Source organism: Larus michahellis, chromosome 5 (assembly GCF_964199755.1).
Source record: "Larus michahellis chromosome 5, bLarMic1.1, whole genome shotgun sequence".
Taxonomy (NCBI): Eukaryota; Metazoa; Chordata; class Aves; order Charadriiformes; family Laridae; genus Larus; species Larus michahellis.
Genome location: NC_133900.1, coordinates 57041316 through 57185494, shown reverse-complemented (window position 1 = coordinate 57185494; position 144179 = coordinate 57041316). Strand labels below are relative to the sequence as shown.

At 42.0% G+C, this 144179-nt stretch overlaps 2 protein-coding genes across 3 annotated transcripts; both read left to right on the top strand.

Moving 5' to 3' along the window:
- Positions 1-67217: 67217 nt before the first annotated feature.
- On the top strand, positions 67218-73521 carry GPR78 (G protein-coupled receptor 78). Its single transcript, XM_074587472.1, has 3 exons — positions 67218-68000; positions 68486-68599; positions 72508-73521. Exons 1-3 carry the CDS (start codon positions 67333-67335, stop codon positions 72743-72745), a joined length of 1020 nt encoding a protein of 339 aa, XP_074443573.1. The 5' UTR covers positions 67218-67332; the 3' UTR covers positions 72746-73521.
- A 2954-nt stretch (positions 73522-76475) lies between these two features.
- On the top strand, positions 76476-128231 carry CPZ (carboxypeptidase Z). Of its 2 annotated transcripts, none has more exons than XM_074589027.1 (11): positions 76476-76553; positions 103843-103866; positions 105082-105456; positions 106248-106460; positions 108550-108746; positions 109710-109871; positions 117032-117190; positions 121136-121271; positions 122341-122480; positions 125725-125824; positions 127675-128231. In XM_074589027.1, exons 3-11 carry the CDS (start codon positions 105138-105140, stop codon positions 128028-128030), a joined length of 1782 nt encoding a protein of 593 aa, XP_074445128.1. In that variant the 5' UTR covers positions 76476-76553; positions 103843-103866; positions 105082-105137; the 3' UTR covers positions 128031-128231. The 2 variants fall into 2 exon arrangements, with proteins under 2 accessions (XP_074445128.1, XP_074445127.1); XM_074589026.1 differs by lacking the exon at positions 76476-76553 and adding an exon at positions 91565-91726.
- The last annotated feature ends 15948 nt before the right edge of the window (positions 128232-144179 follow it).

Genomic DNA, 144179 nt, shown 5'->3' with positions numbered 1-144179 from the left:
CCCACTTCATCTTGAAAGATTGCCAGACGAGCCTTTCTGCATGTGGGTTTTGTAGGAAGTGATCCAATAAATAGAGGGAAAATACTAAACTTTGTATGTGTGTGCAGTTTTCTGATAGTGTATCCCTTATTGCCTGCAATGTAATCAGCTTTCATTATGATTAATATTGCACTGCCAATGAAACAAACTACCTGCATCCAGGCATTCAGGGGAACAGCTCGTTGAGTGGGTTCACAGCTCTTGGGTTCACCTTCCAAGAACATCAAAGCATCAGTCAGGCTTTTTTAGTTTGTCTGTTTTGCAGCCAGAACACCAATGTTTACGATTTGCCCCATTCTTTGATCCTTCTGTTAATGTCTTCATACTGGCTGACAATGTTTTTGCAAAAGTTAAAGAGGGACCTCAGCTATAGCAAGAGCTTTTGCCTGTGGAAATAAATGTTGCTGCTTCTCAGCTGCAAACCGTGCTGCTGCTCAGCTGCCGTTCAAGCCCAGGGTTATGAAGAGCGTTTGCAGAAAAATGCACACTGAATGCAAGAGCACTTTCTTTTCTGCTTATGCTTTGTTCTCTCTCACAACACTTGGAATTTAAATGCTTCTATCGGTGACCAGGTTGTTCTTTGTTTTGCTGGAAAATGTCATCCTCCCCCCCCATACCCCAGAGCCTACAATGTCTACAAAATCACAAGTGGTTTATTTTCAAAAGATGGGAGGCAAAGCTATTCAATGTGGTGTTTGGGCAAGAGGAAGCGCAAACAAGTGCTGCTCAATTACATAAAATGAATTGAATGTGAAGGCAGGACATGTCTTAGCAGAGCGCAAACAACTCGGGATGGGGACAGGACTTTCTTTACTATGCAATTGTTACGAGATGTTCCCTCTTCACGGCAGTGGAAAGGGACAGAGATGCAGCTGTCAGGCATGCTCTCCTTCATCCTCACTGCCTTCATCCCCATCACTAGAAAACATGCCATTAAAATATACACATGCACAAGTCCTTCAGCAAAGGAAGTCTATTTGTAATTTTGTTCAGTTATTTAAGACCTCTTTTAAGTAACTCAGCTCCTTTCTGAGGTCTCTACTTCAGCATCGTATATAGCACTCTCAAGGAGTATCGGGGTGATGTTTTTTGGCTGTTCATACGAAAGCTTGTCTCTGTGAGAGGAGCTGAGAAGCAAAAGCAGCAGGAGAAAATACTGGGAAGGTAAGAACAAGAAAAGGTCAAAAAGAACAGGTATGGGTGGACCATGAAGGCACTTGAAAGAACTCAGGGTAGGCTTCAGGCCCCTGGTTAAATCACTGACATGTGGCTGTCTCTGTATGAACTAGGTGTTTAAAAGCCTGTTAGAGTTAACGGAGGCGAGAGGGCTGTGCAGATGACCAGACACAGGTGTTGAGGAAAACCTTGGAGCTTCTCTGCTGTAAAAAGGCAGGTAGGTCTCAGTCTGCATCATCTCATTTATTAGTTGAATTCTTCCCATGTATCTCCTCATTCTCCTTTTCCTCCTCTTCTCTTTCTGTTTTCATTTCATATAGTTTAATAAGTACATAGTCGAAATGAACTGGAAGCCTACAAAGACAACTACCACCATCAGTTAACTTATATAGCCACATAACTGACCTTTAAAAGTTTGCAGACTATGCGTCCTCTTCTTGTTACAATCTGTGGGTCACATTGCGAGGCAGAGATATTTTCCATGCACAGCACTCTACCTTCACTGAAAAATTTTGCTTTTCACCAGCCTGTTTGCTTACTCGCTTGTAACTGAGCCTGTACGCTGGTACTTTGCAACAGTCTGTAGATCCCCTTTCCATGTGAACTGTGATGAGAAACACTGCTGTACTGACAGCTTAGGCATTTATGTTGTGGAGAATGGATCCACTCAGTACCTAAAACTAGGCTTATATTAGGTGAACACTTGCTTTGCTTACCAGAAATACAGTGCTATAGAGTCCTGGAAGATATATCCCTCACCAGGAAATGCTCTCAAAGTAATTGCAACAGCCTTTTATGTATCCCGAGATGCATAAAAGACTGTTTCCCCTCAGTCTTCTCTAAGCTAAAGAACCACATTTCTCTCAACTGCCCCTGACAAGCCATGTTTCTTCGGGCTCTGATTATCCTTGTTGCTCTCTTATTGACATGCCGATTGCTCCCGTCTATATTTAATTACAGTATGCTGGAAGAGAGGCAGGATTCCCGCTGAGGCCGTGCCAGACCTGGAAGGAGGATGAGGATTGCTTCACATCTTGCATAAAACCCAGCTGCTTCTGCATGCCAGAAGGAGGTAGGTAGGTACAGTGCAGCTGTGTGACACTGTAAACTCATTCAATTTACAGGTCTGACACTCGTCTCCAAAACTTAATGTTTATCAAGTCCTTTCCCATCTTCTATTTGTGCAGCTGATCATTCCTACCTTTTCACCTGTCCTTGCTGAGTTGCGTCCTATTTATTTCAGACTGCTACTCCAGCTAATTAAGATATTTCTTTCCTTTTAATTCTACATCCAGAGAGCTCGCAACTCACATTAAGCTTCAGATTGTATACAAATTGCATAAAGAGTGCTCCCCACTCTCATATGAGTCATTAATGGAAATACTGAGAATGCCAGACGCAAGCTGGATTTTTGCAGAAAGCCACAGGACATCCTCCTAGTTTGACAGTGAACACTGATAATTTTTGGCATAAGGTTTTCAGGCAATTGTATATAGCTTATAACAATTTCAGCTAGGGCAGTCATTTAGAAAACACGGTATAAGTACCTCCTCTAGAGTATTCAAGTTAGTTACTTTAAAAACCTTACTGTTAGACAGCAAAATGCCTCCTTTTTACCTGAACGCTGTCCAGCAGAGAGTCAGGGACTTCTTGCCTTTACTGGCAGTAGTAGCTTAGGAAACAACCCCTGATCCACAGGACATTTCTCTAGCTGGTTTGAAAAAATGTCAGACGAGTAGGCTTTTCATGGTGTTTTAAGTCAAAAATGCTTTTTCCAAGGTTTCTGTCTCACCTGCCCCCCATAATTCTCAAAGCCGATGCTTGTGAACTGCCTGAGGTTGCACCACTTGGTACCCAGTATGCGTCAGCATGAGTTCCACTGGGTCAGCCTCAGACAAGAAATGCAGTTTAGAGAAGTGTAGTATAATTTAGGTTACAACTAACTTCTGGAGGTCCTCTATTGCAATCCCTGCTCCCACCGCCAACTTGAACTGATCTAGGCATTTTCTGCCCTTTTTTTCCCCCCCTTTTTTTTTTTTCCTCCTCCTAATGAAGCTTAAGCTCTCTCCTTTTGATTAAGGTTAATTGTTGTAGCCATTTGATTACTATTAAACTCCAGAGAAGACTAAACAAAGCAGGAGATAACACCAGAAAGCTGTTTATTAGCTTTCTAGTCTCACAGAGTGATGAACCAGGTCCTTTTATCTTCTTCTGAGGAATGTGTTCATTGAATATTTCCCTGTTTCTGTCTGTATATTTCTCAAATAAAAAGAATGAACTACCTTTTGGTCATCTTTCCTCTGCATAATCCGATAACTATCTCACATTCCTCCTGAGTAACTTGAATTAGCAAAATAGTCTTCTCAAGACCTTCCAAGAGTAGAAGTGTTTAGAAGTGCAACTGAACTATTCAAAGTCCTTTTCTTCACAGCAGTGATTCCTATTTCAATCTATATTTGTTCCTTAAAGGAACAATTACTAAACAATTCACGTTCTTTTCAATGCAAAGATAGCTGCTCTTTTCCTTATGTACTTCATCAGGAACCTTACTGTTTCTTACTGCTAATTTTGCCCTTTCTACATTGTTACCCAATGTAGTCCTCAAAAATGTTTCAAGAACGTTGCTCTTAAAAAAAGTCTGACCGTAAAACTCAGGTCAGTTTTCACTGGCGTAGCTTTAAAACTAGAAATACACTCCAATATTTATCTAGATTTGTTTTTATTGCACTGCTAGCTTTTAATCAGTTTAAATCTACAGTGCTTAGGTCATTTTCCGAGAATTATTGAAAACAAACAAAAAAACCACCTGCTCCTGTCTTTCGTCTGACAAGAGTTATTTCCAGGCCTATCACCTTTTGACACAGACAGTATAATAACAAATCTTATTTGTATTACCTTCTTTAATATGGTAGAAAAGCATGTTACAGTGTAGGCTTTGGAAGCTCTTCTTCGGGTTTGATCTCTTTCAGAAAGAAATCAATATAATTTCTAACGATTTGATTTTGAATGAGGTCTCTGGGCATTAAGTTTATTAATGAAACATATTATCACTCGCATTGATTTTTCCCTGGGAAAGAAGGCTGGCACACAGTTTGAACTGCCCTGGGTGTCTTCTGGGAATGGCACCGCTCTGACCTGATAGCAGCTGATACACACACCCATAGGAGCTAGTTAACACCGCTGCTGGCCTGGAAGCAGAACCAACTACTACGAGCAACTGGCAAAAGTCCCAAAGCTGGATTTTAAAGAAGGCACTTAGGTGTCTAAGTGTTTGTGCAAATGCTGTTATTTATTTAGTTCTGCTTTCTAAAACCCAAAGAATATGTCTACAATAATTGATGTGATGTTCAAGTGAGTCTGAAGTAAACAACTAGCCCACAAAGATAATAATCTGAGTCCTGTAAGTAGTAGAGATATGTTACAATTGCATTATGTTGGACTAATTAATACTGCTTCTTGGCAACGTAGTTGCCTTGGAATGGTGCTTTGTTGACAGGGTTGTGTCTGCTGAAGATGTAGATGGCTGGTTGAGTGCTGGGCTGAGTGCTCTGCTCTGCTGTACTGCCCAGTGTGAATTAGTTGAGTCAGTAGGATCAACTCATGGTCACGGATATTTCAGGTTTGAGAGCTGGGGACTGACAACTTAGCTCTTGAAGAAAGTTCATAGTTGCTTTCAGCTTTTGTCAAGTGAGGTTCAACTTGTGGCTAAAAGCTTCTTTAAAAGATATTGCTTCTTGGGAAGTGTTATTAAAAAAGAACCTGAATTAGGACTTCATACACCTCTGAAATACCGAATGTTTCTAAGTACCTAAAAGAACACCACCTATTCAGGAGATGGGGCATGTTACCGTGCTTCAGATATCTCTTACTTCAGTATAGTCATGTACTCAGAGATATATTTTCATATCTCACCCGAAAACACAAAGGCTTTTCCATTTAAACAAATCACTTTCTGTTACATGGGCATTCAAAGTAATTTACGTGTACATCCGTAAAACAAATGCAATAAATACATTTGTCTTATATTTGGATTCAGCTCTACAGAATCATTTTCTCTTTTCAGCTAAGCAAAAATATGAATGATGACTTCTTTTTTTCTATAACAAAGTAAGCGGGAACCTGTCGGCTCTCAGTAAAGCATGGAATAAAGGGAAGGAAAATCACAGAAAATGTCATTTCCAAATGGTCGTGTATGTCAAAGACCAATGGGGAAGACTTCTGCTGGGGAAACACACCCCAGAGACAGAAGAGTGAGTGGGTGGCTTTAAAGCACTCTGGAGATGCAACGATGGCACTTTACATGTGAAATACATGCACAAAATGTGGCATGGATTTAAACAAGTAAAAGCTCATGTATTTGTTCTAAATTGCATGGCTGTTTTTTCCCTACTTACTACTTCCTAGCAGTCAAAAGTGACAAATTTTTGGCTGTGAGACTTCAGCTACTCCAATTTCAAATGTTAGTACAAGCATCAAAGAAAGCTGACTGAATAAAAATGTCTTAAACCACTAAACCCCAACGTTTCATTAGTATCGAAGAAAAATCAATTACACACATCCAAAGCTAATTTATCATATCTGAAAGCACAATCATGATTTTGCTTTTGCAATGGGCACTCAATGCAACTGTGCATGCAAATGAAGTCCAATATTTTACTCACAACTCTGCAAATCATATCAATTGATTGCAGGTCATCCCTGCTATAAATGAGAATATCGTTCATTTTGGAAAAAGTAACAATCTTAAGGCTTTCAGGAACTAAGTTGGAGCGCGCTGCTCTCATCAAACACGCAACTAGAAAAATTAAGGTTGACGCTTTGCCCAAACATCTTATAAACTGTATTGTGGCTATGGCAAGGACAGTATTGGCTCTATCAGGTGTCTCCACGGTGAGGGAAGTGGGCCAATTTCTGCAGTTGAAGAAGCCCTTAAAAAAGCCCCTTTAAAATGGGGCCCAATTCTTCAGCTACAAAATAGGAGTAACACCCACTGATTTTGAAGAGTACTGCACATATTGTACAGTTGGAGAAGAAAGTGCTATGATTAAAATAAAAAGAAATCAGTCTTTTTTGTCTAACAGTACTAGAGCACCAATTGGTGCCCGTGTGTGGGAGTACAATGGTGCAAACATTTAAACTATTCAACTAACTATTCAATCTAACTTTTAATGCGTTTCAGTGTTTGATCTCAGATTTCAGCTTTATACCTTATGCCATGCCATGCCTCAGGTTTCATCCACCTGGTAATGAAGTCTTGGAGGAAGAGGAATCTAGCTTTGTGATTGCAGCTTATGCTTTCCAAAATATAGTAGCTTTGTGCCTTGGAGTAAGGCAAAGGTGCACGGTACCTGCACAAGGATTTCCAACTTCTTTGTTTAAGAAAATCCTGTCTGTTTTCAGAAGTCAGGTTTTAGTTATAGAATATGATTCCTGATCTGTGTGAAATATTTCTTGTTTTCGCATGTCCATGTAGTTGTGATGTAGATTGTGTATGTTACCATTCAGGGACTATACCCATCCCTATTTAACAAAGAATGGACATCTCATGCCTTTTTTTCTCCTCAGAAGTACTAGGCTTTTAATTATTGTTTTGATTTGGGTATTAGTCGTAAAGCCTTTTCCTGGACAAGATTCTCCTGAGTTTCAAATCTGTTGTTGGTTTAGTTATCTGTGGAAGAAACTTATCTTTTGAATGGCTTGTCTACAGTCAGCTCTGGTTTCTGGCACTAGTGACAGTCTTGAGGAGTGCTGAGAATGTCACAGTCCACATAAAAGCATTAGAGAAAAAATGGCAGACATGGAAGACGTTGTAGTTATACACAATGGAAGCCAAAATATTTTTTATTAAAAAAAAAATTAACCCAAAAAACTATATTGGAATAGGTGCATGAATGCACTTTAACATAAGATTTTGATAAATACTCCTAAATGTGTAATTGTTTGTTCTCCAGTATACAAAATAGATTTCTATGGAAACGTATATATAGGTCATTACAAATGAGGTGCTGAAAGATGTCCCCAGTCAGATATATTTATCAGGCAGGTAAAGTGTTCATCTACTATGTTACTGAGGTTCAATGACGTGCTCTCCTATCTACCTCTTGTCTACATAAGCCCTTATTTAGGAATAGCTGTTGCCTTTTAAATTAATTAATTTTGTCTTCATCAGACGCTAGCAAATTTAAACAAATCCTTGTCAATGACTGAAGCATAAAGCTTTCCACTTAGTGATGTGTAACACCAACTTGGACAGAAATATACACCGGAACAAGATTAAACGTAGCAGGAACAAGCTCAGGTATTTCTGAATCATGGAACATTTTGCATCAGGGATGTTTTAAAACCCACCAATAGCAGGTAAGTGCCTCAGTCCCGATGTTGTTTATCTCCTCAGCAATGTGGCCTGCTATACACATTTGCTTTTTACGTTTGCTTTTCGTAAGAGGTTGCCTCCAGTTCAAGGTCTTGCCCTTATCTTCAAGAGACTCCAGGCAGGTTTCATCAGACCACATGCAGACTCCTACATCTCAGTGAGTCATCACAGGCTCACTGTACTGTCAGTGACGAGAAATAGGTGCTTCATGGCAGAAATCTTCTCATCCTGAGGTCAATGCCTAAAATAGTGTAGACAAATCTTACCCAACAGTGCTTATTTCTTTCTGTGGACTATATTTGCATAAGATGAATTCCACCCGCGCACAACTGAACTCTCTGCAGCAAAGGGAAAAAGTGGTCTGCTGACTCTAAACACCAGCTAGATTATTACAGAAGACAGTCTACTGCAAATATTTCTCCTACTGGGACTGACTGAGTGAACAGAAAAGTGACAAACATGTTAGAAGACCTAATGAATGTTGGAGGAGGTATCGGCTACAGGGAGAGCTGGATGTGAACGTACACAGGACATGGCAATGTAGCTGGAAATACGAGTCCAACTGCTCTTCCCAAATTGGTATCTGCCACGCTGCTCTCATTTTATCTGAGTATAAATGTGCTTGTGTTCAATGTAAAGACTGTATTGTATCTCACAAGTCAGTGACATTAGGGAAGTGATGGTGCCTCTGTACTCGGCACTGGTGAGGCCTCACCTCGAGTGCTGTGTTCAGTTTTGGGCCCCTCTGTACCAGAGGGACATTGAGGTGCTGGAGCGTGTCCAGAGGAGAGCTACCAGGCTGGTGAGGGGTCTGGAGACCAGGTCATATGAGGAGAGGCTGAGGGAGCTGGGCATGTTTAGCTTGGAGAAGAGGAGGCTGAGGGGAGACCTCATTGCCCTCTGCAACTACTTCAAAGGAGGCTGTAGAGAGGTGGGTGTTGGCCTCTTCTCCCAGGTGAATAATGACAGGACCAGAGGAAATGGTCTGAAGTTGCGGCAGGGGAGGTTTAGATTAGATATTAGGAAGAATTACTTTACTGAAAGAGTGGTCAGGCACTGGAACAGCCTGCCCAGGGAGGTGGTTGAGTCACCATCCCTAGGGGTATTTAAGAAACATCTACATTTGGCACTTCAGGGCACGCTCTAGTGGCAGAGATTGTAGGTTGTTTGTTTGTGGGTTTTTGTTTGTTTGTTTGTTTTTTGTTTTGTTTTTTTGGTGTTTGTGTTGTTGGACTCGATCTCAAAGGCCCTTTCCAACCATGAAGATTCTATGATCAGCTTCCTACTTCTCTTCTGGGAACAGTTGAAATATTTAATATTAAATCAGTGCATATGTTGTTCCTGGTTATCTCTGAGATCACTTAATACTCCATATGAGCTGAAAATAAATGCTTGGGACATTACAACTACTGCATTTTACAGTGAAAAGTCATGCCGGGGAGTGAGCATTTTCAAATGTAGACCCTTGCTTTTAGAATTTGGTTGTCTATCAAGTCTAGCAGAGAGTGTTTTCTGACTTCCATGGCAATGAAAATGTGCTTACTGATTATTTTTCTCTGTACAGCCTACTGTCACTTGTCAAGAAGAGATGGATGTTTCTAGGTCTCCTCAGAAGAATATTGAAAGCCAATACATAGGGAATTTCTTTCCTTCCCTAAACAGCTTCTGGCTACAAAACAGGATATTACTATTCTTTCCACATGAGCTATGGGCCTTTGCAAAAGTATGCTGCTGTTTATGAAAACATGTCTGTCAATTTAATAATTAGGCAGATACCAGCTTTCATTCAGTGGATCAGAAATAATGTACTGATTACCTAATACTATATTGTTTTGCAGACTGATTCAAACACTGTAGTTGGCTCCTAGCTTTCTGATTTCTTTCATTATCATTAACATAGTTTTCTGTTCAGAGGATTCTTTTCATAGTAATTGGTGCTTATGGTTTGTTACCATTGTTGTGCAACCTATGCCAATACTAGGAGTTCCATGTCTTCTTACCATTACACCAGTTTGTATGGCTTTGGATGAACGATACTAACTAGAAGTAGATTGTTAACTGATTATAATAAGGTTTTTTGTGTAACATGGTTTAACTGATGGTCTTCTGATTCAAACTCGCAACACTGGAAGTAATTCCACAGAGTTAAATAAGTTACTTTGACCTGAAGCTAGTAAAGGGGAGGGGAGACCTGGCGTATTTTGGGGTTCCAATGATATGCTGAGACAACTGCATGTAATCCACCAGTGCTGCCCATGACAGTGATTAAGTTATTCAGCTGATCAAATATAGGCTCACCTCACTGGGAGCTGAATACCTCATTGGGCTCACTAGCTAGAGTCAATACTGATTACAGCAAAAATGTAGACACCATGATACCTATATTTACGCACTCAAATTTACATATCTACAATCTGAACTGTCTTCCTTGAGCAGACTAAATGGCAGTGAAGGCTTTGAAGCCCACTGGGCCATGGTCTGAAACTCATTTTTTCTTTTTCTGTCTTTACTCAATCCCACTGAGAACACCTATGAGTTTGAATTTATGAAGAGACTTGTTCTCAAATTACTGTTTCAGGAATGGTTGAAAAGAGAGTGAAGGCTGGGATATGGTCTGGGGCAAAAAGAAGATTTTAATCCAAGTTCTACAACCCATATCTCCCCGACAGACCGTGGCGCACACAGTTTAATGTTGCAGTATATGGAAGGCAGGATGCATAAGTAGCAGTTCAGGCTTGTAGGAGTTCAACTCCGAGTAATGGTAACTCACCCTATTGGTATCGGATGGACATTTTTCACTTGTTACAGGTAGGAATATATGGCAACTAAAAGCTTGTATAAAAGTGTGATTACGAGTTTAAGAAAATGCTACAGCCTCACAAAGGACAGGTGCTCAATCTGGAAGACGAACTTCACACGGCAAGGAGGACTTGTAAGAGCATAGATATGTATGTTAGGCTGATTCCATATTCTAACTGAAAAGCAACTTCTTATGAATTGTTTTAGAGAAAAATCTAATACAAAATTAAATTAAGTGTGAATATATTCCTCTAGATAAACAGCTACCACCTTTTCTAATTAATCTCTTATTAATTCCATCTGTGTACAATCCTCTGATTGATTCCCAGGTATGTTCAGAGAAGCCTATGCAGCTGGCAAACATGGAATATGTTTTCCAAACATGGAAAACTCCTTCTCTTAGTGAAGGGTGAAAGTACACTTACGGAAGGATGCCCTAGTAGGTGAAACACAAATAGCACTTGTATTGCTCGAGTGTGGTATGGGTATTACATCTCAGCCCTCAAACCAGACACACATCTCAGTCTTGCATTGATCAAACCCTTAAGCTAGAGGTATTTTTAACTCCTACATTTATAAACTTTCCACTGTGCTTTGACTGTCTGTACTGGCAGGAAAAGCCGGAGAGTGATGTGTCAGGCTAAATGGCTGTTATCAGATATTCCCATAGAGATTCAAAAATAGCTGGTGAACATGTCTGGTAATTGCCATACTTAATCTCTGGATAGTTTCTGGTCCTTCTGCTGAGCTGCTCTGCTCATTCTTCAATGCACATATGTCCATGGAGATTTGAATCCGTATCTCCTCATCCATCTCCTTCCTCCAGACCGTCAAAGACAAAAGTTGCAGTATCATGCTTGTAGCTTGTAAACATCAGACTTGATTGCAAACTGTCAGACATTCAAAAACTATGAACAGTAGTTTGGCTCCCATTCCTGTCGGTATGGGGTGGAAATTTTAATTTAAATCTACATTAATTTTTAATAACTGCAGGATCTCTTTTTAAAATATATACTGGCGAGCACTTTTTCTTGGTGCTTTCTAGCAGAAATATTACAGCTTCTTTTGACCATCTCTACTAAGGGCAAGGTACTTAGCTAGATCAAACACATGGACTTAATATTTGAAGATCCCATGCTAAATCTTATACAAGCCAGAAACATTAAAAGCATGATTTAAGCAGAATCGAAGCTACAATATCCAGCCTATCTCACTCAGCTGCTGCCAAACTGATCTGGTTGTAATGCTCTCCAGAAACCCATAATTCTGCTTGTGTGTGTGCCCAGAACAGCTCTAGGTGAGCCTGTGTCCTTCAGAAGATGTCAACGTAGTACAGGGCAGGGGCCCACAGAAATGCTCAAAGAGCTGCTGAGCAAGCCTAGATGTTTGACGAGCTCCAGCCACTTAACAGTACTGCTCTACCCTGGCTAACCACACGTCCTAAGCAGCAAACTTTATTTGTCTGTATGGATTCTTTTTTTAAGTTAATACAGCTACGAGGCTTCCCCAGTCTTATCTAGTTTATTCTAATCCAGTATCTTTGCCCAGCAGAGCACTGCAACACTGGGATTATCTTCATTTGTTCCCAGAGGGTCCTGATCAGCCATGCATAGAAGAGAGTCCTGCATGGAGTCTAGCTGCAACAACTTTCCTTGGAAACATGGACAATGATGATGTCCCTCTTGGATAAAAGAGCCTAGTCCTTAGAGCAAACCAAGCAGTGAGACCTCACTTCTAATTCTTCCCAAAAGAGGTTTCCTAGACTTGCCAGGGTAAGGCCAACATTTTGATGGAAGAAGGACCATTGCCCACAAAGTACTCAGCTTTCTTTGAAATTTGACTTGCATACATTTTTTTTGTCTACTATTCCCTTTTGTAAGCAACCCTTTTTGGGTGGATGGCCATTTTGAATACTCTTTTAGGACATTTCATCTCTTCCACATACAACTGAGGGTTCAGCTACTCAACTCCATGCTCAGTTCTTTCTTCAGGCACTTCTCTTGTGGGTGTCTTACCCAGTTATTTTGCCTAATTATAGTACTCCCAGCAAAATTAGTGGCTTATAAGATGGTCAACATTTTGTGTATAGGAAGGAAAGTTGCATCACCATGGTGTCTTCACCCTATGATGTCCTCTTTATTTTTGAAAATATGAAATGGCATAATCTACTCAGATAAAACTTGCAAGTTTTCTTGCCTAAGAATAACGGAAGTTTGTGGGTTTTTTTCTGAATTTCAATGAGCCCACAAGCTTCTGTCAGCTGCATCTTTTCTTATTGCTGAACTTCAATCAAACACATTCTGAGTGTCCAACAATTAAAGCATTAAGTTAGGCTTAATGTCTAATTGGAGAGAATTTTCTCAGCAAGTACAAAGGGGCACTGTCTACTGCTTTCAGTCATGTTAGCTTTCAGTAATAGAGACAGGTAAACTAATCCTTTCTTTCCAGCCAGACTACTCTGAAAATAGGCCAGGTCCCACTGGGAACAAAAGATGCTCCTAGAAAAGTCTGTAATTAGACAACTTCAACCGCTCTGCACAAATACCTCATTAAAGTTCCACTATGATCAAGTCTGCTGATGCATAAGACAGACATAAACATCTCAGCTGAAAGCTGTATTTTCTTTGATTCATTCTCTGAAGCAAATATTGCAGAGACTGTTTATCTCTTTAATCCAAGCAGATAGCCATTTTTCTTCACTGATAACCTGATCAAATGTCTATTGTAGCAGACAGAATATTTTCCAACAATTTAGAAAGATCCAATAATTTGGATCAGGCCCCGAGAAAGGCTAATGCAGGACCTGCAGAATAAACTCCTAGTAGCACTTCGTTCATTCATCTCCAATCGAGGTGTAGCTCTCCTATCGATCGGACGTGTACCTCCGATGGAGGTAGTAGATCTGCAGCTGTGCCTGGTCACTGAAGTGGAGTGAATGCCAGCTAGATTTTTGTTCAAAGTTTATATCCATTCTCTGATGTTAAGTCAGATACTTCAGAAAGTAAGATCAGAACGAATGTCTGATTCAGGATTGAGCGTGGGAGAAAGAGGAGCAAACATGGTAATTTTGTTCATCTTTTCTAATTTATTCATAGTGTTCTGGACTGTCTGCCTTTTTGCAATACAGCTGTTGGCAAGTGAAATTCAAATTATCTCTCGTGAAATATAGACGACAGTGATTAGGACAAAGCATTTTGCTTGCACTAGGATCTTAATCTTTGGCACTGATTATTGATTTTACACTTACTCCCCATCCCACAAAACCCCATCCACTGAACCCACTCAATGGTTTCTGCTGGACACAAGAGCCCTGGTCAGCTTGCTGCTTCCCTGTTAGATTGAAAAGTCAGTTTTCCCCTTTTAAAAGTGATGGTGTCAGCTCCTGCCAGTACCTTGTAACTAGGCTGTGTGTCTTTCAGCTGGCAAAGGAAAGCAGAATAGTGATCTCTGTCCCTGCGCTTTGGCTTAAATAACCAGCAATGCTAGAGAAAGTTTGTTTTTTAAAAGAGAAGTCCTTGGAGAGTAATGACAGTTAAGTGGGATGTGACTTGTTGATCTTATATTTTTTGCTAACTGCTACAACGTCTGTTTGGAAAGAACCTGGACCTTATTAAAATGAATTGGGGAAGATGGGAGGGAAAGATGGAGGCTGAAGCTGAAAAACCTGAAGCTTTATTTTAAGATATTCACAGAGAAAACATATTATTTTGAGTCAATTAAAATAATCAGAAGAGATTTAAAGAGAAGAGATGAGTCTGCAGCTGAAGAGGAGAAACGGGAAGGGGCAGGCTTGTGAGGCTTTATTTTGTATAGGAAACAATTCGACATTTTATTTTTAATACAGTTATTTCTACACTGTCTCTGGGCTTTTTCTTCTAGGGATTTACCAAAGAGTTTTGGTGTTCAAGGCTTGTTTTGAAGCTCTCCGCACTGCAGTTTGCTGTTACAGATCCTGGGGACTGACAGATGCTCTGATCCTTCTTGGTGCAGTGCCAAGAGTGGCAGCAGGTAGTGAACTACACCGCGCGCCGCCAGCCCATATGGCATGTCCACACATTAATTAGTTCTCAAGAGTCAGTCCTCCTGAGCCCACCCATTTGTTGCTTTCATTGACTACTGCCTCGTCTCATTAATCAATACTCGCTTCTGCAAACTGGTTAGTAGACCTGTAGCAAGGAAACCTAGATATATGGCTTTTGGTAGCATTGAAATTCAAAACTTAAAGATCTGCAAAACGAGGATGGTTTCCTGACTTTTACAGTTAGCACACTGGAGACTGGACTTGCTGGCTTAGACAATGATCATCCAGCATCAACGTACTGAAACTTGAATAACTGACAGAGACTTGGGTCTCTCCTGCCAGACATGTTCTCTTTCTCTGTCCTTGCTGGTGTTGGTTGGCACAGATTGAGTTCCTGCCATAATATCTTTATCCGACATTTAATCTTAATCTGGGAGCACGTCCTTCTCTAGCAAGATTTAGGGAAGAGAGGAGGAGTAACTGGCCATTTCATTCCAGACAAAGTATCAAGAGCTATGAAAAAAAACCTGGTTAGATTTATCGGCTCCTTTTCAGTGACTTTTTCTGAATGTATCCAACTAGATGTATCCAACTAGAAGGTAATTCCCATTATCTGCCTTAAACTGAAAAGCAATTGCCAGAAGTCTTACAGGTACTCTGTTCTTTTGTTTTTCCTTATGCTTGTCAATTATTTCAAGACACACTCCTATTCCTTGGGAATTTCAAGCAGCCAAGGTCATCCTTTGCTATTCACATCAAATTTTTGTCCCAGCATGTCCTTGCCCTTTCCAAATCCCTGGGAAGCTCTCTCCCCCTATCTCAGGTTTTGTTATATGTTTCTAAATAAGACATTCTTAGGATTGCAAACATTAATCCTGCCTGCTAGACACTTAATTTTGTTTTTACCTGAACTAGATTGCTATCATTTGCAGGCAGGAGCTTGGTCAAGCCTTGGACACATAGTTTATATACACTAGTAAATAAATAGATGAGATGATAAGCAAATAAGGAATATATTTTTTATGACTTGAGCTCCTTTTAGTGCTTGAAAAAAAAAACCTTTCTCCTCAGGGCTTAAATCAGTTGCCTAAAATAGGTTTTGAAGACCAGCTGGGATGCCTTAGGCTACCTCACCTCACCTCCAGCTCTGATTTAGCATGCCTACGTCTCCTGTAGGTCCTGAGGCAATTCTGCCAGCCCCGTGTGGATCTCCACTCACCGAGAGCATCCTGCCTGGCACTGGATGCATCTGTGAGGGCATGTGACCTGGTACCGTAATGGATCCAAATGCACTTCTCATATATCTTCTTTTCTTTTTCTCTGTTTTTATCCCTACACCCTCAGTGTCATCTCTGCTTTCCTCCAGTCTAATCTTGCTGGTAAGGCGATCATTACTGAGGTCTCCCATGCCACAGGAGCCAGCCAGCCTGCGACGGGGAGGTTGGGAGCCCATCTACAGGCTGCACTCTTGCAGAAGGGTGATAAGGAAGAGATAGAAGTCTTGTCTGACAGCACCTCACTCAAAGGGGAGACGCATCTCTCCTACGGTGCTGTTCCTGGGTAACAGCAGATAGGCATACACCTAGCAGGGGTTTGAGGGGGCTGTAAAGTTGCTCTCCCACCCCTCCAAGATCCAGCTGCAACACTGATGTGAGGGCAGCGAGAACCCATAGTGCAGCACCACGGTTTGTCTTTGGCTCCCACGTCCCAGAAGGTCCCTCACCCACAGGACTGTCCCTCTCCTGCGTGCAGCACCAGGCTGCGGTGCTGCTCCTGCCATGACACCTTGACTATGGGGTCGTTACTTTCACTAATGATGCCAGGTTTTCTAGACACTTTCCTATGTTGGAAGAGGTTATGCAGAAGGAATTGGTCACTGCGAGTACTATTGTGCTTGGGCTGTCGGAAGACAGACGTTACAGCGCGGAATGAAAGGAGATCGAGTGCTGGTGCCTTAATTGTGGAGCCTTCCCTCCCTTTTCTGTTCTTAAAGATTGTTTTTGTCTTCTCAGAAGATGAAAAGGAGATGGAGACAAGAGACGTCCTTTGCCAAGTCCTCACAGTTCTGCTGCTGAGCTTGCTTTCCGTCAAAAATGATTAGTCCACAGAGTCTCTATTCTTCTTTTGTGGATATTACCCTGACAGAAGTGCTGGACACCAATGGCTCTTCAGAGAGTTATCTATCTCACACATCTCTTAAATATGTATCCATGACAAGTTAACTTTGATATTATACCTCTAGACCTGCCTGCTTTGGAATCAAGGTTTGTTTAAATTTCTAAAGCTGAACATGGAGCAGAGAGGTGAGACTTTGTTCTGGCTAAATCCAGAGGAGACTCTGTCTGTCCATCATTGTTGTTTCCCTATCATCCAGAAGCTGTATCACCATGTGAACAGCGGGTGGGTGTTATCTTGAGCACCATGCCACTGTCTCAGATCTGCTACTTCCAGAGCAGAGCTGGATCATATCCAGCGAGCATCAGTCCACGAGGAAGGGTGTACCACATCTCTACCAGCCACAACTGTCCACCTTTACAGGTGAAGGGATCTGAATAATTGTTCACATGGAATCTGCTTTGTGTGTAATAATATCTTTGAACCCCAGGTATCTTCCACACAACTAACATCTGATCTAAGCCTGATGATGTACACTCAGAGGATAGCAGTGGTGCTCCCCTGCGTAGGAAAGACCACTTCTGGAGTGAAGGCGTCTGATGTTTATACAGGTCAGAGAGGTGATTTCCTCTTCTCTTGGTGCAATAAGGAAAGGTAGGCGAGAGAGCAGGACACATATCTGCAGCAGCCTTGAACCATTCTGACCCTTGGTTGCAGTTTGGTCCCTTATTCCTGCTGGTGGGAAATAGCGCAGCACTTGAGAGCTCTGAGCTGAAAATGAGAGCTCTATTAAGCTGCACAGGAATCAGCCCAGCATAACCTGTACTGGGGTTACAGGACCTTCTATGTATGGATTAATTTAAAGCCAGTATATTACTCTGTGTACTGCAATTGATGACATCCTTAAATGTTTAGGTTGCTTGCTGCTTTAAACCTCCCCCCACTTCCAAATTATGGGCCCAGCATGCAAAACCTCTTTTTAAAAAAGGTCTCTTCTATATCTGTATAAATCCGACCTGTTCACAGCTGGCAGAAATTATAAGACTAGTAAGTGTATAGATCTTACCACTTTGGGAAACATTTTTCCAGGTTGGGATGCCCAGGATGCTTGCCCTCTAAAGAAAAACATCCCCTCGAACATAAAGATGCATGCTTGTTAAAAATGAATGAGAAACATTACTCCAATACAGGAACTTATGGATTTGTCTCTCAGAGCCGTCTCACCAACAATCTCACCGACACGGCACACCTCACTATCACTTGCTCTTCAGAAGGGAGCGTGCGAGGCGACGTCTGCAGCTCAATGCCCAGTGGGAGCCTGACACTTGGCTTCTGCTCGTGCCCAGCCCAATGAACTTACACCTCTGCAGCTGCAGCATAGGCTCTGTGTGGTGTGGTAAGGTGAACATTCGCATGATGTATATCATGATGAAAGTGTATATTCAATAAAAGTAAAATTGTTATAAGGTACAGCTAAAGGAGAAAGTCTTATGGTACTGGGATATGGAATGACCAGCATTCTTCCATTATCAATCAAAATCAAGTAAAATCAGGTACAGAGCACGATCTTTTTCTTTATTTTTTTTTCATTCCAGATTTCAGCACTTGTTACCTTTTTTTTTTTCTTAAAAGGAGACATTTTGCAGTCATAATACAGAACTTCACAGAAAGTGTTTTATGATAACACATACTAATGCTGTATCTGCATTCTTGTTTAGCTCTAGGCAAGTGCTGGTAGACATTTTAAAGGAACGATTAAACCCTAGAGAATTTTCCACATTACCATCAAATTAAAGAATTTTCTGTGTTCAGTTTCTCTGTCTTCTAGCAAGGCCTTTTGCTGGAAGTTAAGGGACACCTCCTCCTGTTGTGCTCAAAGACATAGGATAGACTCCCTCGGGGTAGAGCTTATGAAACAAAAAAATCCACAGAGAAGATGATGAGACAGAAAGGGCAAAAGTGGCACGGAGGAGGGAGAAAACTCACCAGCGAGACTGTACATCTGCTCAGCGGGGACAAGCGCGGTGGAATGAAGCAGGTCTGAGAGAGAAAAGAAATAACTGTCAAGGTAGACAATTGTTTTGATATTTTGCCAAATGAGTGGGTGTTCCCAACGGTCTAAGAAGAGTGTAAGTGATTTTGTGGGTGGTCCTAGGAAGTGGAAGAGAGCCCGGGGACAGTGGTGAGGGAAGCGGATGCGCATAAGGTTTAGGAATTTATTGCGGTCTGGGTAAACATACAGAAATCTGAATGTGAACTCGAATCCTCTCAGACTTCTTAAGGAAAAGTCCCACATGTTACTGTGGAGGTAGGCAACCACTACAGAAAAATATTCAGAGACTCACTGGTAAGGAAGGAAGTACCTGAATGTTTTTGCAGTGTAAAGAGACCAGAACTAAAAGCCAGTTGGAGGATGGAGAATTTCCAGTCCCGTGTTGATATGTTTTGATAGGTAATTAACCTCACTTGAAAATATCAAACCCTCATTTCTGCCTTGAGTTTTCTGAACTTCGGTTTCAGCTGCCAGCCATTGACTTACACTGTGCTATTAGCTGATGCCTTATAGATCTTACTGGTATCACTGCATGGTCTTGCCTGGTTTTTTTGTTTTGTCTGGGTTTTGACACATTAGTCTCATGCAGTGGATGTTAGAAAATATTTCCTTCCCCAGTTCATTTGTGTGTGGTTTAGGGGCATTTGGATTTTCTGTTACACCTAAAAAGCTCCTAAAACACTTTTATATTTCTCAAAGGCAGGCAGATCCTTGGTATAAAGTGGGGAGAGGTAGGGAGCAGCTGATTATTGTTTCATAACATATCATAACACATGAGAACAGGTGCTGTGAAAACTGGTGCTAAGGTTGGCCCATTCACACTCCATTTTGCTTCTACCCTCTACCTCTGAAATCTGCACCTAATACGAAAAACTTCACGTAAATTTGAACAAATAAGAGTTCACATCTCACCACACATTATGGTTCATGAACGAAATATAGACCACGATGTGAGAGTGAATACTCCTAAAATTCTGATTTGATGTGGATAGCTTTTGTACTTCAGGAAAAAGCTTGGCAAGTCGAGTGTACTTATTTGCTGAAAGCCATCTGCTGAAAAAGATTTGATGTTGAACTGTAATTCCAGGTTATTACTGCAAATTCTGCAAAGGAAGGAGTGGGAATTGACTACTTATTTTTCAGCTAGTCTAGACTAAATGAGACTGACAACACTGGGAAAAGAAACATCATTTCAAACACCGGGTGCTGTCTCATGGGAAAGAAGCAGAAGTAATTGATGTCTACAAGTAAACTACTCATTAGGATGGACATGTGTATTAGAGAACCTGCGGATGAACAGCAGGATTGACTTTAGTCAGAATTTTTTTTCTCATTCTCAGGGTATAAAAATATCAGCAGCGAACAAAATAGATCTGCGCTGAAGCCAACACCATAGGCCACCCCCGGGGTGAGATAGTTTTATACCGAAGTTTTCTTGAGAACCAGACCAAGGCAAGTTGCCAGAGCTATTTCTGTGGTTCCTCAGCTTGCCCTTCCACTGGGACAAGACTGGTCATTGAGGTACAGGTAGGAATATAAACTTTTGCCAGCCAGCATTGTTTTGTGCATTGTAAGCTTTGCTGTGTCTCTAGCTATTGCTCTAAGCCTGCCTTGGTTTTCTTTCATGTGATTTCATAATGTCTACGTCTTTGAGCTGTCTGAAGGGGAATATTATTTAAAGGGCAGTATGGTTATTGTTCCACTGCAGGGCAAGGCATGTTTATCTAGTTAATTAAAGCAAAGAGGGGAGAAATAAGTACATAGGTGTACACCAATGTACAGACCCTTTCACTTAATGCTCTCATGGGTCAGCAGGGCTGGGAGCCAAGGAGGACACCAGCTGGGCAGGCTGCAGTGTCCCCAGGCTGGCCCCAAGCCCCAGCGCCCAAACCCCATGAGGGGATGGATGCTCTCCAGGCTCCTACAGCCTTTTTAGAAATGGTGAAGAGGCAGATCATCATGTTGATGGGAAGCCATCATAACCAGCTTTAAAGCAGGAGCTTTACTCCTGCTTTAGGTCAAGGACACAAGGACAAAACCACTGAATTTAATTGGGCCCTTGGCTGCAATGCAAGGGGTGCAGCTCTTGGTAGCCTCAAGTTTCCTCATCACAGCGACATCTTGGCTTGTAAACCATGGAATTTGGTGCTTGATCCCCAAAATGAAATCAGTCTAGCTCTGTCCCACTACTCCCCACAAAATTGCTTCTTCTATCATCCCCCATCAAGCAAAATGGATCGTTAATATACTCAATTTGTTTTCCAGTGTTCTCTACTGACCGTGTTGCTGTGGAAGGAAGAAGAGGCCATGGGGAGAGCACTGCATCTGGCATGTCTGCTTCACATCCAGGAGACAGGTGTGCTACCTTAACTGTGTGCTCATAGTTCCGTGCTGCTCTGCTGTGTCGTAGCGAGCCCCCGGGGCTACTGATATACCCAGGTAAGGAAATTGGCCTTTCCTACTACTACAACCGATGGAATGCTCTGGCACCTTGGGTCCCACACTGCTGTGGATCTTAAAATGCAGAGAGAGCACCTCCCATAGAGTAGGTCAGGAACCTGAGATCAGTGTTGCCTTATCACAGCAGGTGGCATCAATGAAGGGTGCCTACTGAACAACATGCTCGTATTTCCACTGTCACCTATGTAAGAAAGGAGTTAAAGCACTTCTTTCATAGAAGTACCCATGTAACGTGGGACTTAAGCTGATCTGTATAAGCAGAACCAAGTCTATAAACATCTGAATTTAAAAATGGCATACAACTACTCTTTTTAATGCTTTAGCTGCCTTCCCACTCACATACGCATTTTTGAAATCCAGGGAAAAAACTTAATCGTGCACCTCAGGCAGTACAGGTACAAATTGGTCCTCTGTATTTTAAAAACTACCATAAATACATTATGCAGGTGGACGAATAAGCACTCTTACAGAGCCATGATTGCTTATTATGGCTTCCAGGGAGTTTATTTCTGCAGAAAGGTGGCAATTCACCCACCTCACTCTCTGTTGGCCTTTAGTTTCGGTAATCATTGCAATCAGATTTATTTTTGAGCTTTTTCTGATTTGGGTGACTAAGCAGCACATAAAATAGCATGTATTGTTTTTAATTATTGTTCTGGAACCATTTTTAAGACTTTAATTTTTAGCTGAAAAGGAAGACAGGGTATATATTCTTTGTGGACAAGACCACCAAATGGGGAAATTTCTTTGTCACTTCCCTGGAACAGTAACACCAGATGCAGCTGCACTTTGTAAGCTGTGGTGAGCAAGGATGGCAGTAAAAGCTCAATTTAACTGAATTTCTGTTTCATAGGAAATTCTGACATTTGGAAACTTGTTTCCCTTCTGAAGCAGAATGATTTGCAATGCCTTCAGAAATCCTGAAAAGGTCTGGGCCATTTTAAAAAGCACAGTTCCCCAATTTCCAGGAAATCTTATATTGTATAGTTGAAATAAAGTCATTTCAAAGTCAAAGTGTAATTAACTTTTTGGTAATGTTGCTTCTATGCAAATCACTGCTGAAAAGAGTAAACATCCCAAAGTCAGGCTAGGTGGCTTCTCTTTAACTTTCTTTTCTCCCAGAGGAGAGCTGTGGTGTGCTGGGGGAAGAGTGAGCGTCACAGCAGCTGCTGCTGTTCTCTCCCACAAACGTTTCTAGCACAGAGCTGTGGAAGTGCTGGCTTTTCCCATGATGAAGGGCACCTTTTGTTCCCTGCCACTAAGAGAGCGATGCTGCCATAGTGATGCCGTGCCATTGAAGCAGATGTCGCATGGGTTCAAAGATCCTGAGGAGCAGGAGGTGACACTGGGGGGGGCGGGGCAGGGAGGGAAAGCACAGACTGCAGTAGCAGGTCCTCAGTAGGAAAGATGACAGTCAGAAATGAAGAGAGAACCAGTGTAGCATATAGGGATGAGACCTCAAAAGAAAGAAAGGAAATAAAAACAGCCTCTGTCAAAAAAAACAAAAGGCGGTTGGTTAAGGTTAGTTGAAGGTCTTTCTTGGAAGTAGTTTCCTTCCTTTCAGGGAATCCTGAAACATCTCCGTTACTCTGACACTGCTGTGGAAGAAGCTGAATTGTCCAGAATTATTCTTGTCCCCAAAGTGATTATTGTAAGGAGTTTGCTGTTGTGGTCTCCTACAGAAGCAACCTCTCTGAGATGTCTGTTCTTTTGCCAAGAACATGTTAAAACCAGCAGCTGATTTCAGCCTGATTTGGTGTCTCAAAGGAAATAGAGTTCCAGCAATTTTTGTAGAAGTGGGTAACTGGAGAGGAGGAGAGGGCTGGGGTCTTGGACCTTCCCAAGTTCGTTCCTGTAAATTCTGGTCATTATTCTCATAACTTCTCATTCTCTTGCCTTTTTCTTTTTCAGCAGCATGACTTTGCAAAGCACATTACCTTTGCCTCCAAGTGATATGAAGCCATATGAGGCAAAGAGCCTGTTAGTGAACAGTTCAAGATAAGACTGTCCGATAGTCCCATCTTCTGCACCCCTACGTTGCCTCAGTAGTTGGAGCTAAGCTATAGAAAGTGTTGCAAAGAGACTTATGATGGGGGCTGAGAAGACAGAAATTAGAAGCTGGCATACTCTTTGTGATCCCTCTGTATTTGATGTGGGCTGCATGTGTAAAGGAGGGTTGTGGCAGTTAAACAGAAGAAATTGTACAACAGCCCAGCTTCTACCCATCACACAAAGCAGAGCTGCTGCACTACACCTCCGGCTACGCGGGGGAACCAGGCAAGTCTGACCATTCTCCTCCTCCATTAAATCTACCTCTGCCCGTAGTGATAGCTCCTCTTTTACTGACTTTCTGCCTCCAGTAATAAAAAGCCCTGGTTCCGGTGCTTGAAACCATTGAAGTAATTTTTTACTAGCCCTGGTTCAGCTGCAAGTTTTCTGCAGGCATACTGCCTTCCACAGTCAGCCCTTCTGTCCACATCTGCTTCTAACTAAAGAGAGTGGGTTGGCTGCTTGTTCTGTTTTAGCTTGTAACGTGCTTTTTCCATCTTAGACTTATATACCTTACTCTTATATTAGGTCTTAAACTCTTCTGATGTCAGCCACTAGCACCTTCAAGCACCGCATCCCCCATGGACACTTCTTTTCTTGTTTCCTCTAGTCATCTTTAAATAAGCATGGCTGATAACTATAGGGGAAAGTGCATTTTTGCCTTGTTGCCAGTTCACCTGTCCACAAACAATTTCATGTCTGTTTTTCGGCATTTTTTTCATCTACCATCAAAAATGGTTCATCAGTATTTTCAAATAAACCCAAGTATATCTCGCACTGTAATACACTTATCCTGCCGTTCTTCATTATGCCTTTCTTTTTTTCTGGTTTACCTTAATCCTACAAGATTTTGAAGTTTTCTTCCTCCTCTTCTTATGCAACTTTTAGTACCGTCATGTCAGGTTCCTGTCATGAAAACCGGTAATGAAAGTATTGCTTTTTAAAAAAAACCACCCTCATTCATTAATCATGGTGACATCTCATATTAACTAGTTAATGTATAAAGGCCTTTGGGCATTTATGAATCTGTCATTTCATAAGAACTAAGATGAAGCAACAGTATTTCAGGCAACCAAAGAAAAATCCACCAAGGGCAAATTTAACGTTATGCAACTGTTCCAAAAATATTCACTCTATACACAGAACAATACACTTTTTAAAAGTAAAAATCAAAACACACCAGAAAATTTACATATGAAAGCCTGGCTGCTTTCCAGGCAGAATGTCAGTTCTGTATTGAATCCTTATCATTCCGAGGGCCTCTTCCTTGCAGTCAAAAAGCCCTTTGAACAAAATAGGAAAGCACACTTGCTAAATGTCTCAGGTGATTTTTTTTAAGGTAGTATACATAGCTACTTGCTAGTGATCACTTCATAGGAAAGCAATATATCATATGAATGACTCTAATACTTTTATGATACTCTTACCCAACCAGTAGTTCCAGAGATCTTTAAGGGGTTTTGTGTTATTTGCTTTGAGTAGATTTTGGGACCTGAGTGATTTGTACTAGCATGTAAGCATACTAGGTAAGGCTTTGAATCTCATGTGTAGTTTATCACTGTCATCAGATGAAATTCCTCCTAAAGAACTAAAATACCCTATGTCACCAGAGAAGCCACTTATGCTGGGAAAAGACTGTCTTTGACAAACTGAGATAAATTATTTGAAAATATTCAAGTGAGATGGCAATGCAGAATGTTCAAAGGAGGAAGAGAAATAGTGAAGCAAAAAAACCCTGGGCTAAAAGAGTGGCTTGACAGGAATATACCTGAGATGTGACTTGGCAACATCTCATGCTATGACCACTGAGTCTTTTTGTGAAGTTGCCTTTCTCACATGTACAGAGTATTTTGTTGCTACTCTTTTTTTTGAGAAGGAAAAACACCTTTTTTGACTGAGGGTTTATGAGGCCAGTTTTTGGATAACCGTGCAACAGCAGCACGTAGGGGTAGCAGAAAGGGGTCTGCGACCTCTGATGGGGATGACACACATGAGGCTTGCTAGCTGCTCCTTGCCTCTGCTCTACCTTTCTGTGCAGTCTCTGATAGTCGTCCAGGTGCATGTTAAAGAGTTCGGTATGGTATTACAAGTCAAATTAATTATTTAGTCTGTGTGAGTCTTGAATTCATTACCTTCTATCTCCACTGGGCACAGAGGTATGGCTACATGAATAAATTACTGCAAGATAAGATAGGTTGTGCACTTAAAAAGTATCAGCTGCCCCGTGGAACTTGCCTGCTTGCATGTGTTCACTCTTGAAAAACACGAGGAAATTTGGGATAACATGTTTCTCAAAGTTTACAGTTGGACTCAATGACCATAAGGGTCTTTCCCAACCTAAAGGATTCTGTGATTCTGTGACTCAAAGCATGTAAACTACCTTGCAGGACAGTTCCTGGGAGTGGTTACTATGAGGCAGCTGACATGCTATACATCCACACTGGTTTTGACATTTTCATAACTTTGCAATGACTCCCAAAATATGGGAATGAGAAGATCCGTACACTGTTCTTACCCCAGTGGGTGATGTTTTACTTAATTTACAGCTGATCCATCAAAGAACTGAACATTCTTTAAGAGCAGGACATCTTCTGGCAGATATCTAGGATGTTCACAATTGACAGTTTAAAGTGTGGTTGATGAGGCTGAAAATGACATGGAAAGGTAGTTTAATCCATTACCAACCCAAAGACAAGATCAACAATCTGTTTATCATTCTTTACAGAAGTTTACGTAACCTGACCTCCGGGCTGGAAACTCTGTGACTCCCACAAGCAGTGAACTGAAATTCCTTGTAAATCAGAGCTTGCAATTAAAGAGTTTTCCTACCGTTTTATCTAAATATTTGTTGTCCTATCTACCACAGATAAAAAGAACATTTTATAACAGTCTCTTTTTGCAAAAGGGACTTGAAAACTGTCTTGCAAGACTTTGAAGAGTCTTTTTGAACTCAGATGATTTACAGTTCCCCATCAGTTTTCAACAACTTTGATTCATTCAACTGTTCCTTGCATGCATGCAGAAGCAATATTTTCCAGACTTCTCTTAGTCTCATTGCTTCTCTCTGGACTTCCTCTCTTTCTGCACTCTATTTCTGAATGACATTTCTGCAAAACAGCCACACAATCTGTTGGTCCCTATCCTATCCACATGTTTACTCTGCTTTATCTTTAGAACCTTGCACTTGCTGAATTTCACACATGCTGAATTTCACACATGCTGAAGTTCGTCCCAGTGTTGGACCATTCCTCCAACTTGCCAGGATCATTATTAAGTTGTTATCCCATCCTACACCCTATGCACAGTCATTTCAAACTTTGTGTTATCTGCACTTTTAATAGGCATACTGACCATCCATCATCCGGATTGTACAGACTTTTGGAGAACCCTGCTTGACAAGCCTTTCAATTTTGTCAGTGAATGCAATGAATTACTCTCTGGAAATGAACAGCCAAACTCTTTTTTAGCATTTTTATTTAGAGAACTGTGAGTCTGTCCTAAGGCAAATTTAAGAGACTTACCAAAACCTAGGTATGTGATACCTACTTTGTCTTGCCATCCATGAAGACTGATGATCCTGTTATGCAAAAAATTTATTTTTTTTGTAGAATCAAAAAAGGTTATACTTAACAACTCTGAGTTATATGCTTCTTGTTTCCTTGCTAAGAAATGGTTGTCTGATCAATACTTTCTTCACTGTTCTTCTTTTTAAAGATAGGCACGGTCTTTGGGTTTATAGAGTGTTTCTGTGCTATAGTTATCATTACTGGAGTCTTATAAGCATCATTAGTTGTTCCGAAATTGCTTCAGCCAATTTCAGCCAACAGGATGCTGTTCTGTGCCTTGTCGAATGAAACACTCAACTTCTGTGTTTCATTGAGCAGCTCAGTAAATAGGAATACTGAAAATGACTTTGTTCCTCTTGATGTACGTTGAACAAACTGGAAACACAAAATTCGTTTCCATTTGGGTGTTGCCTTGACTCTGCTGATAAAAAAGCATTACATAAGTGATAAAGAAAGCATCATTCATTTTCAAGATAGTGCTGAGATCAAATTAAAAATGAAAAATATCTTCTGCCCTTCCCATGATGGTTCTTTCTGTGTTAATGTCCTCCTTTCCTGTCTATGATTGATTGCTTTGATTCATTAGTTATCAACTAGTTCAGTTTATTTCTGTCACACACACAGACACACACACACAGACAGACAAAAAGCTGATCCCCCATCAGTATATTTGGTAGATATTCTAATCCACAGCTTACTGCATTAACGTTATAGTAAAGTTGGAAACATGTAGGGAAGACACTTATAATCCCTGATTCTCAGAGCCAACTACAGCTAAAAGTAGACTTTGGATCCCTGGTGGGCTTTCTCTAAAGTGAGCAATTAGTATTAGGTACTTTGTGCCTCTGCTCAGTGACTCGTCTTCCAGGGCAAAGGCACTCTTGTTCTGAAACTATAGACCACAAACCCAAGAGCTGACTGTGGCATATTTGGGTCACTTTCAGAGGTCAATTTTGGCAATTGAATTATCTGAGGGAAACCTGGATCTAAATAAGTGCCTCTTTTACATTACTGTTAGTTCCAACACTGTAACAGAGCAGAGTGTCTGATCTTAAACTTTTTTTGTTCCTTTAACTTCATCAGTCCGTTATACTCCTTTCAGATTTCTTCTTTCATATGTTTTGTAATCAGACTAAGTCAAAAGACACTACTGCATTCCCCATTTCATTAAAATTCTTGTTGGTTTCTTATTTTTTCATCTTCCCTCCTTCATATGACTCAACCAATTCTCAAGTGGTTCCTTCAGTGTATTTCAGTCCATGAAAGCCCCTGTACAGCTAGCCTGTGAATGTTACAAGTCATTTGTTCTTTCATGGTATACTGCTTGATTTCCTCTGTGCTTGAGTGGTGGATGTACTTATCTATGATCAGCTCTCTGGTTTGAACTGTATCAGAATTTCTCATAGAATTGGTTCCTCCACATATGTTTTAAAAAGCTGAGTGCCCTCTCCCCAGGATCTCTTTCAGATGGCCCTTCTTATACATACTCCTCCATCTTTATGCTCCAGGGACTTTTTTATTTGGCAGAGCTGAACCAGTGCACGGGGAAATGCCATTAAACCCATGTTATGGTTTACAAAAGTGTTGTATTTCAGTTTAATTCACGCCGGTTTGAAGGTGAATGAAAACAGAGGCCATTATAAAACAAAACGGAAGGGTTCATATGGCTTTTGGGAGTAGTTTAATTCTAGAGGCTGTTTCAAATGTGCCTTGTGCAGATATTCTGCCATCTCTGTCTCTGCAGCCAGCACAGCTGAAGCCTCTCAGTCCTGCCCGGAGTCGTGCTCAGCTGCAGCAAAGCACAAGTCCCTTCCCACGGCTGAAGGTCATGAAACCATACAGGCTCTGCTCTTCTCAATGTCTTTCCTTATGGGTTGTGACTGTACTGACCTCACTTCCATCCCACAGGGGTGGTACATGGATGATGGTGTTAATTTAGACCGTTCTTCTTCAGATATAAGTCTTTAGTTGATATTCAAGTTAATCTTACTTGGTAGGATAGTGCAAAACTATTTTATGACTCAATGCCCTCACTTATCTGTCCTACCAATATTAGTATGTAAAGGTTGAGAGAGAATATTATTGTCTTCCATAACCACATTAAGGAGAGACAAGCAGCCTGTACAACCAGCAAGTGTCACTTGTGTGAAGGAAAGGTTATTTAAGGTTACTTAAGCTGAACGCAATCTAGGTAGTAATGGGTAGATGTGGTCTGTGATTGCATTAATGATGAATACTAAAAGAAGGTTATAACAGTGTGACTCGAGTGACTTTCCAGCAGAAACGCTGGAGACAGGAACCAAACTGAATTCCAAACAAAGCCTGAGGCACTTCTGAAGCTGTTTATGTGATCGTTTTCTGCAGTGGTGGGGAAATGGCTGTACTGACGAAGAAGAAGGTTTCTCCCAGGTCTGTGCTTTGTGTTCCTAAATCCTTAGTGACAGCAGGGGCACTGCCAATGTACTCCGCAAAGAGTGGGGCAGTTAGTACTTCCCCACACTGTTGAAAGTTTAAAGTCAGCTCAGTTTTGAGAAGGGATGAACTAGATTCCTGGATATCCTTTCCAGCCTTAATGTTTCTACATTTCTACGTTTTTTTCTTCACAAAATAAAAATAAATAAAGAAGAAAGCTTTCTAAGAGGACTGGTAATTTTGGCTCTGCTTTTCATTTCAAAAGCAGGAGCTGGTTTTCTGCTGTTGTTTGAATTGGTGTCCTCCTTTGAAGAATAGTATTGCAGGCAAGGGGAAGAGTTCACTAGGTCTGGGAGGAGAAGCAACTCTAGAACTCTAGTTGTGTCCCAGTGTGGTGGTATCACATGGCTGCCCACTAACCTGCACTCCCAAATGTGGGCTATGCATGCTCATGAATCCCAGTAGCAAAGGCTTAATCAGGCTGACCTGGATCCCTGAAGCTATTATGGAGGCATTGAGTGGAAAGATAAGATGGTGCTCCTGATTTGTGTTCATTTGATATTTTCTAACTTGGGCAAAATTCAAAATGGGGGAAAACAATGCAGTTTGAGAAAGGAGAGGTAACGATGTTAGAAGATGCAGTTGTCATACAGCAGGGACATAGATTTGATATCGATACCATCTCTGTCAATCATTTCTTCTTAGCCCAAGCTGGAGCTAAGATAAGCGTGTCTAAGAAGTGGTCAGATGTAAGTCTGTCTTTAAATTACCAGGCAGTGAGTAAGATTCAATTAGAAACTATCTCCTAGGGTTCCTGAAGAAGAAAGTTCTTGCTGAACTGCATAAAATATGATGTCATGTCACAAGGCTACTGTGGAGCTTGGATTATTTCGGCACTGACAGTTATGTGGATGTTTTAACAACCTCAGGATTGCAGTGAAACAACTGCATTGCAGGGCCAGGGGAATATAAAGGAAATTATGATCCTGTATCATACATAATTGCTATTAGGGTCTCCAGGAAGTGATTGAGACTTCTTCTGACTGCATTTCTAATGAACTTTCTTGAGGAATGTTTTCCTGGTGAATGTAGTGACTGGTGTTTTCTGTTTCATATATGACAATGAACTTAGTGCTTTGTACTTTCAAAGTGTATCATCAGTCAAGTGTAAATCAGAGATGAACTGCTCCGGTTTATTGTTATTCTTGCAATAAGAAAATATTTTTTGGAGCTGGAATCATCCTATTTTATTTTGCTGTTTGAGAAAACTTTACGTGAAATTATATTTACTTCTTGGACAGCAATAGATTTTTCTGTAACGGCTTGGCAAGTAAAGAGCATTTTGTTATTTCTGCACTCTGTGTCATTGCATCATGTTAATCCTCTTATGGAGGTACAAATAAAGATGAATTCAACACTGGAAAATAATGTGTGCTGAAAGGTTATGCCTTTTGAAATATTAAATCAGGTTCTTATACTATGAGGAGAGATCTGTGTACAATGGACCTGAGTTTTCAAACAGAGCCAAATTTTTCCAGGAGCTCAGCTTTCAGACCAAAGAAAAGTGATTTTTTAAAACTAAGAAGTGTTTAAATTTTCCCTCAGATACCAATGGGTTATCAAAGGATTTGAAGTGCTTAACTCTTTTAAAATGCCCGATCATTCATTTTGTTTCACGCTCTTTCAAAAATTGCCCCTACAGTGTACATTCTTTATGGCTTAATCAATTCTGTGTCACACCTGTGAATTGCTATTTTCATAGAGATTCATAGCTGTAAAGCTGTTCTGGTACAAAGCTTAATGTCTTTGAAATTATATTATTATGTGAACAGATGTGTCTGAATAACACGCCTGGAAGTGGAGGACTTGGTATCTCAAGTATTCGTTCTCATTGTGTCATTTTCTTTAATGAAATCCTCCAAGGAGTGACAAATTCAGAGATAAACAGCAATTAATAATTCACAGTGGCCAGAGGGAAGGAACAGCCGGTTGCACTCCATTGCACAGATCTAACAACTAACACATAGCTTGGACACAAAATTGAAGGAGTTGGTCACTGGCTGATTCTTCCTCAATGCAACCTCAGTTTGGATAAAATGGGTCTGTAAGCATAAATGCTTGTCTTCATAAAGCAATATAAAGAATACTTAGTTCTCTAACCATTGTCTTATGAATACGATCTAGAATCTGTTCTGCAATGCACATTGGTATTTTACCTCACTAAAATGGGATTCTTTTTAATTATCTGCTGTGTAGCAGAGAAAAAACCCACCATGAATTCTAGTCCCTTCCATAACTCTTCTATCTTCTTGAGAGTCACGGTGTTTATTATATACATAGTAACCCCTTTTTATTTCCTGGAGTTTGCCACCATGGGGGGTGACTATTACAGCCATTTAGTCACTGCACATGCAAATGTGGTGTCTAAAACCACCTCTGATATTCAGGGTCTCTTCAGTTCCCACTAAGATTTACTTTGCCTTCAAAACCCACTTCTTCTTTCCCTTGTCCGTGTCTTGGCATCTGCCTGTTGATACCTTCCCGTTTTCCACTGATTGGCTAAAAAACCTTTTTAGGGCATGGACTTCAAATCCAACATGTTCTGCTTTGCTCATGTCACAGCTAGGATTGCCTCTTCTGCCTTTCACTTCAAATCCAGGTTCAGTGGTCACATTTTCTAAATCATTTCCACAGTCAACATAAAATCGTATCAGAACAAGATGGACCTGAAGTGGATATTCCTGCAGGCTAATCCCAAATTCCAGTGAATTGCATTGTCTCTTTTTCATTAAGAACTACTAATGCAGTTTTTATCAATGAATTTAGATCATAGAATAGTTTGGGCTGGGAGGGACATTTAAAGGTCATCTAGTCCAACCCCCCTGCAATAAGCAGGGACATCTTCAACTAGATCAGGTTGTTCAGATGGTGTCCCCTTGAACCAAGACAAAATTTTAGCAGTTGTGAGAGCTCCTCTGTGACAAGGAGCTCCACAGCTTCCTTTGGTATTGCTTCAGATGATTTTCATCCTGCCATTTGCTCTTTTAATTTAGGCTTACTTAGTCATTTTACAGGATGTTGCAATGAAGATCCATACTCTGTTTACTTTTTCCCTCCCATCTGAAGCGTATTTTCCTGTTATATTTTTTCCTTAGTCACATATTTTCCAATGTGTAGATTCCTGATCTATTTTATCAGTCGTCATCCAGAAACTATTTTATTTTCCTTATCCTTTGCACTTGTTTGACATGAGGACGTTACGATTTCTTATACGCAATATAGATAGATCCTTATACAAATCTTAACCACTTGTTTACTTTGCTTCAGCAAACTAAATATGAAAAATATATCTACATCTGAAAGTGTTGACTGGTACCCTTGAATTATTCTTCTATCCACATTAGACTATAAACTACATGGGCTAGGTATCAGGTGCTCATTTCCCTTTTGAGTACCTCTGCATTAATACTGAATAATAATAAGTAACTGAATATTCAACTAACGTTTAAAAGTCACATCCATTATGTAGAGAGTTTTCATAGAAAACAGGTAAAATAGTATCCAAAGAGTTCCACAAGGGATGAATCAGCTTGATTTTTTGTATATTATCAACGGTTTAAATTCTGAACATTCAGTCGTTTTTTTATGATAATGCATCGATTTCTGGTGTTTATCTGGAATTAATCTGGTGTTTAATAGTAAGAATTTAGCACATTTGGCTTTTGACAGAAGTTAGAAACATGCTGGGAGAGTGCAAAAGGATCAGCTTAGCTCAGATTCTTTGTTAGCAATTTCAGGCTGAATTTTGCACCAGCTAGGGGCAATGATTACATTTTCACTACATACAACATTTCTTACTCCTGCTAGCAATTTTTTTTATATGTAGTAAGGACTATGCCAATTACTGGGACATGAATAGATTATTTTGAGGATTCTGAACTTTCACTATTCAATATCTTGTTATATTTGGTAAACAATCTTTCCCTTTCTTTTTTCCTTTGGTTAATTTTTTCATAATCAGGCTGTTTATGAAAAAGACACTTTTCTTTTTCTCTGAAAGCATGTATTATTTATTTTTATTTGTCAAAATTCATCTTATCTTGCAGTGTGCTGAATTATAGATACACTGGAAGGTTAGGTGAGCTGCCTCGAACTGCTGAGAGATCTTATCTATTCTCATCCTATTTCAGGGAAAAAACCTGCTCTGTTAAGGTGGTTTTGGTGAAAGTCTAAACTCAGCATTCAGAACATGAATATAACTTAGAAAAATATTGCCGGTGACTAGAGTGACAAGTATCCCCAAGATGCCAGGAAGAAGAAAGGGCGGAAAATACACATTCCCAGTCATAGGACAGCAATTTAAAGTATTTTTGGTTTTTTTCAGAGAGTTAAAGACATGAGGCCTTTTCAGGAGTCAGCGAGTAGTGAATGAAGGTTAAAATAAGATAAGCTTTAGTTATATGAGAAAGCAGGAGGGTCTGTCACCCCCAAATTATCTTGCCTGTTGCGCTGGCTCAGGTAGCGGCTTTTTCTCGCAGTCTCTCCTTGAGACTCAGGCTCCGTGAAAACTGTGGATAAAACCTCCAGGAGGCATATCAAGTTTTCAGGTGTTTGTTGGGTTTTGTTTTGTTTTGCTTCTTTTTCTTTTTTTATTTGGACTCTGTTTGCTCAATATGCAGTGAAAAATAGACACTAAATTTGCAGGTAAAGAAACGTGCTGGGAATCAAATGTTTTCAATGTTGAGGAAGTAGATTTGACCTTGTCTGAATTCTCATTAATAAAAAATAAGCTACTTCAGAGCTTTTCTCAGACCATACAACACCAGCAAAGTGATGGGGTCACTACTGAAATTCATTACATAAATTCCATGGAGCTTGGCATGAAGGGTGCCATAAAAGTGCTTTAAACTGGGATTTGGATTGTAGAAGCTCATTGAGTACATATAAAAACCATAAGCATCTCTCTAGTGAAGTGGCATTTTCAAAGTAGGAGAACAAATAAGTAAGCAGACGTGGCAAGGTCATTCTGACATCTTCTAAAGCTTCTCTTAGTCAGGAATTTTCAAACTTGTTATACTGCAGATAGATAGTATCTTGATACAAAATCTGTAGATTCATCTCTGTAAACATGCAGTAACTTATAGCAACTACAGCAGTTGCAATTGTACATAATTATTCTTAACTATTTTTAGGATAAAGTGCTGTGCATTTCTTTAAAAAGTAGAATTTTAACATATCTTTTTCTATACTCAGTCCCTCTGCACCATTCCTGTCTTCCTTCCCATAAATGCTTCTCTGCCATGTGTGTTACTTATGATTGATTCTTCTAGTTGCCTTTGCACCTCGGGTACCGAGTTTCTGTCTGATAATCTAACAGTGCTTTCTAATGGTACTTCCTACTACCTATTAAGAGTCCACAGGAGATAAAACTGATTTCTCTTTCATCTGAGAACATAAGGACACAAAAGACCACAAAGATCATCACATCCTTTCCCCTGCACCTACAGGACGCCCTGCACTGAGCATGTAACTCAAAAAGGATGTGTTGAACGTCCAGTCCCTCTGCCTCTACTTGCTGGAGCATATAAATGGTTTTCAAAATCTTATGACAAGCTTCAAATATGACCTATGCAACCAGTAGGCTTCGGTCCAGAAATTTGTAACCCACAGAGTGCCAGGGAACAGCCATTTAATAGCTGCAGAATGAAGTTTGCATTGCAGGGCAGGAAATCTGACACCTATCATTTTAAAATCAATGGAAGCAAGAACCTGCAGGCAGAGCCTGGATGAATTACCCATTACAGTTGACGACATTGGTGATATTTAAATTCACTGTCCCACGCTGGCCAGCAGCAGTCTGGCCCTGCAATGTGGCCTGATAAGTGTTTTCCCATTGGGTGACAGGACTCTTGATGGTGGTAAGAGTGAATGTTGCTCAGCATCACACAGGAAAGGATCAGGGAGCGGTTTTCCTGCGGGTTGCTGACTCTCATCGTGTATTGCTTTCAGCTTGCCTCCTTTCTTCTTTTGGAACTGTCCCTAGACAGCAAGGAAGATTACATTTTGGCTACAATTAATACCACTTCATTTATTATTAAATCAATATTCTTAGCACTATTTACAGCCTTGGCTATTTTTAAATTCTTCCAATGCCAATTTTACAGGCACATTGATTAAAAGCTGACTACAAACCATAAACCAGTTTACCATTACTGTAAACTAAGAAGAAATAAAAAAAGAAAAAACCAAAACAAAACACAAATAGGGAAGAACCAGCTAATTCTAAATTTTCTTTTGGGTTTAATAGATTAACATTATCCATAACATGAATGATAGCATCTCTAAAAAGACTTACTACTTTCAGCCAAACGATATACGTGTCAGTGACGACGTCTATCACAAGAAATGTCAACACATCTGCACTGTTTGTCTTGGTTTCCAGCGGTCTCTGGTAGAGTTTGGGAGAACAGTGCAAAGTGTGCAACAAACCGAGTGTCTTCGTAAATCCGACTCAGATTTTCAGGAGTATGGATTCAGAGGCATTATCCTGCTAAGGAAAAAGTACTAATAGAAACATGAGCCTTTGCACCTGTCTGTCCCTCGTCATCACTTTCTTCTTTTTTTTTTTTTTTTAGAAAGGATCCTGTGGTATTGACTTATTTCATCTTTGTCCTTACTTCTCATCTTAGAAGTGACTAGTTAGTTCAGGAGCTTTCTAGAAAAAGAGGGGGGGAAAAAAAGGTTAAAATGTAAAGATTTTATTTGGTAAGGATGCTGTCAATGATATGCAGGTTAGACATATCTGCATTCATTATTTAAAATAATGTACACCCCCCAGCATGCTTTAATGGACTCCGTAGCTGACATGTTCAGCTTCCATTTCATTTATTGCATTTCTTTATTTGTTCTACTCATTGCTTCCATTTCATCCTTCACCAACAGAAACAGTCTAAAATTTGTTCTTCATTTCTTTTAAATTATTTTTCACTTGTTCCCATTACAAGAGTACTTCTGCAAGTCTCCATTTGCAGAATATACTGAGAAGCCAATGTGAGCTTGACAGAAAAAGGCATCACTGGAGGAAAAGGGAATAAATTGTAGTCTTTACTAGGATTGTCCCTCTTTATTATATTGAGTTTTAAGCTTTTATAGCTGACTTTTCAATTCATTTATAATAGCATGAGCTGTAAATGTGCAAAACCTCCTCAAATGTGCCTATTACTGTTGTAAGTCTTTGGGTTCCTGGGCCAGAGGTTTTAGTCTGAGGTGTCTCATTATTTAGACATCCAAGTGTAGTTGTAGATGATGTTTCATGAGTCAAATCCTGTGGTCCTAGCATCACTGTGCCTGACCTCTCAAGTCAGCGGGAGTTTTACGCAGCCAAAGAAAGTGGCATAATGTTGGTAGTTATAAAAAAGCTCATCCCTTGGTTGAGTAAGAGGTGGAGTCCAAGGTAGCATACGTTAAGGACCTGAACGGTGAAATAATCGTTCTGGAAAAACTGATCAGTGCTCCCTGGTTTCATATGTTATAAGAAACATATAGATATTTCCAGTCTTTCTTTTTAATGTTCGTATCAATCCTGCTTATATGTCCAGTTAAAAAAAAAACAAACAAAAAAACGCTAGAGTATTTAGCAAGTGATTAATTAGATTTACTAGGAAAATAAAATACTGCGTTTTCCTGGAAACCTAGTCACAAGTAAAATTCACGGGGAGCATTCAAGGGTCGGTCAGCTGTTGAGCTAGTTGCACTGAACAAACGCAGACTCTAAGTAGTCAATATCCTGAAAAAAAGACTGTAATTTCCAACAGGCAGTGAGAAGCACTTGAGTGTCATCTTCACTAAAAGCCACTTTGGCCACTATCCTATGGTGAAATTCCAGCTGACACAGAAGTCCACCTGCATGTGTCCCTGGGATCCTAACTTGCGGTCCCAGGGACTGATACAAGATTTCAACACTCCTGAGTCCAAAACTGTCTCAAGCTGTACAGGGAACCCTAATGCCATTTAATGAAAACTCGGTCTGATTATTTTTCAGTGGTTTGTTTCAATTTAGGTATTCTTTTTTTTTTTTTTTTAACTAATAAATTATTATGTTGAGAAAATTATTAAGTGCAGAAACTGGAAACTATTTATTTTAAAATGACAGGAAAAAATAGCTCAGATATAAGAGAGTTAGGTGCTCAGACACTAAATGTTGTGCTGTCCTAGGCTTGAATTTGCATTTCTTTGCCTTTCAAATTTAAAAAAAAAAAGAAAAAAAAAGAACTTCCATTATAATGTCAGATTTGTTCATTTCTATTCAAATCTTAAACCTGGCAGGACCATTGTGATCACCTACTCTGATTTCCTGCATGAAAAATCAAAAATAAAATACAGGCAACAGAACACTAGGAAGTAATTCCTGTATCAAGCTCACAGACAGCAGAGCCTTTCTTTTTCAAAGAAAGAGATTTAATCTTCATCCTAATATTAAAAGCCAAATGCAGAAACTAGACTGAAAAAATGAAGACTGTATTTACTACGCCTTTTGCAAAGCCATATGACTAACTCGTTACTTCCACTCTAAAGTTTTCAACTTTGAAATGTTCATTCGCTCTGTCTATACATTATAACCTCTATATAAATGATACTTCTCATTGTGTCTGACAGCTGAAAAATGTTTTGTCAGACAAATACTCTCACCGTTCTCCTCCCAGTGCATTTTTCCTGCTGAGTAAGAGGAAGAGCAGCGAAGGAACTTATTCCACTGATTTTTATTAGATTTCTTTTGATGAGGACAAAAATTTCCACACAGAATACTTCATGCAGCCTAGAGAGGCTGCTTGTTTTCATAAACATGATTATGCTTCACTTATCTTTGGTTATTACATTTGATGGATAAATAGAACTGTGCATTGGATCGAGGGTACAATCAGAGTATCGCAGTACCTTGGTTTTAAGCACCTAATCCATAGACTGTATCTAAAATCCAGACTTAAGTAGGTAACATCTTTATGTATGCAATTTGCATACACACATATATACATTAAATTAATTTACGAATTACTTATATAGTTTACAGAAAACCTCTGGATGGTCTGAAATCCCATAGAAGCTGCCTAAAGCTAGATAGCATGAAAAACTCCAGATCTCAGTGTATTTTACTGTTACTGGCTGAGTTTTAAGGAGAAAGCAACTGCAGCCCAGTTTTAGGGGGTGTTCCTGGCTGTGCAGGACGTGTCCTACTCCTGTTGGATGGGGTAGGAAAGCAAGCTGCCACAGCACTCCACCTCTGGGTATCAGCGAGGATGAAAAGGCAGTTCAGGTGTCATCCAGCAGCAGACAGATGTTCATCGGAGATTTTGATTTTGGGGCATCAGCTATTTTGCAAACAAATAGTTACTCTTACTCTTCTAGATCACACAGCTCTTTCAAGGCTGGAAAATTTATTTTCTTGTTTTTCTTGAGATACCAACCCCTTTGTATGATGGAAATCTCACAGCATGAGGCATTTCTGTAACATTTTAAAAACCTACATCAAAATATGGTAAAGCAACATTCCTATACAATTTGGCTTGCCTCCTGCTTGGAAGGAAATGGCAAATGGATGTGCTTGTGTAGTAGACTTACTCGAGACACTAAAATGAAAGGGCAAGTTTTAATATACCGATTTGTTCCTCTTCCCTTGAAATTTGAGTAGTTCGGTGGGTTTAATCTCTCTCTAAAGAAATACGAGTCCAAGTAATATTAGATTAAAAAGTAAGTGTTAAGAATGATAATAAGCTATTTGGGATCACATAACTCCTGATTTCCAGTTGCTGAGCACTAACCTTGCCTCAGTGAAGCTCACGGAAAAAACATGCAAAACGAAACAAATTGGCTGAAAGTCCACTTCAGTGGTAAATACATTAAACGTCTCCAATCAGCCACTATAGGCCATTGACTCATTCTGTTGGCAAGCCAAAAGGAGGGCTGGCTTCCCTATGTGTTTATGCCAGACTCAGGTGGGTTTTTCAGAAGAGCTGGCACAGGGACCCTGAGCACCTCCAGGGCAGGTGGGTGTCAATAATCGTGTTTTTTAATTGACTTGATAAAAATACTGGAAGTAATAAGATACAAGAAAATAGAAGAATCTACAGAAAATAGTGGTCTTTTTTTTTTTTTTTTTTTTTTTTTGAATTAGGAAGATTGACGCATTTGAGAGTGGGCATGTTTGCCAGCAGTGGTAGGTGCTTGAGCTGGAGCCTACTGGTTGCTCTCTGAGGGTCAGTAGGCAGTTCGCCTCTCCCTTCTCCCAGGCAAGGTTGAAAGCACAGTCAGGGCTTCCATCCCAGCCTTCCCCAGCCACAAAAAAAGTATTTTTCCCTGGGGCCATCCAATGTGTTGTCAGACTCTCTAACACAGAAATCAAGAAGATTCAAAACCTTTCCTTGACTGCTGCAATTCGGTGCAGAGCAACCTCCCTGCAACTGGATGTCCTAGATAAGCGCACTGTGGTGTTTGTCCCTTTAAAGCATGCGCTGTTCAAGCAATCATAATTTCTACCAGCCATTCTTTAATCAAGAATCTCTCTGTCATTTCAAAAATTTTCTTTCTATAGAGAGAGAGCATGGGGACTCTACAGAATAAATGGGGGTGGCGTTTGGGACCCTTTGCACTACAGATGAATGCTCCGCATGCCATCTTGACAGGATACACATTGTTTTCAATTTTATTTTTATAATCGTCTTGTGTTGGCTTCGTTTAGTTTTACAGTTTATTAAAGTATGCTGGAAAGCAGGAATGCAGGCACTGAAAAATATATTTGTGCCTCCAATTTAAACAAATGCTGCTGAAGCTCATGCTTCTAAGTGATGCAGCCGTGCCAAGCTCCTGCCAAGAAAGCTTGCCTACGCCCGATCTCAACGTGAGTCTCTGTCTGGCTGTTTCTGCTGTAAATAAAGTTACTCATTGGTGAGCATCCCAGGAAAACTTGCACAGAGAATACAGATCCTCAAAAAAAGACAAAAAGAGGAGAGAAACAGGCGATGACCAGGATGAACTGGATGAACTGAGTATGAATTATTAGAGCTGGATTTCTTTTCATTCCAGGTCAATGTCCAGTTCATTGGTTAACTGTGCAACCGCAAGAAAGAGCCAAAAAATGCAATTTTGTCAGAAAATGAAAAGCAACAAACACCCTATCAATAGTTACTGGAATGGCGCAATATTCTTTTGGGTTAACAGATTGAGTTATATGACTTGCTTGGAGATTTTGATGAATGCTATTATCTGGAACAAAAGAAGCAGTCATATTTTATTGGTTGTGAAGTATTTTTATAACTTTAGCTGAGGCACCAGTTCTATAGACACTTCACATGTATAAATCATTACAGAGAAGTCAAAAAAGTTACTTGGATGCCTGGGGTCAGACACTGGCATCTTCAGGAGCAGGCTTTATTTTCCTGGGCTTTATGCTCGACTCTAAAAGAATAAATCCCAGCTCATGATTGCTCATCAGTAAGTAGCCTGTTATTCAGGCTTGGTATTTGATGCAGCTGGATTAGGAATCTAGGCTGCACAGGTAGCGAATGGAGAGACGTGTGTTTCTGCAGGGCATGATACAGAGCACCTCGTTTAATAGCCTAATGATTGCCTAACCTACATGCTCTGAATCTTCTCCTGGAGATGTCTGCCTGCCAGAAAGAGCTGGGCATGTCCAAAGTCAGGAGTTAAGAATAACAGCTTTGCCTCCATGACCCTCTGGCTCAGCTGGGACTGAGGACAGCTGAGTTTGGTGTAAAAGAGCATTAGATGGGCTCCACGTCTGCTGTATCTTTTCAAGGTCCTTTTGTTAATGTCTTGTTGGTGTGGCCTTGTAGCCTCCATTACTCTGTGTTTCTGCCCCACAATATGCCACCAAACCCACAGTACTCATTTTCAGACTCAGAATTCAGATTCTGCATCCCCCAAAAGGAAGCTTAACCTTATCTGAAGGGGTCACCAGACAGAGACATTCTCTGTTCTCCCTTCAGCGTAGAAACAGTGGTTTGCGATGACTCCGATTTCACCCTGGCTTTACGAGCTGCCAGCACACCAAACGGCTTATTCAGTCTCCTCTCTGCCTAACAGTCAGCTTCCTCCTAAGAGACATTGGCTCAGCTGACAGCATCTCACATGGATTTCACTTTGGCAGATAAGGTGGAAGCCCTTAAAGGAGGTGTTTGGAAACCAGTAAGGCTTCCTCAGTTTGGGCTTTCCTTTGAAGGTCCTCAATCCTGACGGGAAGCCAGTTCCTGGGTTCCAGGTCGTAGGAACCCCGTGGGCTTCTGAATGGGGCTCTGAGTTGCAGGACAGCAGTTTTCTCTCCAGCTTCCCTGATGCAATCGCTGCATTCTGAAATTTAAATTTTGATTTTCCACATGCAGCTGTCTCTATTACAGCATCAAGCCCATTCATCCTCAGCAAGTGGGTGGACTTTGTTTCTCTTTTCTGTTAATAGCAAAACTGCATTTAGACACTGTACATTCCTATTACTCATAAATGTTCCTAATAAGCCAGTCACCCTTTTCTTTTTTACTTCCCTGTTTTTAGTGAAAATAGCTTTACAGTGGGACTTAAACCTGACACTGACCACTGCTGGCAAAAAGAGTTCACGACCAAGAAAGGCAAAAATACTCCTTTGACTCAAAAAGCACCTGAGGTTACCGTTTGCGAGTCTACTATTTTGGTGAATTTTTATACAATCCTGTCATTTGGAGCCTACGGATAAAAAAGGGACTAATCTTTAAACCATGCCTAAGGCAATGTAATCTTTCTGGGGAGTTTACTTTCTGTAAGGTTTGATGAGGATGTGAAAGACTTGATCTGTGGCCAGCAGGTCGAGGGAGGTGATTCTGCCTCTCTGCTCCACTCTGGTGAGACCCCACCTGGAGTACTGTGTCCAGATTTCGAGTCCCCAGCACAGGAAGGACATGGGCCTGTTGGAATGGGTCCAGAGGAGAGCCATGAAGATGATCAGAGGGCTGAAGAACCTCTCCTATGAGGACAGGCTGAGAGAGTTGGGATTGTCCAGCCTGGAGAAGAGAAGGCTTCAGGGGGACCTTGTAGCAGCTTTCCAGTACCTAAAGGGGGCCTATAGGAGAGATGGGGAGGGACTCTTTATCAGGGAGTGTAGTGATAGGATGAGGGGTAATGGTTTTAAACTGAAAGAGGGGAAATTTAGATTAGATATTAGGAAGCAATTCTTTCCTGTGAGGGTGGTGAGACACTGGAACATGTTGCCCAGAGAATTTGTAGATGCCTCATCCCTGGAAGGGCTCAAGGCCAGGACTTTGAGCAGCCTGGTCTAGTGGGAGGTGTCCCTGCCCGGGGCAGGGGGATTGGAACAAGATGATCTTTAAGTGCAAGATGATCTTCCAACCCAAACCATTCTGTAATTCTATCCCAAACTTACTGAAATCAAAGTAAATATTCCTGGTGATGCCTGAGCTCTGTTGATGCAATGTAAATTATTAGTAGGATGAATCTGTTTCAAAATTGTGGTTTTGTTTGTTCCAATAAGTCAACCTCCACACATAACACAAGTGACCTGGGCAAATTTCCTCCACTGCAGGCTGTGCCCAGGGTATTTTGTACCCCTTCCATTTGGAAAACTCTTCCTTCAGGCCTTTCGGGTTTTCCTAAAGTCAGCGTTCAACCATAAAAGCTTTCTTGGTGAAATGAAATAAATCCACAGAGTATCAAACTAAGGCCGCCCTCTTCGTGAGAACATCCCCCTCATGTGTTGTTCTGTGGGAGAATCTCTATAAACTGCAGTTCTGGCCATTTTTATTTTAAGATTCATTTATATTTATGGTTCCAACTAGCATCTCTGACCTGTGGATTTAAGACCTCACTGCCCTTCTTTCCTTCACTCCATATGCCTGAGCATGAGGAGCCCAACGCTTGCCCCAGATGAAGGGACAACACAGCTGAGCCAGTGGTGGGGTGTGTAAGCTGGTACCTCAGCTCTGCCCACTTAGAGTCCATCGATTAAAGTGCACTTTAGGCACTTTAGGCCTGAATCTGCAACGTGGGCTTTGCAGTCAGAGCAGCTAGACAGATAGCGTAGGGGAAAGTAAAATCCTACCTGGTCACAGCAAGGCTCTTTATTGGTGTTTTTCACCTGAAAGGAGCACCGGAATGTCATGGCATCTGCCGTGCCATTTGAAGTTCTTCTGTGAAGGTTTAATCGGATCCACAAAAAAGCCAGTGTTCAGGTTATAAAGAATAATTTGGAAAGATCCAAATACTGCTCTGCTATTCAGCTCAATATTTTGTAAGGTGTTTGCACTAATACGGAGCTGTGAGTTTTATTTAAAATTCATATTAGTGTGCATTTCAAGGTGACTGCACTCTTTATTCTGAAAACTTCTTCTGCATTACTTCATTCAGCCCTACAAACACTTATGGAAAGCACAGTCTAAAAATAAATTCCTTTTGCACTTCTTTCATTTAAATTGCTTTCAGGAAAATGCTGATATCAGGAAAGAGGCACCCACATCCATATGTTTACATTTATAGCAATTCTCAGTCACTTTTCTAATGTTAACTAGGAAATTATGTTATTTGAAAAACCTGTAATTACTCACAGAGCAGCACTCTGTCTTCATATTCACTGCTCTTATTAATGTTTATGGTACCTACAAAAATTGCACTCAGATTCAGGGCTGAGGCACACAGCTGAGGCAGACAATACAAATGAAAAAAGACATGCTTTTCCCTCCAGGCGATCACAGGTGAGAGTGACCACCACTGAGCCGTGTATAATGCGGGGGAGAAGAGACACCACAGGACGAAAGGTGTGCTCCTGCTGCAGAAGCACACATCCTCTGCCTGCAGCAGACCTCCTCAGCTCAGGAACGGTTGTCTTAACAGGATTAGTGCCGCAGAGGGGTTCCTCTGCCCCAGACACTTCTCAGGGAACATTTTTATCCAGTCACCCATGTTGAGAGATGGGTCTGTATGGGGTAATCCAGCTCTCCAGAATGGTCGCTGGTGGCAGCCGTGCAGTACAAGCTGATGCATCTCCTCCGGGGGCGGGGAACGGTGCACTGCCGAGGGATTGCTGGGTGTGGTGAGGGATGCGAGGCTGCAACAGTTTTTGGGACTGGGAATTGAACTGGTTCAACGCTGGAATAAAGCCCAAATCTTCAGCTATTTGGAAAACACCTTCTTGTCAATCAACCTTTTCTAGCAAAATGAAGGTCTCCCTTACTCTTCTCAAAAAGAAATAGAGCCCCTATCATGAAACTCAGGTGCTTTCTACACTAAAATACATCCTCCAACATCTTTGTCCTTCTCAGGCTAACTGTTTGTTGACTTTTTTATTTGGAGTATTGTAATCTAGCAAATGCCTTGGGCAGCTGTGAATAATGCATCATAGGTATATAGATCCTATGGCTCTGCTCCTTACGTAGTAGGTCCCACCTGGTGATGTCCCCCCAAGAGAGGTACAGGGTCTTTGATGCTCTGTGTGAGTAGCTGCTTCCTTGGCCTGTTGCACAGGGGACTCTTTAGGGTCCACTGTGATATATACAATAAATAGTAAGCATCACTTTGTGCATTTGAGAAGTATCAAAAGGCTGTGTGCAGCAATTAAAATGTTTGTTGAAAATCAACAAGATGTTGAAGTTTGAAATGTCATCATATCGTTGGGGGAAAAAAAGTTGTTCCGATTGCTGCTAACTCTGGAAACAGTATTTAAAATACATTTTGTATTGACTAGATGGTGTCTATTCTGTCTCAGTGAGAGATGGCTTTTTACAGTGCCACGGAGTAGCTTGTTCTTGCTGTACAGCTCGTGAGTACATTAGAAATACAAGGTAGTCACCTAATTACAGAGCAGGTACAGTGTTATTAGTGACGCGTAGTTCAAAATGGAACCATAATTATGTATGAAGATCACTCCGAGAAACACTTAATTGCATCACTTATTGCTAACAACTTATAGCTACCAGCATGCTGCTGAGTGATAAAAGCAGTTCTTCCCCACACGCTCCTGGGTCGTATAATATGCCAAATCTCTGCCAGGACAGGGATTGAAGAAAAGGGTGTACTTGTAACAAGGACTCAGATATAGCTCTTTAGAGTAATACATTTTGTCTAAAGCTGAGTGGAACTGCTTACCTGGTTTTTATTGCTCAAAAAATGCCCTCTCTTAAAAGCAAAACTTCTCCCAATGATTCTTGATATTCTGTGGATTTTTTTTCCTCTGTTGTCAAAGGTGTAGCGTATGAAACAAGTTATAAAACACTGCAGTTATAAAAAAGATTGTACACTCTTAAAAATGGTTTTGAACATTCTATTGGAAATTCGTACATTTGTGTGTTCATATTCATATATCCTTATGGTGTAGTGTAATTTTTAGGATAAAGGTTTTTTTTTAATAAATACAAGGGTCACTTCTTAAATTTAATGTTTCTATAATATAATCATGGACAAAAAAGGTCCGTATTTGATTTTATCACATTTTGAAAAATTTCCTGACATTTTCAGTTCGTGTTTCAACATGTTTCATCTCTGTGAAGTGTATTGAGGTTTGTTATAAAACTCTTGAGGCAATAATATAAACATATTTATAGAACAGCTTGGGACTGATTTGCAAATTAATCATTTACAGGTTTTTTTAAATTTAAAAACTAAAATAAATACAAATAAATGAATCTGTTTTATATTTTGTTTAAACTTGTTCTTAAGAATGGGAATTTTTGTGATTGAAGAGGAAAATATTGGATGTGCATTTTTAGATATTCCTTTTTGTCCTCTTGCTTCAGTTCAATATTTGCAAACCCATTGTAATGAAAACAGCCCTGTAAGATAAGGTTAACTTGAGTTTTCTCTTTCAAAGGCAAGAGGTACATCTCATATAATTAGAACATAATAATAATTAGAATCATTAACTTTCTCTTTTCTTGAATTTGAGCTAATGCTGTACACGTGATCTAGTTTTCCCTCCTCTTTTGTTATATGTTTGAAAACGTTATTCACATTTTTTTCTGCACAATGGGGGAAAAAAAGGCAGAGCTTTTGCCTTTTAGTTTTCCAGTACAGGGGAACTGGGGGGAACAGGATGAGTTGACAATGTCAATTACTTTTCTTAAATGGTCAAGATCCAGGTCTGATTCTGACCTTTTCCTCTCTAAGTCCTCACAAGGGAAGGGTGAGGAGTCACCTGCAACGGTCCATTCCTTGGATGCTAACTGCGGTAGGCAGGTGTCAAGCTGCAGAAAATACCTAAGCAGTGGCATTTGTTCCCTAAGGAATTTAGCATCCAAGACTGGAGGCTTTGCTTATTGCCTCTGGGCCTGCCGTAGGGATGTCCTGTCTTCCAGATTTCCTTTTGCTTGACCATTTCCTTTATTTTTAACTCACATCTCTGTCTATGAAATGAATATAATGTTCACCTTCTGAAAATAAGAAACTTCAGGAATTCTGTGGGACATGTACATATACCAAACCATACATATACACACATACATATATTTACAACCTACATATGCATATGTATATTTACAATCAGTCCCATAACCCCACTTGCCAGTTTATTCTGGAAGATAAACAGTATCTTTAAACAACTGCCTGGGGAATGAAAATAAACAAAGAGAACCTGATGGCCCTCCAGATGCCTTCTCAAAGAGTCTTAGCAGTGGAGAGAAACTCCCTGCACAGCTGACAAAATAAATGATCCAATGGTGGGAGCTGCGTGCTTAGATCTCACATCTGGGAAAGTACTGTGGGTCGTGAGACCCCACATGCTGCAACCCAGTCTCTATTCTGAGGGTAAAGGTATGGGTGGTACAGGGAGAACCCCGTGTTTGCTCCCAGACTGGAGTCAGAGGCTTGGAAAAAGGGAGGCCTATTTCAATAAGATTTTGCAGGCAATTAGCCTAAGACAAGGAAAAGCTGTGTGCAGCTTCTTACCAGATGCTTTCCACAAAAAAAAAAAAAGAAAGTGGGGGGAAAAAATTTGAACCACATTAAAAAAATTATTTAATAGTTATACACAGAAAATTGATTTCTTCTGAGCTATGGAGTTTCTCCTGATATAGTAGAGACAGAAGTTAATAACAGCTATCAGGAGGTTTGTGCATCTCTGTTGTAATGTCCCTGAAAATGTGTAATGTCAAGAAGGAGCGAAAAAAATCGAAACCGAAAATCTCTGCGAGAAGGAAGGGAAGCGGAAGATCTTCAATTCACGCCACTCTACAGAGGTGAGGCTTTTGATGCACACTGGAGCCCTTATATATCAGTGACCGAAGGAAAAAAAGAAGGCAATTGACTGAAGGTGTGTGGGGGGGAAATTTTGTGTTATCAGGAGGACAAGAAATGCGCTATGAAATTGCATTTAAATGTACAAAAATCTGTGTGACTGTAAGGGACTTCTCAGCGTGATGTTGTGGCCATGTGTTTCTTGGCATTTTCACAAATGGGAAAGTGCTGCTTCCTGAACTGGCAATTGCTCTTCTCCCCAGTGTTGGTGTTAGCATACTTGGGACTTTGCAGCTGCTAACTTGGTGGTTTTCCAACTGATAAGAAATATTTTGATTACTGTCTTAATTAATACCGATTCTGTCCCCTTTGGTCATCTTACATGGTATCAATTTAATAAATAGGCCCATTATTCTCCTTGGCTCTGGCTTTTCTGCCCTTTATTCTCCTTGGCTCTGGCTTTTCTGCCCTTAGCACTCAAATTATACATTTTGCTTCCTACGCTCCGCCTGGCCGCGCGTTGCTTAAAGCATGGGTGAGACAAGATCCTGCTTCCAGTATCAGGGCCAGGCTTTACAACATCCCAGAGCATTTGTTAACACCTGTCTTACAAAGTAAGTCAAATTTTGCCCTAAATGCCTGGATGGGGGATGCTCTGAGGGCTGCAGTGTTCTATTAAGCTCTATTAAAGAGGGTAAGGAGAGATAACCCGAATTAATGTCACCACTGAGGAAAGATAGGCAGAAGGTAACTCTGCTGTAGACTGCGGGTCAGTCAGCACAGTCGTACTTCCCTGCACCTCTGGGAGCAAAGGGATGCTTCCTTGCATGCTTAGGCATGGCAACCAGGCTCTGCGGCTGCTATGGATTTATAGCCAACCAGCTCAGGTCTGTTTGCACATGCTCAGACTGAGATGCTTTGGCATTATCAAGAAAAACCCAAGAGCTTTTAATATCAATATATGAGGAAAGAACAAACTGTCAAGATCTGGTGCAAGGAATAGAGAATTGGTTGTGATTTTGAGGGGGAGAATGTCAAATTAAAGCAGGAACATTAAAGCTGTAGATATTTATTTTCTCTGTTCATACGCCCATTTTCAAACAACTGATTTTAAAATAATGGTATTATTATTTTTAAGTATGCACAATTCTTGCCAATGTCTTTTAGCTGCTCTAAAACTTTCAGTCTGTGCACAACTAATAGAAACCCATGATGCCAGAACTGGGCAGACACAGAAGGATGTACTTATTATTACAGAAAAAATAACAGATAGAAAGGCAGAAATAAAAGTAATAAAGATCGGAATTATAAAAAATGATATGTTTTCAATGGAGGCAACGCTTTCCTGGGTGGATGATCACAAGGGAAAATGTACAAAAAATTAGATGGGAGAGTCCGGAGTTGTGAGGATGGCATATATAGAACTTCAAAATCTTTTTTCATGGAGACCATGAAATGCCTAAATGACACAGTGAATACTATGTGGCTGAAAGGTCAAGAAGTTGTAAGCAATGTAGATCATCAGCACTAAGATGAATGAATGCTGTTCTGTTCAGGTTTGTGCCATGTACCATGTATGCACCCCTGCAATCACGGGCCATCACATGTGGGTGTCCAGGAAGCTCCATAAATACACAATTTCTGTACCTGTCCCTCAGAGCTGTTACAGTCAGAAAACTCTCCCTAATCTTAATAATTGATTTAAAACATTTACCATGAAAGGCCAACAGCCATAAAACCACAGTGCAGCACAGGAGGAGAGGAGGAGACATCAGGGATGTCACCAGTGTCCTAGACACCTGCAACAGCAGGAAATTCGTTAGGTGAAGACAACCAGAAGAACAGCCTCAGTGAGTGGGTCCTTTTTCATACTACACAGCAAGACAAAACCTCAAAAACCTGCTATGCCTGGGAGCCTGACCCAAGGGGAAACTCCTGTTACTGAAAGGGCAACTGGTTTGGAAAGAAGGACTAATGGGCAGACATCAGACTCCCTGCCCAGTGCAATCTATTATAAAAGCTGCCAGGACTAGTATAATAACTATTGTCAAGCAGTGTTTTGTCTGTGTTATACTACTCTGTTACATTTTTTTGCTTATTTTTTCTCTCGGATGTGATCAGCAACACTATTTCTGCCTTGCTTACATTGCTGAAGTCCACAGCTAAACTGGTGACCCAGCGTTTCCTCTAACGCATGTCTTTATCTATAGTGCTGACATGAATGAGTACGTTTCAAGAATTCTACCTTAAAAAGATATCAGAAAGATGTGCTTTACTGAGATATCTCAAGTCCACTGACTTCTCATGAAATTCAGTTTCATATATACTAGCTTTACGAATGGGTTTTAATCCCAACCTTGGGTCCATTCCTGTGAGAAGCAAAGGTTGCGAAGTTTCACAAAAAATTGTGGGTTTTTTTAAGTCGGAGGAAGGCAGCGTAAAAAATGTGATAAAAATGAGGACATGGCTTCAGAGAGAAAACACGTAATGCTGAAATACATGGATTATTAAATAGTGGTGTGAAAAAATTCCATGAAAAACCACAATGAAAATTTACTGTACTAAATGTGGAGATTAAATCCAGCAGCAATTAGCATATCAAACAGATCTGGGCTTTTCTGTAAGTGGAGAGCGCAATGCCTCTAATTATAGGTCATGAATACAGTTGACCAAGGAACAAACATCTCACAAGCATAAATTGAGTTTTCAACCTTTGTCTCCATTCTGAAGGGTCTTAGAAAGAAATGCTAATTTTTGTTGGGTGGGGGTTGTGTTAAGAGAAAGCAGAGGAAGAAAATTTCACCTGTAACGGTGAATAGAACAGATAAGTGAGATATGAGATAAAACCTTGACCCTAATAAGGCAGAACAGAAGTTTCTCTCTCATCCTACCTAAGACTTCAGTCCCAGCAGAGTAAAAAGAGGGTGATCTTACTACCTAGGAAAGCTAAAGACAGAAAATCTTGATGACCTTCTTGCTTCAACATGTTATCAAAACAGACGCAATCCTGCCAACAACTTTGGTTTAGTGGATTAATACTTTCCAGTGGTCACAGAATCATGGAATCACAGAATCACAGAACGGTTGAGGTTGGAGGTCACCTGGTTCAACCCCCCTGCCAAAGCAGGGCCATCTAGACCCAGTTGCCCAGGGCCACATCCAGATGACATTTGAGTATCTCCAAAGATGGAGACTCCACAGCCTCCCTAGGCAACCTGTGCCAGTGTTCACACTCTCACAACAAAAATGTGTTTTATGATGTTCAGAGGGAACCTCTTGCGTTTCAGTTTGTGCCTGTTGCCCCTTACCCTGTCACTGGGCGCCATGGAAGAGAGCCTGGCTCCATCTTCTTTGCACCCTCCGTTCAGGTATTTATATACATTGAAAAAGTCCACCTGAGCCGCCTCTCTCCAGGCTGAACAGTCCCAGCTCTCTCAGCCTTTCCTCATAGGTGAGATGCTCCAGTCCCTTCATCATCTTTGTGGCCCTTTGTTGGGCTCTCTCCAGTCTCTCTTGTACTGGGGTTCCCAGAACTGGACACAGCACTCCAGGTGTGGTCTCACCAGTGCTGAGCAGAGGGGAAGGATCACCTCTCTTAACCTGCTGGCAGTGCTTTGTCAAATGCAGCTCAGGATATCATTTGCTGCCTTGGAGCAAGGGCACATTGTTGGCTCATGATCAGCTTAGTGTCCATCAGGACCCCCAGGCCTCCACCTGGATCTATGATCACCACTAGGAGCCTCACAATATTTTTTCTCCTAACCAAGATAGTGTGAAACAGGGTGTTGTTTCTCATTTATGTCAAAACCTCTTTCTGCTTCCCTAAGAAGCTAAAGAGGTATAAAATGATTACTTGTACCTTCCATTCAAAGCCCACCCTCTCCATGCTGCCAGAATGGTGGAAAGGGAATTTGGTAAAAATGTAAGTGAAGCCCATTAGTTTAATTGCATGTTGATAATGAACCACTGCATGGTGTTAGTTACAGTAATTTTAAGAGCCAGAGTGGTTTAAAAGTTAGTCTTGCTGAACTCATTTCTTTTCAATCTCTTCCTGCAAGAACAGCAATGGTTCTCAGCCAAATAGTTGTGCCCTGTCCAAGCTCTGACCTTACATGTACTCTGTTCTCAGAGGATTATTCCATTATTTTTACACTGTTTTAACTTGTGCTGTTCAAAACCACCTGTGAAACATATCCACTGCTGACATATCAGTCCTGGAAGACCGCTGTGCAATTTGCTTCCTCTTCCTAGCAGGGACCACTGAAGTTATGACAATCTTCTCCAGCACCACAGATGAGAGACAAAAGCACCTTTGATGGGATTTTTTTCCAAAAGACTGACCCAGCTGATTATTACCTGTTTGCAGAACGGATGGGGAAAAAAAATCTGTCAGGAATGGTTGCTTCTCTTCCTAAGAGGATATGAGACATTAATTTGGGTTGAAATGATTCCAGGATCTGCCAGATAGTCCGTTTTCTTCTTATAGCATAGCTGGGAAAGCACAGAATAGAGAAAGGTTAGGAAGACTAAACCTTGCTTTGCAGATATGGTGTCTTTTCTGGATGCAGGCATGATTTTTTCCAAGTCACAACAGGACACCAATGGAAACTGGGTCCCTAAATGCCTTTGTAAATCAAAGCGAAACTGTAAGTGAAAGTTAATGGGTTCCATGTTTAAATATGCATGTCTGAAAATTTCCCTCACCACCCATTCTAATACAAATGTGTGAAGGGAAAATTGGGGAGGTTGCATATCTAGAGTTCAGTAAAGCACTTGGCACTGTGTTTCACAAAATCTGACTGCTAAATTAATTCAGATTGGCTTGGATAGCAGCATACTCATGTGGGCTGAAAACTGCCTGACAGATTGTAAACATGTGGCAGTGATAAAGAGTTCTCCTTCTACAGTATTAAAGATATGTGTCTAGTGGCGTATACTGCAGGGACTGCAACTAATCAAATCTCATTCTATGATATTAAGAGTATAAACACTTTCAATATTAGCTGAAAAGTGAGACCCAAATCTCAAAAGACTGACATATATATAGCTTTGCAGAGGTTTATTAATCTTTTTGAGATCTAGAGATCAAAAGTCCTGAAAAGAGTAGAAATATAGGGCTAAGAGATTAGAAATAAGATTAATTTGGACAGAAAAAAAAACCAACCCAATCAACCCACCCACCCCCCAGCTAAGGAACCTAATAATAAAAAAAGCAATGAGAGGACAAAGACTGGAAAAGTGTAATGGCTTATCGACAATAATCAAGAAGTGCATTATACAAAACTTTGCAATATGATACAGGAACAAAATAAGCCAGTGACTTCGGAGCATGTACACAAAGTCATGATGTAATGGGCTAATTTTGTTCTGATGATAGCTATTAGCCATGCTGATCAGAATTATTTCACTACTCTTGCTTGAAATCATCTTCTTTCTCCTATGCAACATTAAAAAAATCAAATGGCTCTTCTGTTTTGTGGTGGAACAGCAGTTTGTACAGCAAAGCTCTGAGCCATCTCTTGGCATTGCAGAAATCCAATGAGTAGCACAGATGCCTTTTCTCTATAGCTTCAAGGTGACTATATCCTTCGTAAAGATTGCATTCTTCATATTAACCAAAACACATCCAAGGAAATTCTGAGAAGTAAAACAAACAAACAAAACCACTGAACTGTGTGTGACTGCAAGGAAAGACTGAAACAGGCAAACCTGCAGGATTCTATAAAAAAAGAAGAGGTAGTAGATTTTTTCCCCCTGAAAATATTTGGAGTCATTTTATTCTCTTACAGGTTCACTGAAATCTACTGGAAAACCTAAGAGCAAAAATAAACATTTATCATACTATTGAGAATTTCCTTAACATTCAAATTGTATATTTTGCAAACACAAAGACAAACACAATCCCCGGACTGATGAGCATGTAAATTAAGAATCATTCTGCAATCATTTCACTGTAGTTTTACTCAGACACAACTTCATGATACATCAGTTTTTTCATAGGACCTTCCTAAATGCTAGATCTTCAGCTTGTGATGCTAGATCTTCAATGAAAAACGAGTTATTTACTAAAGAATAATATTGCGTGAATGAACAGGTGCCACTGATAAATGGTAACTGTATAGCATGATGACATACTAAATGACAATCTATATATTTGCACTCCCATTAACCTTATTTCACTGTGTGCAAAAACTTGTTACATCCGTATCTTGGGAGTTCTGTAGCAGCTACAAAAGATGCAGTCTTTTACCATCAAAAAATTGGGTTAAAAGCTGGCAGGTGATGCTGTAATTGTAGGTATTGTAATGTAAGCTTTTACTGATAGGTGTTGGGGGATGTTTCTGATTCACATTTAAAAGAAGGGAGAAAATGTAGGTTTGGTCTGTCAAAATGTGAAGTCTTTCTGGTGAATGGCTTAACATGTTCATGAAGGGAATGGACCAAGTGGGTTCAAACCCAAGGTCATGAGAAATGCCCTGACCAGTTGAGTATCTTGCTCTATTATGAACTTATTGGTCATCTTCTGACTGTTTGCTGCCCCATCCTCCACCCAACTTTCAACCAGCAGCGCTTACCAGTCCCTATTTGGGCATTTGGATACAATTTGACAACAAACAGACCTCCAGTGTATTCAGCTTGACAAAATGGTTGTCAAGAATGGCAGCTTTGAAACTGAACTTCAATCTGAATAAAGCAAAAAAGACTGCCTAGGTTAGTCCACTAATTAATGCAACATACATTTATATAGCTACGTTGCTACTTCTACTAATTTTTTTTCAGATATGTGGACAATAGACACACGCATTGGCCAAATAACCAATTTGCTTTTAGCCTGGACTGGCAAGGCAGAGAGGTTTTCTTGTTAATCATCATCCATTAATGCTTAGCCAGCTGGAAAGAACTCTGAATATGACACCCCTTGCTTTCCAGCACTAATGCTATAAATTGAGAATAATTAAAGCCAATCAATGATGAGAGAACTAGATGCTGGGATGCTGCAGTTTATTCTCAGTGTGGCCAAATAGATACCTTCCCAGAGGGGAAAAAAGACTTAAAATTCTGTTGTGGTTTTTTTTTTCTTTCTTTTCTGTTACTTATATCATCCAAGGACAGAGGACAGAGCTAACAACAAAAAAAAAAGTATTAACCAAACTGCAGAAAGACAAATAAAATGCAAATAAACAACTAAGCCAAATAACATTAAACTGGATCTCTTAGACATTATTTTTCCCAGTTAATACAGACTCTTCTTCTACAACCAGCATTTTGATTACAAACTTTTTTATTATTATTATTATTGTGTTTTCATGATAGTTTTTGCTATTTAAACTGAAGGAATGCGCTGTTAGTTTAACCAGAAATGATGGTTTGTCCTTGTCTGTGGATCCGCTTGGATAAGTAAGGTACATGCTTAGTCACTCCAGCTTAATCTCACTGAGTGCCTTGGGGAACCAGGAAACTGAGGCTTCAGCAGAGCTGCTGGCCTAAGCCCTGCTGGAAAGCCGCGCGGCCAGCTGGGCCTGGAATAAGAAAAGGGAAGGGGTATGAGCCGGTCACCTGTCTATTGGAGAGGGGGAAAGGAAACACCGCCCTCAGATCTGCATATTGTTTTGCTGTTACCTGGAATCATCAGGAATTTCAGCGGATTAAAATGCACAAAACTGGTTTTGCATTACATTCAGGAAGGAAGAGGAATACAGCTTGCAGATGAGGAAGCCTCCCCGCGCCTCCAGCAGCCACTAGCATTATCTTAAAAATGCTAGACTTCTATAAAACAGCACACATATTCTTTTATGAGATTGCAGCTCTTGTGTCTGTTACAAGATTGCTCCTCATAGACTGCAGAATCGTCCTGCGTGTGTGTCGCTTATGTTTAAAAACTTCCTTTGGAGATTCTGAATGTAGAAATGGCCAGATTTCAATCATTACTTTCCTAAAAGTATTTTTTTCCCTCCAACAATGGAATGAGGTTGTCAGTTTTTATTTGTGAGCTAGTTCTTATAAAAATCAATTTACATAAAAGGCAATTTTAAGTTGAGAAATACTGTCAAATTACTATGTTTCTTAGAGAATACCATGGGAAATTGGTTTTGGTCTGTGATATTTAATACTTTGATCAGGGACTTGGGAGATAACGTAAGATCATTGATAAAAGCTTCAGCTCAAAAAGAGAATGGAGATAAGTAATAATGAAGAGGAGATGTCTATAACCTAGAGTGGTCCACATCAGTCAGCTAAATAAAAAGTACTATACAGTATATGCTTTAAAACAGCCAGCGTAAAATCATACCTGTAGCGCCATTTAATTTAGTTCATATTGATAAGAAAGAGCCCTCTGAACTTGGGAAGAAAGTACTGTAATGAGGATTTTCAGGTAACTTTGAAATCAGCTGTATCTGATGCCATGGTGTGATGCTGTTTAATGTATGGCTTCAGCTTATAACAGAGTAGTCTCCATAATCAGTGTGGTGGGTATTTCTCACGAGCGCATCTGGAAACTGTGCTTAATTGTGATTTCCACTGTTAAAGACATATGTTGAACCGGAGAGGGCTCAAATGAAGGACTGGAAACTGGTGGACTTAATCTGTCAGTTTACAGTAGCAGAATTTAGGTAACTGGCTCTTTGATCAGGTGAAGAAATGTATAAGCAACCCCTTGGCTGAAGCCAAAGCTGAAAACGTGCAGTTCAGAAATGAGCCGTATCTTTTTCAGCAGCAAGAGCAATCAGCCAGGACTAATTTGGTAAATCCCCTGCAATAGATTCCCTGCATAAGACTTTTTTGTTATCAAGACTGAATTTTTATTTATGCTGTAGTCCAAACAAGATAATACCATAAGAATTTTTGACAGAATATCAGAACAAGTTATCGCAGCCGTTCCCTTTATTTGGTTTCATGATCTAAAAATCCTCTTAATATACCTTGATTATTGATTTTTAACATTAGCTAATTAAAAAAATGACACAACTTTCAAGGCAATGCTATCTTTTAAGACGTTAGGCATAAACCCATTTAAAGTTAGCAAACACCTTGTTTTCAAATACAATTATGCAAGATAATTGGAAAGGAATAGCATGTACATAATTTCAAAGAACATGGAGAATTTTATAAAATGATCTTGAAGACCTGCTCCTGTGACATTTTTACAAGATATATCCATTCATAAGCAATGAGAAATGTGGCTCATAAGCGTTCTGGTTACTGAGGCCAGCAATCGGTTTTGTCGACGTATTGTCACGGTCAGTGTTTGAGGTCCATCCCTGCCCTCCACCCAAGGCAGTGCTCAAAGGCTGTACACACTGAGCTCCAGCAAGCGGGGTGCCACCCACTCCTGCTCCAAGCAATACTGTCGTCGCTGACCTGGAGCATTTCTCACCTGGTATGGTGCCTCCTCCCCGTCACTGACCTTGAATGATCAGGCACATGACCAAAGACGACAATGTCTCATGCTCCTAGAAGACTATCTTTAAGGAATTTGCACATATCAGCTGTTGCTTGAACAGTAATAACACTGAAAAGTATCATTATTTGCTGTTTCTATACGGGTAATTATATAGGGGCCCCTACCAGGGTGACACCTCACAGACGGAGACTAAAAGATGGAGACTAAAAGTCTATTGCTGCACATAGATTTCATGATGTAAATATGAGATGAGAAATGGCAATTGTGCAAGTAAGTGAGAGGAGTGGGAGTTTGGGTAAGGTTGGACAAAAAAATGCGGAGTAACAAGGGTACAGGCTAACCGCTGCTAATCAAGAATGGACAGAAAGTGATTTTGTGAAACATTTTGGGATGTTACATTTGTTCCTCTTCAATGTCAGAATAAAATTAAATCTTTCCAAATGTTTCACTAAACCGTAAACAAGAAATAGCTGCCTTCTCTTACCCAGCAATTTGGTTACCAGCCTCTGCAGGTTTAGACCCCTGTTTGGGTTAAAACTAGGCAGATTTTTTTACCCCAGATTATTTGTGCAGATTAGGGAATTAAACCCAACGTTTTCCTATCCTAGATTTATATCTGAATTAGCCCAGCTAGTGAGGGGGCTTTCCCAACTCCTGGAACACTTTGGGGGGGGGGATAAAGACATTTTTTTCAGATGCCTTTTCCTTTTTTTTTTTTTTTTTGAAGTTGCTTTGTCAAAAGTACCAGCAGCTGGGCCTGTATTGGTGTGGCAGGGAGAGACACCAGTTGCCCAGAACTGCTCTGTGTATGACAACAGACCAGTATATTTTTTCTTAGTCAACTCATTGCATAAAGCGAGACGATGGGTACAAAGCTGTGTTTAGCTGTTTCCAAGACTACTGATATGTTAACGAAAACAATTACCCAGGAAAGAGACAAAACCCTAAATGACCCCAGGAGACAGAAAAATGAAAATCAAAAATAATATTTCAGAATTCAGAATAAATTAATAATTTGTAACACACCTCCAAAGAAATTGCAGAGGTTAAAAAACTCAAGGGACCTCATCAGTATAAAGAGGAAAAAATGTTGGTCTGAGAATAACTGATTTGCACTGGACTCCAGTGGAGGTCAGGCAGAGCACAGGGTAAGTTTTCTGGTACCTTTGAGTGACAGTGCCTAGCCAGGCTCAACAGAGAGCTTCAGATGCAGATAATCTCCCAGAGGCCTTGCGGAGAGAAAGAGTAGGTGGTATTGCTTTTTTCGCTACATGTGAAAGACGTACATGCCCACCATCCTCCCTCAGGACTGAGGTTTGAGGAAGCAACATGCAAAAATGCTATGTGGGAAACAAGCAGGAGTCCAATCCAAGGGTTACTCAAGTCCCTGCGGCCACAGACGCGGGAGAGACCAGGGCAAGGTTACTCCAACATAGTGTATTGGGGAAGAGAACCCTTCCTGTGGCCTTCTACATAGGTGGCAAAGGTAGGTGTGGAGCTGGGTGAGGGTCATCATCCCCACCTTGTGCGTTGATTCCCCATTCCTGTGTGTTTCTGGAGATCTTATCAACTTTGGCGGGATTAGTTTGCGGTGGGGTTCCTGGCAGAACTGAGGACTGACTTGTCCCATGTTCTCCAGATGAAAGCCCATCCCAGGTAAGGGTGACAGTGAGACCCATGGAGGGGTATGATATTCTTCACTTCTACGCTTCTGGTGGAAGACTGAATCTCTCTCCCTGCATAATCGGAGGGGATGATTTGGGGCTACATGTTATTATTGTTCCTAAGCAACATCACTTACTGTGGGAACCCCTGCTATGCCAGTGTGCGGAGTTTGCATTATACAGTGTCAATTTTGTCCTGGCAGGTCCTTCATTTTCTTTCTTTACCCTAATGAAAGGGGGGCTTTTTGGTGTTGGGTTTTTTTTAATACACTCAGTGAAACACACAGTGAAAGGTGCGTGATAATAGAGACTCGGAGATAGCTGTGCATGCACAATAACCTGTGTTCGCATTTAAATGTCTTAGCCCCAGAGGGTGTTTTTATGAAAGCAGCATAGTACAGGCCTATTTATTACCTGCCAATTCCATTTCTTAGAGTGAAGTTGCTTCTGAGCCAGAGTTTTTTTCTGCAAGAACATGTTCCTGTGGATGGATGTGGGGGCGGGTGGATGGGTGGGTAGGCAGGGGAAAGGGATGGGTGTGATGGGAGGACAGAACCTAGATATTACGGAATTGCTGTAGAAAATATCTTGCTATTTATTCCTCGAAGCAGATGGTGCCAGTTGATTACCTTCACCAATAGAAGCTGTACCTGTTAGCGGGGGTGTGAAGAAACCTCTCTGCAGTGATAGCTTGGGGAAAGGCAAACTATTGCTTGAGGTATTCAAGCAAGAACCTGCTGCAGAAAGATTCATGTGTGAAGGTTAAAGGGCTGGGGCAGGGGAAGCAGGGTCAACACTGTACAACACAAGGGTGTTTCCCTGAATTATGGGGACTGGTCCACTGCGTGTCCGTGAAGGGATAAGTTATGTGACACATCCGACCATTAGGAGGGAATTTGCAGAGCCGAGAGGTACTGTGCCATAATGCTCCAGTAATTTGCCCAGCTGCAGCTGCTCTGGTCATGTCTGAGCTCAACCCACGGTGACTTGCTCACCCTGCAAGCCCAGCTCTCTCTGATCCTTTGATTCAGTGTCTGTTTAAACTGCTCCTGTGCAAACAGCTTAGGAAAGAGCTCTCAGCTGTGTGCCTGCACTCCTTCCTCTACAGCCATCCAAAGGGCTTTGCGCATCTCTGTCCCTGAGCAGCTCAGCTGTCATATCTGTCAGATCAGCCTTTCCACTGCACAAGGTGGGGTTAATTTTTTTCTTGATGTGCTTGCTGGGAGTGCTCTATATAATAAATAACTATAACCAAAATGGCCCCCATCGTAGAAGCTTCATACTGTTTCTGCAGCCTCATATTTGATTGCCTTCATTTCCACTGTGTTGGTTTTCCCAGTGGCTTTACGGGACTTATCTTGGGCTTGCACTGACTCAAGGAAAGCAGAATCAAACCATCTGTGTCAGATGTGTGAGGGATTTTGAGCAAGTAAGGCAGGAAAAGGAGAATTTCTACAGTACAGCAGAAGAACACATGCTGTTTTTTCATATGTTGGCTCCTGGAACTTCACTGCAACAGTAAATAAATTGCCTCAGCAGTTTCTGAAAAATGCCATTTAATGTTTGCTGGCCCCTGGGAGTGCTAAACATTGTCACATTTGTTGAAAATGCCAGTCAAAGACTCCTGGGAATTTCATCCCCACGCCTGCAGCTTTGATAAGTTTTATAACAAGCTGGTGTAGTACAGCACTGCTAGTATGAACTACTGTGTTTGTGAGGCGCTGTGGAAAAATAGCAAGAAAAAAATGCACTTTAATCTTTATTCCCATCAGGTTAAAATCTATCGATATAACAAAGCCTTAAGAAGCGGACAAAATAGATGAAAATTGAAGGAGGCTACATGTGCTCTTACGTTGGGATTCAACAGGAATCCACTTACCATTTTATTTTTTCTCAAGACTGCAGAAGAATTGTACCTTTGTAAAATGAAAAATTCTGGTTATGGCCCAAGTCCTGAATATTCCGTTAAATCAGGAGTAACTCTGTTGTAGAACTAGTCTAAGGAAAGAACTGGCATAGTCCAGGTATTTTGAAGAACTTGACACTGAGTTATGGAAGACAGAGATTCAAGTTCTTGTGCCATTTGCTCGAGGGAAGAGTATTACCCCATTAATATTTCAGACTTGCATTATAGCCATAAAGCTGTTGGCTGTAAAAGCTAGTTAGTGTTTGTTTATCTCCTAACACAAACTTTGCTGAAATCAATGCATTTTGCTGCTCGGCAGAATAGTATATTTTTGCATTCACATTTTTGCATTGTACTCTAGGAAAATCTGGTCAGCTTTATGCCAAAGCTGAATCTTGCAATCTAGAATGCTGGTTCTACCTGCTGCCTTCTGTTGTGGAAGAAGACGACAAAATGAATTGGTGGGAGAAAGAGGAAGCATTGACACTTATCCATGCATATCCATTTTTAGAATTGTATCTATCTCAGCTGAAACTGTTTTGAATTCTGTGAATATTTTACTGTTTTCCTTTCATCCTCCGGTATTTGTGCATTTCCATTTCCATTAAGAAACATCAAGAATAGAATCGTAGAATCTTTTAGGTTGGAAGAGACCCTTAAGATCATCATGTCCAACCATTAACCTAACACTGCCAAATCCACTACTAAACGATGTCCCTAAGCACTGCAACTACATGTCTTTTGAATTCCTCCAGGGACGGTGACTCAACCACTTCCCTCGGCTGCCTGTTCCAATGTTTGATAACCTTTTTGGTGAAGAAATTTTTCCTAATATCCAATCTAAAGCTCCCCTGAGGCTGTTTTCCCTCAACCTATCACTTGTTACTTGTCAAAAGAAACTGACACCCACCTTGCTACAACCTCCTTTCAGGTAGTTGCAGAGAGTGATAAGGCCTCCCCTGAGACTCCTTTTCTCCAGACTAAATGACCCCAGCTCTCTCAGTTGCTTCTCATAGGACTTGTTCTCTTGACCCTTCACCAGGTTGGTTGCTTTTCTTCGGACACGCTCCAGCGCCTCAAGGACTTTCTTGTAGTGAGGGGCCCAAAACTGAACACAGTATTCAAGGTGTGGTCTCACCAGTTACTCTTGAGCTACTTTTACCTTTTTCTTCAAACCTCACCTCCATCCTCCAAAATCAAATATTTTCTGCTTGAATTATTTTGAGATCAATTTTTGTAGACTTTAGGAATACATCTAGTATGCACAGACACAAACACGAGCCAAAAGATTTTTGCAAGTGTGTGGTTTTAATACGACTGCAAGATTATCTGTTGAACTATGAGATTCTTACAATATTTAAGCAATTTTGAAGGAATTTTGGTTGGCAGAACTGCTGCATGATTAAGCTTCATATTTCTTTTGCTCTTCTCTCTTCCCGGGTAGTTATGATAAATACACATGCTTCTTACTGCTCCATTTTTTTCCATACAAAGTAGGGTCTACAGCAGGAATGTGTAGACCTTTCAGTTTGGCTTTATTCCATGTTAGGAAGATCTTTATGACAAAGCTATTCCACAGGTGGTAAATATGCCCACTGGAATTCTGCCACAGGAACAGTGTTGCAGAATCATATTAGACTGATGAGTCAGGCCTCGCATCTTTTCTGAAGAGACTAACAGCATGTCAGCTATTACTTTACTACTACCTACTTGCTTATTTGTTGTATTGTTCCAGAAAGAATAAAAGCTGTGTTAGTCTGGCAGGTAAGGACGCCCTGCTTGCTTGAAGACCCTGTAGTTCAAATCACAATAAAGCAGGACTCTGAAAATACAGAGGGAATAAGAAGGAACGAGGGAATAAAAAAAATTAAGTTGCTGCTGAGTCTTGATGGACCGAAGGACTCTAGCTTCACCAAAGCTTCATTAACTAAAACTAACGTGATAACAATAAGACACCTGCTGCCATTGTGATGGTGAGAGGGTACTTCCTTATGCTTGTCAGGAACTATGAGTACCAGAGCTCTTTACACAGCATACTGAAAAATCTTACGGGTATTAACCATTCTTGCTCACATTTGAAATGGGTCACTTTTTAGCAAGTGGCCTAGAAGTGAAAATCTTTGTTCTTAACATCAGTTTGGTGAGTCATTCCATTGCCCCCTATATTGGTTAATATAATTTAATTTCCCTCTCTTCACCTATCATAAAAGAATCTGGGGGACAGGGTTGCTTTTCTCTGTCCTTGCAAATTATTTGATATGATTTGTTTGAGATCTCCTTCTTCCATGGTGCTTTCTTAAAATTAGAACCAAATTAAATGTGTTCCGAGCCATTGCAGAATACACTGGTTAGAGCTGAATTATGCTCAGTTGTGATCTGTATTGAAATTTGCATGACACATCTCTCCTGGAGTGAAACTAAAGGGAATTTGTATCATCCCCTATCCCTTTCCAATAAACACAGTCCATTAACCATTAAATCCAATAAGTTGTGGTCAATATTTAGGACAGATGAGTGTGTAGATTTAATGAATGATGCAGCTATTAGAATAAAAGTCTCAAGTACTTACCTAATCTGTGCTAACTGAATAGTCTATGTTTATTAAAGGATAATTAATAACAAGCACCTCTTTCTTTTTTTCCTTTTCTTATTTGTATTGCAGCAGTCTCCGCAGTCCCCAGTTTCAATCAAGACAGCATCCTTGACTATGAAAGTAAACACTGTAAGATCTTGATTGGGAAAATATGTGTGTTTAGTATGACCGTTGTGAGCGTTTGCAGTGATTTACATATGTCTGCTCATCTGCAAAAATGTAGCATGGCTATATGTGTTTCCAGGGGTAAGGTGGTAGATGCCTACTTTTGCAAACTCACAGTGGCAAGTTCAAGCCTTCTGGTCTCGCACAGGTGACTGTTTTCAGCCTCGTAAGCTGTAAATGGACATTTGAACATCAGACTGAAAGGTGGCTGGTATGAAGTGTTATGGGTTGCTGCCTGTAAATGGGAAAGGGTCAGCAGAGGACCCCCGCCACTCAGGAAGTTATGCAACACTGGCAAAGGTCCACTAAAAACAAAGGGTGACATCTAACAATGCCATCCCAGCTGGGTTCTTTGAGCCCAGGATATTATTGCAGGGGAATACATGTGAACACCTATTGCAGGGTACATGTGAAAAAGCAGAATAATTTGTTTCTTGGTTTTCTATTTGCCACTTTTTTTTTTTTTCTCGTCTTATTTTGATGTGTTCTTTCTCCATCATTTTTTCAGAAACAATTAATTCTTCATTTGAAAAGGCTGTATGAGAGAAATTATGTGTGTATATGTAGAGAAAAAGAAAGAGACCGAAGTTGCCTTCTGTGTGGATCCAACAGGAAATAGCTTCCTAACTACCTATCGCCATAAGAGAACAGCATATCTAGGTTGTCTCTGTGACGATATAAAATAGCATCTACCCCACCAGACATCACTACACAGACTGCCTCTAATCCCAGATGGTTAACATAAAAGCTCCATAACCTTGTGATACTATTAAATGAAAAGTAAGTCAAAGATGGGTTCTGAGTAGTAGGAACCTTAAGAATTGCTCTGTGAGAGAGGGAATAATTGTAGGACCTCTGCTCTGCATGGATACAGACAGCTTCTCCCACGATGGTTCTGTTCTTCCCAAACCTCTGTGCAGTGTTTGGCTCTGCAATGTTGGTTCCCTGATGATGGAAATACAACAGCTGAACTCTGAGATAACTGGTATTGTCATGCTTTTATAGAGGTTTTTTTCTCAACCGCTTACACAGATATAGATTGGATTTTTGTTTGTCAAGCATAAGCTCTGTCAAATGTATCTGCTCTTTTTTAACTTTGGAAGTGACAGCATTCAGATCAAATAAAACATTAATTTTCTTTCCATCCTGAGGAATAATACAAAACTGGTTCTCTTCCAAATAACACATCTCATGTCTTGTTGCTTTGCTCTTTCCTTAAGACATATAACTTACCATAGCAAGCTTTTCAATTGGGGCCTGATCCAAAACTTATAACTGCTGTTGGAAAAAAAAACCCAAACCGTTGCCTTCAGGCTCTCTCAAGCAGTTTTATGTGCCATTATTCACACAGTGGTCACACTTGCGTGACAAGGCTATATATTGTAGGGACAATATACACAATACAGCATTTCCTTAGGATATTAATAGTCATTTTGGATAGTGGGAAAGCTACCTTTTCTTCTCCTTTTTCTTCGTGTCAGTTCTGGCGATCAACTGTAAAATGTGACAGTGATTAGATATGGCAGCTTTGTTCTGTACCAGTGTTTTGACGCACCAAAACTTACTCCCTCTTTTTTTCTTTTCTTTTATTTATTATTTTTTTAATCTAAGACAAATATTGATGGCATCTTTGGGAATTAGCTGTGTGATTCACTTTCCTGATAGGTGCAGAGGGAGAATTTCTGGCCTCTTTCATAGAATCATAGAATCATAGGGTTGGAAGGGACCTCTGGAGATCATCTAGTCCAAGCCCCCTGCCAGAGCAGGGTCACCTAGAGCAGGTTACACAGGAACGCGTCCAGGAGGGTTTTGTATATCTCCAGAGTTGGAGACTCCACTACCTCTCTGGGCAGCCTGTTCCAGTGCTCTGCCACCTTCAAAGTAAAGAAGTTCCTGCTCGTGTTTAGGTGGAACTTTCTATGCTCAAGTTTGTGCCCATTACCTCTTGTCCTGTCCCCGGGCACCACTGAAAAGAGTCTGGCCCCATCCTCCTGACACCTACCCTTTCAGTATTTATAAGTGTTGATAAGATCCCCCCCTCAGATGTCTTTTTTCCAGACTGAAGAGACCCAAATCCCTCAGCCTTTCTTCATAAGAGAGGTGTTCCAGTCCCCTAATCATCTTGGTAGCCCTTTGCTGCACCCTCTCCAGCAGTTCCGTGTCCCTCTTGAACCAGGGAGCCCAGAACTGGACACAGTACTCCAGGTGTGGCCTCACCAAGGCAGAGTAGAGGGGGAGGATGACCTCCCTCGACCTGCTGGCCGCACTCTTCTTGATGCACCCCAGGATGCCATTGGCCTTTTTGGCCATGAGGGCGCATTGCTGGCTCATGGTCATCCTGTTGTCCACCAGGACTCCCAGGTCTCTTTCAGTTGAGCTGCTCTCCAGCAGGTCAGCCCCCAACCTGTACTGGTGCATGGGGTTATTCCTCCCCAGGTGCAGCACCCTACGCTTGCCCTTATTGAATTTCATAAGGTTCCTCTTTGCCCAAATCTCCAGCCTGTCCAGGTCTCTCTGTATGGCGGCACAGCCTTCTGGTGTGTCAGCCACCCCCCCCAGCTTTGTGTCATCAGCAAACTTGCTGAGGGTGCACTCTATCCCCTCATCCAGGTCATTGAAGAATATATAGAAGAGGACTGGACCCAGTACTGACCCCTGAGGAACACCACTCGTCACTGACCTCCAACTAGACTCTGTGCCCCTAATCACTACCCTCTGAGCTCTGTCTTTCAACCAGTTATTGATCCACCTTACTGTCCATTCATCAAGCCCACTTTTCCTAAGCTTCCCTGTGAGGATGCTGTGGGAGACTGTGTCGAACGCCTTGCTTAAGTCAAGGTAGACCACATTCATGTCTGTCTTTTGCCACAACAAGATAACTGAAAGAACCTTTCTTACCATTGCACTGTCGTGCTAACAGTGTAAATGAGAAACAGCAAGAGAGAGACTTTAGTCTTTAACAGAATGTGCCGGCACCACCCTAATGTGGGCACTTGGTCACCCAGCTGTGGCTTTAAAAGTGTGAGTTCAAGTGGCCAAAGTGAAGTCTCTAACCAAGCAACATTCCTCATTGATGGCCGATGGGGACAGTGTGAATACCCAGAGGGCAACCCCAGCTCCTCTAGGCACTATGAAATAAAAGGAGGGGAAAAGGGCAAGTAATCCCTCAGGTGGTGTGTGTCTGTGGGAAAACCTTCCAAGGGGCAAAGAGGCTAGCTTTTCACCGGCCTCCAGAAGTGCTGGATGCAGCCAGTGCACTCAGGGTGTGCCTGACCACAGCCCAAGGATTAAACTACCAGCAACCCGTCGGCGGGTCTGATCCTTCCTGAGCTGCGCATTAGTGGAAAGTTGGGCTTCCTGTTGCTCTCTCCTGCGGTCCGGGAGTGGATCAGACCGACTCCGCGATCCCTGGCTGAGCCTGTGCCTCGCAGCCGCTCGTCTGCGCATGAGTCGCCGCGGGAGGCTCCGCGGCTGGAGTATTTCAGGGGCTGGGCACCGGGGGAAGATGCTCAGTGCCTGACGGAGGCCGTGCGCCCGGCGGAGCGGGGAGCCGCGGCGGGACATGGAGAGGGCGCCGGCGCGGGGGGAACCGCCGAGCCCGGCCTGAAGCCGCGGCGGCGCGGCCGTCGGGGCAGCGCCCGCTTCAGCACCGCGGACAGCGCGCAGCGGGCACCGCGCCCCCGCCGCTCCGGACCCGGCTCCCCGCTGACCCCGGACCCACTCCCCCGGGCCCGGGACCCTCTGTCCCCGGCTCCCCGCTACCCCAAGCCCCGCTACCCCGGCCCCAGGACCTTCTACCCCCGGCTCCCCGCTTCCCCCGTCCCCGTTACCCCGTCCCCGGGACTCTCCTCCCCCGGCTCCCCGCTACCCCTGGCCCCGCTCCCCGCTGCCGCCGGCTTCGGTCCTCGGGTGCCCCGACCTCCCTCCCTACCTCGTGTGTACCTCCCCGCTAGCCTCGGCTCCGGCCCCACTCCTCCCGCTCCCCCGCTGCCTGGCACCGCTATCAGGGAACACCAGCCCCGCTCCCCCGCGGGTCCTCTCCCCCCTACCCCGGCCGGCCGCCCAGCCCCGCTCCCCTCGCCCCTCTCTCTGCCCCTTCGGCTCTGCTCCCTGCGCCCCGGCTCCTCTCCCCACACCCCGCTGCCCCCGGCTCTGCTCCTCGCTCCCCGCTCCCCGCTCCCGGCTCCCCCGGCCCCTGCGCCCCGGCCCGCGCCGCCGGCAACATGCGCGGGCGGCCGCGGGCGGCGGCAGGCGAGGCTGCGGTGCCGGCTCGGATGCCCCCTTCCTCCTGCCCTGGCCCGCTCCAGGCGACCCGCTGAGAGATGGACTTGGCAGGCGTGCTGCTGGCGTTGCTCCTCGTGCTGGTGCTGGTTGTCTCTCTGCTCTCCAACCTCCTGGTGCTGCTATGCTTCGTCTACAGTACGGAGATCCGCAAGCAGGTCGCCGGGGTTTTCCTGGTGAACTTGTCCTTTTGCAACCTGCTCCTCACCGTCCTGAACATGCCTTTTACCCTGCTGGGGATCCTGAGGAACCAGCAGCCCCTCGGGGGCTGCGTCTGCAAAGCGGTGGGTTTCCTGGAAACTTTCCTGACTTCCAACACGATGCTGAGCATGGCAGCACTCAGCATCGACAAATGGATTGCCGTGGTGTTCCCCTTGAGCTACACCAGCAAGATGCGGTATAAGGACGCTGTGATACTGATGGGCTACTCGTGGCTCCACTCCCTCACGTTCCCCTTGGTATCCTTGTTTTACTCGTGGGTAGATTACAGCAGCGTTTATGCCTCTTGCACCTTGCACCTGAAGGAAGAGACGGAGCGGAGAAGGTTTACAGTGTTCACCATCGTCTTTCACTCCACCAGTTTCATGCTGTCACTGGTGATCTTGTGTTTCACCTATTTAAAGGTGTTGAAAGTTGCCCGGTTCCATTGCAAGCGGATAGACATTATTACCATGCAGACTCTGGTTTTGCTGGTGGATATCCACCCCAGGTAATGCGTGCGTGTTCGTATTCGCAGTCCCGGGGCACTTGTGATAGGTACCTCAGGTGGAGAGGATGTCCTGGCTCCCCAGCACCCTTTCCTGCACCCCTGCCTGCCCTGGCCACATGGCAAACCCTAGTTTCAGACGCTGCTTATAGTGCCAAAAGCAGGTGGCTTGTGCATTTGTAGCCTGCTTTGTTTAAATGCTAGTCCCACTCGACGGGTGCTCTCCCACTTGCCTGGGCTCCCTTTAACAGGGAGCCACTGCTTTGGTGAGTGTGATCGTCCCCAAGCTCGGTGGGGCTGGGGCTGCCCTCCCCTCCCCGGGGGGCTGCCACCCTCCCTCCCGGGCTGGCACAGGGGCTGCCCTGCCCTCCCCTCCCACGGGGCAGGGTCTCTCCAGCCGGGAGCGAGTCCTTCCCCTCTCCCCTGGTCTCACTTCTTGCCTCCTCACTTCTTGCCTTAACCCACCAACTGCTCTTTTCCCTTTGCAGTGTGAAGCAGCGCTGTCTTAATGAGCAGAAACGAAGGAGGCAGCGGGCTACCAAGAAAATCAGTATTTTTATAGGGTCATTCGTGATCTGTTTTGGTCCTTACATTATCACCAGGTTAGTATTGCCTCTTGGGGCGGGGAACTTTCTGGGACCTTTATGCTCTCTGATGTGCAGGTGCCCGGCAGGGACTAGAGCTAATTTTGGTGTGCCAGAGCCTGATGGAGACCCAGGGCCAAGCCTGCCTGCACACCCAGCCTGCTGGGCGAAGCCTTGGCAGCCTCTGTCTCTCCTTTCCTCGTTGCAGCCAGGTCTGGGAGCCTCTTGCCAAGAGCAAGAAGCTTTTAGGATGAGTACCAGGAATTACCTACATGCCAGTGGGAGATGAAAGCGGTTTAAAAGACTTGCCACCCTTCCTTATTAGCACAAGCTGAGCGATAGAGAGGAAAGCAGACAGGTGCTTTTTTTTTAAAGGCATAAGGCCAAACTTGCTGCTATTGGAAGCTGAGGCGAGATAATTTAAACTTATCCAGGCCGATAATTTGTCAGATAAGCTTTGTGTCCGGAAACATTAATGTCTGTAAATATATTGCTAATGGGGCAGCATGGCCTTGTGATGAGGTGTGAGAGTTATCTCCCAGGAAAAGCAATAATAAAATGTATAGGCAACACTGTTTTCCTTAACTGGTCAGAATCATTGTCATCCAGCCAGGTGGTTTGCACTTTTTAAAATAGTCATGTATCATTCTCATTCCGTACTTGCATAGTCTTTATACAGCATATGGTTATTACTTTTAAGTCTTGCATAAATCAGTGAGCTGGAAGCCAGCGTAACTCTACTGAATTGTAGCACCTCAGGATTCACCCTTTCATCTCTAAACTGAAACAGGCTACATCTTTCACTAGTGATTTTTTTAAAATGTCTCCCACTTCACAGTGTGTTCAAGACATACTTGAAGAGAACTGACTCCCGTCCAGGAAGGTTTACTAATCTTTGTAAAACCACCCTGGTGAGGGCTTCCTCAAGGTTGCTGCCAAGCCGCCAGGGTCTGCAGCTACACCAGTTTACAGAAACTGGCCAGCTTTAGAGCACTGATCTTACACAGTCACATATATAGAGGCCACTCACGATCACTGTAATTGCCCTTTTCTTACATGGGTAGGGGGACAGATTGAGGCCAGTGCACAAAATGGCAATGTTTTTTAACCTTTAGGATGACATTTCTTTCAGTTCCCATTTATATGTTGAAAGGGATTCCTAACTGATTGCCTAGATAACTGCATTTTTTTTTTCTGCAGTTGAAAGGATTATTATAAACATTAACATTACATCACAGAGTTAAAAGATTAATTGATCACTGTTCAGTACATTCTGAGTCATTTTCTGTTCACTTTTGCCATAAGCAGGATATAATTATATTGAGCAAAGTGGTTTTACCATCTTCTTTCCATCCGAACATTACCAAGCTCAGCAAATTCCAGCATTGCCACATTTTTCAGGGTGAAGGTATTTCTCATAAACTTCTAAAATAAAAGTGACTTCCTTTTTCAGACCTTGCATTTAGCAAATGTGAGATGGTGCATTTTCTAGGTCTGACAAACTGGTGCCTCATGTGTCACTAGAGAGAAGACTGAGGGTTGGTTTGTATAAGTGTGTGTGTCAAGGTACAGCTGCTGTCTCAGTCACAAACACCCGAGGTGGTTCAGTGACAGCAAGATGGGAAGTATCTGGGGAGGACATCCTCAAAGGCGCTTTGTCCCAATGGCAAGACAGTGTCCAGGCAGCACTAGATAAAAGGTGATGGTGGCGAAGATGTTGGAGGACTTGCTGCTGTGCCCATTTCTCCATTTTTCCCCCATTTAGTGCCACCCCCTCTGTTTTTCAGAGGGGTGGCACTAAAATCATCTCTATGGAAGCAATGTGAGAGATCTCCTCCTCTGTTTTCCTGCTCTTTGGCCCGGTGACTCAGTTTGTGTTGTGAGCTCAGTATTTGCTCCTCATTTCAGAAATGTGAATGAGATTATGATCATTAGCAATATATTCGTCTGTTCACTAAGAGCCAAAAGATGAATTTCATCTTTTCTGTAACAGCACTGAAAAGAAGAAAATGGTACTAAGATGCATTCAGATGGGTATTTCTAAGGCTGACTTGATTCGGCCAGGCCCATTATCTTATTAAAATCCATGTAATTTTTCTTCTGTTGGCTTCAGTGCAATTATGCTTGGGCCCATAATACATTAAAGGAACACATAGTAATGTGTCTGTTTTCATGACTGAAAGATATCTTACTCTTCTTATTTAGTGTCTTTGTAAAAACATCAATCGTGTAAATATCAAATGTATATTTCTTGTATTAGGACAATATACAGGGTGGGATAAACCTAAGCAACCATGCAGCAAGTGTCATTTATTGTACATTTATTTATTTCTCACATTTTGTGTCTGGTAAATTTATTTGTCCCTCACATTTTGTATCTTTGTGTGCTCTCTGTTTTGAACTTACTGGAATTTTTTCCAAGCAGCTTCAAACTGAAGTCATCAGATTTTTAAATGCATTTGCCATAGGAATTATTTCACTTTTATGCATACAAATGAGAAATTTTCCTGTCAGAGTTCAACCACTTGTTGCAATGTTCAGTCCTAGCGGTGGTAAGTCAGCTTTTCTGAGGGACTGGAACAGCTTCAAAAGTCAACGCCCTGCAAGTTGGGAGCTCTGCACTTTGGAAAGTGGCCAAAAGGTTCTTCAAGCCTTGAGAAAGCTTCTGATCTTACATCTTCAAACAGCGATGTTTTAGGGTACAGAAAAGGGCTATTTTATTTCATGGTACTTTTTTTTTTTTTTTTTTTTTTTTTCTGGAATGAATATAACAAAATAGTATATTCTGGCTCCTGCCAAAGGTTTCACAAAAGATGTACAGATAATAAAAACTTCTCACCCTGTTCTTTCCACCTTCCTGGAGAGTTTGCCCACTGCAGATGAGCTATATGCCAGACGTTTGCTGGAATAGTCTGAAGGTTTGCTCTCACTTCCGTGGAAAAATTGCTTAACTTAGTTGCAGTTTCTGCACCCATGATTAATACACCCATCTCAACTGAGGTGCTGAGGCCACTAATCATCCGTGAAGCACAGACCGGGAGACACAGGTCTGGAGACAGCTGGCTGGTCATATAATGATGATAAAAGTGTTGTCTCCCTGTTTTCTTTGGCCAAAGTAGCAGTCAGCCAAGTGTACCCAGAAACCTTCATGGGTAAGTAGATGCAGTTGTGCTCCTAAGCATACTATGGGATTGCAGGTGCTGCCCAAATCTCTCTGAGATACTGCTGTGTTGTTGTTCATACTACAACAGTCTAACCTGAATCCTCTTTGCATATGTGATAATTCACAGGAGTGGTGGAACGCAGGTTCACTGTTCTGTACCTGAGGGGGTGGATCTAGACCAGGTTTCTGGTGTCATTTGAGATGCTGCATAGTATCCAAAACCTCTACATAGGTTGGCAGATATGACACAGGAGCTGAAGGAGACCCACAACTTCCAGGAGCAGCAGCCTGAAGCCCAGGGGGTTATGCCCAAATGTCTCAAGTGTCACTAGACAGCTGTACTTAGGCAACTGAGTTGAGTGAGCCTGGATGCCCCAAGTCACATGTGTCTATCTCAAGCTTGCCATGGGAGAGTCAATTATGTCGCCAAGATTTTGTCCACTTACTAGCACAACTCTCTAAATTCAGAAAGTGAGCAATAAACTGCAGCACTTTCTTATCTCCAATGCCTGGGAGCATGGACATTGAAACCACACTTTTTCTCTCTTTCTATAGAGGGAACGATTGTTGTCTCCCAGTGGCTTTGCTAGAAAAGTTCCCTTTGCCTTTATCAAATCCAAGGAGTCAGGGCCCTTCTCCTGCAGGGACCGTGTGCTGTAAGAAAATAAGTGATACATTAATGTTTCATGAAGCTTGAGTTTAGCACCAGGCTCAGTGTGAATATAACACTCAAGTGTTTCCATCTCTCTTTAATGTTTAACAGGTTGATAGAGCTCCTTCCTTTTGTTACCATAAATTACTACTGGGGAATTATAAGCAAGTGCCTGACCTACAGTAAGGCTGCATCAGATCCATTTGTTTACTCACTTTTACGTCAACAGTACAAAAAAGTTCTGATCAACATCCTCAATAGGATACTTAAGAGGGACCTGTATCCATCATCGGGGTACAACAGCTCTCTCGACACTGAAAACGATTACTGCTTGCACAGAACAAACTAACAACAGGAAACGCATCCCCTTCGAGTGAGACAGGCGTTTGCTGCTGCTGGAAAGCTGCCTTTTCCCTCTTGTGCTGACAGTGGTGACAGTGTCTCCAGGCTGTGAAAGCTGCGTTAATGCGATGCATTTCATTGTGGACTTTCAGGAAACGCTCTTCCCTGGTCTGCAGCCAAGTACAATACATGGCAAAGCCTTGTCCCTGAGCGAATGGAGTAGGCTTGAGGGGTTTTAAGAGAGCCTTTGGAGGCTTTAGAGAAGCTTAGAGAGCTATTAATGTTCCATGTCTGAAGACTTGGTATATTTTGGAGCGTCCCACATCAGACGTGACATTCCAGCGTCTTCTGGGACCGCAGGAATCCCCAGGTTGGAAGGAGATGTTCAGAGTCCTCTGTGCTGCGCATGTAACTTGGCAGCCCTGGATCTGCTCTGTTAGTTTCAAACATTACAAATAAGTCTTTTAATTGATCGATTAATTGTATTGGTGCCTCAAGTGAGTGATATGGGTCAGCACTTTGAATCTGAGATTGTTATTATTTATTACTAGGCATCACGATTGTAACATAGCCTTTAGGAAGTGGTACATATATTTCATATGCCAGTATTCTATTAAGCATAACCAAAGTCAACATATCTGAGTTACTAATATTTAGCACTTCAGTGGTATGTGATTACAATAATTGCAGCAACAGTAATGAAGACATATATGGAATTTAGTTAAATAGCACTGTAGTTCCATCACTGAGCTAGTAGTCCTATTCAAACAAGCTTTTATTCAGAAAAAAAAAAAAATCAGTTAGAGAGTAGAAGTGACAGATACCACTGTGTTTAAGATATATTACTTCCGAAGCTATCTGTTTTTGAAGAACAGGCTAAAATATATTAATTCTTTTTAAGGGATATATAAGGTGTAAAATATTTCATGCATTGGCTATATTTGGTGGATTGTAATAATATTGTACAATCTTTTCTTTTATAATGATCAATTGATCTGGTGATTTTAACCGATACCAAGAGATGTCTGAAAGATGTTATAACAGACGTGCTGCCAAATGCCCAGAAACCCAAAGCTGATTTATTATTATATGTATTTTTCTCTTTTATTTATTTTTAAATCTAAACTGGCTTTGGGAAAATGTGGGAATTATTTTTGAACAATATGCCTTTGATTGTATAAGACATGATTCAAAGTATTCTATGGCATTCAGTAAACTACTATTTTCTAATCAAGTACATAGGGGGAAAATTAAAGCAATTCTAAAATATATTTTACGTGAAAAAAGAAGAAAGAAGACAGTAAAGAACACTTATTTTTTATGTAACAATGGACTTGAACCTATTAAGCATTGAGAAGGCTCTTCCTGGTCAAACTAAGCATATAAGCATGTGATTAGGCACAAATATAATTTCCTTTGAAGTTAATGGCTCTATTCCTGTGCTGAAAATTAAGTACGCACTTAACTGTTTTGTAAAATCAGTGTAGAGCGGTCAGCACACTGAGAGGTTTTTTCCTGCCGTCCAAAATGAGGAAGAAGGAGAGCACCTTATTGCAATCCCATTGAAGTCAAGGAAAGGTGATGCTGCGTAACAAATACAATGTTCCTTATTTCCTGCTTTTAATCTCTGAGGCCTTTCTGATGCTTTTTTTTTTTTTTTTTTTGCCATGCAAGTACCTTAGGCCTCTGTGTTTTGCATCTATAGTTCTGCCTGTGTTTAAAATGAATGTACTATAATGGTTTTGTCTTCTTAGTAAAGTATTTGTACTCTCTCCAATTTTGTGTAAATACAGTATTTCAGAAAAAAAAAAAAAGTTGTCTATGGAATCTTTCCAGTTTTACTGTCTTCCTGTCTGCCTCCACATGCCTCCCCCCTCCGCCGTGCCACTACAAAACATGATGCTTCAGTCTTTCATTTCAGCTGCAACATAAGGACCAGATATCTCTGCAGGGGGGGAGAGAGATGCTAAATTTTTCAGTTATTTTTAGTCATTTTTGTGACAAAAGGTTTTGATAGACCACAGCATTTATCCCTGAATAAAGATGAGTTTAATGATACCTACAATTGTTAGCTTACCTTTGGTTTCCAAAACAAAATGGTGCTCACTTTAAAGAGGAATATGTTACACACAGTTGAGTGTATTGAATTGTCACCTCTAAGACATACAAATGAAATAAAGCTTTACCTTGATTTTTTCTATCTTAGTACGAAGAAAATAGTAGAGGAGAAAAAAAAATAATAAGCTTTAGAGCTATTACAGTAATAAACGTCTAGCATTATTAGACTATAAGCCACCTTTTAAAGGTATAATACAGGACATAGTCAAACTGCTACACCTCTACACCTGCTATTAAGTTAACTAATGGAGCTTATTCGTGCCAGCTGAGGGTGTTCTTACGCACACAGTTTACAATACCAGTCACCAGCCTCACAATGCATTGAACATGTCTAGAGGTGCTTAGGTCTAGATGCAGGAAAGGGGGCAAAGTGAAAAAAAAAAAAAAAAAAAATATTTTGAGCCTGTGCTGGGTGTTCCAGAACGTCTTTTAGATTTAATTTCCATAGAGAATTAGGAAGCCAAAGTCTACAGTATGCTCCAAACGTAAAGACAGCAGAAACTAAGGAAGGGCGAGGACAGCTGTAGTCCTCTCGGTCTTGATTTGCAATGAAGTTTAAGTGCCTGGTTTAGCATTACCAGAAGGCATCTTCCTCTGCTCAGTATGGACAGACGGTTCTGCAGGTAAATTTTTCTTCCTCCCTTCTTCTCACTACCCTCTCCCCACCAGCGAAGGGCTTGTGCTGCTCTTCTAACTGAGCAGGAAGCATTCGGTGAGAGGTCTCGGTTTCATCCCCCAGCTTCCTGAGGCAGGAAAAACTCCCGTTCACTTGGTGCTTCATTCACCATGCTCTGAGTTATTCAGTGACAGGAGGAGGTAAGGGGAAACCGCATTTTGCCCTCATTTTTGGGGATGCTGCAAAAAGGATCAAAGGATTTATTGCTATACTGGAGGTAAGAACATATATCTTACACGATAGGAGCATTCACCAGAGGTGTCAAGGTTGTGGATTCCCTTTTAGTGACATTTTAGATAAAACAAACATCGAATACACAGTCCTGACAGTACGGTTTAGTTTAGATCAGAAGATTTCCAAAAAAGCTGAAGCGTGATAACAAAAATGGCATCTTGCCATTGACGCATTCTTGCCAAATCAAAGGTAGCCCTCCAGGAAAATTTATCTGGATTTCCTGCCCAATGGCCTGGAGTGGCTTTTCCTAGGAGACAAGGGAGTGGCAAATACCTGGCAGGTGTGTTGTGGAGTTGGAAATGCCACAGGGGTCAGCAGGAACTACCTGGTAAGATGATTTCCCGAGCAGAATGAGCTGTCACCCACCTGTGGCCAATTAGGAAAAATGATGGTGAGTTGTTGAAAGAGTACGTGAGAGAAGCATCATTTCCTCAGAGCAGTAGCAGCAGGATCCAAAAAGCTCCTGGTTGCAATCTGAATCAGCAAGAAAGTCCTCTCCTGTTCTCCAAACTTTTATTTTGGCTGCAGAGCCTAGAGTGGAGGCCTGGACCTTCCCTGGGTGATCCCCCTCATCCTAATGGCAGTCAGAGTACAAACGCTGCAGCACAACAAACCTTGAATTAGTCCACGCCACTGAGACGACATTAAACTTCAATATTTGTTTCTTAATACACGTCTGCCAAAGCGTTGCCGAGCCTGACGATTTGGATATTTTCTGTTGAGATCCAGGATGGAGTTTTCAATCTGCCCTTACAGAAGAAGGGTGTCTACGTGCTCCATTTCCTAGGTGAGTGCTCTGACGTTTATTTATCAGAGTCACCTCTTCCAAAGAAAATAGAAACAACTTTTTTTTTTTTTTGCTTAGCACCTATATTGCAGGTAAGCTCAGAGACTGACAGTCAGACTGAGTTTGAGGCAATCAAGGTGCTTAGACTACAAATTTCCAAAAGGTTTAGGTACGAGCTGGATCCCAGCCTGCTAAATCCTGACAAGATGGATGTGCTTCAGTCCAAGTGCAAAACCAAAAGTAGGGGTTTTATGGGTTGTGGGACACTAAAAGCTTATGTGCCTCTGAGCTTAAATGGCAGCTGAGCAGTGAGGACCTCAGGTTCCGTGTCATGCCACAAATTTGTTAGCCTCCCTGAAGAGCGGGCTTGTTATTCATCCGGGCAAATGAGGACCTAATAAACTTTTGCAAATAATCTGTGCAGCTCAGTGACTGCTGAATATGTATTTACCTTGTCTTAACATGAGTAATGGTGGTACTGAACGTAATGTTTCAGAGCTAATTGCAATGTTAGGCTTACTACATGGTAAGGCATTTGGGAACCAAAGTTCTTTAATGCGAGTGCTCTTACGTGACCAGAGAGCAATCGTGCTCTTTACCACTATGGGTTAAAATTTGAGCTCTTTGAGAAATTTAGCAGCATTGCGTCTTGTTGAATAAAATGACCTGTGACAAGATGTTCAAATTCATCTAGGTAAAATGCTTAAAAAAAACCCAATTATTCAAACTGAAGAGAACTATCCTCTGTGAGTGGGAAGGTTTGACTACATCACCTGGAGGGCATATTTTCTGTTGTATTTAAGGCTTTTTTTCCCCAAAATAATTATGTGCACTTGTGCATGCTGAACGAACAAGCAACAAATGGCTTGCTCGGTCTGGTTCAGGAGGACACCTGGCTTGTGGGAGGTGTTAATTACACAAGTAAATTAGAGGTTCTGCTTTTTATTTTTGGAAAGCAGGTCCAATTAATATTTAATGGCTCAGCTGGAGACACAGCAGAGATGACCTTAAGAAAGGTTGTAAATATATGAATATCTTTTGGTGCCAGACGCTTAGGAGAGCAAAATGTCACCTGGCACAATATAATGCAACCAGCTCCTTCTCTGAGCTGGAGCTGCTTTTCCCTGTGGCTTATGGATGTGACATGGGCAAATGACTGGTCCCATTTCTGCACATCTCTGGCTCTTCTCCCTTTACCAGCAGGCTTTTCTTGCCGGGACAGGAGGGCGCATGATGCGAACTAGGTACTTCTGCTCTTTTTTGTGAGTGAGCAATGCATGAGCCATGAGCTGCTCCCAGCCAGGCTTCTCATACGTTCTCTATGCAAATGAAACATCTTGTAAAGCATGTATGTTAAATGTCATAGGGTCCATATGGTTAAAGGTATTTTTGAGTGTTGAGAACTACAGATCATTCCAGTCCACTCACACCACTTCTTTAACCAGGTGCCTTCAGAAATGTTATAAACCACAACTGAAGCATTTTCATTTCCGAGTCCAATCCGCTACCACATATTGCTTGTGCAACTTGCTGAGCAGCTCACTATGGACTGTAAAGACTCCCCAAACAAAACCCAAACCCAACCCCTTTGGGGCATAATCTAAGTTATGTTGTGCATGTTTCATCCGTTTTCCTGCATCCTGCTGTTTGCATATGACGTATACAAGTTTGTATCAGAAAATTTGGAGCGAACTATCCAGCATGTGTTTAAGTTTCCAAGTTTCCTTTCCTAAACCAAATGGATTGAAATCTTGAAATGCTTTCCAAGAATACCCCTGTTCTTCACGCCGAACCCTAGAGTAGCTTTACTTAACTCACTTTCTCAGTGTGAACTTTTTTTTTTTCAACCGAAGGCTTATCACTATAATTGTATTTCAGTGGAGCTTGACCTTAAGTGGCAGACTCATTACCACCTTCTTTTCACTTTTATAATGCCTGTCTTTACATATCTAGCTACTCTGTTCTCTTTGCTTGCAGCTGCCAGCCCTGAGGCACATTTTCAGAATGTTGTATCAAAACCCAATAAATTACTCAATGCCCTTGCTCCATGGCATGGGACCAGAGATTGGGCTTGTGGGCGCATCTGCAGGAGAATATTTAAGCGTGTTTTAGGTCTTCTGTTTCATATTTGTCCTTATTCATGGTAACACAAAATGTTGATTGGTGATATGTGACCCTTGTTTTACAAATGACAGCTGATCACTCCTTACAGGTGCACAGCTCAGACTGGCTTTCAGCTTGAAAACTAGCTTTTCAGCTCATCAGACTCGTATTGTTGTCATTGCTAATGAAGCCTGATTTAGGCTTTTAAAATATCTTTTGGGTTCCCCACACAGTAGTCTGAATACTTCATTATCTTTGTATTCTTAGTACCTTGCTGGAAGCCAGGGAAGTACTAGAACTGCTTTTCTCAGGAGACCTGAGGCACAGACAGATGGAAGACGACACAGCCAAGAAATGATCAAATTGCATGAAACAGGGTTTAGGAGATACCTAGGAAGGGAAGACAAACACTTTCATCCTGAATCTCTCTGCTGATCTTTTGCTCAAAGCTTCTCAGGCATTTAAAAATGTGCTTCTCATGATAGCTGGGGATACCTCAGAGTTGACAGTGGAGCCGAATTTCTGGGAGAAAACTTTTTAGGATACAAGCACAAGATGTTCCTCCTGTCATCCTGAGGCGCTTCCAAACCATCACCATGTAAAAAGGAGTGACAGACATCCCTTACTCATAAAACACAGCTGCATGTGTTTAAGCCACAGCTCCCCTTTATGTGCTTCTAGATGGAGCTTGTCTTGGTGTGAGAGCTCAGGCTGGGATCTCTCTTCTTGGAGAATGTAGCTTTGGCCAGGCTGAAGGCTGGGTAGAAAGCGGTCCTTCTCTCCCTCTGTACAAACAAGAGTTTGAGCTGCTGTTTATGAAACAGTACAGACTCTGCTGAAGTTTTGTGGGTAGGACACTTGTTACGAAGGGGAGGATGATGCTCCTGCTCCTCTTGTGAGGGCTGCTTATATTCCATATTTGTGTTACATCCCACTCATTTTGTTAGTGGGCAGAGGCATAACTGAAGGAGGAAATATGTTAAGGGTAAGATCCCGGCTTCACTGCCTTCAGGTAGAGGTAAGCCAGGACCTTACTTGAAGGTTTTCGTCAGTAGAGTCCAAGTCTGAATTTGCAGAAATCTTTCCAAAAGACCTTTAAGAGCAGCTCAGTTAAGAAGACCAGTCAATGAACTAATCACATTTAAAAAAAAAATAAAATAAAATAATTGGATTCTTGTATATCCTAGCAAAACACATTAATGGCACTGAATGGAAATGTAACCTGGAAGGTATAAGTTTTTCTTCAAATGATAACAGACTGAAAATGCAGATGGTATGGCTATAAGGGAAGCTCCACTCCAGTCCTCTGACAACTGCCTACACCTTTGAGACCTGCATTCCCTCAGGCTATTGTGGCGGCATTGTCACATTTTTTCCCTGTGGTTTTGGTTTTTCTGTGGGGTTTTTTTTGTTGTTTTTTAAATAGTTTTCCACTGACAGCCTTTTCAGTTTTTAATTTTGTGCAGCTGAGCAGGATTGTAACATGCAAATTAAATAAACTAGAAAGAAAGCTTTGTGTCTCAGTTTTTTTTTGTGGTCAACAAAGAAAGCAGGCAAAGGAATCAAACCAAGAATCTTACTGAATCTATTTTGTCCCTTGGGATTACAGCCTACCGATTTCTGCAGTCAGTGGCACACAGAGAGTTGCAATACGACTACTGTCACATTTTCACGTTCAGATAAAATAACGAGATATCCATTTATGGCTGAATCAAGGTGTTCAGCATGAATTCCTCATAAAATTAAAGTTCTTAATTTTGGAGCTTCAAGAAAATTTCCCACCTATTGTCCCAATAAGCCTCAGGAAGGAAAGGCTGGCTGTAAATGCAACCCACCCAATGTGGATGCATAGTGGCTTTCTCCAGGCTAGTTCTGCAATGGCTAAATGTCTGTTGTTGCCCTGGCAGCTCAGAGCCTCTACTTCCAATGCTGATGCCCTCAGGTTCAGCCCTTAGAGTGTCAGTCACCTTTTGACTTTCAATTGTACATGATATGAACCTGCAAAAAACCCAGGTAAATGGATCCCAGCACCTTTTGCCTTGTAATTTCCTATGCTGCTGCTGCATGGATTTGATGAGTCTTGAGGGTAGCTGTTGCTTGGCAACTTGAAGCTAAACAGGTCCAACATAAGGGGGAGTATGTAAATGGCTTGCTCTGAGCTAGCAAGGTTTCTTGACATCCTGACTTCCTCGCAGAGGAAAGCTGGAGGTTGGACTTGCTTCCTGGTGCAATGTAGTTTACTTCAAGGAGAAAGAAGAAGCTGTTGAGAGCTGTGCCTAGCACAATAATCTGTAGGAAAATGGAAAAATTCAGCTCTTGCAGGTATTTCTCTGGATGGCTGTGCTCCGAAGGTGTTCTCTTTAGCAATGGTTTAAAGGAAGGCCCTGACTAATCAAAATTTAATATTTAAAGTTAATGCTTTTGATGAGACACGGGTTCTTTTTTGTTTCCTAATCTCAGTAAAAGAGTAGAGGAAGTGAAATGAACAGTTGAGGGAAATTAGAAAAATACAAATCCCCAGTTGTCATAGGGAGCCCACTGTCACAGTAGCTAATAGTGTGGCTAGGACAACTAATGACAACTTTTGAGCTGCTGAGGGTTATTTTCCTGAAGCCTTGTATGCTGAAGGAGTGGAGGAGAAACCTCTCACATAGAGTTTATTTTGATATGTGGATGATATGGCGTATCTTGCATCTGTACAAAACTTTTCAGTTCTGTATCAGATCTTTAACCAGAGCAACATCATGATATCAGTAGCACCAGATGAATTTACACTGGCAGAGGTTTTAATCCAAAACATTGGCTTTTTGAAAAGCAGGGAGAAATATTTTACTAATTGATGGAGCTGTTCCCAGAGTTCAGCCCATGGCTGGTGTTGCTCCCAGAGCTCAGCCTGTGGCCGGTATTTAAGACCCTATAGCCTTTCTTTTACCCTCCCCGACTGCCCCATTTTTGCTCTCTTGACCTTTCATAACTGTGGCTTGGCTTGGCCTGTCCTATACAACTTACATTTTCAGAAGCATCTTACATACTTGAAATGCTTGTAGATAACTCCTGAATATCCAATTAGTCGTTGTTTGGCCAAGAAAAACTCATATTCAGTAGCTGAAATTATTTCTCACGATGAATCAATGCCTAAGCCCTCATCTTATTTGTTACCACTCTCCAAATCCCCTCCAATTTGTTAATGCTTTTGCTGAAATGAAAACACTCATGCTTTTAATGTCATTGGATGCACAATAACGTGACAGAAGAGTGGCATGTAGCAGTGCTGTGCGGGACTCTAGCTGAATCCTGGAACAAGTTACATGAGGCAGCCCTGACCCAGTGATCCCCACACAGACTATGTTTGAAATAGATATCTAAATCCAGGAACTAATGACTTTGTTACAAATAACTCAGAAAGATGAGATGCTGCACATGGGTCTGGTGTGACCACGTAGTCTACATGCCCATGTAGACTTTGATAAAGCTGGGAGAACAGCCTTGAGGTTAGCTTGCTCTCTATAGAGCAGGCAGGCTGTTTGTGATGATGCCTCTGTGGGGCTGGGTATCATGCTGCTGAATATGCTGGCTGTGTGGGATCCTGCATGATCCCAAGGATGGTCTCCATCCTGGTCTCTCCACCTCTGCTATCCCTATCCTGCACCTCTGGTCTTTGAAGATGTGCTGAATTGTCCACAAAGGACAGTCTGACCGTGGCAAGTTGAGCTCGCCTGAATGCCACAGGCTAGAGGTAATGTCTTCTAAAGGTTGTCCGGAAAAAATGGACCTTACAGTTGTCTTATATTTGGACTCTGTAGTTTCCACTGATGGCTTGTAAATTCTTTGAATGAAATAAGAAAATAAAAACTGAACTAAAATTGATATGATAAAACGATATAGAAAACAAATCTCAAGACATTTAAAACTTATCATGGCCCAAATAGTTAGTTGGACGTAGATTCTCAGTATACTGATGTGTAATTTCAAAGTGCCTAAATACTTTTGAAAACATTCAGTTTAAACTGGCTTAACAGCCTATTTCTCCTGACTTTTTGAGACTTGAGTCTTGATTTGAATTGGGGGTTTATTTCTGAAACTGAAGATGAAATCCTCAGACCTCTCATGTCAATATCATCCGAAATGGCTACTGGTCCTTGTTGTCCGAGTTTAACACCCAGTTTTCTGGAGAGCGTCAGCCTTGGAGGGCCTGGAAAATGCCAAGGATCTGCCTTTAAGGAACTGGGGTCTGTTAAGTGTTTCCCCCATCAGGCATCTACAAACTAAAGCACTCAAAGTCACTTTTTCAAAATGCTTCCCAGCACCTCTGTGAATGCGCAAAGCGAGTCCTAGAGGACTTCTTTTGAATGTTATGGCATTAATGTTCTGTGAGACAGGGAAAAGAGATGAAGTGAAATGAGTCTCAAAATAGGACTGTCAAGTTCTTTTCTGGTAGAGCTTACATTAATTTTTAATACTCCATCTGTGATCAGAAGAAAAGGAAGACCTTTAGTTCTCAGCACAGATCTTTTTTTGAGCACACTTATTTTTCCTTGTAGCTGTTATATATTCAGTTCTGTGATTCACTGACTTATTTGTATTATTTTTCTTGCTTTATGGGAGTCAGGCAGAGTCACCTTTGGGCCTCATCTTGAACTATAACCGCAAAATGCATCACCAGTAACCCCTAGCAGTAATCCTGCTTTGTTACTTTACATGTGGGAGTAATAAGAGGCAGCCTTTGGGATGATAACAAGGTCCTCATGTCAGTTCTATCTTTTTAATGATTGAATTTAAATAATATTGTGTTCTTATAGCAGGGTTTGGTTTCGGTGAATGTTATTTCACACATGTCCTCCTGGATATAGAATCATATTTATTACTTTTGTCCCTTTGTGCTCTCGTTCTACCATCTGGTGCCAGGTTCCCTTCCAGTTTTTTGTATCACTTGTGCCTTTGATCATGGCTGAATTTTAACTAGACATCATTTTCTCCTGTCATCAAAAGAAACTTTTTCTGAGTGGCTTCATTTCTTACTGATTAGCCCAAGCGAGCAGAGAGATCATATGGAGGGTATGCTAAAAGAAAGATGTGTATCCAGTTGAATCTTTCTGGGATTGTAAGGCCTTCTCCTGCTTTAATTGCTTTCCTCTGCATTATGATAGGATCAGTTCAGTGGATCACCTGGAAGTAGTATAAGAAGCTAATTTTGTGGGTCATTGACTTAGTTAATCTGTGACAAGTCAGAAGATGAAAACAGAATTTAATTATCACTGGCAGTACTTGTACTGAATTTAAATGATTTAAATATTTTTCAAGAGCTGCATTTTTATTTTTTTTTACATTTATTATATTTAAATGGGGAGGAAAGAAATATCTGTGAGACTAATATCAATGGGGGAAAAAAAACCCCACGCACTCATTGCTTGCTTTTGTCTCCAGCATATGAGCAAAAACTGGGGGAAATAAATTGGCAAAACATGCCAAAATGATAAAAATAAAAGAAAATTATTAAAGTCCAATTTTAGAGCCATTGCAGGAAATTTAATTTTTGGAGTATGGCTAGACTGGTTCGCTCTGGGGAGATCTACCAGAACATTAGTCCTCCTCCCTTAGTGAGCTGGTGCAAATATGGACTTGGTCAATAATGATAAAAAATAACTGCTAGAGGCTGCAAGGAATTTGTGAAGTATTTGAGACATATAGAAAGTTGCAGTCCATGATTCATTCTAGGTTAAACTCTTAGGGTACAGTGTAGGAAAACAGGAAAACTCTTGCTGGTGTGGTCTTTTTCTCTACTCTCTAAGTCTCTCCATCAAATTTCTGGGGTGCATTGTTTATGTCTGGTAGTTTCTAAAGCTGGTTTAGTCTTGTGGGTCATATGGGGTTCAAATTGAAAGTTGAGATAAAAGGCATTGTTGAAAAAATTCTCTATGAGAAAGTTAAAGGCTCCACAAGCTTAATGTAGATGGTCCCAGAAGGGAAACATCCCAAAATATCTGCTCCTCTTAACAAATGCAGAGCTCAGAATAGTCTGCGTATCTTCACAGTAAAGTACCCATTTCTCTTATCCACGTGCATGTTAATTTGAATTATAGATACTTGCTTAGAGAGCAAATGTGTTTTGCTCCTTTAATTTAGCACCTAGAAGCTGAAAGAGAAGCCCTCCTGCGGCTTTCTCAGATCTCTGCTGTTGCATAAAGCACAATCAGGGCACAGGGGGACGAGGTCGTGCAAAGACAGGTAGAAGAGTTTGGGGTTTTTTTTGTAAAAGAAGTTGCTACTGCTTTGCAGGAAGTTGCTAATTCACTCCCTGTCTGTCCTGAGAGCAGCTCCTGCTCCTGCGGAAACTGAAAGAGGTAAAAAAAAGCAGGATGAGAACTGGTTTGTGCTGTGCAAATGAAGATATCTCCTGGATTAGTTTAAACTACTGTAAAGGTCTAAAGCTATGCCTGCTGACTTTGTATTGGAGCAGATGTGGTGTGCTGCCACACACCGCTCCGCCAGCTTCGCTAGCATCTAGTGGGGGAGACAATAACAAGCCATGAAGTAGCATTTTGATCTGCTCTCAGTCTATTTATGTCCTTCAGAAAACAGTCATCTCGACAGCACTGCTTCTGTTTATGCTTCAACCTCCTATCAGCAGAGGCAAAATAAAAAGGACCAGGTAATGAAAACCAGCCTGAGTCTGATATATCCCTCTACTAAATTCCTCTGACAATAGCAAGAACCACGAGAACTGAAAGCAAGTAACTGCTGTATTTAATCCTATTTTGAGTACCTGCCAAAGACATAAGCCAGTTTTGGTATTTAGTCCTGTCTGAGGATTTCTGGGTTGCTGCTGTACTGTGGACTGTAGGCTAACAGGAAGGTCTGACCAGGAAAAAGGTAGTCTGTGAAAATAGAGAGTAAAATTATTTAACTTAACATTATTGTAGTGATTCAAGTGCAAATGATTAAACCCAGTTGATGATGCTTATCACTCTGAGATTTTTTTATTCATTTTTAAGATTCTTCTAGAATTTGAGTGAATATATCATATTTAAGCCTAAGCCACAACTTGATGTCAGCTCTCTGGAAAGCCTACAAGGTTTACTAAAACCCAGAAATGAAAAGGTAGAGGTGGGGAATTCCCTCTGTTCCCAACCATCCGTTCCCTGGCTGCTTTTTAATGCTTTTAGGTTTAAAAGCATTTTATTGCACACCTGTGCAATACCTGCTAGTAGTCCTGTTTGATATAGTCAGTGTTAACACACCACAAACTATGAGAAGGACAAGTGACATACACAGAGTATTAATAACGGGCTGAAAAATAGCCAAACGAGGTAGGAATGCTGGATGAATGGAAATATTGTATGGGTGGGAGGAGCAGTAGCTGAACCTCAGAAAAGTGCAGGTCCACAAGGGCACCCCACAGGAGGGAACCATGCACAGGGGAATGGACAAAGCTTCACAGAAAGACACACCACAAAGCTTAGGTTCAAATGCCTTGGAAAGGAGGAAAAGAACAGGCAATCGAAGGTAAGAGTAAATGAAATAACCCTTCCAGGTCTTCTCTTCTCTATGCCTTACGGCATGCAACCGTGGAAACACTTATAGATGGTGGTGACAAACTGATAAATTTACCTTTGTTGCTAATTAATTTAATGTCATTCTTAGGCCCCTGTATACCCTACTTATGCTGTAAGTTTTTTATCTGGGTACCAAATAGACATCCTGCTTGAATGTAAAAGGTTTGTGGAAGCTGAGAAACAAAGAAGTTCGGAGCTTTTTGGAGGCCAGCAATTGATGGTTTTGTTTAGTTGGTGCAGTGTATCTTGTTAAGGATGTGATGTTTGTGGGTGCCAGATCCAGGCAATCAGGACCTGAGGATTCCCCCTTCCTGGGTGTGCCAGAAGAGCCCTGCCTTTACCTGCACCACTCACATAAATGTTAAGTACAGAGAGCACAATCCTGTTGCCCCTCTGGTTGTTCAGGATTGAGGTTCACTAGGGAAAACACACGTGCTCCCACTCGGTGGGTTCATGCATACGCTTACATTCACAGGTCCCTCAAATATCAGCACAAGCTCTCAGGCCACGTCTGCACCCTGGGCCCCTTACCCAGCCACTCACTCAGACCTTGAGTCTTTCCAGATGCAAATCTTCTCCTATTTGCCTGCTAATCCAGACTGAAATTTGCTAGCGAACTACATGTGCACACATACAGACATAGGAGTATATTCACTCAGGAAATATAAACACATCCAAGTCTCTCTGGTGGCTGACACTTAGACCTTTCAGCTTACACCTTGGTCTCTCCAGCTGCTGGCACTTTGACCTTTCATCACTCACACCTCGGTCAGAGGGGGACATAACATAGGGGAAAAAAAAACTTAATAAAGGATTTCATATGAAAATAGACTAGATTACAGGGACCAGGCGCAGGACTGTGTCAGATGAGCATAGTGTCCGGCAGCCTGCCTGCATTCAGGCCTTCCCTTTATCCCTCTCCTTTCCGATTTTTCTTCTCTTGTGCCTCCCTGATCCACTCTGATCCTTCCCTTTGCTCCTTTCCCTAAGCAGGCCATAATAATTGTTTTTTAAGTCACTTTTAATATCCCATAATATTAATAATAATCACATTCCATGTTTCTTATCAGTGAAAAAGTTCAGGCTGACACTCTTCAAGGCTGTGCCCAAGTCATTGCTTTACAGCCCATCAGTTAGTGATCAACATGTTCTGGTCCCTGTTAACGTCTCCATCACTCAGGTTAATTCCTGAGTGTCTGTGGGTTTAATTTATCACTTTCCTTGTTACTTATAGATTCATATAATCATAGAATGGTTTGGGTTGGAAGGGATTTTAAAGATTATTTAGTTCCAACCCCTCTGCCCCGGGCAGGGACACCTCCCATTAGACCAGGCTGCTCAAAGTCCTGTCCCACCTGGCCTTGAACACTTCCAGGGATGGGACATCCACAGCTTCTCTGGGCAACCTGTTTCACTGTCACACCACCCTCACAGTAAAGAATTTCTTCCTAATAGCTAATCCCTCCCCATCTCTCCTATAGACCCCCTTTAGGTACTGAAAAGCTGCTGTAAGGTCTCCCCAGATCCTGCTCTTCTCCAGGCTGAACAATCCCAAATCTCTCAGCCTGTCCTCATAGGAGAGGTGCTCCAGCCCTCTGATCATCTTTGTGGCCCTCCTCTGGACCCGTTCCAACAGGTTCATGTCTTTCCTGTGCCGGGGACCCCAGAGCTGGACACAGTACTCCAGGTGGGGTCTCACCAGAGCTGAGTAGAGGGGCAGAATCACCTCCCTCGACCTGCTGGCCACGCTTCTGTTGATGCAGCCCAGGATGCAGTTGGCTTTCTGTGCTGTGAGCGCACATTGCTGGCTCACGTTGAGCTTCTTTTCCACCAGTACCCCCAAGTCCTTCTCCTCAGGGCTGCTCTCAATCCATTCTCCACCCAAACTGTATTTGTGCTTGGGATTCCCATGGCCCAGGTGCAGGACCTTGCACTTGGCCTGGCTGAACTTCATAAGGTTTGCACAGGCCCACCTCTTAAGCCTGTCAAGGTCCCTCTGGATGGCATCCCTTCCCTCCAGCGTGTCGACCGCGCCACACAGCTCGGTGTCATCAGCAAACTCGCTGAGGGTGCAGTCAATCCCACTGTCCATGTCACCGACAAAGATGTTAAACAGTACTGGTCCCGGTACTGACCCCTGAGGAACGCTACTCATCACTGGTTTCCACTTGGACGTTGGAATAGACACTTGTTTATTCTGTTATACTAAATAGTCCTTAACCAAACAACTTACTGAACCGAGTGCTCCTTCATTGTCTGTACCCGTGCAGAGTTTACTTGGCAGTACATTGGCGTATACAGGAGCCATACAGCACACTGCACCTCAGGTGTTGCAGGGGATGAGCTAACCCTGAGCCAAGCCAGTTCTCCCATTCTCATGTTTTGAACAAACCTGGATGTGCAAACCTCAGGTATGGGTAATCTCTGACAGCAATGCCAAAAGCCTCTGTCTCTCCTCCTCACAATACTTCCTCTTGATCCTTTAAAGAAGTCAAGAAAAATCAAAATGGAAAGACAAGAGCTTTAAAGGGCTCCCAGGCAGCCCAGTGTACGTGATTATGGTGTGGGGCAGAATATAGCCTTGGAAGCACAAAGAGTGGGTAGAGCTCTGCTACTGTCACCTGAGATTGTGGCTCTTTAAAGTAGCTCTGTAGCTCTAGACAATGTCATAAAGAAACCCAAGGTGACTCTCAGGCGTTGAACACTTCCAGGGATGCGGCCACATTGCAGTTGTGTGTAAAGGCAGTAGCTCTGGTCCTGGAAAGCTTGCATTGAGGCCAAGGAGTCCTGACCCCTGGCAAGGCTAATCAGGCTGGGCATATTGCTATGATGATGAAACACAATGTTCTTTTTGTTCCAGAGCTCATCCAAGTTAATCACTAGGTTGTACTGCCTTGTGCAAGGCAGAGAAAATACTGCCTCCGTTTGATTCTGATGACTATGATATAGTACCCAAAGGCTGGTTGAACTGGGGGCATCTGTGGAAATCAATGCATAGACAAGCTACAAATAACAGATGGATACAATAATCATGAGAACAAGAAATGATATAAAGTGTACCATAATCATTTAATTCAGGGAAATAACAAATGGACATTTCCAAATGATGCCAAATCAGTATTCCCAGAGTGAAGGGACTTTGTCTCATTAGTATTTGAGATAAAGTATGGAGCACAGTATGAATGTGGAGTAGTGCAGTAGGGCTAATAGCACTGGTGAAGGCCGGTGTTAGTGGTTTGCAAAATGTTTTGGGGGATCCAGGTAAAGTGGACTTACATTTGCTGGTGTTTTAAAATATGTGGTCCTAAAGTATGTGGCATCTAAACTGGGGCTGGTGGTCTGAAGTGCGGTGGAGTGGGGGGAGACACGCATGAAGATATAGTGCCCAGGCTAAAGGATGACAAATCAAGTAAGAAATCACAGGCAGAAACAAAAAAATGCCAACAAGAAAAAGACAGAAAAGGGTAAAGCTGATGGGATTACAGCTACTGAAGGAGTAGTTCTGCAGCAGAGCTCACCTCGAAAAGCACTGGGATGTATGGAGGAGATGTCACTCCATGCTCTTAAGAGCTGCAGAAATGACAAGAAAGACATCAGCATTTCCAAGGACTGAGGGGTCAGCTGCTCTTTATAGGTATAATCTCCGCAGCTTTTTTTGCTGTAAGGAATTTAGCCTCACCACTCAGGTTAGATCTGGGCAGCCTCATTCTTTAGCTTTAATACAAAATGCACGGTCCAGACACACAGCAAGCCCTGGGCTGTGATGCACCCTCAGCTCTTCTTAGGCACATCAGGTACGACCGGTATACAGAGCAGCCGACCGCAGGCTGCTGGGCAGAAGGTGAAGTACTCCTGTCCTCGGAGACCACACTTTCAGAGCTGTGTTGGTGCTTTTTTTTTTATTACTTTTTGAGAGTCCAGACATGCTGCTGTGTGATTAGGGCAGAAAAAAAAGGCAGCTAAATATTGTTCTCCTTACAAGTTTGTTTGAACTCTGATGAGCTTTGGTGCTGTTTAGTCCCAGGGCAGACTCTGCAGTTTCCAGATCTAGTAGGAAATACTGGAGGCAAGAAAATCCTCCCTCCTTTGCAGAGCCTGGCAGGGGAGGACATACTTTACTGCTGAGCTTCCCAATCCATCTAGCAGTGTAACCTCTTCCAAATATGATCAGACATCAATTGCTTTTCGAGACACATACAGCTTTCTCCTGCCCTGTCAGCCTCTTTAGTGTGTTTCCCTACAGGGGGGTTTATTTGATTACATTATCATATAGCACCATAACTCCCTACTGATCTCTCTGATAGCGATCAGCAGGAGCCAGTAGGCTCCGACTACAAGGACAGATTCTCTGCTCTCATGTATAAGCAGGTATCTGTCCTCAAAAGAACATGCACTGCCCAGAAAGATAGGATGCTTTGGTCTGTTTTGGTCTAGACTTTTGAAGAAAAAATTCCTTTTCCTTTGATAGAGGGTATTTTTTGATGTGTAGGTTAAGAAATGAGGAGTTCACATCTTACCTAAAGCAAGCTTCTCCACCAAACCTGTTGTATAGGGATGAAAACGTACAATGCATATGTCTCTGAAAAAAAAATAAACCTAAAAAAAAATCACTTTAAGATAAGCTTAATATAGATTTACCACCCAATTAAAGCTTGTATTGTTGTTCTGGGATCTTATCTACATTTTTGTGAAGTTATTTTTTTAAGAATAGACAGAAAAGACTGATAACCCTCCGAGTTTGCTTCTGTAAACAAGAGCTTATCTTAAGTAAAATGTCCAGGAGCAGCAGGCGGAGGGGGATCCAACTGGCTCTTTTGTGGGTTCACATTCTTGCTGTGCAGGAAGGGGCGCAGCTTGGAGTCCCCTGGCTGTCGCGTTGTGTTTTAAACTTGCAGTTAAGTGGGTTATGAAATACCATTCTTTGGGAAGAAAGTTGCTTTCGATTGTTTGCTTTTCTCTGCTTGTCTCTTTTCCCCCTGCTCCCTCCAGGCAGCCGCTCTCGGCTTCAGTGAGACACACTTTAAGGAAGGTCCCATGTCCCTTAGGAAAACTGTTGCATGAAGACCAAAGGCGTCGGACCCCTGGTTGAGGAGCAGGCAGGCGCATCCCTGCAGGGACCCCCCTTCCCTCAAACTGTTTATGAAATTGTAAACCAGGCTGGAAGAGGGAGACGGTTTGGAGGCAGAGGGGAGGGGGAGCTCATTCCTCCTCCCTTTCTGTCTCAAAGCCTTTTGCTTTCCAAGCTCAAATGCTCGCTGAAATCTGACGCCTGGACTGCATATACTGTGAGACGTGGGCATGCCCTTGCAGTGCACTGATTTCCTCAGCAGCTTGGAGAGACAGAGCCGTGCTGAGGCTCCCAGAAGAGGAGCCGCTCCAGCAGGCAGCCAGTGCCACATCACTGTGGTGCCTGCACAAGGGGCTCCAGCATGGTCCTGAGGCTCCTGCTCCTCCTCGGTGGGCTGATTAGGGCCGCCGAGCCGGCGCCCCGCTGTGAAACCGGCCAGGAGACCCTAGGTAAGGCGAACCACCCCAAAAGCCCCCCTTCTTCTGTCTTTCCTTCTCCTGGAGATAAACAGAGAAAAGGGCTCCGGCTTCAAGGTGAGGGAGGCAGGAACTGTCACTCCCCCCTAGGAGGGGATCGGCTTTTTGGAAATCTGCAGACTGCCAGTGATGAAACTGGGGATGTGGATGGGGAAGGCAGGCAGTGGTGGGGCTCTGCAACAGAAAAACAAGTCTGGGATGTTAGGGCATCTAATGTTTCCCCATCGCTGCCTTTTAAGGCCACGTGTGGATGTGTCTTTCTGTCAGTGTATGGAGTTCCTAGTCAATAGGATCCCCCTTGCTGTTGTGGGGAATACAGAGGATTCACCCCATCTCTGGCCTTGCCTTCTAGGAACGTGGTAATCAGATCACAAGAAGATGAACTTTCGACCTTCTGCATGCTTTTCTACTTAAGAAAAAAATCTTCTCCTTACATTTAGCTTTAGGTCACTTATTTCAAGTCCAAAGTATGAGAAGATTTATTAGGATCTGACAGCTGTAGGGTGTGTTTAACTTGCTATAAGCAATATGGAATTTGTATGAGTTGATTGGCTGGAAAAGCAGATTTACACATTAGAATAAAGGTTAGATAGGAACATGCTGCTAAATGGATTAAAAGCTTTCGGTTCAGTAATCAGTTGACTAATAAAAAATATTAACAGTCTCTCTTAAAAATGTTTGATGTTTTTAATCAAGTGGGTTTAACTCAGATTTTATTTATTTGGGAACAGCAGAGAGGTGAATTCCAGTGAAGTGACAAGGTCTACTCCAGGAAAACTATTTTCAGAGGGTTCAAACTCAAAATGATTCAGAAAAATATTTATTTTATGGGAATACAGGAAGGCATAAGTTAACCTGAAACTGACCTTAATGTTACCCTGGGAAGTTCGGCTATATTTCAGTGCTTAAATATAAGCTGTAGACTGTCGCTGGCATTCAACTGCTACACAAGGCAGTCCATGTGCCGTGTACTGCATATAATTTGAGAGCGCTGTTCCCAGGAACATCAAAGTGAGGGCTACCGCAGCCTGAAGGGATTTTATTTTTGGATAAAGCTGCACAAAGAGAAGTGTTGTAGACTATTTACAGCCAATTACAGGAAAAGGCTGTGTGGTTTGCAGCATGGCCTTTCTCTGTGAGGTACAATTCTGCTCTAGTTCCAGCTGATCAAAGTTTTACCATGGGATATTAATCCTGGCGACCACAAACACAGGGATCATCGAGGGGTAACTCTGCTGTGGCAGACTGTTTTGTGTGTGTCAGCAACTCTGCTGTCTTTAGGGGAGGGCTTGAGTAAAGTCAGGCGATGGAAATACACCTTGCACGTGGTGGGATTACACTGCTGAACGTGGCCCCAGAGGGATGGCTACGGGTAGGGAAAGTGAGCTGCCAACATCACTATGCGGCATGCAACGGTAGAAAGGGGCATGCTTCACGCTGGAGGGATGTTGGATCAGGAAATAAACTATCAGCTTAGCAGCCTGGACACTGAGCGACCTGCCGGATTTCTCATGGGGAGATAAGGTCATGTCAGGCCACAGGAAAAGAAAGGGGACTGCGATGCTGAACACATTCATGAGGAGACCTTGCAGGGGTCTCCTCTCAGCATCCAGGGCAGTAGGTTATGCCTTTAGCTGTAGCAGTGGGAGTTTCTCCCCTGTTTTGGGATCCCTTGTGCAAATCTCTGTGGATCTCAGTGGACAGACCTGCAGTGCCCTACAGGAGGAGGGCCAGAGAGAAAGGCAGCAGGACCCAGTGCCCCCGTCTAATTCACAGCATGGCTGGAGCTGGTTTCTGCAGACTGCCTGGCCTTCCTGGTGATATTTGCTCTGCTGTGACTCATTTTGTTTTTTTTAATAAGAAACCGAAATGAAACATGGTTAACAATACCAAGATCCTTACGAAATGCTTTGTGCTCTTCTGTTTAGAAAAATAAGGAAGTGATTACTGTCATCCAGCCCCACAATATGAGACAGGCATCACACACTGTGTTGGGAGCTTTTTGAGCAGCAGCTGGGAACCATGGCACTGAGAAAGGGCAGATCCCTTCTCCTCAGCTGTGTCCTGTATCCTTAGGGAGCCAGTAAGCCACTGTCTCTCCCAGTGGTAAGATCCTACACTGCCCCATTGCGAGGCAGCACTTCCAGACCCTGATGAGTTTTACTGGCCTCTTAGCCCCTAGTTTGGGTGAGAAAAGCACAGCTTAGCATGTTTGCCCTGAAAGGTGGCTAGCCTTTGGTGGAGGGAGCTAATAGTCCAGGTTCCCGTTTTATCTGAGTTGTGCACGTCTCCTGCTGACTGATACATTCCACCGGTAATTAGTTAAATGTAGCACTTTACCGTCACTGACAACAAAGTAGAAGTAGGCTGAAGTCACGTGCCTCAAAATACTAAAAGCAGGTGACTTTCCTTGCAGCTGGGGCCAGCTCTACCATTGAGATGCTACCAGGGGTCAGGCTAAGGATGCGAAATAACAGCGATAAGACCTTCCCTGATCACTCACGTTCAGAGAGCGCTTTGTTGGGGACTTCTCGGGCAGAAGTACTCTCAAGGGCGTGTGCGAAGCCCCAGGGCTTACGGGGTGAGCGGGGAGGCAACAGCCGGGCGCTGGCGACTGCCCGGGTACCGCTCCCGGCGGGGCCGCCCGCTCAGCGCCGCCGTCTGTGGTGCCACCGTGTGGGCTCCTCGGCTTGTACAGACGGCTTCTGGGGACACACCGGAGCTGGGCCGAGTTTAAACGCAAAAGGGATGCCTAAGGCTTTTGCCACCCCCCCCGCTCCCTGTCTGAGCATTTGGAAGATGTTTCGGGTACCCGGGGTCGCCGGTCAGATGTCACCGCTGAGGACGGAGCTGTCTGATCTGAACAGGAGGTGGGAGAGCAGCCGGAGCGCTGCTCTCAGGGTAGCCCTGGCTGGCACTCTTGTCACCTGTGGGCTTCCAAGCACTTTGGTGTTTCCCATCGTCCTGGCTGGCTCTGCTCCTGGGCCAGACATTGCCCCGTCCTGAGTGTCTCTAAGTCTAACCTCTGGGCATGGCAGGGGGAGTAATAAGGAAAAGACCTGGGGAGGGGAAAACCACCAAGGTGGGAGGCAGGAGACAGGTACTGCATTTCTTCTGGGACCCAGAACAGCTTCTGTGTCACTAGCTCCTCTCTAAGCTATGCCATCGAGTAAGACTGATTGTCTTCTGGAAAGTCAGACTGATTAAAAAACTGGCTTCACCTTTCCCCTCTCCTTCTCTGGCGTTCCTATCTCCAGAGTGTGCCGTGGTTCATTGCTAAGTGACAAAAGGAAAAGCCATTGCCTTCCAGGAGCTTCACATTGGCCCCAGCTTCATGGGACCATTGCTTCACTTGCTGTGGACATTTCTAATGCTTGTTTCCTGGTGAAACCCCTGTCCGTGCACGTGCACATGCGCACAGGCAGAGCCTCTCCAGCTACTGCTGTTCTCATGTGTGTGACTGCACTGGGTGACCTGGATGTGGCCTGGGCTCTGCTCCTCTGCCCCAGGGCCAGTGGTGCCGGCTGGGTCCCTTGCTCTGCCGTGGCCGTCACGGGCGGGCGCAGACAGGGATCATGGCCACAGCACTGTGCCATCACGTGTGGGAAAGCCCAAGCTGTGAGAATCTCGCCTGCTGCACCCGAGATGGCTGTGTCCAAGTCTTGTCAAAACAAAAAAATGCAGAACTAGTGTCTACATCATGCACACTCACAAGATGAGAAATTCCAGTTCTCATAAGCCTGGTTTTCATCACAGAGTCATGTGAGCTGCTCTGGATTCCCACTACTGCCGCTAGTATTTCTACACAATTATTATTTCAGCAACATTGATTTTCAGCTACATTTAACATGGGAAACAGGATCAGAAACAACCACTTATGTGGGGAAAGTAAGTTTATATTGAAAATATAATACATAGGTATATCGTTTTTACTGCTGAAATAGTTTATGCATGATTTTAATCTGAAGGCACAATTTCCTTCAGAATTCTTCCTTGTTCAGACATTTTTAATGTGAGGCTGTGTAAATACATAGAAGTCACAACTTGAATAAAAACCCCATTGCCCTAAGGCACAGCTAGGCTTTTAGCAAGATTTAGTAACACTAATGGTTGATCCCCCTTAACATTTCTAGACATTGACTTTCCCTTCACACAGTCAATGAGTGGTTGTTTAGGGGTGCTGGCTGGCTGACAGCTACCATCCTCCCCTTTGGGCTGCCCAGGCCACAAAAGAGCCAACCCCTCCTTAAGCCTGGACCAAATGTTGGGTAAATGTCACAGGTGCCGTTGTCTGAGGAGGGACTAAGCATGGAGGTACCATGCAGAAGTCACCTATCTTGTTGTGAACACGGTGTTTGAGGCTGGTGGGCCACATCCTGGTCTCTTTGCTGGGCTTTTAGGACCCAGGGCTTTTATGACTGCTGAATCTTGTTTGAACAGAGTCACCCTCTCAGTTGAACGCAGCTGTCATAGGTCAATGGAGTTTAAGGACTTGGAGTTGCTCTGCCCATTGCAGAAATAAAACTGAAATTTCAATCCCTTTGTTTATCCTGTTGTAATTCCATTGATTTAATTGGCACTATTTCAGTTTTACAGGGTTATAACAGGACAACCCTATCTATGAGACAATGTGAGATTAAGACACGGATTTAAAATTCCACTGTTATTAAGATTTTAGTCAAGGCTGTTGAATTAACTGCCAATCTTTTGTAACATAAAAATACCACATTTGGCTAAAACTCAACTACCTACAGAAGAACCAGATGTGATGTTAATTATAATAGTTCTCACACATCTAAACTAATGAAAAGACAGACTTATGTTAGGGGGCTGCATAGACTGTGTTTAAAGAGGACGGAATGATGTTTTGGCAAATGTTTTGGAAAGGCCGTAGCACCAAAGATAAAAACCTCAATTTTTCAGACATGATCCTTTGTCCCGTGGCATTCAACAGAGTTGAACTTACTCAAAGGTAAGCTTCTGACTCAGTGGTAAGCTGCTGGCCAAAGCACTTAGAGTGTACTGCGTCCTTAGACAGTGGGAACTGAACTACAGAGAGTATGAGGTCACAAAGTCAAACTATGGAGGCATCACAGCTCCAAAGTACCACCCTAACAAGTGCTTCACCCTTCTCCAGTCTCCCTGACAAATATTTAATCCTTTACATGACAATTGTAGAGGTTTCCTGATCTATTCCACTTTCTTACCCCATCTGTTGTTTTAATGCCAGCATTTCTCAGATCTGAGCTGATTTCTCCTTCCTCTGTTGGCCAGAGAGATGGTCTCTATAGGTCTCTATATCATCTTGATGAATAGCGAATGCACGTTCAGCAGCAGCCCAGCCACATGTGCAGCCCAACAAGACTTCAGCCAATTTGGCAACTCCTGGGCCATTTTGCTGTCACTGTTGTTGTGGTTTCCTTGTGTTTTGTTTTCCTAACTGGTAGTTTTTCCCCCCCAGCCGGAAAAAACATTTCAGATGAGGCCAAAAAGGGGCACCTAGAGTTTTTTGCATTGGGATTATGCTTCAGTTCAGTATTTTCAGCTGGGAGGACTCCCTGGAGTGGGACTTACTGGCCAGAGACACAGCTGGGATGGCACCGGGGATCCTGTCACTAGAGGCACTGAGACAGGTGGTGGGGACAGACGGGCAGACAACAATACGTTTCCTCAGTTCTTTTAGGCTCCTACAACTGCATCTGGACAACTAGAAACAAGGGAGAATTGTTGGCCACCACTGAGGTTGGCTTTGAGCCGTTGCTGAGCGACAGGTCTCCCTGTGCATTGGCACAGATTTTGACCTGTGGTCTGCGTGAACTCCCATCACCCATGGGGGAGCTTCAGCATCTTCTTGCTTCCCCAGACCGGTCCTGTGAGAGAAACAGTCCTGGAAGAGCCAACTACAGTGTCATTGCTGTGGGAACACCTTCAGTAATTCAATAAAAACGTGTGTTTAAGTGAATGCCAGGCAGCGAGTGGGTTAGAAAGAAGGGTAATTAATAACGAATACTGGCTCGCATCTTCCTGCTGCAGTCTTGCTCCGCAAAGTGAAGGCAGATTAAGCATTAATCTCTTTCAGGCAATTTCAGGCTTCTTCCTGTGAGGGAGCAGGGCTAAAACAGGGCTCATCTCACTGCCGGCACATCGGGCTCCTCCATACTGCTTCTGCACCTTTGCCAACACATCCCTCCCCTGGGGTGGTGACAGCAATTGCTGGAGTCGAAGATTAGTAACAGGAATTCAGTCCTCTACTCACAAAGGCTTTGATGTATCCAGGAAAAGGAGTTAACCACGTGGGCTGCTTTTTGCAAACACTCCTCTCTCCTCCAGTTTTCCTGGAATTCCTTCTCTGTGGCTGGGGATCTCCTCCACTTCTGTCCCTGCATGTATGCCTTAGATATGTGAACTGCCTTCTCTCCCGGGCTTTCTGCTCAACCACGTTCCCCATAGCCAAGCTACTCAACTGCCGCATTACTCTGCCACTAGTCCCCTTACTGCTCCACGCCACTTGCACCCTCCTCCTGGCGATTCTGACCCATTATAGTGTTCTATAATGGATCTTGTCCTGCTCTTGTCCTCACGCCATAGCCAGGAGCTGGCTCTAGAGGCAGGCTGTCCTTTGCCATTTGCAGGTGCTGCTGCAACATTTTGCAAAACCGTACAGCCCGGCAGCATTTGCATATTACCGCTGATATTAAGTTTTGTCTCTTTAGCATTACAAGGCAGATTATCGTTGCAAAGACTGACTCGATGAACTGTGTAGAACTGCAAGGAGAGTAATACCAATATGATCAGAAACTGAAAAGCTTGGTTTGGAAAAGCAGAGGTTTTGACTATAAACAGACTAAAATGAATACATATGTCTTCCAGTTTAAAACAGTATTGTAAGAAACCCAGAAGGCTGGTAGGGGGTGTGCTGGTCTGTGCAAGATAAATTATCTAATCTTGTTCGATCTGTCAGTCATAACAATGCAATTGTGTAAGCCTCACTGAATGATTTAGATACTTTGAATGTAAGACTGGCCCTTGGGCTTATTCCATATCCTCAAGTGCACCAGTCTCCTGTTGGCTTTGCTCTTGAAAAGGCAACTGGCCAAGCCATGGCACTGGAAGGAGCTGTTGAGCTCTATTGTCTGGGTTAGGGTTAATCACAGCAGCTTGCTTCTTTCAGTGCTGAATCATCAAGGGGAAAAAATGTAAGCTTGGCAGTAAAATATGTATGTGCTGCATTGTAGATTTTCAAGCTTGCCTTTGCAAATTAAAACCAGAAGCGTATATTATAGCGAGGGCTCAGAAAGCTTGAAGTGGCTTTTCTCCTCTTCAATAAGTTATTTTATCCATAATCTTAAATAGAAGCTGTGCTACTGAAAGGACTTTTGTAGCTCTGGTGGAATAGCTAGAGTACAAAAATAAACATAAAAAATTGAAAAGGCTGTTCTGGGTCAGGAGGAAAAAGGTCTCTCTGTACCAACCTGTCTGGGGATGGGACTGTAAGAGGAGGCGGCACTGTCTTCCTCTGGGCCCAGGGAAGCCTCTGCTCAAAAAATGGAAGAGGTTTAGGCTCTTTCAAGCACAGAAGAAGCCGCGACTGAAGCCTGCCAAGTTAATCTGGAGACCCGAGAAACTCTGTTTATCGTTGCCTGTCACTCCTCTGATGAAAAAAAGAAAGGGAGTGGCTGGACTCTTCTAGCTGGCATTGCCGGAGCTTTGACAAAGCGAGCTGTAACGGGTGTGGGGCGCAGATTTACCGGTCATTTGTGTGCGCAGAGACCCAGGCCCGCGGGTGCAGGGCTCCAGGAGCAGAGCAGGCAGCTCGGTAGCTGGCCTCCGAGAGCTTCCTGCCGCCTGCTCTCCAGGCAGGCAGGCTCTGGCCCAGTTACGTGCATCCACAGTTATTTATATAAGTACACGCACTGGAGAATTATCTTTGGCCCTTGCAGAGCCGCACCCTCCAAAACATATGCAAGCATTGGCATTAGGAAACAGGAAAACTCCAAACACCACATCAGAACACATACACATTTAAGACTTGCTGTAAAGCAAGGTCTGGTAGAAACCAGACCTTTTCTCTCTTGTTTTTCTGTATGTATTAACTCCTGATAACATGAAAGCTCAAGCTGCTTCACTCCTGGGTGTTTACACGACAGAGCTGTGGCTGGCGTATGGCTCATGTGGCAGCTTGGAGGGGGCTGTGGTGGGGAGAGGCGCTGCAGTTTGGGCAGAGCTGGCCTCTGAGACGGCAGAAGCTGCAGCGATGTCTCTGTCAGAGAGAAAACAGGGAGAAAACAGCACAGTGTGCTGCAAAAATGTGAGGCTTACGTTTAGGACCCAGGAGGAAGGAATCTGTTTTGCTGCTAGTCAATGAGTGAGCCTTGGTAGCTCTGAGTTTGTGAAGGACATCCTGGGCCAAAAGTAGTGGAAAAGCTTTATCCCGTGTTGAAGAATCACCCCTGCTTATCACGTACGGAGATGAACACCTCTGGTTGCCATGGGAAAGGTTTATATGGATTTGAGTTCCTCATGTAAAAAATAAATGTATACTCTTCAGTCGGCATTTTTGTTAATGAGTAATAGCCATCTTGCTTAAATTTTGCTTGGTTTCCTCTCCCTATTGGTCTTGCTTGGTTTCCTCTCCCTGTAAGAATGGTAAAAATAACAGAATGCAGAAGCTAGCTAGCAGACAGTCCGAAACCAGAGCTGTCTTTACCTCTCCTGTGCTAACATCTACTCCTGCTCACAAAACGATAAAAATCCTCTTGTGAACCTAGCTACAGCATGTGACTTAGCGAAATGTCGCATGTCTCTTCCATCAGCTATCCATTGCTTCTCGACACCTCTCCTCCTGGCCAGCTGGGCAGCAAGAGGCGTCTGCTGAAGGCAGCAGGACTGCTGCTGCTCGCAGAAGCAGCAGCACCATGCCCAGGCCCCGCCTGCTGCATTTTCCCTTTGGTTTCCTCTGCTCGTTCCAGCCTGTTGCCAGAATACCTTTTGGCTCCAGCTGAATAAGCAGAATACTGAGACACCATTGAGAATAGGCTTGTGCCACGTATCAAGCGGACGGATGGCTATAGCACTCCTGCAGAGTGAGAGCTGTCTGTGGAAGGTTGTGTGTGTCTCAGTTTCGTTATTTGATCAGTGCGTGTCAGAGAGACAAACAAAAAGGACGTTTGTAGCTTGGTCACAGAGCCAGCAGAGGCGAAATGCCTCTTACCTTTGAGGAAACACGGGCAGCTGCAGAAGGACCATTCGTACTCCCCAAATGAACCCAATGAAGAATTTCTCTCAGCACATGTAACCTCCTAGTGTAAAATAATAGCTACACTACAGTCATTTTATGCTGAGGAGAAATAAAGTGTCAAAGAGTTCTTTACTGCCCTTCAAGGTAATGAAGGGCATTCATTGCTAATGACCCTGGGTGACGACCAGCGATAGTGTCAATCTGCTCGTTGGGACGTAGCTGGACTCAAGCCAGTCCCATCCACACCGAGTTTTCCCCTCTGTATGGAACATTTGGCTGGCTCCAGAATTGTGTACAAGGCCTCAGAAGTTGTTGTGGGTATGATGGCATTAGGATATAAGACTATCCAGATTCCGGGAGGTAGCGACATCCAATTTTATCAGCAGGATTAATTGCTGGAGCTCTTACTAACAAGAGATCACTCCTTTCTCTTTCCCAGATAGCATTATACAAAATGCTATTCTTTGATTATTCCCAGATGTAAAACTACATGCAGTATCTGGCTCAGATGAGGCTTTTTTAGAAATGCCTTAACCTTAATAACTAACTCGCTGAGGGGATTGTGCCTGACTAAGGGAAACACTGAAATCCTATAATGGAAGGCACTGCTGATGAACCAGGTATTGTTTATTGCTATTAGCATAATGTACCGAGCCAGGAAAGGAGTCTTTATGGAAATCATTTTTTCCAGTTTGCTGCTTACCAGAATTTGCTGGTGGAGATGGGCTATTTCTGCTAGTTCTGATCCCTCATTTATTTTATGAGGTAATGTGGATCAATGACAATTCATAATATAGAACCAGACTCATTTCCAGTTAAATGTCTCCCTCCAAGATAAAATTCCAGGGTTAATTTTGTTGTCATTATAATGATTTTCCTTTGCCTAAAGCATGATCAACTCATTAGCAACACATATGCAGACGATTACATTTAAACAAATATGCCGGGAGTAGAAGTTTAAACTTTCCTTAGCAGGAAAAAAAGAAAAGGTAATGAATTTGGTCTTACGAAGACAAATGCTTAATTCACTGAGCAAGGTGCTAGATGCCTGTCACCCCAGTGAGAATTAAAAGAAACAGCAACATAGCTGGATCCCCAATACATCACAAGGAAAGCAGACCTGTTGGTGTTTAAAAAGCTTGCACGTAGTGGCTTAGCTTCTACGAGGCACTGGTGAAAACAGCTCCATACCTCAGTAGCAATATTTTTCTTTCGTTGCCAGTATCAGAGAGGGGCAATATAGAATCATTGGCTACAGGAGCAATTTTGGGTCATCAAACCACATTCCTTCAAAATCAAGACAGCTTCGTTTATTTGACTTAGTAAATAGAAAGCTAAGGGGATCTGATTGCTCTCTGCAAGTGCATGATGAAGGCATGCACCAGGGAGCGCAGAAAGCTATTTAAGCTAAAGGACAATGCTGGCACAACACCACATGGGTATAAACTGGCCACGAATACTTTTAGGCAGGAAATTAAAAGGCAATTTCTAGCCATTAGAGGAGCGAGCTTTTGGAAAAGCTTTCCCATGAGAGTAGTTGGTGAGGGAAATAATTAGTTTTAAGATGTTATTAAAAGGATTATAAAATGCAGTTGCTAGAGTTGGGATGAGGTAGGATGGGGAAGAAATATGTCCCCTCATATCCACCAAAGGCTTAATTGCTTTAGAAAAAAGACATGCACAGCATTATGTGGGACAAATAGATTTGTTAGGAGAAGATCCATAAGGCATCTTGGTATGTATAGAAGGACTCATATGGACTTTTAGATTAAACCAGATTACTGAAGACCTACATTTTCATTAGTGAAATTTCCTAGGCACCTAACTTACAGTTTTTAAGCATGCCTAGAAATATTGTCAAGCTGTCAGGGCTGGTCAGCTCAACGTCTTTTTCAAACATAGGCCTGTTTTCTTATACGAGCACACTTCACATACATTGTCAAGTCAATTTTAAAGAGGATCAAAGACCAGCTGATTGGTGTGTTTGTCTGTCCATGCCCTGCACCTGATCACTGCAGTCTGTTCTGTCTTCTTCTTAAACTCCACCTCCAGCACTTTGCCTGGCTGAGGGTCTCTCTTTTTTGTGTGTGTGGATGGGGGTGTAGTGGGCTCCATATGCCAGCACCTGGTGTGAGACCATGGGTCAGAGGGGTTTGTGTTTCTGGGGGGTAGCAGCTGCAGGGACCAGAGCGCACGTGCCTTGTGAGTGTATGTCAGTGTGTGCAGTCGCTAGCAAACACCAAACTGGACTAGCAGTGGACAGGACAAAAGATTTGGGAGCTGGGTATTTAAGCGGCTGTGATCTTGTGCTGGATACTGAAGAGACTGGAGGGCCTCAGAGTTTTGCTACTGGAGCAACCAGGAGGTCCAAGCCAGCTATTGGGAAGACCGCTGTGTCTGGGGCTTGGCTACCATTGAGACCTTAAGTCTGGGCCAACTACCACAGAGACCAGCATGTGTGTCAGCGCATGAGGTAACTGGGAGATCAGTGGATCCAAGGGACAGATACTGGGTAAACTGAGCCTAGCTACTGGTGTTCCAGTGTATCTAAGCCGAGCTACTGGAAGGGTCCACCTGTACTTCTTTTCCATCAGTGGTCTTTCATCCCGATTAGCCAGAAAGGGGAATGGGATGACGCTTTTGGTGCTGGTTGTGTTTGCCTGTACTGTGGTTTTTCTTTGTGTATGTATGTAATACGTGCCTGTTGGGAATACATGCTTGTCCCTGGTATGGCTGGACCTCAGGACATAGAGTTGCAGCAGCCTTGGTGGGGCTACCCGATTGGACAATTCCTAACATGAGGGAGGTACCACAGATACTCTTTATTTTAAAGATTTCTCTTTATTTTCAGGTCAATGCCAAACTGTACAGAAAGGTATGATGTGACTTTGCTTGCTGTCCTTGGAGAATCTCGAAACCATAAGTATTTCTTCATTATTTCCTGACAAGTTTTCTAATGTTCGTGCTATCTCCTGGAGAGATGATCTCTTTCATACAAAGTAGGATTTTGCTGCTGTGACAATGGTATTTGTAACCAGTCAGAGACATTAGCAAGAGAAGGAGGCTTAAACAGAGGCCCATTAATGCAATAGCCAGTAATTTTATGATGAGACGTCTCTCTATTACTTCCTTTTCACCTCTGAGTGGATGGAAGGTATTACCAACATCTTTCCTTCCTAAAACCTCTTAATCTGATTTCTTAAAGTGTATCAAGTTTATGAGAACACACGTGTAAGCACATTTATGGGACTGCTTGCCTGTGAGCCAAGTCCCAGAATAACTTTTCAACTCTTGGGGCGATTTCAGTCAAACTTCACAGAGAGGCTGCATTTCAGAGGTATTAAAGTCTTACAAATTATGCGTGGCCAAGCAAAGGAGATATCTTACTGATACCTTCCCCACTAAAGAAAAAATCTGTGTGATCTCACACCTTATCAGTGAATCCACACTAAAAGACAAGGACAGGGGTGAGAGTGATATCACAAATATACTTTATTCAGGAATCTGAGTTTTTCCCACGTTAGACATGAGCAAATTCCCACCTCAACAGGGGATTTTTCTCTCTTATGGATTCTCTGGTATTTAATAAGCTCAAACTGTATTCTTAATTTAAATCGGATGAGATTTAATTGAGTATGAGACAGCCTTTCTTTTGGAAACCAGGCTTTATTAATTTTGCTGGTTTCCAAGCTATTTGCTAAATCAATTCCCATGTGGGCCAGGTACTCCAGTGTTTGCTGGCCAGGGATTTGCCCTTTCATTGCTGTTCAGGTATTGAATTAACAAAATCAATCTTATTTTAGGAGCAGTGCTTATCAATCAGATAAACCCTGATACCCCTTCAAATTGTCAGATACCGCTTGAGTTTTGAATGACATCTACTTGCAGTCAATCTCCAGACCAAGCATGCTTTCCGTCATCTTTCTATAAGTGGTTTTAGACATCAAATTCGTATAAATGTCTTTCAAACTGTCTCCAATCTATCTGTGAACAAAAGTTCATTGAATGTGTTATTTGTTATGTTGTCTTTGAACGATTCAGGGTGTCAGTGAAGCAAGTTATTTTTCATATGTTCATCTCCTTTTCGTAGCAAAATGCGTAGACATCGCCTTAAGTTCTTGTACTGATGTTGCCTATACTCAAACGATGTATCCTAATTTTCTGGATCAGAAGTCTCGAGAGGTGATTGAGTACAGCTCCGAGTACATTCTCATCAGCGTGCTGCACAACTTGCTCCAGGGAGAATGCAATCCGGACCTGAGGCTCCTGGGCTGCTCGGTGCTGGCCCCGCAGTGCGAAAAGGACAAAGTTATAAAGCCCTGCAGGCATGTCTGTGAAAACCTGAAAAAAAATTGCCTCCCTGCCTTTGATGCAATAGACATGGCTTGGCCCTACTTCTTAGACTGCGACCGCTTTTTCGCTGGGGAGGAAGAGGGATGTTTTGACCCGCTGGCAAAGCTGCGAGGTAAGGAAGGAAGCTCTGCTGACACATCTTACTCGTCTAGATGGGAAGGTCTCATCTCGCTCAGCTTGACGTGTCTATGGCACAAAACCTCTCCGCTTGTCATCTCAGCTTGTCATCTTCATAGACACCTGTAAGGTGTGATTCATTTTGTTCCACCTATTTTAAACACTTAATTAAACCGTGCACAAGAGGCATCTCTTTCTCTCCCCTATATACAAAGAGCATGAAGACAGGCGGCTCAGAGCTAGATGTTTGGACTGCTAATGTGCGTTTAGATAAGTCCTGCCCTGTGTGATAGCTGTCTGTATATTTGAAATATTTTATTTAAAAACTGAAACTTTAATGCACTCATAAATTCAGGATTGCTTGACAAGCTTAACAGCTCATTAAAATAATCTCATTAGTGATTGTCACGGATTTTTTTGGATGAAGAAGATCCAGATAGCTGAAGACAGCTGAATCTCATAAAAAAGTAGTTTGATCCACCAGATTCAAAGGCGAAAATCTGTACATTTTGTGAATAAAATGTGCTAAGCATGCCAAAGGCCAAATTATAACTGGAGGTTGCACAAAATATTTGTCAGTGTGCATATGCATTAGGATGGTTTTGCAGACAAAATATGCCATAATAACTAGTGTAGGATATACTACATAGATTTGAGATTTTGATTGTGGCTGTATTTTCTATAATTTTATTTTACTGAATAAGATATTTTGTGGAAAAGTACAGGCATTCATACAGTCCTCTGAGCACCGTGGTTTAAACACTGTGCTGTAATTTTTCTTTGCAGGAGAAGTAGACATTGAGGAAGATTTGCCTTCAGACTTGCCAGCAACTTTTATTCAGTTCAAACACCATTCATATTCCCAAATGGTGAGCACGTTGAAGAAGACTGCCTCTAAATGCTCCCATATTGCAACAACGTACAGCATAGGTCGCAGCTTTGAAGGGAAGGATCTTTTTGTGATTGAGTTTTCAACCAAGCCTGGACACCATGAACTGCGTGAGTGATATCAGTGTTGATCAGGTTCCTTGAGGGAATTCTGGATTGTCCAAATGAAAACAGGTCCTTTTAACAGGTTAAACTGTAAAAAGCATTGATTCAAAAACATTTGTCCTCCTTTTCGTTCCTGAATTACAGCAATAGCCGAGGATTCACTGTAGCAATTTCCTAATATTATGACCTCAGTTTATGACCATAGTTGACATTTCTTGTTCCTAGATGTATGACCATGTACTTGGCTGCAGTGATATGGCTATTATTTATTTGTGGCCAGCGTACGAAGAAGTTGGAATAGTTTTCTGTTACTGACCTGCCCTCTCCATCATCTACCACTTCCTTAGTCTCCTTTTATTTACCACTGTACCATTAAACCCTACGCGCTTCCTACAAGTAATGCCTGTCCCTAGTCTAAACATCGTTCTTCACATCCTAAAATACATACAACTTGTGGGAAGGCCTCGGATGCAGAAGGACATTGCCATTGAAAAAGGGCAATGCAGCACAGAAAACAATCCTCCTGAACAGAGGTTCAGGTCAGTACAGTATCTATCATTGTAACGGGTGAATGATACCAGGAATTTGTGTTATCATAGCACCTGAATACCTTCAGGATATGAGTCCTCTCAACTTTTCTGCAAAGGGGAGCTAGTGCTGGTCTCTATTTTGTAGATCCATCACTGAGACAGCAAGGGCCAGATTTTTAAATGTTCTAAATTCTTCAAAATGCAGATAATTTTCTTGGGGAGTATTAGGTATCATTTTCCAGTTACCAGCTCCCAGCTCAAACATAATACCTGACTAGATCTGGTGGACTTCTATGGCTGTTGCTGCATACCAAGAGCCTCAGGTTGCCACTCATCCGACTAGCTCCAGCATCAAAGCAGCCTCAGCAGTGTAGCAGAACTGAACTACATCTGACTTAATACTTTATTGGGATTATCATCTCAGGTCAAGCTACTGTGTCTTCTGTGGGTTATGCTACAGAGGAGGCAGAGAAGACTGGTGTGAACTTTATTTACTCTCAGCCATGCTGCCTTCATGGTGTAGAGATATTTTGAGATGCCTTTAAACTTGATCAAGATCCTGGTAGGCATCTTTAATAGAGCAAAGACCTACTTTACTATTTCCTGGCCTATCATCCTTTCTCTCTTGTGTAAAGAAAAGGAGTTGCAGGTGCCTTTTTAAGCTGATACTCCATTTGCCAGGAAAACACAAAGCCTGTGAATCAGGCTTTTAAATTATAACTGTGATATGCCATGATAAAAGATGGTAGTTTAACAGGTTACTTAGCATTTCCTGCTAAAACTGTTGCTTCATGCTGCGCAGGACAGCATAAAGGAGAGTGGAAATAGCTCTAGAGCTGGAGATTTTGCCAGCCTGAGCCAGCTGGCATAGTAGCGCTGTAGCAGCCCTCCTCCAGTGCATAGTGCTCGAGGCTGGCCAGGATCAAAGATGAAGATGAAGGGATAGACAGGAAAGGGTGTTTCCAACGTGCATCTATTTTCTACTTTCCATTAGTCTCTAAGGAAGGATGGAAGTTGAGAGAATAACCGCAGGGAATCATGAGGTTGTATGTTTCTAATAGTCTTATTCCAAGGCTATTTATCCTAAAAGCCACTTTTTATGCACGACCTGATTTCTGTTCCAAATACAAGGGTAATATATTACACATCTGCAGGCTGTTTCTAGGATCTGTGACAATAGATGGCATTGAAGCCACCCAAGGTAAGTAAGAGTGCCAGGGGTGTATTTTGTTCCTTCCCCACCATGGCTTGACATTTCTGTTTGCAGCATTCTTTGTTGACAATTAATGATGAGTCCAGCAAAAGCTTAGAGCAATGATTGCCTCTTATGGTTTGGGAGCCTGAAAGTATGGACTCCCTTTACTTCACACTATTTAAATTGCTGCTGGACTGACTTGTAATGGAGGGAAATTCACCTGGAACTGGTGTGCTATTTACAGGATTGTGTGCATTAAATGAGTGTAAATAAAACTTTCTGACTCATCAGTAAGCTATTTGGGTTACTATGCTTTTGGAAGCCCTCTAGGTATAATCAAATTAAAGCATCATTACTTCATATTTCACAGTCAAGCCAGAATTTAAGTACATTGGCAATATGCATGGAAACGAAGTTGTGGGGAAAGAACTGCTCATATACCTCGCACAATATCTGTGTTCGGAGTATCTCCTCGGGAACCCTCGCGTCCAGGCCTTGATTAATAACACCAGAATTCATCTCCTACCTTCACTCAACCCTGATGGGTATGAACTGGCAGCAGAAGAGGTAAAAGACTTTTTATAAGGGAAAGTTCAAGGCTTCATGTTTCTAAAATTCCCCATGGGAAAGCACAAACTGGGAGGGGAGTGTTACATATGGGAGGGAGTGTTAATAACCGGCAGCCAGAATCCCAGGCTGGTTTGGTGGTAGATTGCTTTCCAAGGATGATGTAAACAGAGCTAAGAGGAAACCAGAGCCGTGTTTGTCATTTTTGCTGCCTGCATGCGATGACGCGGGAATGACTGTGTTACTTTTTCACACATTTAGCACTCTCTGCAATCAGTTCTAGAACAAAATGCCCACTGACTCACTGTAATGACTGTCAAATTATTTTATAAGGAAATGTGGTTTAATACTGTGTAATAGAGGTTCTTCCTCTTTTAGAAGGGCAGGTATAATAAAATGTGAATATTTTCTGTATTGTCATGCTTTCATAATGGGTGGCAATTTTCAGAGATCAGCTGGTGCCTGAGGGGACCTGTGAAAGCAAAACTTCTGTTATATGTTACCTGATATTCTTCTTTTCACCTCACTTTTATCGCTAGCGCCATTAGCGTGAAAATTAAACCTTTCCTCTTCTGCGTCGCTCGTGTGGTGAGCTCAGTCTGTGGTATGAGTCTGGGGTTATTGCATTCTGCCTCCTCCCGTCTTGGAGCGGCAGCTGTACTTTCTTTTTCTCCTTCTCTAACCCACTCTGCATGCTGCTCTGTGCCGAGTAAGAAGCTGCTGTGTTCCTCTCATGAGTCACATCACTGGTGAGTGAAATGCTTCCTGCATGCTAGTGAGTGCGTTAGTGTTTATGGGCATAAAAAATTATTAATAAGTGTGGTTTTTTTAACAGTATAGACCTTTTCAGTTTACTTCTTTTAAAACTTGCCCTTGATTAAAATGGCATTTCAAACAATTTCTACAAAGTGATATTTTCATACAGGGAATTATTCTGAGGTTGGCTTCTATGTTACAAATTAGGGAGCTGGTTACAATGGATGGGTCATTGGACGACAGACAGCTCAGAACTTGGACCTGAACAGAAATTTCCCTGATTTGACGTCTGAGGCTTACAGAAGAGCTGGGATTCGTGGGGCCCGCCTTGACCACATCCCCATTCCACAATCCTACTGGTGGGGTAAGGTATGAATTACAGATTTTATAAATTACATACACTAAAGAGCAACTCAGGAATTAAGAAACTGAGATTGTTTGGTTTGAGGTCATTTTCTGATAATTAGATTTTGTAAGTAGAACTAAACTGGACAGGCTCAGAATTGGCATGAAAAATCATGTTATAGGTCTAGCCAAAGAAGCAGGTGTCACAAATCATTGGGAAAATGTGTGGATAATGTGGATTTTGCTATTTTAGATTAAGAATAATGACTGTTAGAAGTGGGTCACAAGTGTGTAATGATTCACCATTAGTTATTTAAACTGTGGTAACACATTAAAGGCTTTATGGATTTGGCTGTCATTGCACTAAGCTCTGCACATATTTGATGCAATAGTGGATTCTGCCTTGGAAAACATACAAAGGCTTCATGTGAAGTTGTGTGACATCAGCTTCCACAAAATGATGTTTATAAAAGACTGTAACCAGCTGGAGAGTGGAAACAGCCGGTCAAGCGGCAGTGGTGCCGGAAGGGAGAGGGGAGCAAGATGGAGGCAGCAAGTGCAGGGCTTTGCACTCATCGTCACTAAGCTTCATGTTATGTGATGTCCAGGAATGCAAAGCTCAGTCCTACCTGTGTCACTGGCAGCCCAATAGCCCCCAGCACTAGCAACTCACAATGGAACTTAGGTCCCCTTGAAAGAAAAAACACAGGAAGCCAAATCAGTGGTTCAGATATTGGGAGCTCTGCTTTTCTTCCGCGTTTAGAATCATAGAATGTGTTGGGTTGGAAGGGACATTTAAAGGTCATCTAGTCCAACCCCCCTGCAGTAAGCAGGGACATCTTTAACTAGATCAGGTTGCTCAGAGTCTCATCAAGCCTGGCCTTGAATGTCTTCAGGGATGGGGCCTCCACCACCTCTCTGGGCAACCTGTTCCAGTGTTTCACCACTCTCATTGTAAAGAACTTCTTCCTAATGTCTAATCTAAACCTACCCTGCTCTAGTTGAAAACCATTGCCCCTCGTCCTATCGCTACATGCCCTTGCAAATAGCCCCTCCCCAGCTTTCTTGTAGGCCCCCTTCAGGTCATTTTGTTCTAATTCAGTTCTCATCGCTAGCACAAAGCCTCAGACAGATGGGGAACCGGGCTGTTTCAGCAGCTGGTGTATTAACAGAAGATTTGAGAGACCGTACTTCAGTTTCCTACTCTGCTGCAGGTGATCTCATATGAGGCCAGGTCGAAATCCCCAAGGCATCTCTGATGCTGGCCCAGTGTTTTGGTACCCCTTTTCACAGTAGTGAAATTTGGATAAAAGCACTTCCTATGGAGACGCGAGGCTGTGAGAAGCTCAGTAACACACACTGTATTACACCATTGATTTTCACCATAACTAAGCTCAAGAAGTTTATTCTATTGCATGCATGTAATCATACAGATCCCAGCTCGCGTCACTGGATTTCTACATAAATATAAGGTCACAAACTTAATAGTTTCCAACTATTGACTGAATAATGACAGATAACAATGAGCTGGTAAATGCAAGTAGAGTATAGAGCCTCAGATGGGAAAGAAGGGTTGAGAGCATGTGGAGCAGAGCCTGAGATCAAAGGAAAACAGCTAAAAAAAAGGGGATATAGGGAGAAAAGTCTAGAGAGCTAATGGTTTTGATTCACCCCACTTGTGTATAGTAGTTTTCATAGCTGTACCTCCAAGAACCATGTGTAGACATCAAACTGAAAGTTTTCTTCCACAAACGAACAGTGTATGAACGAATATGAAGAATCTCGGGAGCAGGATTAGGCCCAGCTTTGCAGATACCTCGTGTGAAACCACGTTGTTTGAGAGGGGACCTGAGCGCTGCAGGTGTGAGCTCCGAGCTGGCTGCACTACAGAGTCTTACCTGGTCTCCCAGTGGGTTTGCTTTCCCACTTAGGACGGAGGCTTGGAGCCATCCCTGTTCTCCTTTTAGGTAACCCTCTTCCTCATCCTCTAAAGCCAGGACTTGGGCTGAGGATGCCTGTGTTTCACAGCAATTCTCTGAAGATGGCTCACTTCAGTTCAGTATCTGTCATCCTGTTCCCATAGGGCAAACCAAGATTATTCGGTTAGTCAGGAACCTGCCAGCTTTTGTAACATAATGTTTACTCAGAAGAACACGTTAAATCAAAAAAATATAATAAAACAACATTCATTACAAATATATATATATATATGTTTCTGCCTTACTGGAAGTCACTGGGCTATTTCAGACCCTCTTGCAGAGCCCATTGCTCTTGGTCACAGCTTCTCGCTGGGTTCCTGATTTGAAAGCAAGTGTTGTCTTGCTCCCAACCTTGTTGAGGTTGGCCATTCCATGCAATTGCAGGTCTGATACTTGCCAGGCTTTTTGACCCACATCAATGTATGTGCTTTCCTGGGGGAGATGCTTACAGGGCGATGTTCCCTGTCTTAGGAACATGAACTTGCAGACACTTTTCTCAGTTCTTGCCAAGGTTGTGTTGCTCAGCCACCAAGGACTACCACCAGCCTGTCCACAAAGATATGGCTGATGAGTCAAATTGAGTCAAATCACTTACCAGAATCCTTTCTTTGCATGACCCTTTGCAGAATCAGTACTGAGGGTGCCAGTCTCCTGGGAGCTCTTTCATGGGCTGTATTGTCCCATGGGCTGTATTGTCCCCTGGGCTATATGCAGACAGGCTACAAGAGTGCCTGGCACACCTAAAAGAAGTCATTGAAAATGCCTTTGGTTTTCTGTGGAGGTATTCAGGAAAGCTGCTTTTGCCCTTTCAGGTCGGACATAGTGGCTGCACAGCAGAGTTTAAGGTATGAAGGAAAGGATGGAGATCTCCCTTCAGCTGTGTGCTCACTCTGTCTCTGCATCCAGAAGTGCAGGGTTGAAGGACCAAGCACCACTGAGGAAGGACAAACATGGCTTTGACCCCTCTTTGTGCTAGTGCCCAACACAAGCTGTGACCTTGTCTCACACTGTGCAGCCCAGAGGCCCTATAAATCTCTGGATTTTCTGGCTCTAACCTCCCCGCATGCTCCCTGAGTCCTGCTTCTGCCCTGGTCTTTGGATGATTGGTGGTAGGCAGCCACTTGCAGAAGTCATTTTTACAAACATGTATTTAGCTTTCTTAGATGCTGTGTAACATCATAGCAGTTTATAGAGGGCTGGATGGAGACAGCCTAACATTATTTGCACAGTTACCCCCACTGCTGTGCCCAGCTCTGCCCCAGCTGCAGCATGCTGGTCACCCTGGGGTGTCTGTCACCACAGACAAGGGACCAGGAAGCCTTGGCACACAACCACCCTCTGTCTGAGCTCTGCCTCAGTGGGTGCAGACACACGGTTATAAATGCATCCCTCCTTCTGCAAACTTTTCTTGTTTTTGAAGAAGAAATTGAAATAAGGTGGTGGTGGTCCAATGATTCATTCCTCAGAGCACCTCAGGGAACCTCTAGATGCTCTCCTGACCCCAAAGTGGCTCCTGACCTAAACAACATCCAGAGCATCTCCAAATCCATGTGCTTTGCAGAAAAAATGAGGGAACTAATTTGCCTGTGACCTGGATGGCACCACAAAATCTTGACGACTGCAGTTTCACATGGTTCAGAAACCTGGCAGTAAGCGGTCTTGCAGCCTCGCATCCCTCTCCTCCACTGGTGGTATCACAGGACAGCCAAATCAGCTCTCCCATAATAAGCTTCAGTTTTGTCAGGCCGGTGAACCCGTGGCTCGTACAGTAGTCGGCCTTGTCCATGTGAAAGCATTAGATTGAATGTTTCAACACCAGCCCCTCAGCTTTCATTTACTTAATAGTGTTTATTACCTGCCCTATTAAAGTAATTATCTGAGTATTGCAGGGCATTGTATAAAGATCAGAAAATGGAAAGTGAGCTCCCGGCTGATCCCATAAACTCAGGAGAGCTCCTGCCTCCCCGTAACCCTTGCTGTACAGCGCGTTTTGTTCCCAGCTATTATGAATTATTGCAATAAGTGGTCTGAGGGCTCAGACTGAGAGACTTCAGGCTTCATCTGAAATGAAGTCAGTTAAATTGGCTTGGTTCAAACAGAATTTGGAAGTCTGTGCCAGCAGAGGCTGGCATAGTCTTTAGGAAAATGAGTCTGGTTGCTTCTAAAAGGAAAAAAAGAAATCTTTGAAAGCCATGGAGACAGTGACTAATTGCAGTATAATTGACAGAAATGAGATTCAAGTTTTAAAAGGGTAGTGGCCGTTCCCTGTACTCATGCAGAAATAATTTAGCTGTTTTCTAATTGTGCCCCAAATTGTTCTTGTGAGATAGATGTTTTAAAATTTATTTCCTGTGACTGAAAAGTAAGAGCTCTGGTGAAAAAAAAAAAAAAATCAAAACCCACATTAAAGGAAAAGTCTATGAATAGTCAAAGGCCAGAGTGATTCAGATAGCATCTGATATCATCCGGTGGAGCTGAACCAGGATGTGCACATTTCAAAGCCTTAATCACTGTATGTGATGTCACTGAAATGCTATTAGGATAAAAATAGTGACATTGAAACTCCTGATTTTCCACAACATTCGCTTCAATAAGACGTTGGCTCTGTGACACAGCAGTGTCTCATGGCTTATGCAGGTATCTAGTGAGCAAGTTGGTTAATCAGGGAGACTGAATTTAGGAGTTCTCTAAGTAAAACTGTGCATTTCATCCTTGACCACTGAATTACAGAAGCAACTTAAATATCTTCTTACCGAGGCCCGAGACTGCTGTTTGAAAGCAGGGCTGATTCTGATGTCTCTCTGGCTGGGCAGCGGGAGCTGGGGCAGCTGCAGGCCAGGCAGGGAGCTGCTGAGATTTTTGGGGCAGCATCCTCCTGGGAAGTGCTGGTGCTGCGGGGCTTGGAGGGCACAGGCTTGGTGCCAGCTCCTCAGCCACCCCGTGAGCCCCCAAGCAGGGATCCATGGTGCAGGCAATGCCGCTCGCAGCCTCTTACAAGCCACCTGGGGTCTTCTGCTCTTCAGAAGGGCTTAAAGGATGAACAAAGTACTTTCAGCGTTCAGGTGACAGTGGCTGGTTTAGTCCCAAATTCCCGTGGGATAATTCTCATTATCAGACAATCCCAGGGCACTGTACAAAGACCAGAAAAGCAAATACTTTGACCGCTGCCAGTAGTGTTCTTTGGACACTGCCAGATTCCTTGTCATGAAGCCTGGTGAGCTGTTTTCTTCTCCCACCTCTGTGTTGTGTGAGTGGGTGTGTGAGACTGCAAAAAGTGCAGAGCATTTTTCCTTTCCTTTTGGAGTGTCCTTTATTTGCATTTAAAAAAAATAAAATGTTTTTCAGGTCATGCCTTTCCTGGAAACTCTGTGTCTGATCTTCCCAATCATGCAAAAAAACCTTGGTTAGGTTTCTGGCATGCAAAGTGCATTCTGGGTGCTCCTGAGTTGACCAGACTTCACCCGTTCCATCTCATCTTGCATTTAAGTTTCCTCTTTATAATACAGAGGTTGAAAGGGTTGCGACATAGAGATTCAGAGGCTACCACTAGGTTAATAGATAAAATGGACCTGGCGTGGCACAATCTGACTTGTGTCCATATGCTAACCACAGACTTCTGATTTAATAATTCACCTTACAGCAGTGGGAACCCTCAGGTTCCTATTTCTTCCCAAGTACAAGGTACAGTCTTTTCAAATAGCATATCTGCAGTGGCTGGAGGCACTAGCTCAGCTCAATGACTACGGAATGGCATTTTAAGGAAAGCTGAAAACTAGGATGACTCAGCTAATAACTATGGCATCTGAAGGGAGGTAGCCTCCTGCCTAGGTCAGGAATGGGCAGGGTGATCTCTTCTTAAATCATGCCAGGTAAAACTGTATTTAGACATGGCTTTTTCCTGAGACCCTTTGCTTTCTACCTCATTGCTGGAAGCTGTAATACATCCATGGTGCACCTCTGCCTTACAGTGGTTTTCTCTGCTCCCCACCTAAGTTTGTGCTACCGACTGCATCCCCAAAGCTGTGATTTACCAATAGCAGATCCAAATAAGACAGGAATTACTGTTATTGCAACCCTAATGTATAGGTCTGTAGGTTGGTTGGTTGGTTTATTCCTTTGTTTGTTTTGTGTTTTTTTCCTGCACATTGCTAACTTGATTCACTGTTCCTAGTCATTAGCCACTCTGGGATCCTGGCTGGCTGATTTTCTGACGCCTGATGGAATTAAAGAAAAGGGCAATATGGAGTGTTAGCAGCCCTGTATAGAAGTCCATCAAAAGAGATCTTGCTTATTTTTTTAAAACCTGCATATCTGCCCTTGTGCAAAGCAGAGTCTGGCTTAGCAGCCTCTGCCCTCACCCAATTTTCCCCTTCACAAGCTGCAAAGGAAAGAACCTCACCTCCTCCAAGGTCACCGGCGTGAGCCTGGGCGTGTGTCTGGGCTTGCAGAGACCGGCCACCAGATGACACTGTTATCCCTAAGAATTAACTAACAGCAGGAACAGGTCCGTGAAGTTACTCCTCAGAAAAAGGGGATGAAGGAGCCTCCAGCATGCCGGGGGGAGCATCTTTGGGAGTCCGGTGCCCACTCCCTTGGCAGCTGTCACTGAGCATGGGCTGTCAGAAAGACGAGTTTTGTGACTTGTCTGCTGCAGTTCACTGCAGGTAAGCTGCGGATATTGCTGTGCTTTCTGTACATTAGTTTTCATTTATTTGCAGACGAACCTGGACCAAAGGATAGCAAATAGGACAATGCATTTCCAGCAAGTGCTGAGAGTTACAAATTGGTCCCCGTGTTCCAGTTTATTCATCCAAATTCAATCCTGCTAATTCAGAAATGCAATTACATAAGAAGTTTGGTTTGCAAGTAGTGGTACAATGCCACGATTTTTCAAGCCAAAAATGCTGCCATCATCACTTTGAACCGCTGAAAATATCACTGTAACAAAAAGTTATTTTTCTGTCAAAGTTTATCTTTCTTTTCTCAGTTTTCCACAGTGAACAGTGTGCCTCGTCTGTTCCCTGGAGCAAATTGATGCTCTTCCCCCATTAACCTGTGGGATGGAAGAGCCCAAGAGCCTCATGTTTCTCCTGTCTGACACACTCCCTTCTCTGCTGGGCTTCGTCCTGCTCAGGACCAAATCTCTTCAGAGCTACATGGCTATTCACAGCTCTTTTTTGTTGTTGTTTTTCTCCTGGATTTCAGGTGGCCCCTGAGACAAAAGCAGTCATGAAGTGGTTGAGGTCAATCCCGTTCGTGCTCTCTGCCAGCCTCCATGGGGGTGAGCTGGTTGTGACCTATCCTTACGACTATTCGAGGCATCCTATGGAAGAAAAAATGTTCTCCCCTACACCTGATGAGAAGGTAATACTGGTTTTGCAGGGTGAGCATATCAGTATAGTTTCCAGGTGTGGAACTATGAAGGCTTTCTTTTAACAAGTATCAAACTTTGGTTTATTTAGCTTGTGTGCATGTATATATATGCATGTATATATATGCATGTGTAAATGAAATATATAATAAATCATGTTTATATATAATGCATGTATACATACATATAATACGATTTATACACTTATTTAATGTGCTTTAAAATACAGGATCATTTACACACTGTCAGCTTGATCTGTAAAGATTTACCCATGTTTTGTTAGGCCAAACATGCTTTCACAAGGCATAGGTTAGGAAAAGCCAGGCTTTTACTATTTAAAGGGTGAAGGCTATGGTATTTTAATGATTGATTTCCCGAAAAAAAGCCTGACCTGAGCATTATTTTCTCTTGAAATCTGTAGGAAAACAAAAGGCTGGCTGCCATATGGTGGCAGCCTTGTAACATTTATTCCAGGTCAGATGAACAGGAATGGTTTTCCCTCTCTGTCCCTGGAAAGTTCCCCATCTGGGACTCACTGTAAATCTTCTGTGAAATTTTTTGCCATCTTTCCTATTTCCCTTTGGTTTCCTCAATCTAGTATTCATTGCCGACATGCCCACTAGGAGAACAGCTATTTTTTCAGCCTTTCAGCGTATGTTAAAAATGTCCCTGGTCTCTTAAGAAAAAGCGGTTCTTTATATAACGAACAGCTTGAAAATAGTCAGAAGTTGATCTTTGACTTGAAGCATCCGTTATCTTTGAGAATATATCTCTGCGCTGACTTCTTCTAAAGTGACAGTTCTCAACAGCACCTGTCAAATATTTAAATATTTATAACTATTAAAAATTTTCTATATCAATCCATTTTTTCTGAGCTGTACCATACCTACTGACTACACGTGTGCGATGATGATTTGGCATTAAAATAGATCAGGCACTGCACAGTAAAAAGCCCACGTAAGAAATGTCTGGTGGGTAGTAATGAAACCTACAGAAGCTCTTGGTGAGGATTAGAGGAAATCATAAATCTGTGCACTTATATCTTATCGCCTGGGCCAGGGCTAGCCTGATTTACATGTAGGTGGTGGAGGAATAGTGGAGAATATGGCCAAGTGTGCCTTATCAAGCAGTTCACCTGTGGGCTGGAAGGACAGCAGTCCCTCCATCATCTCCACTCGGGGACAGCACGTGAGTTTTGAGTGAAATGATGCAGTCACACGTACAAAGTACTCCATCCCGATGCAGTTCACAGCTGGGCAAGCCCTACTGGCATCCCTGATTTGCGACAGTGTTCGACAGAGGACCTCACACCAGTCGCTTCTGCATAGTCAACGGCTGCAAAGCCTGGGAAGATAGCTACAGACTTGGAAATTTCAAACATACAAGGGAGGGCTAGGGATGTCCTCAATTAATATCAATTTTTCAAATGAATCAGCACAGCAACCTTAACAACACTACCAGTATCACTTTAAATTTTGCCCAGAAAGTTATAAAACCTGTACCTGTGAAGTGACCTGCATTTAAGTAATGTCATCTGCAGCTGCTGCTGCTGGGGAATCTGCATCCTGAAATATAGCAGCTTGTTTTAGCTGCCATACATTAGCCATAACCCTTGTTCTGACCTGTCAAGTTTGCCATGGAAGGGGAAACAAGGCAAGTTTGCACCCTTGGCGCAAGCCCAGGGTGAAATGCTGCAGTGCAGATGATGGCCAGAGATTAAAAAGTCAAATTCTGTGAAGTATATTCAAACCAGGTTGCCCTGACCAGGTTGCCTGGGTGCTACCACCTCCCTGTGTCCCTCATGTTTTTTGTGTGGTAGCCCAAGGATCCTCCTGGCACCTGCTCTGAGACACAGCAGATTTCAAACCTCTTTATCCTGCATCACAGCCTGGGCTGGTACCTGCTGAGACTATGTCCTTACACTCACATTCTTGCATCTGTTTCAGCCCACCTAATCCAGAACTTTTCCATTTTTTTGGCTTTTGGGGTGATGGATGTTTTTTGCAGGCTCCTGTTGCTTTGTGTTGCACAAGAAGTAGCACTGATGCCTGTGCTCACTGGAGCAGAAAGGTGCACACCAAGTCAAATTCACTCCCTTGGGTGAATGGAAACACTCCCTTCCCTCCCGAAAAACCCAACCTGTGACAGTCAGTGGGGTACAAGTGCTGGCCAAGGTAACAGCACTGACCTCGTTTCACCAAATGAAGCATGACACTTCCGAAGTCACAAGGGTTCCTCTGTGTTTTTTCCCTTTTTGTTCCACCTGCATTACACTTAAATGTCTAAGTTTTTTTTGAGGTCCATGACTAGTCACACATTATCTGCTATGTGATAAAAAATGTATTGCTATCCGAGCACATTTTAATGTTTTTTATTAAAAAGGTTTAACTTTTTTTTTTTAAATCAAATTCACTTGATTTTGGATTTCTCACATTCTCTTCTCACTACCACCCATATTCATTCACGTGCACTAGTGGCCAGGCAAAAGCCTTATGCTTCTTGATGAGAAACAAGAGAAGAAAGTCTTGGTCACGGGAAATAAAACATCTGCAGATGTCTTTGGGCAAGGCGAGGAACATAGTCAGAAGTCACATAGGCACCTTGTAAATTATTAGCAAATATCTTTCATAGAAGGTTCAGAACTGGGACCCAAATTTCTGTAGAAATTAAAGACTATTGACAGTGCATTTCTTTCCAGCAGAACTTTGAAGGAGACTTAACTGTCCGTGCTGAGCAATACTTAGACATATAGAAACTCAAGGGAGATGCAAAAGCATTTTATATTAAGTCAGGATTTTCAGTACCTGCTTATCGGAAGTATTTTGGTAATTTGTCTTTACACTTAGATAACACTCTCTTTCCACCTTTACATGGTCAGCTACCTGATCCCGTAATTGGCTCAGCTTTGTGATTATTAGAAACATTTGTAAATATTAGATCAAAGTTGTGTGCTTGGTCATTTTGGTCTTTATCCTTGGTGACAACATCAAGGATGAAGTTTTAGGATCACTTCTAAAAACGGGATTTTAGCCACGCAACTTCTTGCACGTGTTGTCTTAAGTAATATGCAACGAAACTCAAGAGTAGGATCAAGTAGCATCTGATAATTGCTGACATTTCAAGGTTGAAATCTGAAACTATAGCTGTTCTAGATAAGGATCAAATAAACAAAAGGGAGAGGGGGTATTTCTGTACAAAGTTGGAATAAACATTGGAGAAAAATGGCAGCAACCCGATTCAAAGAAGTGGTTTCTGCAGATCACTGCTTTTTCTTCTGTCTTCACTACATCTACCTGTCACTTTTCCTTTCTGAGTGGTGACTCTTCTGCTCTTCATCAGTATCAACACTCTTAGGAAATCAGTGGTGACATCCACCATCACCACATCCTATCCTTCACTTTTTAGGAATGGTTTCTGCCCCATAAAGAAGCAACTGTCATTGAGATCAAATTGGCAGGTTGTCCTGTGTGAGTGATAAGTGCAAAGCAAATCGACACTGTCTATTTTAAACTGCAGCAGCCAATGCAAAGATCTGGTTGGGCTGAGGCTGCTGTGGGTATTTTTGAAAGGGTAAAAATAGCATAAGCTAAAACACAATGGGGAGAGCTAATTTCAGCTTTCAAACCTGGGACTTGAAGTACAACCAAACAAGCCCTCTGCTTCTGCCCCAGATGATAGGTTGAAGCCAAGTATCACAAAATCCACTGATATTTAATGTTATCTCTGGCTAAATATATTGGATTGCAGAGAAGGGCCTTGGAGAAGAAGACAAGTGAAAACTTCCTGGCAGAATATCCTTGCACGGAGGTGCATCCTCCATCAGCCTCGAGGATTCAAGAGGGGTCATTGTCTGGGCTCACAACACCGCTAGCTACTAGCAGCAATGACAGTGTTTACAGTTTGTAAAAGCAAATGTATTTCAAACTCTTTCATTACAGATGTTTAAAATGCTGGCTAAAGCCTATGCAGATGCACATCCAGTCATCTCGGACCGATCTGAACTTCGATGCGGTGGAAATTTTGTAAAACGCGGAGGTATTATAAATGGTGCTGAGTGGTACAGCTTCACTGGAGGTAAAACCACTTTACCATCATATCAAGTGAGGTAAAACCTCTATATGACCTTTATGAGACACAAGGGTTTGAAAGAAACATTTTTATTCGTTTCAGTTTGCGTTAGGTCAGACCCCTGCAAAAAGTAACTTGTGAGGGATTTAAGTAACAAAATGCATGTTGGTAAAATTTATATTCGGATGCCATGGGACACATTCAGCCCTGATATGACCTGAGAAAAGTTAACAAGTTGTACAAGGGTCAAATTTGTTATTGCACATAAAATCCTTCTAGTTTTAAAATCTGAAATGTAGAAATAAATGCTTAATGCTATGCTCTCATTCCTTAGTGCATGAGTTTGAATCCATCCCGCAGACTATGCAAGTGCAGTTCAAACAAACTCTTTTTCAGGGAAAACTACAACAGAGACAAACATCCCATTCATTTGTGCTTAGGTTGCTAATTTGATTTCCCCGATCATAGTATTTAGTTTTCTTCAGGATTCCTGAAATACTGGCGTGGATGAAATATCAGTGTTCATAAAATTTTCATCAGTGCTTTAGTTGTGTGATCAAACAGGACTCAGCTGGATCCCCAAATAATTATGTTGAAACTAGGCATCTAGAAAGCTCTGGGGCATGAGTGAGAATTAGGTTTGAGTATCTTTGGCTCACATTCTTCTGAAAATTATATCCAATGTCTTTTGTACAGAAACAGTTTTGAACATACTAATGGCAAAAGGTCATCTCTTTGCTGGTGACCCTTGGCAATCACCTCTGATACAGCCGATTATCCAATTACCATGATTAACCAATCCTTATCTCTCTATCGCTGCTTCTTGGTCAGGTGAACAATAATTTTAAATGATGCTTTTTTGCCTGAAAGAAGTGTCATTGTCATTAGTTAATTCGTAGTTGAAACGAGTTGTAGAATTCTGAATTTGTTGAATACTTTTTATGTATTGGCCGTGCACACTCTTTACAATATGTTAATCCATACCCACAGGGACTGCATTCAGCTGACTGCAACAGCAAAGCTCCAGTTAAGGTTTAAATGGCTTGTTCATGATCTCTTCTTTTTAAACCTATAGGTATGGCAGATTTTAATTATCTTCATACAAATTGCTTTGAAGTTACTGTGGAGGTAGGATGCGAAAAGTTTCCTTTGGAGGAAGAACTGTTTACAATCTGGCATGAAAACAGAGACGCCCTTCTGAATTACATGGAAATGGTACAGCTCTGCTTTTACAGATCTTTGTGTGCTTACAGTGTTTTTTCTTCATTCTTTGTCAATATTAATTTCTTTACTGTTTCCCCAGTTAGTTGTCGAGATGGCACCAAATCAACCATCAAACTCTACAAGGGGCCTCGATGCCTCAGTTTGTCCAGCAGGACACACACATAATATTTTGCCTGTATTGCAGGAAGGATGTAGATTGAGGACTGTAAAGGCCTTGAAAACAGTGAAAAAGGGAATTGTTTGTAAATAATTTGTGCAACATAATAAATCAACTGCCCAAAATTTAATGCTGGAGAAAAGCTGCATATTCAGAAAAAAATTGAATCATAGACTCATAGAATCATTTAGGTTGGAAAAGACTTTTGAGATCAGCCTTTCTCTTGAAGAATAGACCAACAAGCTCTGCTTTCCAGAGAGTTTCTTGGAACTTCTTCCTTTCCATATTCCATTTTTGTGGCACAAACCCTACAGCAGCAGAAGATTTAGATTCAGCTGAAATGGGGACGTTCTAAGTATCTTGCTAGAAATGCTGTTTCCTCACTTTTCAGCTTGATTTGATGGTCAAAGTAGTTAAAAAACATCTGAAGCCTGATCTTCTAAAGGAACAACTGTAGGTCTGTGAGCATTAAAACATGCCATTTAAAAGTCATTTTTAATAATAAGTTTAAGCTCAGAAAAACAAATACCTCCCTGACAATAAGTAAGTGAACACAGAAGCAGAAGTTGCTCATCTTTCACTCAGCCATTAGTAGATTAGCTTTCTGTCATGCCTTATTTTGATAGATTACGCAGTAATTTAAAATTGTTAGGAGTGTTTTTATGGCCTTTCTAAGCAACCTCTTGCTACTTGTGGTAAGTATTATCATTCAATAAAGTCTACAGTACAGACCACCAAACTCATTTCATTTTACAGCTGTCTGATGAAAATGAGTTTTAGTGAATCCAAATGGAGCTGGGTTAAATCCATATATATTGCAGTTGAAGTCTTCAAGATGTAAAGATTTTTATAGTGTGAGATACTGTAGAAGTCTATGTTGGAAAAGCTTTTTGAGTAAATGCAGGACAGTAAGCAAAACAACTTTGTAGATAAGGATGACTGAATTACTCCCGATAAGGATTAAGTCTGCCATAACCAATTCAAACTTTTCTTATTCTGATATATACCAGGCTGTTTGGTGTGTGTACAAATCTACTTGGCTTAACACGCAGAAGTAGAATTCATTTTCATAAACGCCAATCTCTTCTCCACATCAGAATTGGTATCAAAACACTCTCCCAAACTTATGTGGCACAGACTTGAGGCAAAACCAAAACCAGTATATTTAGTATAGCAAAACAAATCAACATGGTTAAAGACATTTCAATTTTGACATTTCTATCCCGTCATGTTGTAATTGCAAAATTATTACTGAAGTTGGATGAGGTCATACCGCTTTGAGTATGTCTACATTGTAAATTAAATTTGGGTCTGAGATGACTCTTCTGACCAGATTTACCCACTATCCATATGATAAATCCTCAAGTCCATGCTGAAAAGCAAATTGCAGTGCTTCATCATAATAGTTTTTAAGGGACAGTTTTCAAGTCCTTATACTGAGTCGTCCCTAAACCCTCCAGTGAATAGCTCCACTCAGTACGGAACAGCTATTTAACAGCAAGAACAGTGACAACCAGTCTCACCTTAAATAAAAAACTGCTGTCGCTAGACTAGACTTTTTTTTTCCAGATTTGTATTAAGAATTATTGTAAAGTTGGATATTTTCATGTTTATTTTTAGCATCTCTATATTCCAACAGAAAAGCAAATGTATTTTTTTCCATTGTTTTGATGCTTTGTACTTTATATCTATTCTTATTTTGTGACAAAGGATAGTGGGGAGGGGAAAATGAGAGGAAGAGAAAGAAGGGTGGGGGGAAGTGAAGTAAAGAACAGCTCAAGTTGATGATAGTTTAGAGGAAAAATCAAAATGGCATTACTTTTCATTTAAAATGGTCATATAGAATTTCCAATAAAAAATGTTTTCATTTCAGGATGTTGCAAAAAAAGAACCTTAAGAGGTTTAATGTTTAAATACTTGTATTTTTTCCTGTTTTCTTTTACTTTAAATGTAATGATCTGTTTGTGCACCTTCTTGTATGACAGAATTCACATCGCCCTTTAGTTTGTCACCAAGCACGTTCGCTTCTCATCAGCGCAAGCAGCTGGGTTCTGTGCTTGTGGAGAATGGAAAAGGGATATTACACACACCGCTATCATGACATTCTGACATGCAGTGAAGTGTAGGCAGAAGAGCGATGATGAGTCCCAAGTAGCTAAAGAATTCCCTCACCTATTCCTGTTCCCTGATATTAAATAAGAATATTAAAAATTTGATAATTATGTTTAATATCATATACCGATTAATGTGCATCAGTGTATTTGAGAATTATTAAGAAATAATGTGTTAAAGATTGTACATTAAATAATACTAATATAGAAGTATCTATCATTTTATTCATATGCTTCTGCTCTACTTTAAATTAGTAATAGTGTGTCTATCACAGAACAGTTGTTCAGTTGTGGTTCATTATCTCTAAGCAGCTTTGGACCCTTTTAGATGCAGTGAAAGAAAATGAAAACTATATATTTCAACTAATACTAAAGACCTGGTTTATTGATATAACCTGCATGAATTGATTCTACTGCCAGGATGGCAGTATATTTTTTGGTAGGTGGTACTGTCTGAAAGCTAATGATTGTGCTTGATTCTGATTTATTTCACACATCTTTTAGTGCTGTGCTTCGAATAGATTAAAGGGCCATTTATTTGTGCTAAATTAACTTCACTTTTAAGACCAGTGATGCCTTCCCATTGTGTATAGAGCATCAAATTGTATTGTAAAGCCTTAACTTTTCATTTCTTTTTAGTTCCGGATCTAGGGCAGACATTCAGAAACAGTCTTTAAATACTGTGGTCAGATCATAAGGTGCCGGTGATCTGTGCAGAGAAGGGACGCTCAATGCAGAGCCACATACTTAGCCCAAAAAAGCTCTTGTTCAGTTATCCTTTTCCCTCTGTGCTCTTGGAGCTCCCAAAACAGAGGATGTGATTTGAAGGGGCATCAGCGCCCAAGGGCGTCTATAATGGGTTGAACCTCTAGAAAGTTGTTTCCTCTTTACAGGGGTTTCCTTGTAGAAGATGAGGAGGTGGTACGGTAATACATGACTCCCATCTAACTTTGCTTTGCTTTGCCAGGTTCATCGGGGGATAAAAGGAATCGTGTCTGATAAGTTTGGCAACCCAATAAAAAATGCACGTATTTCAGTCAGGGGCATCCAGCATGACGTCACCACAGGTAATATTTTTAGTTTGAGCTTTTTCCTGGGGCAGGGTGAAAGCACTGAGAGCTTAACCTGCAAAAGTCTTGTCGTATTTGATAGAAATGGCACCTCAGTGGAGAACTGAAGGCTCAGCTGTGGGTTTGTTTCTAGAATAACAGGAGAGAAGACATGTCTGTTGAGTCTGTCATGTTTCTGGGATGATGCAGTCCTTGCTGCTAAAAAAACTTCCACCTGGAACTGTCTACTGTCCATCAAAGCCAATGTGTCTTTGATGAGATTCAGAAATCCGTCTTTGTGTTTCATGTTTTGGGGGAATATGGCAATAGCCTGGCTCAGGGGCTGTAACTCAGCACGTGGAGGCTTGGAGCCCTGGTAGAATAAGTTAGTTGAAATATTGTGAGTGTGAGATGTAGACATTAGAGTAGGATCCACACTGACTTTAACAGCTGGAATAACTGCAGTGACTGAAGGGTGGGCAACATTTTTTGTTCATTTAGAAAAGCATAAATATATGCAATTTTTGGACAATAGTTATATCAAATGCAAAAAAAACCCTGGAATGCTGAATTATGTTCACTTTATACCTGTCTCCAGCTGGTAAACATGCATCGAGGCATATGCAACTGTTAATTTTCACAGTCATAAAGTTCTGAGCTTTTAGGCTCTCACTGAGATCAATGCTCTCATTTTATTATTGATTTCAGTGAGAACAGGGTAGGCCAGAGGAGTGCAAAATAGAAGGCATGAATGGTAACATTTTGCTCTAATGATAGTTGTTGAATCAATTCAGAAAGCCAGAATGGTTTATAATGCAGTGGATGCTTTCCAGCTTCAAAAAAACTAACATTAGAGGGGATACAATAGTGGAGATGATGCAGATTCTTGAGGCTGGTGGGAGACTCTGGCATGAATTAGGGTCTTTTTCAAACTTCTTCCCAGACAATGGCTTTCCATTGGCAGTGGACCTTTAAAGAATTAAGAATTAAATAAAAAATGTGTTTACATTGAAGGAAAAAGGAGTATTTGTTCTTGAGTTAGGTGGGGTTAAGAATGTCATATGATTAAAATGTCTTTTAATTTCAGTGTTAAAAAAGACTGAGAAATTCCCAGAGAAAATAGCATTAATGCAATATTTACTGAGTTGAGAAACTTACCATTCAAAATAAAGGGAATATAAAATGAAAAATAAATATTCTGTTTTAAAACTCCCTGCTTTTGCCTGCAGGCTCTAACCTTCAGCTGGAGGAAATTTACACCCATTTTACACTAATGGCAATTTATACCAGCTGCAGCTCTGACTCCATAGTCTTACGTGCTATAATGTCTGCGAAGTAGTTCAATGTAATATAATAAAAGCAGGGATTTCTTAGCTCCTTAAACATGGAATATATATATGTGTGCATATCTATCTATCTATCTATCTATCTATCTATCTATCTATCTATCTATCTATCTATCTATCTATCTATCTATATCAGCCTGGATTCTGCTTTCACTTTCTTAAGTTTCACATAGTTTTAAATTCATTTGATTTCTTTGGAGTTATTCCTTGTACCCCCGGGAAAGCATCATGAAGAAAAGCTTCCCTTCCCTGGGATACAAGCACAGCAGTTACTGACATTTTGTAGGTGAATTTTACTCCATTAGCTCCTAAAGGTCAGATTTTGGAGGAGTCTCTTTTTGTCATTCAAGAGTTTGCATGTGAAGTTTTTTCAAAATCTGAATCAAAATCTGAGCTCCTTTCAAAACCTGCTCCCTAAGTGCTTGTGCTGTCTGTGCGTGCACGTGTATATGAGTACATTAACTATAAAGGATGCAAGAGTATATCTAAGCTCAGTTTTGTTGTGCCTTTACCTTTCCTAAGCTGCTGATGGAGACTACTGGCGACTCTTGCCTCCGGGGACATACATAATCAGCGCCCAAGCGGTGGGATACAGCCGGGTGATGAAGAGGGTCACCCTTCCTGCCAAGATGAAACAGGCTGGGCGAGTTGACTTTGTATTGCGACCGGTTGAGGCTTGGCCCAACAAGCTCCTCCGCCGGTCTATGGAAGACATGTACGACCCATATGACCCGCTGGAACTTTTTGACCCTCACGCCCAACACGGGCAGCCCGAGGCTCGAGGAGGGTCACCGCCGAGCAGGGAGAAGCCCTGGTGGTGGTCTTACTTCAGCTCTCTAGACCTGCACAAACCCCTGTGGCTGCTCAAGCAGCGCTGAAGGGTGTCATGGTGCTCTGCTCACCTGGCTCTGCTGCCCTTCCACCCGACTCCAGACGCCCTCGCTGCTCTTGGCGATATTTAAATCTGTTTCATTTGAAATGTTAATTCAGGCGCGCTTACTTCTTTTGTTTTCTCTTCACACACAACTGAGTATGTCCAAGTGGTTTTATATATTAAAAACAATGGTGCACACCCATTCAAAGGCCAGGTTTTATGTAGTTTTTTTCTTGCTAATGCTCTGTACTTCTGCCCATGTAGTTAATCATCACATTCATTATTTATTAGGTTCTAAGTACCTGCAGGAAAATATTCCTGATCCTTTAATGCATTTTTGTACATGTCTTAACACATTAATGACTATACACCGAAAAAAACTTTCATAAACATTCAGAAAACTATTTTCTTTCCCCTTTTTACATTATTTTAGCACATTAAGTTCAGTTCATTAAGTCTCCTAACACAGCTCACAAAGATTTTTTAAAATCCATTATGTGATACAAGCATTGACTTCAGACAGAAAAATAAAATCATTAGGAATTTGGAAATAAATCGGCATCTGAATAAGTTGGATGAGCTGCTCATAAGCATCACACAGCCTCACTCTTTTGAAATCTCTTGCACCGTGAGTAGGCCCATCAAATCAAGAAAAATGTTTGGAAAGTAAACTCTGTTGCAATGAGTCATAATATCCAATCTTTACAATTGCTGCTGGAAGCACACACATCCTATGACGTAGAAAAATACATGAGATAATTCCTGCAGAATTTAGGTTAAAATGTGACATATTACACTAAGGTTTTAACATCATGCACTCTTTTGAGTCCATGTGGTTGTTAACGGAATTTGTAGACATGAAAAAAATAATGAACTTTTTTCCAAGATAGTTGGGTAAAGCTAGGTGAAGGGCGGTCTTGCAAGATGCTGTCCTCTCTCAGACATCAGATGTAACGGTTTTTTTAGGGGTGGATCCAAAAAAGTGTCCTTAATTTTGATGAAGCGCATAGGCCCACACTTCCTTTTGGCTGGAACTGGTTAATGAACTCTATATACTCACAGTATTTCCTCACCTAGATGCTGCAGTGTGTGAATAGGGTGATTGTTTGGAGCTGATATACTTATTGCAGGAGCTGTGCTGGCTGTCTAGATTACCCCCTGATTTCTAAAAACCTTTTTGCTCATCTTAGGTAAAGAAGCTCACATTGCATGAATCCTATAGTCCATGTGCACGTATCTCATACTATAATTGCCTGACCCAAGAGATGAATGATCTTAATTCTGCAACCAGATGCTGCACATGCCTAAGTACCTTATTCCCAGTTGTAATCTGATTGAAGTTAGGAGTCTGTTATTCATGTGTTTGAACGTCTGCAGGACTGGAGACTCTGTAAAAATAAAAGAAAACAGTTTCATAAAATTAACAAAAAGTAATTATGTGGGAGTGAATGTACTGCATGCACATGGATAAGTGTTCCATGCCCAGGCTTGCCAAGTTAAAGAAACCCTGAATCCTAAATATGTCAGATAAGTAAGCAAGAGATGCAGCTCCAGGCTTTGTTTCCAGTAATAGGTATTACTGCTGCTTTCTGTGGTCATTTTTTTGAAGCCACCATCCTGTGAAAACAGTGGTAAAGCTAAAAAAATCAGAACAATATGCAAAATTGCTAGCTATTAGCTGCTTTTTTTATACACATAATGTCTTGCGCACTTTGAAAGATGCTTTCTGTAAGTATTTCCTAGATTCTCACAGGGCTATTTAGAGTTTTGTTAAGTAATCATAGTACACCTGAGCAAGTTGAAATGCAAAACAGAATGACCGTGCAGAAAATCCACTTCTTTCCTTGAGTCTTGAGTTGAAATAGGAGATGGCAGTCAAGGCCGGGGAAAGATGATTTTCTGGGAAGATTGTGAAAATGTGTTATGCTTGAGAGAGTTTGAAAAACTAGTACTCTATACTACTATACCAATAATTTGAAATGGGTATAATGGAGCAAGAGTGGCCTCCTTGTGTCTCTCTACCTCATCCACATGAAGAGGTGTCCAGAGGAGAGAACGTTAAGATCAGACTTTTGCTAGTTCACATGCAACAGCCTGTATAGATGGGATGTATTAACGTGTATTGAAGCCACTATGAGGCTTGGGAAAAGGTATGCCCCAGTCTTCTGGAACTACTTCCTTTTTTCATAAGATAAACTCTTCAGTTTTCAGTTTCTTGGAGGTGGAAAAGACTGCCAGAATTGCCTGGGTGGCTCTCAAAAATCCATTTGAGTTTAGATTAGATTTAGGATATCTTTATTGGTGCTTTGAGGAAGGAAGGAAGGAAGGAATTGGTCAAAACCCAACCAAAGCAATACAACCAAAATTAGTACCACCTTTCCATTCTTATTTCAAATTAATATAGACTCAGTTCTACATTTATCTGGGAGAGAAAGCATTGAATTTGTGTCCTTAACTGAGTTACATAAATCTTCTTCAATATTTCTTTCAATCAAGAAATGTGCGTTTAACATCAGAAAGTTTTGTTAAAAAAAAAACACACAAAACTAACCCACCCCACAACTATAATATGGTTTAAAGGATTTCAATGATGGTGAAATTTAAGCAATTGTATGTAGGTCTGTAATTAATGAGCAAAAATGAACATCGTGATGAGCTCTCTCATGCACCTTTCTGGAAGATGCTCATGTGGTGGGTCTAATGGAATATGAAGTTAGGAGCATATTAAATATTTTCTGAATAGAAAGAGGGACCGGAATGCTTTAGCAAAACATACCCTCCTACAGCTGAAGTACAAGTAACATAGGAAACAAGTGAAAACCAACCAAAGTTCCCTGTAAGTCTCCATTATGCCTAAACCATGCCTTACAAACTGGACTTGGCCATTTTCCAGCGCTACTTTGGAGCATGACAGGTTCAGCAGCCAGACGTCAGGAATTACAGTGTGTGTTCATGAGACTCCTTCTCCTTTTAAGTCAGAGTCTACATAATTTTTTTCAATTACCTTCCAACCACATATTGAACGGTATTGACGTATGTTTTTGTAACATCTTCCTTAATAATTAATTTCCTAGTCTCCATGTTCATTTCAGAGGGATTCTTCTCTACAATGGAGCCAAACTTTTTCCACGCAAAGCAATTCCATTAATAAACGTTCTGACCTGCCAACTCTCCAGACCTCATCGCTCTGCCAGCAATGAATCTTGCCAACAAGTCAAACCATGCAAATCTAACTAACATTACAAGCATAGAGAGCAAAGAGAAAGGTCTGCTTATGTACAATTTCATAGGTACAATTCATATGTAACGACATGTCATATGTACAATTTCTTCTATATTCACATCGCAGAAAAAAATCCAGAACACATACAAAAAATATCAGGAGATAAAGTACAAATTGTATGCATGCATTATAGCAGAGAAGCTTTGGATCTGTTTGTTCCATTCATAAAGAAATTTTAGATCAAAAATAACAATAATAAACAAAGGCAGAAAAGTTTGCAGCTGTTGACATCTTCGTCTCCTGTAACAAAGTGAGGTTCCAGTCTAGGGCCACCCACATATAGGAAGGCGCATCTTTATTTTCCTAAAGATAGAAAAGAAAAGTGTCTTAAGCTAATTGCCTGAAAACAAAACTTTAAGTGTCAAAATCCCTGACTAATAGAAGCTCTTCCTGCGATCATTTTTCATAGTGTTTATACAGTTCTCCTTTTCATGCCTCAGTTTAGCAGCTAAAGGGAAGCGCTCCAAAACAATATTACAGTCTGTTTTGAAGTCCTGCGAACCAGCTGTCGAGCAGAGTTTGCCAAGCCACTGCCATTTCTTTGTGTCCATCACTCTAGTATTGCACTGCAATTCAAAAACAAGCCAGAGATGTCTTTAGCTGTTACGAAAGCAGCCATCAAAATGAGGAAAGGCTGTATGTGTCTGTGACGATGCCTGCAGACAGACTGGAAGATCTCTGTGATGGGTGGGCATCCCCCCCCACAGCATTGAAGCACTGAAGATTCAGCCTTCGGGAGATGAGGAACAACAGAGAACGGAGCCATTCGGGTGGCTCGGATGGAAATGTGAGCCGAAGCTGATACACCTTTTTACAACGCCCCTGTCAGAGGTACTCTCACGCTGTCTTCGTTCACTGTGTACAATCTGTCTTTTAAAGCTACCACAGTGTAAAAGGAGTGGATGGCGAGGTTGCAGTGTACTTCCTCTGCTGTCTTTGTCTTCACGGTGTGTCAGAGGAGAGATCCTGTTTGACACTTGTCTTTTCTGACATGGTGTAGGCTAAAATCCTGCTGCCAAAGGGCTTCGCATCAGCTTCCTTGATGGGGCAGCTGGGCATGAGCAAGGAGGTGTGCTGCTTCCAGCCACCCATAGAATCATAGAATCATTTAGTTTGGAAAAGACCCTTGGGATCATTGAGTCCAACCATCGACCCCACTCTACAAAGTTCTCCCCTACACCATATCCCTTAACACCACATCTAAACGAGCCTTAAACACATCCAGGGATGGTGACTCCACCACCTCCCTGGGCAGCCTATTCCAGTGTCTGACCACTCTTTCTGTGAAGAATTTTTTCCCAATGTCCAGTCACTTGCAGGGGGACACCAGAAGAAGGGCTTCTCTGCAGGGGCTTTTTGGTGCCCATGTCATTTCCGGCCCCAGGTCTGCTTAAATGAGTGCGTGATGAATGGGGGATTTCCTCCCAGTTTGGCAGCTCCTACCTGGCTCCCAGAGGCCACCAGTGTCACACTGGTACATCAGCACTAGTGTCAGTGTTGCCATGGTGGTATAAAGGAAGAGGCCGAGCGTCTCTGCAGCACACCGTCAGTAAGCATTTCACTGTAACAGCAGGACTGACCCAGACTGCCTTTACGGGCAGAGCTTGGAAGCGTAACACTGCTTTCCCACCCTGTTCAGAGATATTAAATGCACATAAGGCCAGCTGTCGAGGTGTGGTCATAGCACTGAATAGGCAAATTATTTAAATATAGGAATTCTTGGCAGGTGCTTGCTACTGCAGTGTCTGTGTCTATGTGGAACTGGATTATGGAAAGGGCTGTAGCATTTTAAAAATATTTTTCTAAATTTACATATATATCTCTTTGAAATACAGCTGTAATTTCTGTATATAGGTCCTAACTTCAAAAGGAGGCAAGAACAACAACAAAAAAATCATTGTCATGGTTTCAGCTGGGATAGACTTGACTTTCCTATTAGCAGCTGGTGTAGTGCCGTGTTTTGGGTTTGGGATGAGAACGGTATTGACAGCACACAGGTGGTTTTGATTGTTGCTAAGCAGTCAAGGCCTTTTCTGCTCCTCACATCACCCTGACAGAGGGTAGGCCGGGAGTGCACAAAAAATTGGGAGGGGGCACAGCCAGGACAGCTGACACCAACTGACCAGGGGGCTATTCCATACCATATGAAGTCATGCTCCATATATAAAGCTGGGGGAAGAAGAAGGTAGTGGGAGATGTTTGGGGTTATGGAGGTTGTTTGTTTTTTTCTCCCAAGTAGCCATTACACGTGATGGAGCCCTGCTTTCCTGGAGATGGCTGCTGATGGGAAGCAGGGAATTAATTTCTTGTTTTGTTTTGCTTGCGTGTGTGGCTTTTGCTTTACTTATTAAACTGTCTTTATCTCAACCCATGAGTTTTCTCCCTTTTCTGATTCTCTCCCCTATGCCAACTAGGGGAGTGAGCGAGTGAGGGGTTGCGTGGTCCTAGTTGCCGGCTGGGGTTAAACCACAACAATTATCAGTATATGTCTGTAACTAATCTTTGTTATCAGGGATTATTTTAAATAATGGGAGAAGATACTTGGAAGTTAAATATTTCTCTAAGGCATTATATCTATAACAATAAAGTTAAAAGAATAGTGATTGTGGAAGCTGATATTGTTTTTAATTTCCTTCTTTCAAAATGTTATTTAAACATTTTTGTGCACTCAGTAATGTAATGCACATGCATACCTTTCAGTTTTCCCTCTCTGCCACAAGATACATATTCTTTATTTTCATGCAATTAGTACTGGCATTGCTCTATGCTGAATCTGATTAAGCATTTTTAGGATTATATTTTTTTGTTTAAAAAATAGTAATTCAATGAAATTTACAAGGAAGAGGGACTGGAACATTCCTTTCTGTCTAAGTCGGGATTCACACAGAAGCACAATTCTGAAATATCAGTATACTGCAGGATGGAAACTTAATTTTACACCTTGTACCCAGTTATGTTTTGAGGAAGATCTTTCTACTTTCTATTCTTTCCCTTTTAGGAACTGTGATTTAGTGTGTGAAAAACAGGCTTGTTCATCTTCTCTACCTCATTAGTAATTAGTATTTTGAATGAGCAGGTAAAAGTCTTAAATTACAGTATTAGATTTATTTTACTGTTTTAAGGAAAGGTTTTTTCCTGCCATAAGGCAAAACCGCTAATTTCTCACTAAAAAGTCACTGAGCAGCCTCAGACTATTGAATGTAAAACATGCAATGCAATATATGCTGGGTATCACCATTTGTCCTACAGCTACATGTATAAAAATACCAGCAGTGTTGCAATAATTAGAAATTAAACCTTGAAGAGTTTAAGGGATAAATTTACAAGAAACTTTAAGAACATAACTGTAACTTTTGGCATGGAAATTCAGTAAGTAAAGGCTGCCTAACTTTGAAGGCTTTGTGTTTGCTAAATTACAGCCAGCGATGTGCCGTAGCTATTTGAGCTTTGCTGCTGGACACACACAGCACTACTTGCTCTGTAGCAGGGCAAGCATCACGACCCTTTCACGCCCCATCACGTGAACATCCCAAATTAGTTTTGCTTATTGTGTCCTTCTGCTGCTGAGCCCAGGTAGATAAGGCAGGCTCTGTGCTGTATTACCCATGCAGGGCAGTGGCTGCCTCACACTCAGGGGTCTCCTTTACACCATTGACTTCAAAGAGGGGTAGTTCAGCTCCGCAGGAGAGTGTACCTGCACCTACTTCTCATCTGCAACTCTCTTCCCTAATTTTAATGCTATTCTTGATTGCTTGCAATAAAGCAATGCTGGTGGTGCCTCTGTGATAACATATTTAAGAAAGGGTTAAAAAAATGTGCAGCAGCTGTGAGAGGGATGAGTGAGAATATGAGAAAGAAACAGCCCTGCAGACACCAAGGTCTGTGAAAAAGGAGGGGGAGGAGGTGCTCCAGGCACTGGAACAGAGATCCCCCAGCAGCCCATGGTGAAGACCATGGTGACACAGGTTGACCCTCTGCAGACAATGGAGGGTCATGATGGAGCAGATATCCATCTGCAGCCCATGGAGGACCCCACATTGGAGCAGGTGGATGTGTCCTGAAGGAAGCTCTGACTCTGTGGAGAGCCTGCACAGGAGTAGCTCTTAGCAGGACCTGTGGCCCATGGAGAGTCCATGCAGGATCAGGTTTTCTGGCAGAACCTGATGGGTTCTGTGATGGGGCATGAAAAGTTCGTGGTGCTTGTCCTGCTGCAGAGCAAGTAGCACTGTGCGTGCCCAGCAGGAAAGCTCAAGTAGCTACGGCAGAACCTGGGGACCCACACTGGAGCAGTCTGTTCCTGATGGACTGTATCCCACGGGAGGGACCCCGCTCTGGAGCAAGGGAACAGTGTGAGGAGAAGAAACACCAGAGATTAAGTGTTATGGACTAATCACAACCTCCATTCCCTGTCTCCCTGCGCTGCTCAGGGGAAGGAGATAGAAGAGTCAGGAGTGAAGCTGAATCTAGGAGGAAGGAGGGTGGGGGGGAAGGTGTTCTTGGTTTGGTTTTTCTTTCTCACTACCTTACTCTTTTTTTAATTGGCAATAAATTAAATTAATCTCCCCAAGTCAAGTCTGTTTTGCCTGTGATGGTAATTGATGTCCTTATCTCAACCCACGAACTTTTTCATCTTACCTTTCTTTGCCCGTCTTGCTGAGGAGGAAGAGCGAGAGAGTGGCACGGTGGGCACTTGGCAACCAGCCCACCACATAGTGTCTGCACGTCCCAGTGAATTTTGCACTGAGTGACACGCCCTCTATATTGTGAGCAGGTATTTAACATGAGTTTTGAATTCCCCTAAGCAGCAGGGTGTTAAAAAAAAAGATGTTGTAGTGATGAGGATAAAGTTTTCTTGTGAATCTACATAAGCGGGCGTGAGGTGCCTCCTAACAACTTGCTGGTGGTCCTTCCAGCACACTGGCTGCTGAAACAGCTAAAGGATTTCTAAGGCTGTGCATGGAGGTTGGCTTCTTCAACCACATGGAAACCAATGTGATTTCTTGTAGCACGTATTTCCATTAACTTTTGCTTGGCTATCAGTGACTAGTAGGCTAGCTGAAAAAGCCCTCTGCTTATTCTTCATTCAGGTGCATCCATGGCTTACTGTAGCCTGCTCCCTCAGTTGCACAGTGGTATTAGTTTAGGTGCAATAGCAGTGATCCATTTTAAAATGAGCATTTCTATTAAAGCTACACATGTAACAGCTAATGCAGCTGATAGCAATAATACATGATTAACGATGAGTAGACTGGTGAAACCCATGTAAGTCAGATTAATAAAAAATGACTTCAGAATTCACTGCTTTATTCATCTTTAACAGGAATAAAGATAACATTTGTCATCAGAAAATAAAGTTTCATAGATAAAAATCACAGACAAGTATGCAGCAATAGATTGTAGAAAGCAACGTACCACTAACTAAAACAAAAATAAGATGGCATAGCTCTTACACTGACATTAAGTAGCATTGTATATCTGTAATAATATTTCAGCTAAATATATATTTTTACCACGTAACCCAGTATTCAAATGAACGTTATTAAGTCATACCTTGGATGTCTCAGTCAACCTTAATGTCAGTCACAAATGTAGTTATGAAATAGTCCATAAATCTACTAAAAAATCAAACTGCCAAGTAAAAACCTTTACACTATAGAAAGAGTAAACCTCTGGGAGATAGATCATGTACATGTACAAAGAAAGGAATACGGGCAACACATTTTTGTACATGAGTATAATTCAGGGAGAAGGTGACTTTTAAACCAAATAGCTTCTCTATTGGAGGACTGGACGGTATGGCTGCTACTCAGCCTTGGAGAATACTTTATCTCCTGTGCAGTCCAAAGAAAGTGATACCCAGTCTAAACACAAATGTGCTACAAACTTCAAGGAGAAATTAAGAAACTGTACTGCACAGGAGTTAGTATGAAGTATTAGTGGTAAGGATTATCAGACATGGATAAGGCTGGTTTTATCACCCCTTCTGATCAGCCAGCTCAGGCAAAAACCGGACAAATCCAAATTTTAACATCTCAGAACCCTTGCTCAGCTACTCCAATCTGTGTACCAAAAGTATGCAGGTTACTTTGCTTCTGATGTTAATAATGCTCACTCAAACATCTACTTGTTGGCGTGCCCAAAAGCATCAGCCTTAGCATACTCAGGGGTACGGCTCCTATTTCAGTATCTGCTAGGACTCACAAATTGGATTTTCCTCTGACTACCTCCCCTGAAAGGCTTGTTCCAGTCAGCAATCATGTTGCTTATCTGAAAAACTCCAGTGGCTGTGTCAACTTGCATTGAAAACCCCTCTAAAGAAGGCAGAGCCCTATCTTCAATGGCCCAACTTTTACAGTACAGCTGCTACATGTTCAGCTCTTTCCTCCATGAAAAGTTCTTTGGTCACATATTCCCCTCTAAATGGACCATTTTCTGATCACTAAGCCATTTTGGGTAAGCTACTTGATACTTCTTACACATTTTGTAAAAATATGTTTTCAATTTAAAAAGACAAAAGATAGAACGTTATATCATGGCTATGCTTTCTGTTTTCAGGGGTTTGCTCACTCTTATTCAAGTGAAGACTGAGAGGGGATCTCATCAATGGTTGTAAGTATCTAAAGGGTATGTGACAAGAGGATGGGGTCAGGCTCTTTTCAGTGATGTCTGGTGACAGGACAAGGGGCAACAGGCACAAGCTGGAACACAGGAAATTCCATCTCAACATGAGGAAAAACTTCTTTACTTTGAGGGTGCCAGAGCACTGGCACAGGCTGCCCAGAGAGGTTGTGGAGTCTCCTTCTCTGGAGACATTCAAAACCTGCCCGGATGCGTTCCTGTGCAACCTGCTCTAGGTGAACCTGCTTTGTCAGGGGGGGTGGACTAGATGATTTCTGAAGGTCCCTTCCAACCCCTACAATTCTCTGGTTCTGTGATTCTGTGAAGTGTGTTGAATACACTTACCTGACTGGACATGTGAAGAGGTGGAGTACCTGTGGAGGTCTTCATCACTAGACTTTAATGTCAATATGTGCAACCAAGATAATAGCTCTAATTTATAGCTAATGCAGGAAGTTAGGCACTTTCAAGTCATTATCTGTCTAAACTAGAGGTCTGCTTCGCGGCTGCTTTGAAATAGGATAGATTGTCCCCAAATTGCATGTGTTTCTCTCCATTAGCTATGAGATGACTACCTCAAATGCAAACGTCTTCATACCAACTCTAGTTGGATCCCAAGTGTGCAATAAGACAATTTGCAACATAGGGGCTATTTTTTGGTACAATTCTTGCATAGACAGAAGAAGGCGTGTAGGAGAACTTTACTAACAAAACTAAGAAATCTGTAGTCTTCAAATACCCTGGGGTTAGGTGATACTCGAGGATCTCATCTTTTAAAGCATACTGGCAAATTCTACCAAGGACCATTTCATGTCCTTTTTATATCACTTCATCATGTAGAAATATATGTTTATATGTAAGAATTCCACCAAAACCTAATTGCCAGTATGAAGCATATATGCACTGGTAAGAGAGCACAGCTCTGTCTGGTTCAATCATGAAAAGAAAAACCAGAATGGACCTCTGTCGCTTACCATGATAGTTTTTATGAACATGCAGACTGGCACGTAGTCTAAATCCAGAATATTTCACAAGTCAGGGAGTGTGTTTCCAAATTTTTTACAAGGACCCTAAAAAGATTTATTAGATTAGCATTTTGGGTAAGACTTGACGGGTAAGACTTGACAGGTAAGAATATTCAGGAGAAAGGGAAGGAGCTGTGTGAGGAGCATGCAATCTTTCCTTTGCATGGCTAGTGTCCGTACAGACAATTTTTCATTTAGCAGAGGTATAATGGTTGCTGGTTTTGCATATACTCTTTAACAGAATCCTGAAGGTGTTTCAGCTATTGTGCTCAGCTTTTCTTTACAGAAAGATGACCATTGTAGATTGAAACATCACATAGATAAATAAATCTGTTAGGGATGGGGACAATCATCTGGCCTAAAATGTCTGCCCTTTAGAAGATCGTAGCCTTTAAGTTTGTGGGTACAATCATGAACACCCATATAACTTTCTACAAAATCCAGAAGAGAATTCCAATTTCAAATGTATTTTGCTACTGCTTGAATGTCTTTAAGGTAGGAGGGGAGACTTCCTTAAAGGTTGCACCACACACGCAGTATGTGTGCTCCCAGGCAGGTCCACACTGCTCTGCAGTGCTTTCCGTGTTGCTTCTCCCTCCACCTTCTCTCATCCAGCCTCTACCTACTTTATTGATGGGAAAAAACAGCAACATGATACATTACATTCATTCCTCTGAAAGTCCTCTCTGCTCAGGGATTTCTCAGAAATTGTCCATTACAGGAAGAAATACAGTAATAGATAGTGGTAGAAACCTTAACTTGAGAGCTAATATAAAGGCATACAGTTCTGACATATAAAAAATAGTATCTCCTTTAAAAGAACCCCTTAATATATATTTCTTTATATATATATATAAAAATAATTATATATAATATTTTTTATATATATATATAGGATGTCTTCATCAGTTATTCAATGTCAAACATTATGTTAAACTCTTGTCAAGTACTTTGCTTCAATTCGACTCTGAGGCAGTGATTTTCATAGTTTGCAGACGTTTTAATGCTTTTTGCTTTATTAAGATGATGTTGTAGTATACTACCTAAAGAAAGCTAAGCTCCACTGCTGAGACTAGGAACAATTTTCAGAAACTGCGATGCAGAAATCCCTCTGGTGGGAACTGGCCACTTGCCCCTCATTGAATGTAAGTTTGAATGCTTTCTTGAGTAGGAATGGACTATTGGATTTTGGCAAAGAGCAGACATGGAGCAGATACTGCATATTGGCCCCTAGACTGTGAGAAAGTTTTTCAGCCACATTAGCCTGTGTGATAGCTTTATGTCTTACATTTCTTTAGGGACACATCTTGGGGTGGAGTGAAGGTCAAGGACTCTTCTGCTTTGCTCCTGCTAGTACCCATTCAGCTCCTCTTCTGCTGCAAAAGGGAGAAACTTTTGGCACATCAAAAAGTGAGGGAAAAAATGCTTTGAAGAGCGCAACGCAGCTATGGTTAGACAATTTCCAGTGCCCACATGTACTTGGCTTAAAGATAACTTATCACCACTCAGCAGTATAGCTGTGCACAGTATAGCTATACCATTAAATACATCCTTCACCCCTAATGATAACTTAAAATCTATTTGATCAGGGAGGTAAATGCAGAGATTTGAAGCTGGCATAGCACAAGACAGTTTCCTTCTATTTAGTCCATGTTAAAAATGCAAAAGGGTGGTACAGGCGTGCTCCTGGCAGTTTGGTTTATAAAAATAAATGTTGTGGCTAAGTGGGTGGGAAACACAATGAGGAGCTGAAGACCAAATGGGAAATGTCTCCTTGTTGAGGAATGTTTTTGCAATCTTGATTTTCTGTGTGCAAAGTCAACTTTTCAGTGCGCAGACTAAGAGAAGAGACCACACAGCCCTTTGAGGCATATGGGAGTAGTCATTATGAGGACTCAGGAGTATTTGCTAAAATGGCCTAATAATCAAATAAAGTAGCTAAGCTGCCTTATCTTGCTGAAGAATAGATTGCTTTCTTATGCCAATTACAGAAACAATGCTGAACTTTTTTTTTTCTTATCGTTTAGATTCAAATTTTTCCATCCTTCATCACCTTATATAATTCATTCCTCTATAGACAATTCCACACAGCTAAACTCTGGAATAATAAAAAATATTGTATACACTTCCCTGGAGCTTTTCAGGTGTCTGACTGGCTACATCAATATTGACCTTGGAGTAGTTTAGGTCTTATTTCCTTAGACAATGGTGGGGGGACTGTGATATCTACAGTGGCTCAATGTTGTAGGATGTGTTGCACCAGCAAAGGCAGACAAATGTGAATGCTCTTGGCTTAACTAGCAATTTCAGCAGGAATAAGCCATCAGAGCTTCTGCTCAAAAGCATTCGGGTGAAAAAAACACCTTTCAGAAGCAACTGTACCCCACCATGACTATACAGGTATCACTGATCTGCCTTGTCTTTAAAAGTGACATAGTTGTAAATATGGAGTCTGGTTCAAAGGAGATATCCTTTGAAATTGCCATCTTCTTTAATGGCTACAAATTGACTCCCAGATCAGCATGAGCAAATATTCTACTGGCAGTAGAAAGCTATAACATCACAGAGGAGCAGTGGTGAGTACACCCAACTCTGTGGGCACAAGAACCAAGGATGTCCTATTGATTTGTGTCTCAAGATAGAGTTCCCAAGAAGATCCCTTCATGTCCAATCCAGGCTAAACTCACTCTAAAGTTGCCTTTTCAGTGGGAGCCTTAGCAGATTTTCTTTCTTTTGAGATCTTTCTCCTTCTCTCAAATTTTTATTGCAATTGACCAAAAGTCAGTGGAGAGTAGAGATAATTGCATGCACACGCGCACCCCCACACACCCGTAAGTGTATCAAGGCCTTTTCCTGCAGAAACCACCCTAATACTCTTGGAAATGCAAACCCATCTGCCCCAGACCACTGGATGGACTGCCATTCCCTCCTGGGTGCAAGGGTGCTCAGTTGCTGGGAATCTAATACCCATCTAGAAGTGATGAATCCATGTGCTTTAAATTGCCTTGCGAGTGAGACAAATAAAAAACCAGAATGAGCTCCTTCACTTTACAAGCAGTGATAAATGCAGTAGAAGCCACTTAATTAGTCTATGATAAATTGCATGCCCAATTAATTGTGATGATTGCCTAGGGGGCAAAAACCAACTCGAGGCAGTCTGATGACTCTGAAGAACAGGCTAATGGCACACTTTAGCGAGCATTGGAGAGTCTCTTCCCATGCCCTTCCTGCAGTTGTTCAGGAAGTTGCCCTTCCCAAATCACAACAGTTAGTTACCAGGGATGTATTTGCTTGCTCCAGCTTTGCCCCAATTTGACCTTTTCTTCATTTTATGCTGGTTAAATGAATCAATATTATCTTAATACAGTGTTTCCTTTTGTCCTCCCAGTAGCAGTGCGTGGTTATACTGTGGACTTAAAATGCAATTAATAAAATATTAAATGAACGCAATGGGCTTCCTTATTCCTTATAGTTGCAGGTGGGAATTGGGAGGAAACACATTAAAGGTAAAGGAGTTACCTGAATGTTAAATCAGCGTCAGTTGAAAGCTGTGGTTCATAAATTTATGTACAGAGCTTGTGAAGCACGACCATTGCAAGCAGGGTTGTACCAGTTTGAGCAAAAAGGTAGTTTAAAAATGATTTTGAGAAACCAGTGACAAGGACCATGTAGACATTGCTCTTTCAGTTTTAAAACAGTAAGTGACTTCACAGGGCAGAGTCAGGTCCCAAATGTGCTATCTGCCTGTTTGCGGTTTGTTTACTTTATACATGAATGAGCTTAGTGCTCGTCTTGGTTCCTTTTACATAATGATGTTATAATAACCACATAATTAATGTTTTTAGTGTTTAGCAGATAAATTAAATGCAAAAAGAGAGAGAGACATAGCTGATGTTTAAATATAACTTTTTCTAAAACGCCCAGTAGGAGCCAAGTTTTATTTTCTGACATTTAATCTACAACAACATATATAATAATTAGTATTAGTTTGCAGTGATAATAAAGGTGGTTCACTGACCATTCCTGGGATGTTAATGAGTGCGTGAAACAAATTCTTTTGTCTGTTTTTTTCCTCACACATTATTTTTTTCCTCCCAGATATTAACTTCCAAAACTTCACATAATTTCAGCAGAAAGTAGATACCCAGTGACACATGATTAAGTTGATAGGCAAAAATATTTCACTTTATTTGGGGTGCAGTCGAAGGATCTCCTGGAAATCTCATTAAAAGTGTGTTCTTGAAAATATCTCAATTTTTTTCAGACCTTCTACTCCTGCAGGCATCTGAATGCTTATACTCTTGCCTCTTCCTATTTCTTACACAAATGTAGAGCTTATACTCTTGCCCCTTCTTATTTGGAAAGTTAACCTCTCTGAGAATGCAACTAGAGGTTGAGCAGAAACATATGGAGAAAATACGTGTTGTTCTTCTGGTTCCATGAAAAATTATGAAGTGGAGGTGAAGAATGTGAGCTCAGTGGGGGAAGAGGAGGTCAATGAGAAATTTGTCCCTGTTTCAAATATTTTCCCATCATAGACTAGATTGGGCAATGTTCTTCACAGGTCAGGATCATAGAAATGTGTCTCCAGTGATTTGACTTTAGCCTCTCTCGGGATGGATTTCTGTCAGGAATTCTCGTAGTTCTTAGCAATGTTTTAAATTGCAAATGTTCAGATAAAGAACTCCATACATTCACAAAAACCAAGTTCTACTGACTTTTGCAGCAATTCACAGAGCTAATGCCTGCTATTAAGAAAGTGCTTTATAGCAATAATTTTGAAGTGGAGTTACGCATTATTAATGGAGACAGATGTGATGGTGAAGCAAACCGCATTTGGCAGCAAGAACATTTACTAAAAATGTCATTAAAGAATTTAGGCTGTATGCTACCAAGTATTTTGTAACTCCCTCCACTGACTTCTTGGCCTCTCTTTTTCTTTCATGTCTGGGAAGTAGCTTGAGGTGGTTGATGAACGTTGGAACTGAGGAAGTCTGGCTTCTTGCTGCTGTTTGTCTAAAGGTTTGTTGGCTTTGACACCTAAGGAGGAGGAAGCTGTACCCCAGTTCGTGCCCCATTTTGTGCATTTAGAGCTTTCCTAAGGCGTTGCTTTCATGTAGGTTCTATGGTGTCAAACAAGAAGTAGAGTTTTTACTGTAACTATTTCTTCAGCTAAGGTAATTTTACCACTTTTTTTCTAATAATGAGTGCCTATTTCCACAATTTA

Bases quoted from the DNA above. Each gene is read 5' to 3' on its own strand.
- GPR78 (XM_074587472.1), top strand. From the start codon at position 67,333: ATGGACTTGGCAGGCGTGCTGCTGGCGTTGCTCCTCGTGCTGGTGCTG. The intron at 68,001-68,485 runs GTAATGCGTGCG...TTCCCTTTGCAG, and splicing joins CTGGTGGATATCCACCCCAG to TGTGAAGCAGCGCTGTCTTA. The intron at 68,600-72,507 runs GTTAGTATTGCC...AATGTTTAACAG, and splicing joins GGTCCTTACATTATCACCAG to GTTGATAGAGCTCCTTCCTT.
- CPZ (XM_074589026.1), top strand. From the start codon at position 91,639: ATGGTCCTGAGGCTCCTGCTCCTCCTCGGTGGGCTGATTAGGGCCGCC. The intron at 91,727-103,842 runs GTAAGGCGAACC...CTTTATTTTCAG, and splicing joins AACCGGCCAGGAGACCCTAG to GTCAATGCCAAACTGTACAG. The intron at 108,747-109,709 runs GTAAAAGACTTT...GTTACAAATTAG, and splicing joins ATGAACTGGCAGCAGAAGAG to GGAGCTGGTTACAATGGATG.